Source organism: Ambystoma mexicanum (assembly GCF_040938575.1).
Source record: "Ambystoma mexicanum isolate Mex_15411 chromosome 12 unlocalized genomic scaffold, UKY_AmexF1_1 Mex_chr12_unloc.1, whole genome shotgun sequence".
NCBI classification, from domain to species: domain Eukaryota; kingdom Metazoa; phylum Chordata; class Amphibia; order Caudata; family Ambystomatidae; genus Ambystoma; species Ambystoma mexicanum.
The window spans coordinates 2,229,746-2,373,924 of record NW_027182322.1 but is presented as its reverse complement, the minus strand read 5'-3'; the positions used below and the strand labels follow the sequence as shown (position 1 = coordinate 2,373,924).

At 46.1% G+C, this 144,179-nt stretch overlaps 12 non-coding genes across 12 annotated transcripts; all 12 read right to left on the bottom strand.

Annotated features, from left to right (window-relative positions):
• Nucleotides 1-253: 253 nt before the first annotated feature.
• TRNAH-GUG (transfer RNA histidin (anticodon GUG)) lies at nucleotides 254-325 on the bottom strand. The gene has a single exon. It is a non-coding gene; the product is annotated as a tRNA-His (tRNA).
• Nucleotides 326-2,722: 2,397 nt separating this feature from the next.
• On the bottom strand, nucleotides 2,723-2,794 carry TRNAH-GUG (transfer RNA histidin (anticodon GUG)). Its single transcript has one exon. It is a non-coding gene; the product is annotated as a tRNA-His (tRNA).
• A 2,279-nt stretch (nucleotides 2,795-5,073) lies between these two features.
• Nucleotides 5,074-5,145, bottom strand: TRNAH-GUG (transfer RNA histidin (anticodon GUG)). Its single transcript has one exon. It is a non-coding gene; the product is annotated as a tRNA-His (tRNA).
• Nucleotides 5,146-9,635: 4,490 nt separating this feature from the next.
• Nucleotides 9,636-9,707, bottom strand: TRNAH-GUG (transfer RNA histidin (anticodon GUG)). The gene has a single exon. It is a non-coding gene; the product is annotated as a tRNA-His (tRNA).
• A 13,648-nt stretch (nucleotides 9,708-23,355) lies between these two features.
• Nucleotides 23,356-23,427, bottom strand: TRNAH-GUG (transfer RNA histidin (anticodon GUG)). Its single transcript has one exon. It is a non-coding gene; the product is annotated as a tRNA-His (tRNA).
• Nucleotides 23,428-37,075: 13,648 nt separating this feature from the next.
• Nucleotides 37,076-37,147, bottom strand: TRNAH-GUG (transfer RNA histidin (anticodon GUG)). The gene has a single exon. It is a non-coding gene; the product is annotated as a tRNA-His (tRNA).
• A 2,279-nt stretch (nucleotides 37,148-39,426) lies between these two features.
• Nucleotides 39,427-39,498, bottom strand: TRNAH-GUG (transfer RNA histidin (anticodon GUG)). Its single transcript has one exon. It is a non-coding gene; the product is annotated as a tRNA-His (tRNA).
• Nucleotides 39,499-41,777: 2,279 nt separating this feature from the next.
• TRNAH-GUG (transfer RNA histidin (anticodon GUG)) lies at nucleotides 41,778-41,849 on the bottom strand. Its single transcript has one exon. It is a non-coding gene; the product is annotated as a tRNA-His (tRNA).
• Nucleotides 41,850-64,724: 22,875 nt separating this feature from the next.
• On the bottom strand, nucleotides 64,725-64,796 carry TRNAH-GUG (transfer RNA histidin (anticodon GUG)). The gene has a single exon. It is a non-coding gene; the product is annotated as a tRNA-His (tRNA).
• A 2,398-nt stretch (nucleotides 64,797-67,194) lies between these two features.
• TRNAH-GUG (transfer RNA histidin (anticodon GUG)) lies at nucleotides 67,195-67,266 on the bottom strand. The gene has a single exon. It is a non-coding gene; the product is annotated as a tRNA-His (tRNA).
• Nucleotides 67,267-112,142: 44,876 nt separating this feature from the next.
• Nucleotides 112,143-112,214, bottom strand: TRNAH-GUG (transfer RNA histidin (anticodon GUG)). Its single transcript has one exon. It is a non-coding gene; the product is annotated as a tRNA-His (tRNA).
• Nucleotides 112,215-124,802: 12,588 nt separating this feature from the next.
• TRNAH-GUG (transfer RNA histidin (anticodon GUG)) lies at nucleotides 124,803-124,874 on the bottom strand. Its single transcript has one exon. It is a non-coding gene; the product is annotated as a tRNA-His (tRNA).
• Nucleotides 124,875-144,179: the final 19,305 nt, after the last annotated feature.

Here is a 144,179-nt window from a genome sequence, read left to right as displayed (position 1 = left end):
TATTGACGTAAATGGCAGTGTTATAATGTTTCATGTACTGCAAATGTCACCACATAATGCGCTCTTAATTAGATTTGGTTGAAATACATTACAGTCAATCGATGAAAAAGTGTGCAAAGAGCATTAAAGAAACAAAAGGTTCATAACAGTAACAGGACATATCGAATTGTTTCAGTCCTCCACAGAGATTGCCAATGTATTAATGGAAATTCTAAAATATCTGCCCAACTGCCGCGACATTGCCTCACCGCAATGCCGTGACTCGGATTCGAACCGAGGTTGCTGCGGCCACAACGCAGAGTACTAACCACTATACGATCACGGCGAGCTACTTGGGCTGCTACAATGTGACGTTCCACCTCTATCATAAGCTGTACTCGATCTGTGATGTCATGACTCATGTTTGAATTAAAGGTTGGTTGTGATGTTATCCATGAGAATAAGTGGACACCTGATCCCCAGTCACTTATTTAAGATCTCAATAATCAAGTCAGAATCCAAATGAAAGTCATCAAAGTGGAGCCAATTAGAAATAATATAGTTACACAAACCTGGCAATGGTGCGGCAGCCAGGGCTGATAATGGCCCGCCAGCCTGAGAGCAGGAAAGTGTGAGAGCAGTGATGGTCTTGTGAGAGTTTACAGCTGTTATTGAACCTGTCCCCTTCCATTGCAGAGTTTTCTCCCTATAAGAAGTGCAGAGGCTCCCTCCGGGGTGCTAATAGTAAATTTATTTTTTTGCGCAGGAGAAGTGCTCTTGACCAATTGCACGTGCCAAATCACCCGAAGGCCACCACCATAAAATTCAGGCATTCATGTTCATGCGTCCTCCATGTTATGTCCTTATAAAGGGATGCATGTTCATGATGACTCCATGTCACACCTGCATACAAGGATGCATGTTCATGCCGCCTCGTTCTCTTGGCTTCATACACGGATTTTATCTCCTCCCTGTCTCACCCTCATGCAGGGATGCATGACCAATGCTCCTTCCCTTCTCGCCCGCATACATGGATGCACGTTCATGTCTCCTCGTTCTCTCGGCTTCATACGGGGATTTTATCTCCTCCCTGTCTCACCCTCGGGAAGGGATGCATGACCAATGCTCCTTCCCGTCTCGCCCGCATACATGGATGCACGTTCACGCCTCCTCCTTCTCTCGGCTTCATACGGGGATCATATCTCCTCCCTGTCTCACCCTCATGAGGGGATGCATGACCAATGCTCCTTCCCTTCTCGCCTGCATACATGGATGCACGTTCACGCCTCCTCCTTCTCTCAGCTTCATACGGGGATCATATCTCCTCCCTGTCTCACCCTCATGCAGGGATGCATGACCAATGCTCCCTCCCTTCTCGCCTGCATACATGGATGCACGTTCACGCCTCCTCGTTCTCTCGGCTTCATACGGGGATCATATCTCCTCCCTGTCTCACCCTCATGCAGGGATGCATGACCAATGCTCCTTCCCTTCTCGGCTGCATACATGGATGCACGTTCACGCCTCCTCCTTCTCTCGGCTTCATACGGGGATCATATCTCCTCCCTGTCTCACCCTCAGGAAGGGATGCATGACCCTGGCTCCTCCCTTTCTCGCCTGCATACATGGATGCACGTTCACGCCTCCTCCTTCTCTCGGCTTCATACGAGGATCATATCTCCTCCCTGTCTCACCCTCACCTCCAACATGTGTAACTTCTTCTTCTCTTTGACCTCTGGGGCATGGGTGGCTACTGCACAGCTCTAGATGTCGCCCACCTGCAAGGTGCTATGGAAAGCACTTTTCCACATTGGACGTGCTATATTAACCCCCTCTCCCCAAATACAATAAAAATAAAGAAATATATGTGCTTCCATAATGTCTACCTTCTAATGTTTCATATGTGTAAGCACATTGTCCTCCTCCTGACCACATTCTACAACTATGTGCAATTGTTCCTTCCATAAACTGTCACTTCCTTGACCCTTTATTGATAATGACTGTTATACTCTCTCTCTTTCCGCCACAGTATAAAAAAGCCTAGCACACCTCATGATTGGACTAAGAAATTCCTGTCATTTATTTGGAAATGATTTTCACATTATCCCCAAAAACTCCTCACTTTGTTTAAGAACGATTTTTTTCACAGGACAATACAGATCAGATTGACTTGAAAGGTCCTTTCACGCGACTACAGAACGCCTCTCATTCCACTCAAAGATACGCCAGTACCTACAATAGCCTAGGACTAGACTATGAGTCCCAATGTAGAAAGACCACAAGTCCACAGATATGCCTGTTTATTTAAACATCTGTATTATCATCAGCGTGTGACTGTAAAAGCGGGACTTCGCGCTCTCTGTAAGGCGCTCCATTGGCAACATCAGTTAAATGTCGTTGGTTCAATCCCTCGCGGATGTTGTTTTTATTCCCATTTGTAACTGGGAAATACTGTCGCTGCAATACATATGTCTTAATCAAGCTAGTGGTTATTGACGTAAATGGCAGTGTTATAATGTTTCATGTACTGCAAATGTCACCACATAATGCGCTCTTAATTAGATTTGGTTGAAATACATTACAGTCACCCGATGAAAAAGTGTGCAAAGAGCATTAAAGAAACAAAAGGTTCATAACAGTAACAGGACATATCGAATTGTTTCAGTCCTCCACAGAGATTGCCAATGTATTAATGGAAATTCTAAAATATCTGCCCAACTGCCGTGACATTGCCTCACCGCAATGCCGTGACTCGGATTCGAACCGAGGTTGCTGCGGCCACAACGCAGAGTACTAACCACTATACGATCACAGCGAGCTACTTGGGCTGCTACAATGTGACGTTCCACCTCTATCATAAGCTGTACTCCATCTGTGATGTCATGACTCATGTTTGAATTAAAGCTTGGTTGTGATGTTATCCATGAGAATAAGTGGACACCTGATCCCCAGTCACTTATTTAAGATCTCAATAATCAAGTCAGAATCCAAATGAAAGTCATCAAAGTGGAGCCAATTAGAAATAATATAGTTACACAAACCTGGCAATGGTGCGGCAGCCAGGGCCGAAAATGGCCCGCCAGCCTGAGAGCAGGAAAGTGTGAGAGCAGTGATGGTCTTGTGAGAGTTTACAGCTGTTATTGACCCTGTCCCCTTCCATTGCAGAGTTTTCTCCCTATAAGAAGTGCAGAGGCTCCCTCCGGGGTGCTAATAGTAAATTTATTTTTTTGCGCAGGAGAAGTGCTCTTCACCAATTGCACGCGCCAAATCACCCGAAGGCCACCACCATAAAATTCAGGCATTCATGTTCATGCGTCCTCCATGTTATGTCCTTATAAAGGGATGCATGTTCATGATGACTACATGTCACACCTGCATACAAGGATGCATGTTCATGCCGCCTCGTTCTCTTGGCTTCATACAGGGATTTTATCTCCTCCCTGTCTCACCCTCATGCAGGGATGCATGACCAATGCTCCTTCCCTTCTCGCCCGCATACATGGATGCACGTTCATGTCTCCTCGTTCTCTCGGCTTCATACGGGGATTTTATCTCCTCCCTGTCTCACCCTCGGGAAGGGATGCATGACCAATGCTCCTTCCCGTCTCGCCCGCATACATGGATGCACGTTCACGCCTCCTCCTTCTCTCGGCTTCATACGGGGATCATATCTCCTCCCTGTCTCACCCTCATGCAGGGATGCATGACCAATGCTCCTTCCTGTCTCGCCCGCATACATGGATGCACGTTCACGCCTCCTCCTTCTCTCGGCTTCATACGGGGATCATATCTCCTCCCTGTCTCACCCTCATGCAGGGATGCATGACCAATGCTCCTTCCTGTCTCGCCCGCATACATGGATGCACGTTCACGCCTCCTCCTTCTCTCGGCTTCATACGGGGATCATATCTCCTCCCTGTCTCACCCTCATGCAGGGATGCATGACCAATGCTCCTTCCCTTCTCGCCTGCATACATGGATGCACGTTCACGCCTCCTCCTTTTCTCGGCTTCATACCGGGATCATATCTCCTCAATGTCTCACCCTCACTTCCAACATGTGTAACTTCTTGTTCTCTTTGACGTCTGGGGCATGGGTGGCTACTGCACAGCTCTAGATGTCGCCCACCTGCAAGGTGCTATGGAAAGCACTTTTCCACATTGGACGTGCTATATTAACCCCCTCTCCCCAAATACAATAAAAATAAAGAAATATATGTGCTTCCATAATGTCTACCTTCTAATGTTTCATATGTGTAAGCACATTGTCCTCCTCCTGACCAAATTCTAAAACTATGTGCAAATTGTTCCTTCCATAAACTGTCACTTCCTTGGCCCTTTATTTATAATGACTGTTATACTCTCTCTCTTTCCGCCACAGTATAAAAATGCCTAGCACACCTCATGATTGGACTAAGAAATTCCTGTCATTTAGTTGGAAATGATTTTCCCATTATCCCCAAAAACTCCTCACTGTGTCTAAGAACATTTTTTTTCACAGGACAATACAGATCAGATTGACTTGAAAGGTCCTTTCACGCGACTACAGAATGCCTCTCATTCCACTAGAAGATACGCCAGTGCCTACAATAGCCTAGGACTAGACTATGAGTCCCAATGTAGAAAGACCACAAGTCCACAGATATGCCTGTTTATTTAAACATCTGTATTATCATCAGCGTGTGACTGTAAAGGCGGGACTTTGCGCTCTCTGTAACGCGCTCCATTGGCAACATCAGTTAAATGTCGTTGGTTCAATCCCTCGCGGATGTTGTTTTTATTCCCATTTGTAACTGGGAAATACTGTCGCTGCAATACATATGTCTTAATCAAGCTAGTGGTTATTGACGTAAATGGCAGTGTTATAATGTTTCATGTACTGCAAATGTCACCACATAATGCGCTCTTAATTAGATTTGGTTGAAATACATTACAGTCACCCGATGAAAAAGTGTGCAAAGAGCATTAAAGAAACAAAAGGTTCATAACAGTAACAGGACATATCGAATTGTTTCAGTCCTCCACAGAGATTGCCAATGTATTAATGGAAATTCTAAAATATCTGCCCAACTGCCGTGACATTGCCTCACCGCAATGCCGTGACTCGGATTCGAACCGAGGTTGCTGCGGCCACAACGCAGAGTACTAACCACTATACGATCACAGCGAGCTACTTGGGCTGCTACAATGTGACGTTCCACCTCTATCATAAGCTGTACTCCATCTGTGATGTCATGACTCATGTTTGAATTAAAGCTTGGTTGTGATGTTATCCATGAGAATAAGTGGACACCTGATCCCCAGTCACTTATTTAAGATCTCAATAATCAAGTCAGAATCCAAATGAAAGTCATCAAAGTGGAGCCAATTAGAAATAATATAGTTACACAAACCTGGCAATGGTGCGGCAGCCAGGGCCGAAAATGGCCCGCCAGCCTGAGAGCAGGAAAGTGTGAGAGCAGTGATGGTCTTGTGAGAGTTTACAGCTGTTATTGACCCTGTCCCCTTCCATTGCAGAGTTTTCTCCCTATAAGAAGTGCAGAGGCTCCCTCCGGGGTGCTAATAGTAAATTTATTTTTTTGCGCAGGAGAAGTGCTCTTCACCAATTGCACGCGCCAAATCACCCGAAGGCCACCACCATAAAATTCAGGCATTCATGTTCATGCGTCCTCCATGTTATGTCCTTATAAAGGGATGCATGTTCATGATGACTACATGTCACACCTGCATACAAGGATGCATGTTCATGCCGCCTCGTTCTCTTGGCTTCATACAGGGATTTTATCTCCTCCCTGTCTCACCCTCATGCAGGGATGCATGACCAATGCTCCTTCCCTTCTCGCCCGCATACATGGATGCACGTTCATGTCTCCTCGTTCTCTCGGCTTCATACGGGGATTTTATCTCCTCCCTGTCTCACCCTCGGGAAGGGATGCATGACCAATGCTCCTTCCCGTCTCGCCCGCATACATGGATGCACGTTCACGCCTCCTCCTTCTCTCGGCTTCATACGGGGATCATATCTCCTCCCTGTCTCACCCTCATGCAGGGATGCATGACCAATGCTCCTTCCTGTCTCGCCCGCATACATGGATGCACGTTCACGCCTCCTCCTTCTCTCGGCTTCATACGGGGATCATATCTCCTCCCTGTCTCACCCTCATGCAGGGATGCATGACCAATGCTCCTTCCTGTCTCGCCCGCATACATGGATGCACGTTCACGCCTCCTCCTTCTCTCGGCTTCATACGGGGATCATATCTCCTCCCTGTCTCACCCTCATGCAGGGATGCATGACCAATGTTCCTTCCCTTCTCACCTGCATACATGGATGCACGTTCACGCCTCCTCCTTTTCTCTGCTTCATAGGGGGATCATATCTCTTCAATGTCTCACCCTCACTTCCAACATGTGTAACTTCTTGTTCTCTTTGACGTCTGGGGCATGGGTGGCTACTGCACAGCTCTAGATGTCGCCCACCTGCAAGGTGCTATGGAAAGCACTTTTCCACATTGGACGTGCTATATTAACCCCCTCTCCCCAAATACAATAAAAATAAAGAAATATATGTGCTTCCATAATGTCTACCTTCTAATGTTTCATATGTGTAAGCACATTGTCCTCCTCCTGACCACATTCTAAAACTATGTGCAAATTGTTCCTTCCATAAACTGTCACTTCCTTGGCCCTTTATTTATAATGACTGTTATACTCTCTCTCTTTCCGCCACAGTATAAAAAAGCCTAGCACACCTCATGATTGGACTAAGAAATTCCTGTCATTTAGTTGGAAATGATTTTCCCATTATCCCCAAAAACTCCTCACTGTGTCTAAGAACGCTTTTTTTCACAGGACAATACAGATCAGATTGACTTGAAAGGTCCTTTCACGCGACTACAGAATGCCTCTCATTCCACTAAAAGATACGCCAGTGCCTACAATAGCCTAGGACTAGACTATGAGTCCCAATGTAGAAAGACCACAAGTCCACAGATATGCCTGTTTATTTAAACATCTGTATTATCATCAGCGTGTGACTGTAAAGGCGGGACCTCGCGCTCTCTGTAACGCGCTCCATTGGCAACATCAGTTAAATGTCGTTGGTTCAATCCCTCGCGGATGTTGTTTTTATTCCCATTTGTAACTGGGAAATACTGTCGCTGCAATACATATGTCTTAATCAAGCTAGTGGTTATTGACGTAAATGGCAGTGTTATAATGTTTCATGTACTGCAAATGTCACCACATAATGCGCTCTTAATTAGATTTGGTTGAAATACATTACAGTCACCCGATGAAAAAGTGTGCAAAGAGCATTAAAGAAACAAAAGGTTCATAACAGTAACAGGACATATCGAATTGTTTCAGTCCTCCACAGAGATTGCCAATGTATTAATGGAAATTCTAAAATATCTGCCCAACTGCCGTGACATTGCCTTACCGCAATGCCGTGACTCGGATTCGAACCAAGTTTGCTGCGGCCACAACGCAGAGTACTAACCACTATACGATCACGGCGAGCTACTTGGGCTGCTACAATGTGACGTTCCACCTCTATCATAAGCTGTACTCCATCTGTGATGTCATGACTCATGTTTGAATTAAAGGTTGGTTGTGATGTTATCCATGAGAATAAGTGGACACCTGATCCCCAGTCACTTATTTAAGATCTCAATAATCAAGTCAGAATCCAAATGAAAGTCATCAAAGTGGAGCCAATTAGAAATAATATAGTTACCTATAAGAAGTGCAGAGGCTCCCTCCGGGGTGCTAATAGTAAATTTATTTTTTTGCGCAGGAGAAGTGCTCTTCACCAATTGCACGTGCCAAATCACCCGAAGGCCACCACCATAAAATTCAGGCATTCATGTTCATGCGTCCTCCATGTTATGTCCTTATAAAGGGATGCATGTTCATGATGACTCCATGTCACACCTGCATACAAGGATGCATGTTCATGCCGCCTCGTTCTCTTGGCTTCATACAGGGATTTTATCTTCTCCCTGTCTCACCCTCATGCAGGGATGCATGACCAATGCTCCTTCCCTTCTCGCCCGCATACATGGATGCACGTTCATGTCTCCTCGTTCTCTCGGCTTCATACGGGGATTTTATCTCCTCCCTGTCTCACCCTCGGGAAGGGATGCATGACCAATGCTCCTTCCCGTCTCGCCCGCATACATGGATGCACGTTCACGCCTCCTCCTTCTCTCGGCTTCATACGGGGATCATATCTCCTCCCTGTCTCACCCTCATGCAGGGATGCATGACCAATGCTCCTTCCTGTCTCGCCCGCATACATGGATGCACGTTCACGCCTCCTCCTTCTCTCGGCTTCATACGGGGATCATATCTCCTCCCTGTCTCACCCTCATGCAGGGATGCATGACCAATGCTCCTTCCTGTCTCGCCCGCATACATGGATGCACGTTCACGCCTCCTCCTTCTCTCGGCTTCATACGGGGATCATATCTCCTCCCTGTCTCACCCTCATGCAGGGATGCATGACCAATGTTCCTTCCCTTCTCACCTGCATACATGGATGCACGTTCACGCCTCCTCCTTTTCTCTGCTTCATAGGGGGATCATATCTCCTCAATGTCTCACCCTCACTTCCAACATGTGTAACTTCTTGTTCTCTTTGACGTCTGGGGCATGGGTGGCTACTGCACAGCTCTAGATGTCGCCCACCTGCAAGGTGCTATGGAAAGCACTTTTCCACATTGGACGTGCTATATTAACCCCCTCTCCCCAAATACAATAAAAATAAAGAAATATATGTGCTTCCATAATGTCTACCTTCTAATGTTTCATATGTGTAAGCACATTGTCCTCCTCCTGACCACATTCTAAAACTATGTGCAAATTGTTCCTTCCATAAACTGTCACTTCCTTGGCCCTTTATTTATAATGACTGTTATACTCTCTCTCTTTCCGCCACAGTATAAAAAAGCCTAGCACACCTCATGATTGGACTAAGAAATTCCTGTCATTTAGTTGGAAATGATTTTCCCATTATCCCCAAAAACTCCTCACTGTGTCTAAGAACGCTTTTTTTCACAGGACAATACAGATCAGATTGACTTGAAAGGTCCTTTCACGCGACTACAGAATGCCTCTCATTCCACTAGAAGATACGCCAGTGCCTACAATAGCCTAGGACTAGACTATGAGTCCCAATGTAGAAAGACCACAAGTCCACAGATATGCCTGTTTATTTAAACATCTGTATTATCATCAGCGTGTGACTGTAAAGGCGGGACTTTGCGCTCTCTGTAACGCGCTCCATTGGCAACATCAGTTAAATGTCGTTGGTTCAATCCCTCGCGGATGTTGTTTTTATTCCCATTTGTAACTGGGAAATACTGTCGCTGCAATACATATGTCTTAATCAAGCTAGTGGTTATTGACGTAAATGGCAGTGTTATAATGTTTCATGTACTGCAAATGTCACCACATAATGCGCTCTTAATTAGATTTGGTTGAAATACATTACAGTCACCCGATGAAAAAGTGTGCAAAGAGCATTAAAGAAACAAAAGGTTCATAACAGTAACAGGACATATCGAATTGTTTCAGTCCTCCACAGAGATTGCCAATGTATTAATGGAAATTCTAAAATATCTGCCCAACTGCCGTGACATTGCCTCACCGCAATGCCGTGACTCGGATTCGAACCGAGGTTGCTGCGGCCACAACGCAGAGTACTAACCACTATACGATCACAGCGAGCTACTTGGGCTGCTACAATGTGACGTTCCACCTCTATCATAAGCTGTACTCCATCTGTGATGTCATGACTCATGTTTGAATTAAAGCTTGGTTGTGATGTTATCCATGAGAATAAGTGGACACCTGATCCCCAGTCACTTATTTAAGATCTCAATAATCAAGTCAGAATCCAAATGAAAGTCATCAAAGTGGAGCCAATTAGAAATAATATAGTTACACAAACCTGGCAATGGTGCGGCAGCCAGGGCCGAAAATGGCCCGCCAGCCTGAGAGCAGGAAAGTGTGAGAGCAGTGATGGTCTTGTGAGAGTTTACAGCTGTTATTGACCCTGTCCCCTTCCATTGCAGAGTTTTCTCCCTATAAGAAGTGCAGAGGCTCCCTCCGGGGTGCTAATAGTAAATTTATTTTTTTGCGCAGGAGAAGTGCTCTTCACCAATTGCACGCGCCAAATCACCCGAAGGCCACCACCATAAAATTCAGGCATTCATGTTCATGCGTCCTCCATGTTATGTCCTTATAAAGGGATGCATGTTCATGATGACTACATGTCACACCTGCATACAAGGATGCATGTTCATGCCGCCTCGTTCTCTTGGCTTCATACAGGGATTTTATCTCCTCCCTGTCTCACCCTCATGCAGGGATGCATGACCAATGCTCCTTCCCTTCTCGCCCGCATACATGGATGCACGTTCATGTCTCCTCGTTCTCTCGGCTTCATACGGGGATTTTATCTCCTCCCTGTCTCACCCTCGGGAAGGGATGCATGACCAATGCTCCTTCCCGTCTCGCCCGCATACATGGATGCACGTTCACGCCTCCTCCTTCTCTCGGCTTCATACGGGGATCATATCTCCTCCCTGTCTCACCCTCATGCAGGGATGCATGACCAATGCTCCTTCCTGTCTCGCCCGCATACATGGATGCACGTTCACGCCTCCTCCTTCTCTCGGCTTCATACGGGGATCATATCTCCTCCCTGTCTCACCCTCATGCAGGGATGCATGACCAATGCTCCTTCCTGTCTCGCCCGCATACATGGATGCACGTTCACGCCTCCTCCTTCTCTCGGCTTCATACGGGGATCATATCTCCTCCCTGTCTCACCCTCATGCAGGGATGCATGACCAATGTTCCTTCCCTTCTCACCTGCATACATGGATGCACGTTCACGCCTCCTCCTTTTCTCTGCTTCATAGGGGGATCATATCTCTTCAATGTCTCACCCTCACTTCCAACATGTGTAACTTCTTGTTCTCTTTGACGTCTGGGGCATGGGTGGCTACTGCACAGCTCTAGATGTCGCCCACCTGCAAGGTGCTATGGAAAGCACTTTTCCACATTGGACGTGCTATATTAACCCCCTCTCCCCAAATACAATAAAAATAAAGAAATATATGTGCTTCCATAATGTCTACCTTCTAATGTTTCATATGTGTAAGCACATTGTCCTCCTCCTGACCACATTCTAAAACTATGTGCAAATTGTTCCTTCCATAAACTGTCACTTCCTTGGCCCTTTATTTATAATGACTGTTATACTCTCTCTCTTTCCGCCACAGTATAAAAAAGCCTAGCACACCTCATGATTGGACTAAGAAATTCCTGTCATTTAGTTGGAAATGATTTTCCCATTATCCCCAAAAACTCCTCACTGTGTCTAAGAATGCTTTTTTTCACAGGACAATACAGATCAGATTGACTTGAAAGGTCCTTTCACGCGACTACAGAATGCCTCTCATTCCACTAAAAGATACGCCAGTGCCTACAATAGCCTAGGACTAGACTATGAGTCCCAATGTAGAAAGACCACAAGTCCACAGATATGCCTGTTTATTTAAACATCTGTATTATCATCAGCGTGTGACTGTAAAGGCGGGACCTCGCGCTCTCTGTAACGCGCTCCATTGGCAACATCAGTTAAATGTCGTTGGTTCAATCCCTCGCGGATGTTGTTTTTATTCCCATTTGTAACTGGGAAATACTGTCGCTGCAATACATATGTCTTAATCAAGCTAGTGGTTATTGACGTAAATGGCAGTGTTATAATGTTTCATGTACTGCAAATGTCACCACATAATGCGCTCTTAATTAGATTTGGTTGAAATACATTACAGTCACCCGATGAAAAAGTGTGCAAAGAGCATTAAAGAAACAAAAGGTTCATAACAGTAACAGGACATATCGAATTGTTTCAGTCCTCCACAGAGATTGCCAATGTATTAATGGAAATTCTAAAATATCTGCCCAACTGCCGTGACATTGCCTTACCGCAATGCCGTGACTCGGATTCGAACCAAGTTTGCTGCGGCCACAACGCAGAGTACTAACCACTATACGATCACGGCGAGCTACTTGGGCTGCTACAATGTGACGTTCCACCTCTATCATAAGCTGTACTCCATCTGTGATGTCATGACTCATGTTTGAATTAAAGGTTGGTTGTGATGTTATCCATGAGAATAAGTGGACACCTGATCCCCAGTCACTTATTTAAGATCTCAATAATCAAGTCAGAATCCAAATGAAAGTCATCAAAGTGGAGCCAATTAGAAATAATATAGTTACCTATAAGAAGTGCAGAGGCTCCCTCCGGGGTGCTAATAGTAAATTTATTTTTTTGCGCAGGAGAAGTGCTCTTCACCAATTGCACGTGCCAAATCACCCGAAGGCCACCACCATAAAATTCAGGCATTCATGTTCATGCGTCCTCCATGTTATGTCCTTATAAAGGGATGCATGTTCATGATGACTCCATGTCACACCTGCATACAAGGATGCATGTTCATGCCGCCTCGTTCTCTTGGCTTCATACAGGGATTTTATCTTCTCCCTGTCTCACCCTCATGCAGGGATGCATGACCAATGCTCCTTCCCTTCTCGCCCGCATACATGGATGCACGTTCATGTCTCCTCGTTCTCTCGGCTTCATACGGGGATTTTATCTCCTCCCTGTCTCACCCTCGGGAAGGGATGCATGACCAATGCTCCTTCCCGTCTCGCCCGCATACATGGATGCACGTTCACGCCTCCTCCTTCTCTCGGCTTCATACGGGGATCATATCTCCTCCCTGTCTCACCCTCATGCAGGGATGCATGACCAATGCTCCTTCCTGTCTCGCCCGCATACATGGATGCACGTTCACGCCTCCTCCTTCTCTCGGCTTCATACGGGGATCATATCTCCTCCCTGTCTCACCCTCATGCAGGGATGCATGACCAATGCTCCTTCCTGTCTCGCCCGCATACATGGATGCACGTTCACGCCTCCTCCTTCTCTCGGCTTCATACGGGGATCATATCTCCTCCCTGTCTCACCCTCATGCAGGGATGCATGACCAATGTTCCTTCCCTTCTCACCTGCATACATGGATGCACGTTCACGCCTCCTCCTTTTCTCTGCTTCATAGGGGGATCATATCTCCTCAATGTCTCACCCTCACTTCCAACATGTGTAACTTCTTGTTCTCTTTGACGTCTGGGGCATGGGTGGCTACTGCACAGCTCTAGATGTCGCCCACCTGCAAGGTGCTATGGAAAGCACTTTTCCACATTGGACGTGCTATATTAACCCCCTCTCCCCAAATACAATAAAAATAAAGAAATATATGTGCTTCCATAATGTCTACCTTCTAATGTTTCATATGTGTAAGCACATTGTCCTCCTCCTGACCACATTCTAAAACTATGTGCAAATTGTTCCTTCCATAAACTGTCACTTCCTTGGCCCTTTATTTATAATGACTGTTATACTCTCTCTCTTTCCGCCACAGTATAAAAAAGCCTAGCACACCTCATGATTGGACTAAGAAATTCCTGTCATTTAGTTGGAAATGATTTTCCCATTATCCCCAAAAACTCCTCACTGTGTCTAAGAACGCTTTTTTTCACAGGACAATACAGATCAGATTGACTTGAAAGGTCCTTTCACGCGACTACAGAATGCCTCTCATTCCACTAAAAGATACGCCAGTGCCTACAATAGCCTAGGACTAGACTATGAGTCCCAATGTAGAAAGACCACAAGTCCACAGATATGCCTGTTTATTTAAACATCTGTATTATCATCAGCGTGTGACTGTAAAGGCGGGACCTCGCGCTCTCTGTAACGCGCTCCATTGGCAACATCAGTTAAATGTCGTTGGTTCAATCCCTCGCGGATGTTGTTTTTATTCCCATTTGTAACTAGGAAATACTGTCGCTGCAATACATATGTCTTAATCAAGCTAGTGGTTATTGACGTAAATGGCAGTGTTATAATGTTTCATGTACTGCAAATGTCACCACATAATGCGCTCTTAATTAGATTTGGTTGAAATACATTACAGTCACCCGATGAAAAAGTGTGCAAAGAGCATTAAAGAAACAAAAGGTTCATAACAGTAACAGGACATATCGAATTGTTTCAGTCCTCCACAGAGATTGCCAATGTATTAATGGAAATTCTAAAATATCTGCCCAACTGCCGTGACATTGCCTTACCGCAATGCCGTGACTCGGATTCGAACCGAGTTTGCTGCGGCCACAACGCAGAGTACTAACCACTATACGATCACGGCGAGCTACTTGGGCTGCTACAATGTGACGTTCCACCTCTATCATAAGCTGTACTCCATCTGTGATGTCATGACTCATGTTTGAATTAAAGGTTGGTTGTGATGTTATCCATGAGAATAAGTGGACACCTGATCCCCAGTCACTTATTTAAGATCTCAATAATCAAGTCAGAATCCAAATGAAAGTCATCAAAGTGGAGCCAATTAGAAATAATATAGTTACACAAACCTGGCAATGGTGCGGCAGCCAGGGCCGATAATGGCCCGCCAGCCTGAGAGCAGGAAAGTGTGAGAGCAGTGATGGTCTTGTGAGAGTTTACAGCTGTTATTGACCCTGTCCCCTTCCATTGCAGAGTTTTCTCCCTATAAGAAGTGCAGAGGCTCCCTCCGGGGTGCTAATAGTAAATTTATTTTTTTGCGCAGGAGAAGTGCTCTTCACCAATTGCACGTGCCAAATCACCCGAAGGCCACCACCATAAAATTCAGGCATTCATGTTCATGCGTCCTCCATGTTATGTCCTTATAAAGGGATGCATGTTCATGATGACTCCATGTCACACCTGCATACAAGGATGCATGTTCATGCCGCCTCGTTCTCTTGGCTTCATACAGGGATTTTATCTTCTCCCTGTCTCACCCTCATGCAGGGATGCATGACCAATGCTCCTTCCCTTCTCGCCCGCATACATGGATGCACGTTCATGTCTCCTCGTTCTCTCGGCTTCATACAGGGATTTTATCTCCTCCCTGTCTCACCCTCATGAGGGGATGCATGACCAATGCTCCTTCCCTTCTCGCCTGCATACATGGATGCACGTTCACGCCTCCTCCTTCTCTCGGCTTCATACGGGGATCATATCTCCTCCCTGTCTCACCCTCATGCAGGGATGCATGACCAATGCTCCTTCCTGTCTCGCCCGCATACATGGATGCACGTTCACACCTCCTCCTTCTCTCGGCTTCATACGGGGATCATATCTCCTCCCTGTCTCACCCTCATGCAGGGATGCATGACCAATGCTCCTTCCCTTCTCGCCTGCATACATGGATGCACGTTCACGCCTCCTCCTTTTCTCGGCTTCATACGGGGATCATATCTCCTCAATGTCTCACCCTCACTTCCAACATGTGTAACTTCTTGTTCTCTTTGACGTCTGGGGCATGGGTGGCTACTGCACAGCTCTAGATGTCGCCCACCTGCAAGGTGCTATGGAAAGCACTTTTCCACATTGGACGTGCTATATTAACCCCCTCTCCCCAAATACAATAAAAATAAAGAAATATATGTGCTTCCATAATGTCTACCTTCTAATGTTTCATATGTGTAAGCACATTGTCCTCCTCCTGACCAAATTCTAAAACTATGTGCAAATTGTTCCTTCCATAAACTGTCACTTCCTTGGCCCTTTATTTATAATTACTGTTATACTCTCTCTCTTTCCGCCACAGTATAAAAATGCCTAGCACACCTCATGATTGGACTAAGAAATTCCTGTCATTTAGTTGGAAATGATTTTCCCATTATCCCCAAAAACTCCTCACTGTGTCTAAGAACATTTTTTTTCACAGGACAATACAGATCAGATTGACTTGAAAGGTCCTTTCACGCGACTACAGAATGCCTCTCATTCCACTAGAAGATACGCCAGTGCCTACAATAGCCTAGGACTAGACTATGAGTCCCAATGTAGAAAGACCACAAGTCCACAGATATGCCTGTTTATTTAAACATCTGTATTATCATCAGCGTGTGACTGTAAAGGCGGGACTTTGCGCTCTCTGTAACGCGCTCCATTGGCAACATCAGTTAAATGTCGTTGGTTCAATCCCTCGCGGATGTTGTTTTTATTCCCATTTGTAACTGGGAAATACTGTCGCTGCAATACATATGTCTTAATCAAGCTAGTGGTTATTGACGTAAATGGCAGTGTTATAATGTTTCATGTACTGCAAATGTCACCACATAATGCGCTCTTAATTAGATTTGGTTGAAATACATTACAGTCACCCGATGAAAAAGTGTGCAAAGAGCATTAAAGAAACAAAAGGTTCATAACAGTAACAGGACATATCGAATTGTTTCAGTCCTCCACAGAGATTGCCAATGTATTAATGGAAATTCTAAAATATCTGCCCAACTGCCGTGACATTGCCTCACCGCAATGCCGTGACTCGGATTCAAACCGAGGTTGCTGCGGCCACAACGCAGAGTACTAACCACTATACGATCATAGCGAGCTACTTGGGCTGCTACAATGTGACGTTCCACCTCTATCATAAGCTGTACTCCATCTGTGATGTCATGACTCATGTTTGAATTAAAGCTTGGTTGTGATGTTATCCATGAGAATAAGTGGACACCTGATCCCCAGTCACTTATTTAAGATCTCAATAATCAAGTCAGAATCCAAATGAAAGTCATCAAAGTGGAGCCAATTAGAAATAATATAGTTACACAAACCTGGCAATGGTGCGGCAGCCAGGGCCGATAATGGCCCGCCAGCCTGAGAGCAGGAAAGTGTGAGAGCAGTGATGGTCTTGTGAGAGTTTACAGCTGTTATTGACCCTGTCCCCTTCCATTGCAGAGGTTTCTCCCTTTAAGAAGTGCAGAGGCTCCCTCCGGGGTGCTAATAGTAAATTTATTTTTTTGCGCAGGAGAAGTGCTCTTCACCAATTGCACGTGCCAAATCACCCGAAGGCCACCACCATAAAATTCAGGCATTCATGTTCATGCGTCCTCCATGTTATGTCCTTATAAAGGGATGCATGTTCATGATGACTACATGTCACGCCTGCATACAAGGATGCATGTTCATGCCGCCTCGTTCTCTTGGCTTCATACAGGGATTTTATCTCCTCCCTGTCTCACCCTCATGCAGGGATGCATGACCAATGCTCCTTCCCTTCTCGCCCGCATACATGGATGCACGTTCATGTCTCCTCGTTCTCTCGGCTTCATACGGGGATCATATCTCCTCCCTGTCTCACCCTCATGCAGGGATGCATGACCAATGCTCCTTCCTGTCTCGCCCGCATACATGGATGCACGTTCACGCCTCCTCCTTCTCTCGGCTTCATACGGGGATCATATCTCCTCCCTGTCTCACCCTCATGCAGGGATGCATGACCAATGCTCCTTCCTGTCTCGCCCGCATACATGGATGCACGTTCACGCCTCCTCCTTTTCTCGGCTTCATAGGGGGATCATATCTCCTCAATGTCTCACCCTCACTTCCAACATGTGTAACTTCTTGTTCTCTTTGACGTCTGGGGCATGGGTGGCTACTGCACAGCTCTAGATGTCGCCCACCTGCAAGGTGCTATGGAAAGCACTTTTCCACATTGGACGTGCTATATTAACCCCCTCTCCCCAAATACAATAAAAATAAAGAAATATATGTGCTTCCATAATGTCTACCTTCTAATGTTTCATATGTGTAAGCACATTGTCCTCCTCCTGACCACATTCTAAAACTATGTGCAAATTGTTCCTTCCATAAACTGTCACTTCCTTGGCCCTTTATTTATAATGACTGTTATACTCTCTCTCTTTCCGCCACAGTATAAAAAAGCCTAGCACACCTCATGATTGGACTAAGAAATTCCTGTCATTTAGTTGGAAATGATTTTCCCATTATCCCCAAAAACTCCTCACTGTGTCTAAGAACGCTTTTTTTCACAGGACAATACAGATCAGATTGACTTGAAAGGTCCTTTCACGCGACTACAGAATGCCTCTCATTCCACTAAAAGATACGCCAGTGCCTACAATAGCCTAGGACTAGACTATGAGTCCCAATGTAGAAAGACCACAAGTCCACAGATATGCCTGTTTATTTAAACATCTGTATTATCATCAGCGTGTGACTGTAAAGGCGGGACCTCGCGCTCTCTGTAACGTGCTCCATTGGCAACATCAGTTAAATGTCGTTGGTTCAATCCCTCGCGGATGTTGTTTTTATTCCCATTTGTAACTGGGAAATACTGTCGCTGCAATACATATGTCTTAATCAAGCTAGTGGTTATTGACGTAAATGGCAGTGTTATAATGTTTCATGTACTGCAAATGTCACCACATAATGCGCTCTTAATTAGATTTGGTTGAAATACATTACAGTCACCCGATGAAAAAGTGTGCAAAGAGCATTAAAGAAACAAAAGGTTCATAACAGTAACAGGACATATCGAATTGTTTCAGTCCTCCACAGAGATTGCCAATGTATTAATGGAAATTCTAAAATATCTGCCCAACTGCCGTGACATTGCCTCACCGCAATGCCGTGACTCAGATTTGAACAGAGGTTGCTGCGGCCACAACGCAGAGTACTAACCACTATACGATCACGGTGAGCTACTTGGGCAGCTACAATGCGACGTTCCACCTCTATCATAAGCTGTACTCCATCTGTGATGTCATGACTCATGTTTGAATTAAAGGTTGGTTGTGATGTTATCCATGAGAATAAGTGGACAACTGATCCCCAGTCACTTATTTAAGATCTCAATAATCAAGTCAGAATCCAAATGAAAGTCATCAAAGTGGAGCCAATTAGAAATAATATAGTTACACAAACCTGGCAATGGTGCGGCAGCCAGGGCTGATAATGGCCCGCCAGCCTGAGAGCAGGAAAGTGTGAGAGCAGTGATGGTCTTGTGAGAGTTTACAGCTGTTATTGAACCTGTCCCCTTCCATTGCAGAGTTTTCTCCCTATAAGAAGTGCAGAGGCTCCCTCCGGGGTGCTAATAGTACATTTATTTTTTTGCGCAGGAGAAGTGCTCTTGACCAATTGCACGTGCCAAATCACCCGAAGGCCACCACCATAAAATTCAGGCATTCATGTTCATGCGTCCTCCATGTTATGTCCTTATAAAGGGATGCATGTTCATGATGACTCCATGTCACACCTGCATACAAGGATGCATGTTCATGCCGCCTCGTTCTCTTGGCTTCATAAAGGGATTTTATCTCCTCCCTGTCTCACCCTCATGCAGGGATGCATGACCAATGCTCCTTCCCTTCTCGCCCGCATACATGGATGCACGTTCATGTCTTGTCGTTCTCTCGGCTTCATACGGGGATTTTATCTCCTCCCTGTCTCACCCTCAGGAAGGGATGCATGACCAATGCTCCTTCCCGTCTCGCCCGCATACATGGATGCACGTTCACGCCTCCTCCTTCTCTCGGCTTCATACGGGGATCATATCTCCTCCCTGTCTCACCCTCATGCAGGGATGCATGACCAATGCTCCTTCCTGTCTCGCCCGCATACATGGATGCACGTTCACGCCTCCTCCTTCTCTCGGCTTCATACGGGGATCATATCTCCTCCCTGTCTCACCCTCATGCAGGGATGCATGACCAATGCTCCTTCCCTTCTCGCCTGCATACATGGAGCAACGTTCACGCCTCCTCCTTCTCTCGGCTTCATACGGGGATCATATCTCCTCCCTGTCTCACCCTCATGCAGGGATGCATGACCAACGCTCCTTCCTGTCTCGCCCGCATACATGGATGCACGTTCACGCCTCCTCCTTCTCTCGGCTTCATACGGGGATCATATCTCCTCCCTGTCTCACCCTCATGCAGGGATGCATGACCAATGCTCCTTCCCTTCTCGCCTGCATACATGGATGCACGTTCACGCCTCCTCCTTCTCTCGGCTTCATACGGGGATCATATCTCCTCAATGTCTCACCCTCACTTCCAACATGTGTAACTTCTTGTTCTCTTTGACGTCTGGGGCATGGGTGGCTACTGCACAGATCTAGATGTCGCCCACCTGCAAGGTGCTATGGAAAGCACTTTTCCACATTGGACGTGCTATATTAACCCCCTCTCCCCAAATACAATAAAAATAAAGAAATATATGTGCTTCCATAATGTCTACCTTCTAATGTTTCATATGTGTAAGCACATTGTCCTCCTCCTGACCACATTCTAAAACTATGTGCAAATTGTTCCTTCCATAAACTGTCACTTCCTTCGCCCTTTATTTATAATGACTATTATACTCTCTCTCTTTCCGCCACAGTATAAAAAAGCCTAGCACACCTCATGATTGGACTAAGAAATTCCTGTCATTTAGTTGGAAATGATTTTCCCATTATCCCCAAAAACTCCTCACTGTGTCTAAGAACGCTTTTTTTCACAGGACAATACAGATCAGATTGACTTGAAAGGTCCTTTCACGCGACTACAGAATGCCTCTCATTCCACTAAAAGATACGCCAGTGCCTACAATAGCCTAGGACTAGACTATGAGTCCCAATGTAGAAAGACCACAAGTCCACAGATATGCCTGTTTATTTAAACATCTGTATTATCATCAGCATGTGACTGTAAAGGCGGGACCTTGCGCTCTCTGTAACGCGCTCCATTGGCAACATCAGTTAAATGTCGTTGGTTCAATCCCTCGCGGATGTTGTTTTTATTCCCATTTGTAACTGGGAAATACTGTCGCTGCAATACATATGTCTTAATCAAGCTAGTGGTTATTGACGTAAATGGCAGTGTTATAATGTTTCATGTACTGCAAATGTCACCACATAATGCGCTCTTAATTAGATTTGGTTGAAATACATTACAGTCACCCGATGAAAAAGTGTGCAAAGAGCATTAAAGAAACAAAAGGTTCATAACAGTAACAGGACATATCGAATTGTTTCAGTCCTCCACAGAGATTGCCAATGTATTAATGGAAATTCTAAAATATCTGCCGTGACATTGCCTCACCGCAATGCCGTGACTCGGATTCGAACCGAGTTTGCTGCGGCCACAACGCAGAGTACTAACCACTATACGATCACGGCGAGCTACTTGGGCTGCTACAATGTGACGTTCCACCTCTATCATAAGCTGTACTCCATCTGTGATGTCATGACTCATGTTTGAATTAAAGGTTGGTTGTGATGTTATCCATGAGAATAAGTGGACACCTGATCCCCAGTCACTTATTTAAGATCTCAATAATCAAGTCAGAATCCAAATGAAAGTCATCAAAGTGGAGCCAATTAGAAATAATATAGTTACACAAACCTGGCAATGGTGCGGCAGCCAGGGCCGATAATGGCCCGCCAGCCTGAGAGCAGGAAAGTGTGAGAGCAGTGATGGTCTTGTGAGAGTTTACAGCTGTTATTGACCCTGTCCCCTTCCATTGCAGAGTTTTCTCCCTATAAGAAGTGCAGAGGCTCCCTCCGGGGTGCTAATAGTAAATTTATTTTTTTGCGCAGGAGAAGTGCTCTTCACCAATTGCACGTGCCAAATCACCCGAAGGCCACCGCCATAAAATTCAGGCATTCATGTTCATGCGTCCTCCATGTTATGTCCTTATAAAGGGATGCATGTTCATGATGACTCCATGTCACACCTGCATACAAGGATGCATGTTCATGCCGCCTCGTTCTCTTGGCTTCATACAGGGATTTTATCTTCTCCCTGTCTCACCCTCATGCAGGGATGCATGACCAATGCTCCTTCCCTTCTCGCCCGCATACATGGATGCACGTTCATGTCTCCTCGTTCTCTCGGCTTCATACGGGGATTTTATCTCCTCCCTGTCTCACCCTCAGGAAGGGATGCATGACCAATGCTCCTTCCCGTCTCGCCTGCATACATGGATGCACGTTCACGCCTCCTCCTTCTCTCGGCTTCATACGGGGATCATATCTCCTCCCTGTCTCACCCTCATGAGGGGATGCATGACCAATGCTCCTTCCCTTCTCGCCTGCATACATGGATGCACGTTCACGCCTCCTCCTTCTCTCGGCTTCATACGGGGATCATATCTCCTCCCTGTCTCACCCTCATGCAGGGATGCATGACCAATGCTCCTTCCTGTCTCGCCCGCATACATGGATGCACGTTCACACCTCCTCCTTCTCTCGGCTTCATACGGGGATCATATCTCCTCCCTGTCTCACCCTCATGCAGGGATGCATGACCAATGCTCCTTCCCTTCTCGCCTGCATACATGGATGCACGTTCACGCCTCCTCCTTTTCTCGGCTTCATACGGGGATCATATCTCCTCAATGTCTCACCCTCACTTCCAACATGTGTAACTTCTTGTTCTCTTTGACGTCTGGGGCATGGGTGGCTACTGCACAGCTCTAGATGTCGCCCACCTGCAAGGTGCTATGGAAAGCACTTTTCCACATTGGACGTGCTATATTAACCCCCTCTCCCCAAATACAATAAAAATAAAGAAATATATGTGCTTCCATAATGTCTACCTTCTAATGTTTCATATGTGTAAGCACATTGTCCTCCTCCTGACCAAATTCTAAAACTATGTGCAAATTGTTCCTTCCATAAACTGTCACTTCCTTGGCCCTTTATTTATAATGACTGTTATACTCTCTCTCTTTCCGCCACAGTATAAAAATGCCTAGCACACCTCATGATTGGACTAAGAAATTCCTGTCATTTAGTTGGAAATGATTTTCCCATTATCCCCAAAAACTCCTCACTGTGTCTAAGAACATTTTTTTTCACAGGACAATACAGATCAGATTGACTTGAAAGGTCCTTTCACGCGACTACAGAATGCCTCTCATTCCACTAGAAGATACGCCAGTGCCTACAATAGCCTAGGACTAGACTATGAGTCCCAATGTAGAAAGACCACAAGTCCACAGATATGCCTGTTTATTTAAACATCTGTATTATCATCAGCGTGTGACTGTAAAGGCGGGACTTTGCGCTCTCTGTAACGCGCTCCATTGGCAACATCAGTTAAATGTCGTTGGTTCAATCCCTCGCGGATGTTGTTTTTATTCCCATTTGTAACTGGGAAATACTGTCGCTGCAATACATATGTCTTAATCAAGCTAGTGGTTATTGACGTAAATGGCAGTGTTATAATGTTTCATGTACTGCAAATGTCACCACATAATGCGCTCTTAATTAGATTTGGTTGAAATACATTACAGTCACCCGATGAAAAAGTGTGCAAAGAGCATTAAAGAAACAAAAGGTTCATAACAGTAACAGGACATATCGAATTGTTTCAGTCCTCCACAGAGATTGCCAATGTATTAATGGAAATTCTAAAATATCTGCCCAACTGCCGTGACATTGCCTCACCGCAATGCCGTGACTCGGATTCGAACCGAGGTTGCTGCGGCCACAACGCAGAGTACTAACCACTATACGATCACAGCGAGCTACTTGGGCTGCTACAATGTGACGTTCCACCTCTATCATAAGCTGTACTCCATCTGTGATGTCATGACTCATGTTTGAATTAAAGCTTGGTTGTGATGTTATCCATGAGAATAAGTGGACACCTGATCCCCAGTCACTTATTTAAGATCTCAATAATCAAGTCAGAATCCAAATGAAAGTCATCAAAGTGGAGCCAATTAGAAATAATATAGTTACACAAACCTGGCAATGGTGCGGCAGCCAGGGCCGAAAATGGCCCGCCAGCCTGAGAGCAGGAAAGTGTGAGAGCAGTGATGGTCTTGTGAGAGTTTACAGCTGTTATTGACCCTGTCCCCTTCCATTGCAGAGTTTTCTCCCTATAAGAAGTGCAGAGGCTCCCTCCGGGGTGCTAATAGTAAATTTATTTTTTTGCGCAGGAGAAGTGCTCTTCACCAATTGCACGCGCCAAATCACCCGAAGGCCACCACCATAAAATTCAGGCATTCATGTTCATGCGTCCTCCATGTTATGTCCTTATAAAGGGATGCATGTTCATGATGACTACATGTCACACCTGCATACAAGGATGCATGTTCATGCCGCCTCGTTCTCTTGGCTTCATACAGGGATTTTATCTCCTCCCTGTCTCACCCTCATGCAGGGATGCATGACCAATGCTCCTTCCCTTCTCGCCCGCATACATGGATGCACGTTCATGTCTCCTCGTTCTCTCGGCTTCATACGGGGATTTTATCTCCTCCCTGTCTCACCCTCGGGAAGGGATGCATGACCAATGCTCCTTCCCGTCTCGCCCGCATACATGGATGCACGTTCACGCCTCCTCCTTCTCTCGGCTTCATACGGGGATCATATCTCCTCCCTGTCTCACCCTCATGCAGGGATGCATGACCAATGCTCCTTCCTGTCTCGCCCGCATACATGGATGCACGTTCACGCCTCCTCCTTCTCTCGGCTTCATACGGGGATCATATCTCCTCCCTGTCTCACCCTCATGCAGGGATGCATGACCAATGCTCCTTCCTGTCTCGCCCGCATACATGGATGCACGTTCACGCCTCCTCCTTCTCTCGGCTTCATACGGGGATCATATCTCCTCCCTGTCTCACCCTCATGCAGGGATGCATGACCAATGTTCCTTCCCTTCTCACCTGCATACATGGATGCACGTTCACGCCTCCTCCTTTTCTCTGCTTCATAGGGGGATCATATCTCTTCAATGTCTCACCCTCACTTCCAACATGTGTAACTTCTTGTTCTCTTTGACGTCTGGGGCATGGGTGGCTACTGCACAGCTCTAGATGTCGCCCACCTGCAAGGTGCTATGGAAAGCACTTTTCCACATTGGACGTGCTATATTAACCCCCTCTCCCCAAATACAATAAAAATAAAGAAATATATGTGCTTCCATAATGTCTACCTTCTAATGTTTCATATGTGTAAGCACATTGTCCTCCTCCTGACCACATTCTAAAACTATGTGCAAATTGTTCCTTCCATAAACTGTCACTTCCTTGGCCCTTTATTTATAATGACTGTTATACTCTCTCTCTTTCCGCCACAGTATAAAAAAGCCTAGCACACCTCATGATTGGACTAAGAAATTCCTGTCATTTAGTTGGAAATGATTTTCCCATTATCCCCAAAAACTCCTCACTGTGTCTAAGAACGCTTTTTTTCACAGGACAATACAGATCAGATTGACTTGAAAGGTCCTTTCACGCGACTACAGAATGCCTCTCATTCCACTAAAAGATACGCCAGTGCCTACAATAGCCTAGGACTAGACTATGAGTCCCAATGTAGAAAGACCACAAGTCCACAGATATGCCTGTTTATTTAAACATCTGTATTATCATCAGCGTGTGACTGTAAAGGCGGGACCTCGCGCTCTCTGTAACGCGCTCCATTGGCAACATCAGTTAAATGTCGTTGGTTCAATCCCTCGCGGATGTTGTTTTTATTCCCATTTGTAACTGGGAAATACTGTCGCTGCAATACATATGTCTTAATCAAGCTAGTGGTTATTGACGTAAATGGCAGTGTTATAATGTTTCATGTACTGCAAATGTCACCACATAATGCGCTCTTAATTAGATTTGGTTGAAATACATTACAGTCACCCGATGAAAAAGTGTGCAAAGAGCATTAAAGAAACAAAAGGTTCATAACAGTAACAGGACATATCGAATTGTTTCAGTCCTCCACAGAGATTGCCAATGTATTAATGGAAATTCTAAAATATCTGCCCAACTGCCGTGACATTGCCTTACCGCAATGCCGTGACTCGGATTCGAACCGAGTTTGCTGCGGCCACAACGCAGAGTACTAACCACTATACGATCACGGCGAGCTACTTGGGCTGCTACAATGTGACGTTCCACCTCTATCATAAGCTGTACTCCATCTGTGATGTCATGACTCATGTTTGAATTAAAGGTTGGTTGTGATGTTATCCATGAGAATAAGTGGACACCTGATCCCCAGTCACTTATTTAAGATCTCAATAATCAAGTCAGAATCCAAATGAAAGTCATCAAAGTGGAGCCAATTAGAAATAATATAGTTACCTATAAGAAGTGCAGAGGCTCCCTCCGGGGTGCTAATAGTAAATTTATTTTTTTGCGCAGGAGAAGTGCTCTTCACCAATTGCACGTGCCAAATCACCCGAAGGCCACCACCATAAAATTCAGGCATTCATGTTCATGCGTCCTCCATGTTATGTCCTTATAAAGGGATGCATGTTCATGATGACTCCATGTCACACCTGCATACAAGGATGCATGTTCATGCCGCCTCGTTCTCTTGGCTTCATACAGGGATTTTATCTTCTCCCTGTCTCACCCTCATGCAGGGATGCATGACCAATGCTCCTTCCCTTCTCGCCCGCATACATGGATGCACGTTCATGTCTCCTCGTTCTCTCGGCTTCATACGGGGATTTTATCTCCTCCCTGTCTCACCCTCGGGAAGGGATGCATGACCAATGCTCCTTCCCGTCTCGCCCGCATACATGGATGCACGTTCACGCCTCCTCCTTCTCTCGGCTTCATACGGGGATCATATCTCCTCCCTGTCTCACCCTCATGCAGGGATGCATGACCAATGCTCCTTCCTGTCTCGCCCGCATACATGGATGCACGTTCACGCCTCCTCCTTCTCTCGGCTTCATACGGGGATCATATCTCCTCCCTGTCTCACCCTCATGCAGGGATGTATGACCAATGCTCCTTCCTGTCTCGCCCGCATACATGGATGCACGTTCACGCCTCCTCCTTCTCTCGGCTTCATACGGGGATCATATCTCCTCCCTGTCTCACCCTCATGCAGGGATGCATGACCAATGTTCCTTCCCTTCTCACCTGCATACATGGATGCACGTTCACGCCTCCTCCTTTTCTCTGCTTCATAGGGGGATCATATCTCCTCAATGTCTGACCCTCACTTCCAACATGTGTAACTTCTTGTTCTCTTTGACGTCTGGGGCATGGGTGGCTACTGCACAGCTCTAGATGTCGCCCACCTGCAAGGTGCTATGGAAAGCACTTTTCCACATTGGACGTGCTATATTAACCCCCTCTCCCCAAATACAATAAAAATAAAGAAATATATGTGCTTCCATAATGTCTACCTTCTAATGTTTCATATGTGTAAGCACATTGTCCTCCTCCTGACCACATTCTAAAACTATGTGCAAATTGTTCCTTCCATAAACTGTCACTTCCTTGGCCCTTTATTTATAATGACTGTTATACTCTCTCTCTTTCCGCCACAGTATAAAAAAGCCTAGCACACCTCATGATTGGACTAAGAAATTCCTGTCATTTAGTTGGAAATGATTTTCCCATTATCCCCAAAAACTCCTCACTGTGTCTAAGAACGCTTTTTTTCACAGGACAATACAGATCAGATTGACTTGAAAGGTCCTTTCACGCGACTACAGAATGCCTCTCATTCCACTAAAAGATACGCCAGTGCCTACAATAGCCTAGGACTAGACTATGAGTCCCAATGTAGAAAGACCACAAGTCCACAGATATGCCTGTTTATTTAAACATCTGTATTATCATCAGCGTGTGACTGTAAAGGCGGGACCTCGCGCTCTCTGTAACGCGCTCCATTGGCAACATCAGTTAAATGTCGTTGGTTCAATCCCTCGCGGATGTTGTTTTTATTCCCATTTGTAACTAGGAAATACTGTCGCTGCAATACATATGTCTTAATCAAGCTAGTGGTTATTGACGTAAATGGCAGTGTTATAATGTTTCATGTACTGCAAATGTCACCACATAATGCGCTCTTAATTAGATTTGGTTGAAATACATTACAGTCACCCGATGAAAAAGTGTGCAAAGAGCATTAAAGAAACAAAAGGTTCATAACAGTAACAGGACATATCGAATTGTTTCAGTCCTCCACAGAGATTGCCAATGTATTAATGGAAATTCTAAAATATCTGCCCAACTGCCGTGACATTGCCTTACCGCAATGCCGTGACTCGGATTCGAACCGAGTTTGCTGCGGCCACAACGCAGAGTACTAACCACTATACGATCACGGCGAGCTACTTGGGCTGCTACAATGTGACGTTCCACCTCTATCATAAGCTGTACTCCATCTGTGATGTCATGACTCATGTTTGAATTAAAGGTTGGTTGTGATGTTATCCATGAGAATAAGTGGACACCTGATCCCCAGTCACTTATTTAAGATCTCAATAATCAAGTCAGAATCCAAATGAAAGTCATCAAAGTGGAGCCAATTAGAAATAATATAGTTACACAAACCTGGCAATGGTGCGGCAGCCAGGGCCGATAATGGCCCGCCAGCCTGAGAGCAGGAAAGTGTGAGAGCAGTGATGGTCTTGTGAGAGTTTACAGCTGTTATTGACCCTGTCCCCTTCCATTGCAGAGTTTTCTCCCTATAAGAAGTGCAGAGGCTCCCTCCGGGGTGCTAATAGTAAATTTATTTTTTTGCGCAGGAGAAGTGCTCTTCACCAATTGCACGTGCCAAATCACCCGAAGGCCACCACCATAAAATTCAGGCATTCATGTTCATGCGTCCTCCATGTTATGTCCTTATAAAGGGATGCATGTTCATGATGACTCCATGTCACACCTGCATACAAGGATGCATGTTCATGCCGCCTCGTTCTCTTGGCTTCATACAGGGATTTTATCTTCTCCCTGTCTCACCCTCATGCAGGGATGCATGACCAATGCTCCTTCCCTTCTCGCCCGCATACATGGATGCACGTTCATGTCTCCTCGTTCTCTCGGCTTCATACAGGGATTTTATCTCCTCCCTGTCTCACCCTCATGAGGGGATGCATGACCAATGCTCCTTCCCTTCTCGCCTGCATACATGGATGCACGTTCACGCCTCCTCCTTCTCTCGGCTTCATACGGGGATCATATCTCCTCCCTGTCTCACCCTCATGCAGGGATGCATGACCAATGCTCCTTCCTGTCTCGCCCGCATACATGGATGCACGTTCACACCTCCTCCTTCTCTCGGCTTCATACGGGGATCATATCTCCTCCCTGTCTCACCCTCATGCAGGGATGCATGACCAATGCTCCTTCCCTTCTCGCCTGCATACATGGATGCACGTTCACGCCTCCTCCTTTTCTCGGCTTCATACGGGGATCATATCTCCTCAATGTCTCACCCTCACTTCCAACATGTGTAACTTCTTGTTCTCTTTGACGTCTGGGGCATGGGTGGCTACTGCACAGCTCTAGATGTCGCCCACCTGCAAGGTGCTATGGAAAGCACTTTTCCACATTGGACGTGCTATATTAACCCCCTCTCCCCAAATACAATAAAAATAAAGAAATATATGTGCTTCCATAATGTCTACCTTCTAATGTTTCATATGTGTAAGCACATTGTCCTCCTCCTGACCAAATTCTAAAACTATGTGCAAATTGTTCCTTCCATAAACTGTCACTTCCTTGGCCCTTTATTTATAATTACTGTTATACTCTCTCTCTTTCCGCCACAGTATAAAAATGCCTAGCACACCTCATGATTGGACTAAGAAATTCCTGTCATTTAGTTGGAAATGATTTTCCCATTATCCCCAAAAACTCCTCACTGTGTCTAAGAACATTTTTTTTCACAGGACAATACAGATCAGATTGACTTGAAAGGTCCTTTCACGCGACTACAGAATGCCTCTCATTCCACTAGAAGATACGCCAGTGCCTACAATAGCCTAGGACTAGACTATGAGTCCCAATGTAGAAAGACCACAAGTCCACAGATATGCCTGTTTATTTAAACATCTGTATTATCATCAGCGTGTGACTGTAAAGGCGGGACTTTGCGCTCTCTGTAACGCGCTCCATTGGCAACATCAGTTAAATGTCGTTGGTTCAATCCCTCGCGGATGTTGTTTTTATTCCCATTTGTAACTGGGAAATACTGTCGCTGCAATACATATGTCTTAATCAAGCTAGTGGTTATTGACGTAAATGGCAGTGTTATAATGTTTCATGTACTGCAAATGTCACCACATAATGCGCTCTTAATTAGATTTGGTTGAAATACATTACAGTCACCCGATGAAAAAGTGTGCAAAGAGCATTAAAGAAACAAAAGGTTCATAACAGTAACAGGACATATCGAATTGTTTCAGTCCTCCACAGAGATTGCCAATGTATTAATGGAAATTCTAAAATATCTGCCCAACTGCCGTGACATTGCCTCACCGCAATGCCGTGACTCGGATTCGAACCGAGGTTGCTGCGGCCACAACGCAGAGTACTAACCACTATACGATCATAGCGAGCTACTTGGGCTGCTACAATGTGACGTTCCACCTCTATCATAAGCTGTACTCCATCTGTGATGTCATGACTCATGTTTGAATTAAAGCTTGGTTGTGATGTTATCCATGAGAATAAGTGGACACCTGATCCCCAGTCACTTATTTAAGATCTCAATAATCAAGTCAGAATCCAAATGAAAGTCATCAAAGTGGAGCCAATTAGAAATAATATAGTTACACAAACCTGGCAATGGTGCGGCAGCCAGGGCCGATAATGGCCCGCCAGCCTGAGAGCAGGAAAGTGTGAGAGCAGTGATGGTCTTGTGAGAGTTTACAGCTGTTATTGACCCTGTCCCCTTCCATTGCAGAGGTTTCTCCCTTTAAGAAGTGCAGAGGCTCCCTCCGGGGTGCTAATAGTAAATTTATTTTTTTGCGCAGGAGAAGTGCTCTTCACCAATTGCACGTGCCAAATCACCCGAAGGCCACCACCATAAAATTCAGGCATTCATGTTCATGCGTCCTCCATGTTATGTCCTTATAAAGGGATGCATGTTCATGATGACTACATGTCACACCTGCATACAAGGATGCATGTTCATGCCGCCTCGTTCTCTTGGCTTCATACAGGGATTTTATCTCCTCCCTGTCTCACCCTCATGCAGGGATGCATGACCAATGCTCCTTCCCTTCTCGCCCGCATACATGGATGCACGTTCATGTCTCCTCGTTCTCTCGGCTTCATACGGGGATCATATCTCCTCCCTGTCTCACCCTCATGCAGGGATGCATGACCAATGCTCCTTCCTGTCTCGCCCGCATACATGGATGCACGTTCACGCCTCCTCCTTCTCTCGGCTTCATACGGGGATCATATCTCCTCCCTGTCTCACCCTCATGCAGGGATGCATGACCAATGCTCCTTCCTGTCTCGCCCGCATACATGGATGCACGTTCACGCCTCCTCCTTTTCTCGGCTTCATAGGGGGATCATATCTCCTCAATGTCTCACCCTCACTTCCAACATGTGTAACTTCTTGTTCTCTTTGACGTCTGGGGCATGGGTGGCTACTGCACAGCTCTAGATGTCGCCCACCTGCAAGGTGCTATGGAAAGCACTTTTCCACATTGGACGTGCTATATTAACCCCCTCTCCCCAAATACAATAAAAATAAAGAAATATATGTGCTTCCATAATGTCTACCTTCTAATGTTTCATATGTGTAAGCACATTGTCCTCCTCCTGACCACATTCTAAAACTATGTGCAAATTGTTCCTTCCATAAACTGTCACTTCCTTGGCCCTTTATTTATAATGACTGTTATACTCTCTCTCTTTCCGCCACAGTATAAAAAAGCCTAGCACACCTCATGATTGGACTAAGAAATTCCTGTCATTTAGTTGGAAATGATTTTCCCATTATCCCCAAAAACTCCTCACTGTGTCTAAGAACGCTTTTTTTCACAGGACAATACAGATCAGATTGACTTGAAAGGTCCTTTCACGCGACTACAGAATGCCTCTCATTCCACTAAAAGATACGCCAGTGCCTACAATAGCCTAGGACTAGACTATGAGTCCCAATGTAGAAAGACCACAAGTCCACAGATATGCCTGTTTATTTAAACATCTGTATTATCATCAGCGTGTGACTGTAAAGGCGGGACCTCGCGCTCTCTGTAACGCGCTCCATTGGCAACATCAGTTAAATGTCGTTGGTTCAATCCCTCGCGGATGTTGTTTTTATTCCCATTTGTAACTGGGAAATACTGTCGCTGCAATACATATGTCTTAATCAAGCTAGTGGTTATTGACGTAAATGGCAGTGTTATAATGTTTCATGTACTGCAAATGTCACCACATAATGCGCTCTTAATTAGATTTGGTTGAAATACATTACAGTCACCCGATGAAAAAGTGTGCAAAGAGCATTAAAGAAACAAAAGGTTCATAACAGTAACAGGACATATCGAATTGTTTCAGTCCTCCACAGAGATTGCCAATGTATTAATGGAAATTCTAAAATATCTGCCCAACTGCCGTGACATTGCCTCACCGCAATGCCGTGACTCAGATTTGAACAGAGGTTGCTGCGGCCACAACGCAGAGTACTAACCACTATACGATCACGGCGAGCTACTTGGGCAGCTACAATGCGACGTTCCACCTCTATCATAAGCTGTACTCCATCTGTGATGTCATGACTCATGTTTGAATTAAAGGTTGGTTGTGATGTTATCCATGAGAATAAGTGGACAACTGATCCCCAGTCACTTATTTAAGATCTCAATAATCAAGTCAGAATCCAAATGAAAGTCATCAAAGTGGAGCCAATTAGAAATAATATAGTTACACAAACCTGGCAATGGTGCGGCAGCCAGGGCTGATAATGGCCCGCCAGCCTGAGAGCAGGAAAGTGTGAGAGCAGTGATGGTCTTGTGAGAGTTTACAGCTGTTATTGAACCTGTCCCCTTCCATTGCAGAGTTTTCTCCCTATAAGAAGTGCAGAGGCTCCCTCCGGGGTGCTAATAGTACATTTATTTTTTTGCGCAGGAGAAGTGCTCTTGACCAATTGCACGTGCCAAATCACCCGAAGGCCACCACCATAAAATTCAGGCATTCATGTTCATGCGTCCTCCATGTTATGTCCTTATAAAGGGATGCATGTTCATGATGACTCCATGTCACACCTGCATACAAGGATGCATGTTCATGCCGCCTCGTTCTCTTGGCTTCATAAAGGGATTTTATCTCCTCCCTGTCTCACCCTCATGCAGGGATGCATGACCAATGCTCCTTCCCTTCTCGCCCGCATACATGGATGCACGTTCATGTCTTGTCGTTCTCTCGGCTTCATACGGGGATTTTATCTCCTCCCTGTCTCACCCTCAGGAAGGGATGCATGACCAATGCTCCTTCCCGTCTCGCCCGCATACATGGATGCACGTTCACGCCTCCTCCTTCTCTCGGCTTCATACGGGGATCATATCTCCTCCCTGTCTCACCCTCATGCAGGGATGCATGACCAATGCTCCTTCCTGTCTCGCCCGCATACATGGATGCACGTTCACGCCTCCTCCTTCTCTCGGCTTCATACGGGGATCATATCTCCTCCCTGTCTCACCCTCATGCAGGGATGCATGACCAATGCTCCTTCCCTTCTCGCCTGCATACATGGAGCAACGTTCACGCCTCCTCCTTCTCTCGGCTTCATACGGGGATCATATCTCCTCCCTGTCTCACCCTCATGCAGGGATGCATGACCAACGCTCCTTCCTGTCTCGCCCGCATACATGGATGCACGTTCACGCCTCCTCCTTCTCTCGGCTTCATACGGGGATCATATCTCCTCCCTGTCTCACCCTCATGCAGGGATGCATGACCAATGCTCCTTCCCTTCTCGCCTGCATACATGGATGCACGTTCACGCCTCCTCCTTCTCTCGGCTTCATACGGGGATCATATCTCCTCAATGTCTCACCCTCACTTCCAACATGTGTAACTTCTTGTTCTCTTTGACGTCTGGGGCATGGGTGGCTACTGCACAGATCTAGATGTCGCCCACCTGCAAGGTGCTATGGAAAGCACTTTTCCACATTGGACGTGCTATATTAACCCCCTCTCCCCAAATACAATAAAAATAAAGAAATATATGTGCCTCCATAATGTCTACCTTCTAATGTTTCATATGTGTAAGCACATTGTCCTCCTCCTGACCACATTCTAAAACTATGTGCAAATTGTTCCTTCCATAAACTGTCACTTCCTTCGCCCTTTATTTATAATGACTATTATACTCTCTCTCTTTCCGCCACAGTATAAAAAAGCCTAGCACACCTCATGATTGGACTAAGAAATTCCTGTCATTTAGTTGGAAATGATTTTCCCATTATCCCCAAAAACTCCTCACTGTGTCTAAGAACGCTTTTTTTCACAGGACAATACAGATCAGATTGACTTGAAAGGTCCTTTCACGCGACTACAGAATGCCTCTCATTCCACTAAAAGATACGCCAGTGCCTACAATAGCCTAGGACTAGACTATGAGTCCCAATGTAGAAAGACCACAAGTCCACAGATATGCCTGTTTATTTAAACATCTGTATTATCATCAGCATGTGACTGTAAAGGCGGGACCTTGCGCTCTCTGTAACGCGCTCCATTGGCAACATCAGTTAAATGTCGTTGGTTCAATCCCTCGCGGATGTTGTTTTTATTCCCATTTGTAACTGGGAAATACTGTCGCTGCAATACATATGTCTTAATCAAGCTAGTGGTTATTGACGTAAATGGCAGTGTTATAATGTTTCATGTACTGCAAATGTCACCACATAATGCGCTCTTAATTAGATTTGGTTGAAATACATTACAGTCACCCGATGAAAAAGTGTGCAAAGAGCATTAAAGAAACAAAAGGTTCATAACAGTAACAGGACATATCGAATTGTTTCAGTCCTCCACAGAGATTGCCAATGTATTAATGGAAATTCTAAAATATCTGCCGTGACATTGCCTCACCGCAATGCCGTGACTCGGATTCGAACCGAGTTTGCTGCGGCCACAACGCAGAGTACTAACCACTATACGATCACGGCGAGCTACTTGGGCTGCTACAATGTGACGTTCCACCTCTATCATAAGCTGTACTCCATCTGTGATGTCATGACTCATGTTTGAATTAAAGGTTGGTTGTGATGTTATCCATGAGAATAAGTGGACACCTGATCCCCAGTCACTTATTTAAGATCTCAATAATCAAGTCAGAATCCAAATGAAAGTCATCAAAGTGGAGCCAATTAGAAATAATATAGTTACACAAACCTGGCAATGGTGCGGCAGCCAGGGCCGATAATGGCCCGCCAGCCTGAGAGCAGGAAAGTGTGAGAGCAGTGATGGTCTTGTGAGAGTTTACAGCTGTTATTGACCCTGTCCCCTTCCATTGCAGAGTTTTCTCCCTATAAGAAGTGCAGAGGCTCCCTCCGGGGTGCTAATAGTAAATTTATTTTTTTGCGCAGGAGAAGTGCTCTTCACCAATTGCACGTGCCAAATCACCCGAAGGCCACCACCATAAAATTCAGGCATTCATGTTCATGCGTCCTCCATGTTATGTCCTTATAAAGGGATGCATGTTCATGATGACTCCATGTCACACCTGCATACAAGGATGCATGTTCATGCCGCCTCGTTCTCTTGGCTTCATACAGGGATTTTATCTTCTCCCTGTCTCACCCTCATGCAGGGATGCATGACCAATGCTCCTTCCCTTCTCGCCCGCATACATGGATGCACGTTCATGTCTCCTCGTTCTCTCGGCTTCATACGGGGATTTTATCTCCTCCCTGTCTCACCCTCAGGAAGGGATGCATGACCAATGCTCCTTCCCGTCTCGCCTGCATACATGGATGCACGTTCACGCCTCCTCCTTCTCTCGGCTTCATACGGGGATCATATCTCCTCCCTGTCTCACCCTCATGAGGGGATGCATGACCAATGCTCCTTCCCTTCTCGCCTGCATACATGGATGCACGTTCACGCCTCCTCCTTCTCTCGGCTTCATACGGGGATCATATCTCCTCCCTGTCTCACCCTCATGCAGGGATGCATGACCAATGCTCCTTCCTGTCTCGCCCGCATACATGGATGCACGTTCACACCTCCTCCTTCTCTCGGCTTCATACGGGGATCATATCTCCTCCCTGTCTCACCCTCATGCAGGGATGCATGACCAATGCTCCTTCCCTTCTCGCCTGCATACATGGATGCACGTTCACGCCTCCTCCTTTTCTCGGCTTCATACGGGGATCATATCTCCTCAATGTCTCACCCTCACTTCCAACATGTGTAACTTCTTGTTCTCTTTGACGTCTGGGGCATGGGTGGCTACTGCACAGCTCTAGATGTCGCCCACCTGCAAGGTGCTATGGAAAGCACTTTTCCACATTGGACGTGCTATATTAACCCCCTCTCCCCAAATACAATAAAAATAAAGAAATATATGTGCTTCCATAATGTCTACCTTCTAATGTTTCATATGTGTAAGCACATTGTCCTCCTCCTGACCAAATTCTAAAACTATGTGCAAATTGTTCCTTCCATAAACTGTCACTTCCTTGGCCCTTTATTTATAATGACTGTTATACTCTCTCTCTTTCCGCCACAGTATAAAAATGCCTAGCACACCTCATGATTGGACTAAGAAATTCCTGTCATTTAGTTGGAAATGATTTTCCCATTATCCCCAAAAACTCCTCACTGTGTCTAAGAACATTTTTTTTCACAGGACAATACAGATCAGATTGACTTGAAAGGTCCTTTCACGCGACTACAGAATGCCTCTCATTCCACTAGAAGATACGCCAATGCCTACAATAGCCTAGGACTAGACTATGAGTCCCAATGTAGAAAGACCACAAGTCCACAGATATGCCTGTTTATTTAAACATCTGTATTATCATCAGCGTGTGACTGTAAAGGCGGGACTTTGCGCTCTCTGTAACGCGCTCCATTGGCAACATCAGTTAAATGTCGTTGGTTCAATCCCTCGCGGATGTTGTTTTTATTCCCATTTGTAACTGGGAAATACTGTCGCTGCAATACATATGTCTTAATCAAGCTAGTGGTTATTGACGTAAATGGCAGTGTTATAATGTTTCATGTACTGCAAATGTCACCACATAATGCGCTCTTAATTAGATTTGGTTGAAATACATTACAGTCACCCGATGAAAAAGTGTGCAAAGAGCATTAAAGAAACAAAAGGTTCATAACAGTAACAGGACATATCGAATTGTTTCAGTCCTCCACAGAGATTGCCAATGTATTAATGGAAATTCTAAAATATCTGCCCAACTGCCGTGACATTGCCTCACGGCAATGCCGTGACTCGGATTCGAACCGAGGTTGCTGCGGCCACAACGCAGAGTACTAACCACTATACGATCACAGCGAGCTACTTGGGCTGCTACAATGTGACGTTCCACCTCTATCATAACCTCTACTCCATCTGTGATGTCATGACTCATGTTTGAATTAAAGCTTGGTTGTGATGTTATCCATGAGAATAAGTGGACACCTGATCCCCAGTCACTTATTTAAGATCTCAATAATCAAGTCAGAATCCAAATGAAAGTCATCAAAGTGGAGCCAATTAGAAATAATATAGTTACACAAACCTGGCAATGGTGCGGCAGCCAGGGCCGAAAATGGCCCGCCAGCCTGAGAGCAGGAAAGTGTGAGAGCAGTGATGGTCTTGTGAGAGTTTACAGCTGTTATTGACCCTGTCCCCTTCCATTGCAGAGTTTTCTCCCTATAAGAAGTGCAGAGGCTCCCTCCGGGGTGCTAATAGTAAATTTATTTTTTTGCGCAGGAGAAGTGCTCTTCACCAATTGCACGCGCCAAATCACCCGAAGGCCACCACCATAAAATTCAGGCATTCATGTTCATGCGTCCTCCATGTTATGTCCTTATAAAGGGATGCATGTTCATGATGACTACATGTCACACCTGCATACAAGGATGCATGTTCATGCTGCCTCGTTCTCTTGGCTTCATACAGGGATTTTATCTCCTCCCTGTCTCACCCTCATGCAGGGATGCATGACCAATGCTCCTTCCCTTCTCGCCCGCATACATGGATGCACGTTCATGTCTCCTCGTTCTCTCGGCTTCATACGGGGATTTTATCTCCTCCCTGTCTCACCCTCGGGAAGGGATGCATGACCAATGCTCCTTCCCGTCTCGCCCGCATACATGGATGCACGTTCACGCCTCCTCCTTCTCTCGGCTTCATACGGGGATCATATCTCCTCCCTGTCTCACCCTCATGCAGGGATGCATGACCAATGCTCCTTCCTGTCTCGCCCGCATACATGGATGCACGTTCACGCCTCCTCCTTCTCTCGGCTTCATACGGGGATCATATCTCCTCCCTGTCTCACCCTCATGCAGGGATGCATGACCAATGCTCCTTCCTGTCTCGCCCGCATACATGGATGCACGTTCACGCCTCCTCCTTCTCTCGGCTTCATACGGGGATCATATCTCCTCCCTGTCTCACCCTCATGCAGGGATGCATGACCAATGTTCCTTCCCTTCTCACCTGCATACATGGATGCACGTTCACGCCTCCTCCTTTTCTCGGCTTCATAGGGGGATCATATCTCCTCAATGTCTCACCCTCACTTCCAACATGTGTAACTTCTTGTTCTCTTTGACGTCTGGGGCATGGGTGGCTACTGCACAGCTCTAGATGTCGCCCACCTGCAAGGTGCTATGGAAAGCACTTTTCCACATTGGACGTGCTATATTAACCCCCTCTCCCCAAATACAATAAAAATAAAGAAATATATGTGCTTCCATAATGTCTACCTTCTAATGTTTCATATGTGTAAGCACATTGTCCTCCTCCTGACCACATTCTAAAACTATGTGCAAATTGTTCCTTCCATAAACTGTCACTTCCTTGGCCCTTTATTTATAATGACTGTTATACTCTCTCTCTTTCCGCCACAGTATAAAAAAGCCTAGCACACCTCATGATTGGACTAAGAAATTCCTGTCATTTAGTTGGAAATGATTTTCCCATTATCCCCAAAAACTCCTCACTGTGTCTAAGAACGCTTTTTTTCACAGGACAATACAGATCAGATTGACTTGAAAGGTCCTTTCACGCGACTACAGAATGCCTCTCATTCCACTAAAAGATACGCCAGTGCCTACAATAGCCTAGGACTAGACTATGAGTCCCAATGTAGAAAGACCACAAGTCCACAGATATGCCTGTTTATTTAAACATCTGTATTATCATCAGCGTGTGACTGTAAAGGCGGGACTTTGCGCTCTCTGTAACGCGCTCCATTGGCAACATCAGTTAAATGTCGTTGGTTCAATCCCTCGCGGATGTTGTTTTTATTCCCATTTGTAACTGGGAAATACTGTCGCTGCAATACATATGTCTTAATCAAGCTAGTGGTTATTGACGTAAATGGCAGTGTTATAATGTTTCATGTACTGCAAATGTCACCACATAATGCGCTCTTAATTAGGTTTGGTTGAAATACATTACAGTCACCCGATGAAAAAGTGTGCAAAGAGCATTAAAGAAACAAAAGGTTCATAACAGTAACAGGACATATCGAATTGTTTCAGTCCTCCACAGAGATTGCCAATGTATTAATGGAAATTCTAAAATATCTGCCCAACTGCCGTGACATTGCCTCACCGCAATGCCGTGACTCGGATTCGAACCGAGGTTGCTGCGGCCACAACGCAGAGTACTAACCACTATACGATCACGGCGAGCTACTTGGGCTGCTACAATGTGACGTTCCACCTCTATCATAAGCTGTACTCCATCTGTGATGTCATGACTCATGTTTGAATTAAAGGTTGGTTGTGATGTTATCCATGAGAATAAGTGGACACCTGATCCCCAGTCACTTATTTAAGATCTCAATAATCAAGTCAGAATCCAAATGAAAGTCATCAAAGTGGAGCCAATTAGAAATAATATAGTTACACAAACCTGGCTATGGTGCGGCAGCCAGGGCCGATAATGGCCCGCCAGCCTGAGAGCAGGAAAGTGTGAGAGCAGTGATGGTCTTGTGAGAGTTTACAGCTGTTATTGACCCTGTCCCCTTCCATTGCAGAGTTTTCTCCCTATAAGAAGTGCAGAGGCTCCCTCCGGGGTGCTAATAGTAAATTTATTTTTTTGCGCAGGAGAAGTGCTCTTCACCAATTGCACGTGCCAAATCACCCGAAGGCCCCCACCATAAAATTCAGGCATTCATGTTCATGCGTCCTCCATGTTATGTCCTTATAAAGGGATGCATGTTCATGATGACTCCATGTCACACCTGCATACAAGGATGCATGTTCATGCCGCCTCGTTCTCTTGGCTTCATACAGGGATTTTATCTTCTCCCTGTCTCACCCTCATGCAGGGATGCATGACCAATGCTCCTTCCCTTCTCCTCCGCATACATGGATGCACGTTCATGTCTCCTCGTTCTCTCGGCTTCATACGGGGATTTTATCTCCTCCCTGTCTCACCCTCGGGAAGGGATGCATGACCAATGCTCCTTCCCGTCTCGCCCGCATACATGGATGCACGTTCACGCCTCCTCCTTCTCTCGGCTTCATACGGGGATCATATCTCCTCCCTGTCTCACCCTCATGAGGGGATGCATGACCAATGCTCCTTCCCTTCTCGCCTGCATACATGGATGCACGTTCACGCCTCCTCCTTCTCTCGGCTTCATACGGGGATCATATCTCCTCCCTGTCTCACCCTCATGCAGGGATGCATGACCAATGCTCCTTCCTGTCTCGCCCGCATACATGGATGCACGTTCACACCTCCTCCTTCTCTCGGCTTCATACGGGGATCATATCTCCTCCCTGTCTCACCCTCATGCAGGGATGCATGACCAATGCTCCTTCCCTTCTCGCCTGCATACATGGATGCACGTTCACGCCTCCTCCTTTTCTCGGCTTCATACGGGGATCATATCTCCTCAATGTCTCACCCTCACTTCCAACATGTGTAACTTCTTGTTCTCTTTGACGTCTGGGGCATGGGTGGCTACTGCACAGCTCTAGATGTCGCCCACCTGCAAGGTGCTATGGAAAGCACTTTTCCACATTGGACGTGCTATATTAACCCCCTCTCCCCAAATACAATAAAAATAAAGAAATATATGTGCTTCCATAATGTCTACCTTCTAATGTTTCATATGTGTAAGCACATTGTCCTCCTCCTGACCACATTCTAAAACTATGTGCAAATTGTTCCTTCCATAAACTGTCACTTCCTTGGCCCTTTATTTATAATGACTGTTATACTCTCTCTCTTTCCGCCACAGTATAAAAAAGCCTAGCACACCTCATGATTGGACTAAGAAATTCCTGTCATTTAGTTGGAAATGATTTTCCCATTATCCCCAAAAACTCCTCACTGTGTCTAAGAACGCTTTTTTTCACAGGACAATACAGATCAGATTGACTTGAAAGGTCCTTTCACGCGACTACAGAATGCCTCTCATTCCACTAAAAGATACGCCAGTGCCTACAATAGCCTAGGACTAGACTATGAGTCCCAATGTAGAAAGACCACAAGTCCACAGATATGCCTGTTTATTTAAACATCTGTATTATCATCAGCGTGTGACTGTAAAGGCGGGACTTTGCGCTCTCTGTAACGCGCTCCATTGGCAACATCAGTTAAATGTCGTTGGTTCAATCCCTCGCGGATGTTGTTTTTATTCCCATTTGTAACTGGGAAATACTGTCGCTGCAATACATATGTCTTAATCAAGCTAGTGGTTATTGACGTAAATGGCAGTGTTATAATGTTTCATGTACTGCAAATGTCACCACATAATGCGCTCTTAATTAGATTTGGTTGAAATACATTACAGTCACCCGATGAAAAAGTGTGCAAAGAGCATTAAAGAAACAAAAGGTTCATAACAGTAACAGGACATATCGAATTGTTTCAGTCCTCCACAGAGATTGCCAATGTATTAATGGAAATTCTAAAATATCTGCCCAACTGCCGTGACATTGCCTCACCGCAATGCCGTGACTCGGATTCGAACCGAGGTTGCTGCGGCCACAACGCAGAGTACTAACCACTATACGATCACGGCGAGCTACTTGGGCTGCTACAATGTGACGTTCCACCTCTATCATAAGCTGTACTCCATCTGTGATGTCATGACTCATGTTTGAATTAAAGGTTGGTTGTGATGTTATCCATGAGAATAAGTGGACACCTGATCCCCAGTCACTTATTTAAGATCTCAATAATCAAGTCAGAATCCAAATGAAAGTCATCAAAGTGGAGCCAATTAGAAATAATATAGTTACACAAACCTGGCAATGGTGCGGCAGCCAGGGCTGATAATGGCCCGCCAGCCTGAGAGCAGGAAAGTGTGAGAGCAGTGATGGTCTTGTGAGAGTTTACAGCTGTTATTGAACCTGTCCCCTTCCATTGCAGAGTTTTCTCCCTATAAGAAGTGCAGAGGCTCCCTCCACGGGTGCTAATAGTAAATTTATTTTTTTGCGCAGGAGAAGTGCTCTTCACCAATTGCACGTGCCAAATCACCCGAAGGCCACCACCATAAAATTCAGGCATTCATGTTCATGCGTCCTCCATGTTATGTCCTTATAAAGGGATGCATGTTCATGATGACTCCATGTCACACCTGCATACAAGGATGCATGTTCATGCCGCCTCGTTCTCTTGGCTTCACACAGGGATTTTATCTCCTCCCTGTCTCACCCTCATGCAGGGATGCATGACCAATGCTCCTTCCCTTCTCGCCCGCATACATGGATGCACGTTCATGTCTCCTCGTTCTCTCGGCTTCATACGGGGATTTTATCTCCTCCCTGTCTCACCCTCGGGAAGGGATGCATGACCAATGCTCCTTCCCGTCTCGCCCGCATACATGGATGCACGTTCACGCCTCCTCCTTCTCTCGGCTTCATACGGGGATCATATCTCATCCCTGTCTCACCCTCATGAGGGGATGCATGACCAATGCTCCTTCCCTTCTCGCCTGCATACATGGATGCAAGTTCACGCCTCCTCCTTCTCTCGGCTTCATACGGGGATCATATCTCCTCCCTGTCTCACCCTCATGCAGGGATGCATGACCAATGCTCCTTCCTGTCTCGCCCGCATACATGGATGCACGTTCACGCCTCCTCCTTCTCTCGGCTTCATACGGGGATCATATCTCCTCCCTGTCTCACCCTCATGCAGGGATGCATGACCAATGCTCCTTCCCTTCTCGCCTGCATACATGGATGCACGTTCACGACTCCTCCTTTTCTCGGCTTCATACCGGGATCATATCTCCTCAATGTCTCACCCTCACTTCCAACATGTGTAACTTCTTGTTCTCTTTGACGTCTGGGGCATGGGTGGCTACTGCACAGCTCTAGATGTCGCCCACCTGCAAGGTGCTATGGAAAGCACTTTTCCACATTGGACGTGCTATATTAACCCCCTCTCCCCAAATACAATAAAAATAAAGAAATATATGTGCTTCCATAATGTCTACCTTCTAATGTTTCATATGTGTAAGCACATTGTCCTCCTCCTGACCAAATTCTAAAACTATGTTCAAATTGTTCCTTCCATAAACTGTCACTTCCTTGGCCCTTTATTTATAATGACTGTTATACTCTCTCTCTTTCCGCCACAGTATAAAAATGCCTAGCACACCTCATGATTGGACTAAGAAATTCCTGTCATTTAGTTGGAAATGATTTTCCCATTATCCCCAAAAACTCCTCACTGTGTCTAAGAACATTTTTTTTCACAGGACAATACAGATCAGATTGACTTGAAAGGTCCTTTCACGCGACTACAGAATGCCTCTCATTCCACTAGAAGATACGCCAGTGCCTACAATAGCCTAGGACTAGACTATGAGTCCCAATGTAGAAAGACCACAAGTCCACAGATATGCCTGTTTATTTAAACATCTGTATTATGATCAGCGTGTGACTGTAAAGGCGGGACTTTGCGCTCTCTGTAACGTGCTCCATTGGCAACATCAGTTAAATGTCGTTGGTTCAATCCCTCGCGGATGTTGTTTTTATTCCCATTTGTAACTGGGAAATACTGTCGCTGCAATACATATGTCTTAATCAAGCTAGTGGTTATTGACGTAAATGGCAGTGTTATAATGTTTCATGTACTGCAAATGTCACCACATAATGCGCTCTTAATTAGATTTGGTTGAAATACATTACAGTCACCCGATGAAAAAGTGTGCAAAGAGCATTAAAGAAACAAAAGGTTCATAACAGTAACAGGACATATCGAATTGTTTCAGTCCTCCACAGAGATTGCCAATGTATTAATGGAAATTCTAAAATATCTGCCCAACTGCCGTGACATTGCCTCACCGCAATGCCATGACTCGGATTCGAACCGAGGTTGCTGCGGCCACAACGCAGAGTACTAACCACTATACGATCACAGCGAGCTACTTGGGCTGCTACAATGTGACGTTCCACCTCTATCATAAGCTGTACTCCATCTGTGATGTCATGACTCATGTTTGAATTAAAGCTTGGTTGTGATGTTATCCATGAGAATAAGTGGACACCTGATCCCCAGTCACTTATTTAAGATCTCAATAATCAAGTCAGAATCCAAATGAAAGTCATCAAAGTGGAGCCAATTAGAAATAATATAGTTACACAAACCTGGCAATGGTGCGGCAGCCAGGGCCGATAATGGCCCGCCAGCCTGAGAGCAGGAAAGTGTGAGAGCAGTGATGGTCTTGTGAGAGTTTACAGCTGTTATTGACCCTGTCCCCTTCCATTGCAGAGTTTTCTCCCTATAAGAAGTGCAGAGGCTCCCTCCGGGGTGCTAATAGTAAATTTATTTTTTTGCGCAGGAGAAGTGCTTTTCACCAATTGCACGCGCCAAATCACCCGAAGGCCACCACCATAAAATTCAGGCATTCATGTTCATGCGTCCTCCATGTTATGTCCTTATAAAGGGATGCATGTTCATGATGACTACATGTCACACCTGCATACAAGGATGCATGTTCATGCCGCCTCGTTCTCTTGGCTTCATACAGGGATTTTATCTCCTCCCTGTCTCACCCTCATGCAGGGATGCATGACCAATGCTCCTTCCCTTCTCGCCCGCATACATGGATGCACGTTCATGTCTCCTCGTTCTCTCGGCTTCATACGGGGATTTTATCTCCTCCCTGTCTCACCCTCGGGAAGGGATGCATGACCAATGCTCCTTCCCGTCTCGCCCGCATACATGGATGCACGTTCACGCCTCCTCCTTCTCTCGGCTTCATACGGGGATCATATCTCCTCCCTGTCTCACCCTCATGCAGGGATGCATGACCAATGCTCCTTCCTGTCTCGCCCGCATACATGGATGCACGTTCACGCCTCCTCCTTCTCTCGGCTTCATACGGGGATCATATCTCCTCCCTGTCTCACCCTCATGCAGGGATGCATGACCAATGCTCCTTCCTGTCTCGCCCGCATACATGGATGCACGTTCACGCCTCCTCCTTCTCTCGGCTTCATACGGGGATCATATCTCCTCCCTGTCTCACCCTCATGCAGGGATGCATGACCAATGTTCCTTCCCTTCTCACCTGCATACATGGATGCACGTTCACGCCTCCTCCTTTTCTCGGCTTCATAGGGGGATCATATCTCCTCAATGTCTCACCCTCACTTCCAACATGTGTAACTTCTTGTTCTCTTTGACGTCTGGGGCATGGGTGGCTACTGCACAGCTCTGGATGTCGCCCACCTGCAAGGTGCTATGGAAAGCACTTTTCCACATTGGACGTGCTATATTAACCCCCTCTCCCCAAATACAATAAAAATAAAGAAATATATGTGCTTCCATAATGTCTACCTTCTAATGTTTCATATGTGTAAGCACATTGTCCTCCTCCTGACCACATTCTAAAACTATGTGCAAATTGTTCCTTCCATAAACTGTCACTTCCTTGGCCCTTTATTTATAATGACTGTTATACTCTCTCTCTTTCCGCCACAGTATAAAAAAGCCTAGCACACCTCATGATTGGACTAAGAAATTCCTGTCATTTAGTTGGAAATGATTTTCCCATTATCCCCAAAAACTCCTCACTGTGTCTAAGAACGCTTTTTTTCACAGGACAATACAGATCAGATTGACTTGAAAGGTCCTTTCCCGCGACTACAGAATGCCTCTCATTCCACTAAAAGATACGCCAGTGCCTACAATAGCCTAGGACTAGACTATGAGTCCCAATGTAGAAAGACCACAAGTCCACAGATATGCCTGTTTATTTAAACATCTGTATTATCATCAGCGTGTGACTGTAAAGGCGGGACCTCGCGCTCTCTGTAACGCGCTCCATTGGCAACATCAGTTAAATGTCGTTGGTTCAATCCCTCGCGGATGTTGTTTTTATTCCCATTTGTAACTGGGAAATACTGTCGCTGCAATATATATGTCTTAATCAAGCTAGTGGTTATTGACGTAAATGGCAGTGTTATAATGTTTCATGTACTGCAAATGTCACCACATAATGCGCTCTTAATTAGATTTGGTTGAAATACATTACAGTCACCCAATGAAAAAGTGTGCAAAGAGCATTAAAGAAACAAAAGGTTCAGAACAGTAACAGGACATATCGAATTGTTTCAGTCCTCCACAGAGATTGACAATGTATTAATGGAAATTCTAAAATATCTGCCCAACCGCCGTGACTCGGATTCGAACCGAGGTTGCTGCGGCCACAAAGCAGAGTACTAACCACTATACGATCACAGCGAGCTACTTGGGCTGCTACAATGTGACGCTCCACCTCTATCATAAGCTGTACTCCATCTGTGATGTCATGACTCATGTTTGAATTAAAGGTTGGTTGTGATGTTATCCATGAGAATAAGTGGACACCTGATCCCCAGTCACTTATTTAAGATCTCAATAATCAAGTCAGAATCCAAATGAAAGTCATCAAAGTGGAGCCAATTAGAAATAATACAGTTACACAAACCTGGCAATGGTGCGTCAGCCAGGGCCGATAATGACCCGCCAGCCTGAGAGCAGGAAAGTGTGAGAGCATTGATGGTCTTGTGAGAGTTTACAGCTGTTATTGACCCTGTCCCCTTCCATTGCAGAGTTTTCTCCCTATAAGAAGTGCAGAGGCTCCCTCCGGGGTGCTAATAGTACATTTATTTTTTTGCGCAGGAGAAGTGCTCTTCACCAATTAGACGTGCCAAATCACCCGAAGGCCACCACCATAAAATTCAGGCATTCATGTTCATGCGTCCTCCATGTTATGTCCTTATAAAGGGATGCATGTTCATGATGACTCCATGTCACACCTGCATACAAGGATGCATGTTCATGCCGCCTCGTTCTCTTGGCTTCATACAGGGATTTTATCTCCTCCCTGTCTCACCCTCATGCAGGGATGCATGACCAATGCTCCTTCCCTTCTCGCCCGCATACATGGATGCACGTTCATGTCTCCTCGTTCTCTTGGCTTCATACAGGGATTTTATCTCCTCCCTGTCTCACCCTCAGGAAGGGATGCATGACCAATGCTCCTTCCCGTCTCGCCCGCATACATGGATGCACGTTCACGCCTCCTCCTTCTCTCGGCTTGATACGGGGATCATATCTCCTCCCTGTCTCACCCTCATGTTGGGATGCATGACCAATGCTCCTTCCCTTCTCGCCCGCATACATGGATGCACGTTCATGTCTCCTCGTTCTCTCGGCTTCATACGGGGATTTTATCTCCTCCCTGTCTCACCCTCAGGAAGGGATGCATGACCAATGCTCCTTCCCGTCTCGCCCGCATACATGGATGCACGTTCACGCCTCCTCCTTCTCTCGGCTTCATATGGGGATCATATCTCCTCCCTGTCTCACCCTCATGCAGGGATGCATGACCAATGCTCCTTCCTGTCACGCCCGCATACATGGATGCACGTTCACGCCTCCTCCTTCTCTCGGCTTCATACGGGGATCATATCTCCTCCCTGTCTCACCCTCATGCAGGGATGCATGACCAATGCTCCTTCCCTTCTCACCTGCATACATGGATGCACGTTCACGCCTCCTCCTTCTCTCGGCTTCATACGGGGATCATATCTCCTCCCTGTCTCACCCTCATGCAGGGATGCATGACCAATGCTCCTTCCTGTCTCGCCCGCATACATGGATGCACGTTCACGCCTCCTCCTTCTCTCGGCTTCATACGGGGATCATATCTCCTCCCTGTCTCACCCTCATGCAGGGATGCATGACCAATGCTCCTTCCCTTCTCGCCTGCATACATGGATGCACGTTCACGCCTCCTCCTTCTCTCGGCTTCATACGGGGATCATATCTCCTCAATGTCTCACCCTCACTTCCAACATGTGTAACTTCTTGTTCTCTTTGACGTCTGGGGCATGGGTGGCTACTGCACAGCTCTAGATGTCGCCCACCTGCAAGGTGCTATGGAAAGCACGTTTCCACATTGGACGTGCTATATTAACCCCCTCTCCCCAAATACAATAAAAATAAAGAAATATATGTGCTTCCATAATGTCTACCTTCTAATGTTTCATATGTGTAAGCACATTGTCCTCCTCCTGACCACATTCTAAAACTATGTGCAAATTGTTCCTTCCATAAACTGTCACTTCCTTGGCCCTTTATTTATAATGACTGTTATACTCTTTCTCTTTCCGCCACAGTATAAAAAAGCTTAGCACACCTCATGATTGGACTAAGAAATTCCTGTCATTTAGTTGGGAATGATTTTCCCATTATCCCCAAAAACTCCTCACTGTGTCGAAGAACGCTTTTTTTCACAGGACAATACAGATCAGATTGACTTGAAAGGCCCTTTCACGCGACTACAGAATGCCTCTCATTCCACTAAAAGATACGCCAGTGCCTACAATAGCCTAGGACTAGACTATGAGTCCCAATGTAGAAAGACCACAAGTCCACAGATATGCCTGTTTATTTAAACATCTGTATTATCATCAGCGTGTGACTGTAAAGGCGGGACCTCGCGCTCTCTGTAACGCGCTCCATTGGCAACATCAGTTAAATGTCGTTGGTTCAATCCCTCGTGGATGTTGTTTTTATTCCCATTTGTAACTGGGAAATACTGTCGCTGCAATACATATGTCTTAATCAAGCTAGTGGTTATTGACGTAAATGGCAGTGTTATAATGTTTCATGTACTGCAAATGTCACCACATAATGCGCTCTTAATTAGATTTGGTTGAAATACATTACAGTCACCCAATGAAAAAGTGTGCAAAGAGCATTAAAGAAACAAAAGGTTCAGAACAGTAACAGGACATATCGAATTGTTTCAGTCCTCCACAGAGATTGACAATGTATTAATGGAAATTCTAAAATATCTGCCCAACCGCCGTGACATTGCCTCACCGCTATGCCGTGACTCGGATTCGAACCGAGGTTGCTGCGGCCACAAAGCAGAGTACTAACCACTATACGATCACAGCGAGCTACTTGGGCTGCTACAATGTGACGCTCCACCTCTATCATAAGCTGTACTCCATCTGTGATGTCATGACTCATGTTTGAATTAAAGGTTGGTTGTGATGTTATCCATGAGAATAAGTGGACACCTGATCCCCAGTCACTTATTTAAGATCTCAATAATCAAGTCAGAATCCAAATGAAAGTCATCAAAGTGGAGCCAATTAGAAATAATACAGTTACACAAACCTGGCAATGGTGCGTCAGCCAGGGCCGATAATGACCCGCCAGCCTGAGAGCAGGAAAGTGTGAGAGCATTGATGGTCTTGTGAGAGTTTACAGCTGTTATTGACCCTGTCCCCTTCCATTGCAGAGTTTTCTCCCTATAAGAAGTGCAGAGGCTCCCTCCGGGGTGCTAATAGTACATTTATTTTTTTGCGCAGGAGAAGTGCTCTTCACCAATTAGACGTGCCAAATCACCCGAAGGCCACCACCATAAAATTCAGGCATTCATGTTCATGCGTCCTCCATGTTATGTCCTTATAAAGGGATGCATGTTCATGATGACTCCATGTCACACCTGCATACAAGGATGCATGTTCATGCCGCCTCGTTCTCTTGGCTTCATACAGGGATTTTATCTCCTCCCTGTCTCACCCTCATGCAGGGATGCATGACCAATGCTCCTTCCCTTCTCGCCCGCATACATGGATGCACGTTCATGTCTCCTCGTTCTCTTGGCTTCATACAGGGATTTTATCTCCACCCTGTCTCACCCTCAGGAAGGGATGCATGACCAATGCTCCTTCCCGTCTCGCCCGCATACATGGATGCACGTTCACGCCTCCTCCTTCTCTCGGCTTCATACGGGGATCATATCTCCTCCCTGTCTCACCCTCATGTTGGGATGCATGACCAATGCTCCTTCCCTTCTCGCCCGCATACATGGATGCACGTTCATGTCTCCTCGTTCTCTCGGCTTCATACGGGGATTTTATCTCCTCCCTGTCTCACCCTCAGGAAGGGATGCATGACCAATGCTCCTTCCCGTCTCGCCCGCATACATGGATGCACGTTCACGCCTCCTCCTTCTCTCGGCTTCATATGGGGATCATATCTCCTCCCTGTCTCACCCTCATGCAGGGATGCATGACCAATGCTCCTTCCTGTCACGCCCGCATACATGGATGCACGTTCACGCCTCCTCCTTCTCTCGGCTTCATACGGGGATCATATCTCCTCCCTGTCTCACCCTCATGCAGGGATGCATGACCAATGCTCCTTCCCTTCTCACCTGCATACATGGATGCACGTTCACGCCTCCTCCTTCTCTCGGCTTCATACGGGGATCATATCTCCTCCCTGTCTCACCCTCATGCAGGGATGCATGACCAATGCTCCTTCCTGTCTCGCCCGCATACATGGATGCACGTTCACGCCTCCTCCTTCTCTCGGCTTCATACGGGGATCATATCTCCTCCCTGTCTCACCCTCATGCAGGGATGCATGACCAATGCTCCTTCCCTTCTCGCCTGCATACATGGATGCACGTTCACGCCTCCTCCTTCTCTCGGCTTCATACGGGGATCATATCTCCTCAATGTCTCACCCTCACTTCCAACATGTGTAACTTCTTGTTCTCTTTGACGTCTGGGGCATGGGTGGCTACTGCACAGCTCTAGATGTCGCCCACCTGCAAGGTGCTATGGAAAGCACGTTTCCACATTGGACGTGCTATATTAACCCCCTCTCCCCAAATACAATAAAAATAAAGAAATATATGTGCTTCCATAATGTCTACCTTCTAATGTTTCATATGTGTAAGCACATTGTCCTCCTCCTGACCACATTCTAAAACTATGTGCAAATTGTTCCTTCCATAAACTGTCACTTCCTTGGCCCTTTATTTATAATGACTGTTATACTCTCTCTCTTTCCGCCACAGTATAAAAAAGCTTAGCACACCTCATGATTGGACTAAGAAATTCCTGTCATTTAGTTGGGAATGATTTTCCCATTATCCCCAAAAACTCCTCACTGTGTCGAAGAACGCTTTTTTTCACAGGACAATACAGATCAGATTGACTTGAAAGGCCCTTTCACGCGACTACAGAATGCCTCTCATTCCACTAAAAGATACGCCAGTGCCTACAATAGCCTAGGACTAGACTATGAGTCCCAATGTAGAAAGACCACAAGTCCACAGATATGCCTGTTTATTTAAACATCTGTATTATCATCAGCGTGTGACTGTAAAGGCGGGACCTCGCGCTCTCTGTAACGCGCTCCATTGGCAACATCAGTTAAATGTCGTTGGTTCAATCCCTCGTGGATGTTGTTTTTATTCCCATTTGTAACTGGGAAATACTGTCGCTGCAATACATATGTCTTAATCAAGCTAGTGGTTATTGACGTAAATGGCAGTGTTATAATGTTTCATGTACTGCAAATGTCACCACATAATGCGCTCTTAATTAGATTTGGTTGAAATACATTACAGTCACCCGATGGAAAAGTGTGCAAAGAGCATTAAAGAAACAAAAGGTTCATAACAGTAACAGGACATATCGAATTGTTTCAGTCCTCCACAGAGATTGCCAATGTATTAATGGAAATTCTAAAATATCTGCCCAACTGCTGTGACATTGCCTCACCGAAATGCCGTGACTCGGATTCGAACCTAGGTTGCTGCGGCCACAACGCAGAGTACTAACCACTATACGATCACGACGAGCTACTTGGGCTGCTACAATGTGACGTTCCACCTCTATCATAAGCTGTACTCCATCTGTGATGTCATGACTCATGTTTGAATTAACGGTTGGTTGTGATGTTACACATGAGAATAAGTGGACACCTGATCCCCAGTCACTTATTTAAGATCTCAATAATCAAGTCAGAATCCAAATGAAAGTCATCAAAGTGGAGCCAATTAGAAATAATATAGTTACACAAACCTGGCAATGGTGCGGAAGCCAGGGCCGATAATGGCCCGCCAGCCTGAGAGCAGGAAAGTGTGAGAGCAGTGATGGTCTTGTGAGAGTTTACAGCTGTTATTGACCCTGTCCCCTTCCATTGCAGAGTTTTCTCCCTATAAGAAGTGCAGAGGCTCCCTCCGGGGTGCTAATAGTAAATTTATTTTTTTGCGCAGGAGAAGTGCTCTTCACCAATTGCACGTGCCAAATCACCCGAAGGCCACCACCATAAAATTCAGGCATTCATGTTCATGCGTCCTCCATGTTATGTCCTTATAAAGGGATGCATGTTCATGATGACTCCATGTCACACCTGCATACAAGGATGCATGTTCATGCCGCCTCGTTCTCTTGGCTTCATACAGGGATTTTATCTCCTCCCTGTCTCACCCTCATGCAGGGATGCATGACCAATGCTCCTTCCCTTCTCGCCTGCATACATGGATGCACATTCATGTCTCCTCGTTCTCTCGGCTTCATACAGGGATTTTATCTCCTCCCTGTCTCACCCTCAGGAAGGGATGCATGACCAATGCTCCTTCCCGTCTCGCCCACATACATGGATGCACGTTCACGCCTCCTCCTTCTCTCGGCTTGATACGGGGATCATATCTCCTCCCTGTCTCACCCTCATGCAGGGATGCATGACCAATGCTCCTTCCTGTCTCGCCCGCATACATGGATGCACGTTCACGCCTCCTCCTTCTCTCGGCTTCATACGGGGATCATATCTCCTCCCTGTCTCACCCTCATGCAGGGATGCATGACCAATGCTCCTTCCCTTCTCGCCTGCATACATGGATGCACGTTGACGCCTCCTCCTTCTCTCGGCTTCATACGGGGATCATATCTCCTCCCTGTCTCACCCTCATGCAGGGATGCATGACCAATGCTCCTTCCTGTCTCTCCCGCATACATGGATGCACGTTCACGCCTCCTCCTTCTCTCGGCTTCATACGGGGATCATATCTCCTCCCTGTCTCACCCTCATGCAGGGATGCATGACCAATGCTCCTTCCCTTCTCGCCTGCATACATGGATGCACGTTCATGCCTCCTCCTTCTCTCGGCTTCATACGGGGATCATATCTCCTCAATGTCTCACCCTCACTTTTAACATGTGTAACTTCTTGTTCTCTTTGACGTCTGGGGCATGGGTGGCTACTGCACAGCTCTAGATGTCGCCCACCTGCAAGGTGCTATGGAAAGCACTTTTCCACATTGGACGTGCTATATTAACCCCCTCTCCCCAAATACAATAAAAATAAAGAAATATATGTGCTTCCATAATGTCTACCTTCTAATGTTTCATATGTGTAAGCACATTGTCCTCCTCCTGACCACATTCTAAAACTATGTGCAAATTGTTCCTTCCATAAACTGTCACTTCCTTGGCCCTTTATTTATAATGACTGTTATACTCTCTCTCTCTTTCCACCAAAGTATAAAAAAGCCTAGCACACCTCATGATTGGACTAAGAAATTCCTGTCATTTAGTTGGAAATGATTTTCCCATTATCCCCAAAAACTCCTCACTGTGTCTAAGAACGCTTTTTTTCACAGGACAATACAGATCAGATTGACTTGAAAGGTCCTTTCACGCGACTACAGAATGCCTCTCATTCCACTAAAAGATACGCCAGTGCCTACAATAGCCTAGGACTAGACTATGAGTCCCAATGTAGAAAGACCACAAGTCCACAGATATGCCTGTTTATTTAAACATCTGTATTATCATCAGCGTGTGACTGTAAAGGCGGGACCTCGCGCTCTCTGTAACGCGCTCCATTGGCAACATCAGTTAAATGTCGTTGGTTCAATCCCTCGCGGATGTTGTTTTTATTCCCATTTGTAACTGGGAAATACTGTCGCTGCAATACATATGTCTTAATCAAGCTAGTGGTTGTTGACGTAAATGGCAGTGATATAATGTTTCATGTACTGCAAATGTCACCACATAATGCGCTCTTAATTAGATTTGGTTGAAATACATTACAGTCACCCGATGAAAAAGTGTGCAAAGAGCATTAAAGAAACAAAAGGTTCATAACAGTAACAGGACATATCGAATTGTTTCAGTCCTCCACAGAGATTGCCAATGTATTAATGGAAATTCTAAAATATCTGCCCAACTGCAGTGACATTGCCTCACCGCAATGCTGTGATTCGGATTCGAACCGAGGTTGCTGCGACCACAACACAGAGTACTAACCACTATAAGATCACAGCGAGCTACTTGGGCTGCTAAAACGCGAAGTTCCACCTCTATCATAAGCTGTACTCCATCTGTGATTTCATGACTCATGTTTGAATTAAAGGTTGGTTGTGATGTTATCCATGAGAATAAGTGGGCACCTGATCCCCAGTCACTTATTTAAGATCTCAATAATCAAGTCAGAATCCAAATGAAAGTCATCAAAGTGGAGCCAATTAGAAATAATATAGTTACACAAACCTGGCAATGGTGCGGCAGCCAGGGCCGATAATGGCCCGCCAGCCTGAGAGCAGGAAAGTGTGAGAGCAGTGATGGTCTTGTGAGAGTTTACAGCTGTTATTGACCCTGTCCCCTTCCATTGCAGAGTTTTCTCCCTATAAGAAGTGCAGAGGCTCCCTCCTGGGTGCTAATAGTAAATTTATTTTTTTGCGCAGGAGAAGTGCTCTTCACCAATTGCACGTGCCAAATCACCCGAAGGCCACCACCATAAAATTCAGGCATTCATGTTCATGCGTCCTCCATGTTATGTCCTTATAAAGGGATGCATGTTCATGATGACTCCATGTCACACCTGCATACAAGGATGCATGTTCATGCCGCCTCGTTCTCTTGGCTTCATACAGGGATTTTATCTCCTCCCTGTCTCACCCTCATGCAGGGATGCATGACCAATGCTCCTTCCCTTCTCGCCCGCATACATGGATGCACGTTCATGTCTCCTCGTTCTCTCTGCTTCATACGGGGATTTTATCTCCTCCCTGTCTCACCCTCAGGAAGGGATGCATGACCAATGCTCCTTCCCGTCTCGCCCGCATACATGGATGCACGTTCACGCCTCCTCCTTCTCTCGGCTTCATACGGGGATCATATCTCCTCCCTGTCTCACCCTCATGCAGGGATGCATGACCAATGCTCCTTCCTGTCTCGCCCGCATACATGGATGCACGTTCACGCCTCCTCCTTCTCTCGGCTTCATACGGGGATCATATCTCCTCCCCGTCTCACCCTCATGCAGGGATGCATGACCAATGCTCCTTCCCTTCTCGCCTGCATACATGGATGCACGTTCACGCCTCCTCCTTCTCTCAGCTTCATACAGGGATCATATCTCCTCCCTGTCTCACCCTCATGCAGGGATGCATGACCAATGCTCCTTCCCTTCTCGTCTGCATACATGGATGCACGTTCACGCCTCCTCCTTCTCTCGGCTTCATACAGGGATCATATCTCCTCCCTGTCTCACCCTCATGCAGGGATGCATGACCAATGCTCCTTCCTGTCTCGCCCGTATACATGGATGCACGTTCATGCCTCCTCCTTCTCTCGGCTTCATACGGGGATCATATCTCCTCCCTGTCTCACCCTCATGCAGGGATGCATGACCAATGCTCCTTCCCTTCTCGCCTGCATACATGGATGCACGTTCATGCCTCCTCCTTCTCTCGGCTTCATACGGGGATCATATCTCCTCAATGTCTCACCCTCACTTCCAACATGTGTAACTTCTTGTTCTCTTTGACGTCTGGGGCATGGGTGGCTACTGCACAGCTCTAGATGTCGCCCACCTGCAAGGTGCTATGGAAAGCACTTTTCCACATTGGACGTGCTATATTAACCCCCTCTCCCCAAATACAATAAAAATAAAGAAATATATGTGCTTCCATAATGTCTACCTTCTAATGTTTCATATGTGTAAGCACATTGTCCTCCTCCTGACCACATTCTAAAACTATGTGCAAATTGTTCCTTCCATAAACTGTCACTTCCTTGGCCCTTTATTTATAATGACTGTTATACTCTCTCTCTCTTTCCGCCACAGTATAAAAAAGCCTAGCACACCTCATGATTGGACTAAGAAATTCCTGTCATTTAGTTGGAAATGATTTTCCCATTATCCCCAAAAACTCCTCACTGTGTCTAAGAACGCTTTTTTTCACAGGACAATACAGATCAGATTGACTTGAAAGGTCCTTTCACGCGACTACAGAATGCCTCTCATTCCACTAAAAGATACGCCAGTGCCTACAATAGCCTAGGACTAGACTATGAGTCCCAATGTAGAAAGACCACAAGTCCACAGATATGCCTGTTTATTTAAACATCTGTATTATCATCAGCGTGTGACTGTAAAGGCGGGACCTCGCGCTCTCTGTAACGCGCTCCATTGGCAACATCAGTTAAATGTCGTTGGTTCAATCCCTCGCGGATGTTGTTTTTATTCCCATTTGTAACTGGAAAATACTGTCGCTGCAATACATATGTCTTAATCAAGCTAGTGGTTGTTGACGTAAATGGCAGTGTTATAATGTTTCATGTACTGCAAATGTCACCACATAATGCGCTCTTAATTAGATTTGGTTGAAATACATTACAGTCACCCGATGAAAAAGTGTGCAAAGAGCATTAAAGAAACAAAAGGTTCATAACAGTAACAGGACATATCGAATTGTTTCAGTCCTCCACAGAGATTGCCAATGTATTAATGGAAATTCTAAAATATCTGCCCAACTGCCGTGACATTGCCTCACCGCAATGCCGTGACTCGGATTCGAACCGAGGTTGCTGCGGCCACAACACAGAGTACTAACCACTATATGATCACGGCGAGCTACTTGGGCTGCTAAAATGTGACGTTCCACCTCTATCATAAGCTGTACTCCATCTGTGATGTCATGACTCATGTTTGAATTAAAGGTTGGTTGTGATGTTATCCATGAGAATAAGTGGACACCTGATCCCCAGTCACTTATTTAAGATCTCAATAATCAAGTCAGAATCCAAATGAAAGTCATCAAAGTGGAGCCAATTAGAAATAATATAGTTACACAAACCTGGCAATGGTGCGGCAGCCAGGGCCGATAATGGCCCGCCAGCCTGAGAGCAGGAAAGTGTGAAAGCAGTGATGGTCTTGTGAGAGTTTACAGCTGTTATTGACCCTGTCCCCTTCCATTGCAGAGTTTTCTCCCTATAAGAAGTGCAGAGGCTCCCTCCGGGGTGCTAATAGTAAATTTATTTTTTTGCGCAGGAGAAGTGCTCTTCACCAATTGCACGTGCCAAATCACCCGAAGGCCACCACCATAAAATTCAGGCATTCATGTTCATGCGTCCTCCATGTTATGTCCTTATAAAGGGATGCATGTTCATGATGACTCCATGTCACACCTGCATACAAGGATGCATGTTCATGCCGCCTCGTTCTCTTGGCTTCATACAGGGATTTTATCTCCTCCCTGTCTCACCCTCATGCAGGGATGCATGACCAATGCTCCTTCCCTTCTCGCCCGCATACATGGATGCACGTTCATGTCTCCTCTTTCTCTCTGCTTCATACGGGGATTTTATCTCCTCCCTGTCTCACCCTCAGGAAGGGATGCATGACCAATGCTCCTTCCTGTCTCTCCCGCATACATGGATGCACGTTCACGCCTCCTCCTTCTCTCGGCTTCATACGGGGATCATATCTCCTCCCTGTCTCACCCTCATGCAGGGATGCATGACCAATGCTCCTTCCTGTCTCGCCCGCATACATGGATGCACGTTCACGCCTCCTCCTTCTCTCGGCTTCATACGGGGATCATATCTCCTCCCTGTCTCACCCTCATGCAGGGATGCATGACCAACGCTCCTTCCTTTCTCGCCTGCATACATGGATGCACGTTCACGCCTCCTCCTTCTCTCGGCTTCATACGGGGATCATATCTCCTCCCCGTCTCACCCTCATGCAGGGATGCATGACCAATGCTCCTTCCCTTCTCGCCTGCATACATGGATGCACGTTCATGCCTCCTCCTTCTCTCGGCTTCATACGGGGATCATATCTCCTCCCTGTCTCACCCTCATGAAGGGATGCATGATCAATGCTCCTTCCTGTCTCGCCCGCATACATGGATGCACGTTCATGCCTCCTCCTTCTCTCGGCTTCATACGGGGATCATATCTCCTCCCTGTCTCACCCTCATGCAGGGATGCATGACCAATGCTCCTTCCCTTCTCGCCTGCATACATGGATGCACGTTCACGCCTCCTCCTTCTCTCGGCTTCATACGGGGATCATATCTCCTCCCTTTCTCACCCTCATGCAGGGATGCATGACCAACGCTCCTTCCTGTCTCGCCCGCATACATGGATGCACGTTCAAGCCTCCTCCTTCTCTCGGCTTCATACGGGGATCATATCTCCTCCCTGTCTCACCCTCATGCAGGGATGCATGACCAATGCTCCTTCCCTTCTCGCCTGCATACATGGATGCACGTTCACGCCTCCTCCTTCTCTCGGCTTCATACGGGGATCATATCTCCTCAATGTCTCACCCTCACTTCCAACATGTGTAACTTCTTGTTCTCTTTGACGTCTGGGGCATGGGTGGCTACTGCACAGCTCTAGATGTCGCCCACCTGCAAGGTGTTATGGAAAGCACTTTTCCACATTGGACGTGCTATATTAACCCCCTCTCCCCAAATACAATAAAAATAAAGAAATATATGTGCTTCCATAATGTCTACCTTCTAATGTTTCATATGTGTAAGCACATTGCCCTCCTCCTGACCACATTCTAAAACTATGTGCAAATTGTTCCTTCCATAAACTGTCACTTCCTTGGCCCTTTATTTATAATGACTGTTATACTCTCTCTCTTTCCGCCACAGTATAAAAAAGCCTAGCACACCTCATGATTGGACTAAGAAATTCCTGTCATTTAGTTGGAAATGATTTTCCCATTATCCCCAAAAACTCCTCACTGTGTCTAAGAACGCTTTTTTTCACAGGACAATACAGATCAGATTGACTTGAAAGGTCCTTTCACGCGACTACAGAATGCCTCTCATTCCACTAAAAGATACGCCAGTGCCTACAATAGCCTAGGACTAGACTATGAGTCCCAATGTAGAAAGACCACAAGTCCACAGATATGCCTGTTTATTTAAACATCTGTATTATCATCAGCGTGTGACTGTAAAGGCGGGACCTCGCGCTCTCTGTAACGCGCTCCATTGGCAACATCAGTTAAATGTCGTTGGTTCAATCCCTCGCGGATGTTGTTTTTATTCCCATTTGTAACTGGGAAATACTGTCGCTGCAATACATATGTCTTAATCAAGCTAGTGGTTATTGACGTAAATGGCAGTGTTATAATGTTTCATGTACTGCAAATGTCACCACATAATGCGCTCTTAATTAGATTTGGTTGAAATACATTACAGTCACCCGATGAAAAAGTGTGCAAAGAGCATTAAAGAAACAAAAGGTTCATAACAGTAACAGGACATATCGAATTGTTTCAGTCCTCCACAGAGATTGCCAATGTATTAATGGAAATTCTAAAATATCTGCCCAACTGCCGTGACATTGCCTCACCGCAATGCCGTATCTCGGATTCGAACCGAGGTTGCTGAGGCCACAACGCAGAGTACTAACCACTATACGATCACGGCGAGATACTTGGGCTGCTACAATGTGACACTTGGGCTGCTACAATGTGACGTTCCACCTCTATCATAAGCTGTACTCCATCTGTGATGTCATGACTCATGTTTGAATTAAAGGTTGGTTGTGATGTTATCCATGAGAATAAGTGGACACCTGATCCCCAGTCACTTATTTAAGATCTCAATAATCAAGTCAGAATCCAAATGCAAGTCATCAAAGTGGAGCCAATTACAAATAATATAGTTACACAAACCTGGCAATGGTGCGGCAGCCAGGGCCGATAATGGCCCGCCAGCCTGAGAGCAGGAAAGTGTGAGAGCAGTGATGGTCTTGTGAGAGTTTACAGCTGTTATTGACCCTGTCCCCTTCCATTGCAGAGTTTTCTCCCTATAAGAAGTGCAGAGGCTCCCTCCGGGGCGCTAATAGTACATTTATTTTTTTGCACAGGAGAAGTGCTCTTCGCCAATTGCACGTGCCAAATCACCCGAAGGCCACCACCATAAAATTCAGGCATTCATGTTCATGCGTCCTCCATGTTATGTCCTTATAAAGGGATGCATGTTCATGATGACTCCATGTCACACCTGCATACAAGGATGCATGTTCATGCCGCCTCGTTCTCTTGGCTTCATACAGGGATTTTATCTCCTCCCTGTCTCACCCTCATGCAGGGATGCATGACCAATGCTCCTTCCCTTCTCGCCCGCATACATGGATGCACGTTCATGTCTCCTCGTTCTCTCTGCTTCATACGGGGATTTTATCTCCTCCCTGTCTCACCCTCAGGAAGGGATGCATGACCAATGCTCCTTCCCGTCTCGCCCGCATACATGGATGCACGTTCACGCCTCCTCCTTCTCTCGGCTTCATACGGGGATCATATCTCCTCCCTGTCTCACCCTCATGCAGGGATGCATGACCAATGCTCCTTCCTGTCTCGCCCGCATACATGGATGCACGTTCACGCCTCCTCCTTCTCTCGGCTTCATACGGGGATCATATCTCCTCCCTGTCTCACCCTCATGCAGGGATGCATGACCAATGCTCCTTCCCTTCTCGTCTGCATACATGGATGCACGTTCACGCCTCCTCCTTCTCTCGGCTTCATACGGGGATCATATCTCCTCCCTGTCTCACCCTCATGCAGGGATGCATGACCAACGCTCCTTCCTGTCTCGCCCGCATACGTGGATGCACGTTCACGCCTCCTCCTTCTCTCGGCTTCATACGGGGATCATATCTCCTCCCTGTCTCACCCTCATGCAGGGATGCATGACCAATGCTCCTTCCCTTCTCGCCTGCATACATGGATGCACGTTCACGCCTCCTCCTTCTCTCGGCTTCATACGGGGATCATATCTCCTCAATGTCTCACCCTCACTTCCAACATGTGTAACTTCTTGTTCTCTTTGACGTCTGGGGCATGGGTGGCTACTGCACAGCTCTAGATGTCGCCCACCTGCAAGGTGCTATGGAAAGCACTTTTCCACATTGGACGTGCTATATTAACCCCCTCTCCCCAAATACAATGAAAATAAAGAAATATATGTGCTTCCATAATGTCTACCTTCTAATGTTTCATATGTGTAAGCAATTGTCCTCCTCCTGACCACATTCTAAAACTATGTGAAAATTGTTCCTTCCATAAACTGTCACTTCCTTGGCCCTTTATTTATAATGACTGTTATACTCTCTCTCTTTCCGCCACAGTATAAAAAAGCCTAGCACACCTCATGATTGGACTAAGAAATTCCTGTCATTTAGTTGGAAATGATTTTCCCATTATCCCCAAAAACTCCTCACTGTGTCTAAGAACGCTTTTTTTCACAGGACAATACAGATCAGATTGACTTGAAAGGTCCTTTCACGCGACTACAGAATGCCTCTCATTCCACTAAAAGATACGCCAGTGCCTACAATAGCCTAGGACTAGACTATGAGTCCCAATGTAGAAAGACCACAAGTCCACAGATATGCCTGTTTATTTAAACATCTGTATTATCATCAGCGTGTGACTGTAAAGGCGGGACCTCGCGCTCTCTGTAACGCTCTCCATTGGCAACATCAGTTAAATGTCGTTGGTTCAATCCCTCGCGGATGTTGTTTTTATTCCCATTTGTAACTGGGAAATACTGTCGCTGCAATACATATGTCTTAATCAAGCTAGTGGTTATTGACGTAAATGGCAGTGTTATAATGTTTCATGTACTGTAAATGTCACCACATAATGCGCTCTTAATTAGATTTGGTTGAAATACATTACAGTCACCCGATGAAAAAGTGTGCAAAGAGCATTAAAGAAACAAAAGGTTCATAACAGTAACAGGACATATCGAATTGTTTCAGTCCTCCACAGAGATTGCCAATGTATTAATGGAAATTCTAAAATATCTGCCCAACTGCCGTGACATTGCCTCACTGCAATGCCGTGACTCGGATTCGAACCGTGGTTGCTGCGGCCACAACGCAGAGTACTAACCACTATACGATCACGGCGAGCTACTTGGGCTGCTACAATGTGACGTTCCACCTCTATCATAAGCTGTACTCCATCTGTGATGTCATGACTCATGTTTGAATTAAAGGTTGGTTGTGATGTTATCCATGAGAATAAGTGGACACCTGATCCCCAGTCACTTATTTAAGATCTCAATAATCAAGTCAGAATCCAAATGAAAGTCATCAAAGTGGAGCCAATTAGAAATAATATAGTTACACAAACCTGGCAATGGTGCGGCAGCCAGGGCCGATAATGGCCCGCCAGCCTGAGAGCAGGAAAGTGTGAGAGCAGTGATGGTCTTGTGAGAGTTTACAGCTGTTATTGACCCTGTCCCCTTCCATTGCAGAGTTTTCTCCCTATAAGAAGTGCAGAGGCTCCCTCCGGGGTGCTAATAGTACATTTATTTTTTTGTGCAGGAGAAGTGCTCTTCACCAATTGCACGTGCCAAATCACCCGAAGGCCACCACCATAAAATTCAGGCATTCATGTTCATGCGTCCTCCATGTTATGTCCTTATAAAGGGATGCATGTTCATGATGACTCCATGTCACACCTGCATACATGGATGCATGTTCATGCCGCCTCGTTCTATTGGCTTCATACAGGGATTTTATCTCCTCCCTGTCTCACCCTCATGCAGGGATGCATGACCAATGCTCCTTCCCTTCTCGCCCGCATACATGGATGCACGTTCATGTCTCCTCGTTCTCTCGGCTTCATACGGGGATTTTATCTCCTCCCTGTCTCACCCTCAGGAAGGGATGCATGACCAATGCTCCTTCCCGTCTCGCCTGCATACATGGATGCACGTTCACGCCTCCTCCTTCTCTCGGCTTCATACGGGGATCATATCTCCTCCCTGTCTCACCCTCATGCAGGGATGCATGACCAATGCTCCTTCCTGTCTCGCCCGCATACATGGATGCATGTTCACGCCTCCTCCTTCTCTCGGCTTCATACAGGGATCATATCTCCTCCCTGTCTCACCCTCATGCAGGGATGCATGACCAATGCTCCTTCCCTTCTCGCCTGCATACATGGATGCACGTTCACGCCTCCTCCTTCTCTCGGCTTCATACGGGGATCATATCTCCTTCCTGTCTCACCCTCATGCAGGGATGCATGACCAATGCTCCTTCCTGTCTCGCCCGCATACATGGATGCACGTTCACGCCTCCTCCTTCTCTCGGCTTCATACGGGGATCATATCTCCTCCCTGTCTCACCCTCATGCAGGGATGCATGACCAATGCTCCTTCCCTTCTCGCCTGCATACATGGATGCACGTTCACGCCTCCTCCTTCTCTCGGCTTCATACGGGGATCATATCTCCTCAATGTCTCACCCTCACTTCCAACATGTGTAACTTCTTGTTCTCTTTCACGTCTGGGGCATGGGTGGCTACTGCACAGCTCTAGATGTCGCCCACCTGCAAGGTGCTATGGAAAGCACTTTTCCACATTGGACGTGCTATATTAACCCCCTCTCCCCAAATACAATAAAAATAAAGAAATATATGTGCTTCCATAATGTCTACCTTCTAATGTTTCATATGTGTAAGCACATTGTCCTCCTCCTGACCACATTCTAAAACTATGTGCAAATTGTTCCTTCCATAAACTGTCACTTCCTTGGCCCTTTATTTATAATGACTGTTATACTGTCTCTCTTTCCGCCACAGTATAAAAAAGCCTAGCACACCTCATGATTGGACTAAGAAATTCCAGTCATTTAGTTGGAAATGATTTTCCCATTATCCCCAAAAACTCCTCAGTGTGTCTAAGAACGCTTTTTTTCACAGGACAATACAGATCAGATTGACTTGAAAGGTCCTTTCACGCGACTACAGAATGCCTCTCATTCCACTAAAAGATACGCCAGTGCCTACTAATAGCCTAGGACTAGACTATGAGTCCCAATGTAGAAAGACCACAAGTCCACAGATATGCCTGTTTATTTAAACATCTGTATTATCATCAGCGTGTGACTGTAAAGGCGGGACCTCGCGCTCTCTGTAACGCGCTCCATTGGCAACATCAGTTAAATGTCGTTGGTTCAATCCCTCGCGGATGTTGTTTTTATTCCCATTTGTAACTGGGAAATACTGTCGCTGCAATACATATGTCTTAATCAAGCTAGTGGTTATTGACGTAAATGGCAGTGTTATAATGTTTCATGTACTGCAAATGTCACCACATAATGCGCTCTTAATTAGATTTGGTTGAAATACATTACAGTCACCCGATGAAAAAGTGTGCAAAGAGCATTAAAGAAACAAAAGGTTCATAACAATAACAGGACATATCGAATTGTTTCAGTCCTCCACAGAGATTGCCAATGTATTAATGGAAATTCTAAAATATCTGCCCAACTGCCGTGACATTGCCTCACCGCAATGCCGTGACTCGGATTCGAACCGAGGTTGCTGCGGCCACAACGCAGAGTACTAACCACTATACGATCACGGCGAGCTACTTGGGCTGCTACAATGTGACGTTCCACCTCTATCATAAGCTGTACTCCATCTGTGATGTCATGACTCATGTTTGAATTAAAGGTTGGTTGTGATGTTATCCATGAGAATAAGTGGACACCTGATCCCCAGTCACTTATTTAAGATCTCAATAATCATGTCAGAATCCAAATGAAAGTCATCAAAGTGGAGCCAATTAGAAATAATATAGTTACACAAACCTGACAATGGTGCGGCAGCCAGGGCCGATAATGGCCCGCCAGCCTGAGAGCAGGAAAGTGTGAGAGCAGTGATGGTCTTATGAGAGTTTACAGCTGTTATTGACCCTGTCCCCTTCCATTGCAGAGTTTTCCCCCTGTAAGAAGTGCAGAGGCTCCCTCCGGGGTGCTAATAGTAAATTTATTTTTTTGCGCAGGAGAAGTGCTCTTCACCAATTGCACGTGCCAAATCACCCGAAGGCCACCACCATAAAATTCAGGCATTCATGTTCATGCGTCCTCCATGTTATGTCCTTATAAAGGGATGCATGTTCATGATGACTCCATGTCACACCTGCATACAAGGATGCATGTTCATGCCGCCTCATTCTCTTGGCTTCATACAGGGATTTTATCTCCTCCCTGTCTCACCCTCATGCAGGGATGCATGACCAATGCTCCTTACCTTCTCGCCCGCATACATGGATGCACGTTCATGTCTCCTCGTTCTCTCTGCTTCATATGGGGATTTTATCTCCTCCTTGTCTCACCCTCAGGAAGGGATGCATGACCAATGCTCCTTCCCGTCTCGCCCGCATACATGGATGCACGTTCATGCCTCCTCCTTCTCTCGGCTTCATACAGGGATCATATCTCCTCCCTGTCTCACCCTCATGCAGGGATGCATGACCAATGCTCCTTCCTGTCTCGCCCGCATACATGGATGCACGTTCACGCCTCCTCCTTCTCTCGGCTTCATACGGGGATCATATCTCCTCCCTGTCTCACCCTCATGCAGGGATGCATGACCAATGCTCCTTCCCTTCTCGCCTGCATACATGGATGCACGTTCACGCCTCCTCCTTCTCTCGGCTTCATACGGGGATCATATCTCCTCCCTTTCTCACCCTCATTCAGGGATGCATGACCAACGCTCCTTCCTGTCTCGCCCGCATACATGGATGCACGTTCACGCCTCCTCCTTCTCTCGGCTTCATACGGGGATCATATCTCCTCCCTGTCTCACCCTCATGCAGGGATGCATGACCAATGCTCCTTCCCTTCTCGCCTGCATACATGGATGCACGTTCACGCCTCCTCCTTCTCTCGGCTTCATACGGGGATCATATCTCCTCAATGTCTCACCCTCACTTCCAACATGTGTAACTTCTTGTTCTCTTTGACGTCTGGGGCATGGGTGGCTACTGCACAGCTCTAGATGTCGCCCACCTGCAAGGTGTTATGGAAAGCACTTTTCCACATTGGACGTGCTATATTAACCCCCTCTCCCCAAATACAATAAAAATAAAGAAATATATGTGCTTCCATAATGTCTACCTTCTAATGTTTCATATGTGTAAGCACATTGCCCTCCTCCTGACCACATTCTAAAACTATGTGCAAATTGTTCCTTCCATAAACTGTCACTTCCTTGGCCCTTTATTTATAATGACTGTTATACTCTCTCTCTTTCCGCCACAGTATAAAAAAGCCTAGCACACCTCATGATTGGACTAAGAAATTCCTGTCATTTAGTTGGAAATGATTTTCCCATTATCCCCAAAAACTCCTCACTGTGTCTAAGAACGCTTTTTTTCACAGGACAATACAGATCAGATTGACTTGAAAGGTCCTTTCACGCGACTACAGAATGCCTCTCATTCCACTAAAAGATACGCCAGTGCCTACAATAGCCTAGGACTAGACTATGAGTCCCAATGTAGAAAGACCACAAGTCCACAGATATGCCTGTTTATTTAAACATCTGTATTATCATCAGCGTGTGACTGTAAAGGCGGGACCTCGCGCTCTCTGTGACGCGCTCCATTGGCAACATCAGTTAAATGTCGTTGGTTCAATCCCTCGCGGATGTTGTTTTTATTCCCATTTGTAACTGGGAAATACTGTCGCTGCAATACATATGTCTTAATCAAGCTAGTGGTTATTGACGTAAATGGCAGTGTTATAATGTTTCATGTACTGCAAATGTCACCACATAATGCGCTCTTAATTAGATTTGGTTGAAATACATTACAGTCACCTGATGAAAAAGTGTGCAGAGAGCATTAAAGAAACAAAAGGTTCATAACAGTAACAGGACATATCGAATTGTTTCAGTCCTCCACAGAGATTGCCAATGTATTAATGGAAATTCTAAAATATCTGCCCAACTGCCGTGACATTGCCTCACCGCAATGCCGTGACTCGGATTCGAACCGAGGTTGCTGCGGCCACAACGCAGAGTACTAACCACTATACGATCACAGCGAGCTATTTGGGCTGCTACCATGTGACGTTCCACCTCTATCATAAGCTGTACTCCATCTGTGATGTCATGACTCATGTTTGAATTAAAGGTTGGTTGTGATGTTATCCATGAGAATAAGTGGACACCTGATCCCCAGTCACTTATTTAAGATCTCAATAATCAAGTCAGAATCCAAATGAAAGTCATCAAAGTGGAGCCAATTAGAAATAATATAGTTACACAAACCTGGCAATGGTGCGGCAGCCAGGGCCGATAATGGCCCGCCAGCCTGAGAGCAGGAAAGTGTGAGAGCAGTGATGGTCTTGTGAGAGTTTACAGCTGTTATTGACCCTGTCCCCTTCCATTGCAGAGTTTTCTCCCTATAAGAAGTGCAGAGGCTCCCTCCGGGGTGCTAATAGTACATTTATTTTTTTGCGCAGGAGAAGTGCTCTTCACCAATTGCACGTGCCAAATCACCCGAAGGCCACCACCATAAAATTCAGGCATTCATGTTCATGCGTCCTCCATGTTATGTCCTTATAAAGGGATGCATGTTCATGATGACTCCATGTCACACCTGCATACAAGGATGCATGTTCATGCCGCCTCGTTCTCTTGGCTTCATACAGGGATTTTATCTCCTCCCTGTCTCACCCTCATGCAGGGATGCATGACCAATGCTCCTTCCCTTCTCGCCCGCATACATGGATGCACGTTCATGTCTCCTCGTTCTCTCTGCTTCATACGGGGATTTTATCTCCTCCCTGTCTCACCCTCAGGAAGGGATGCATGACCAATGCTCCTTCCCATCTCGCCCGCATACATGGATGTACGTTCACGCCTCCTCCTTCTCTCGGCTTCATACGGGGATCATATCTCCTCCCTGTCTCACCCTCATGCAGGGATGCATGACCAATGCTCCTTCCTGTCTCGCCCGCATACATGGATGCACGTTCACGCCTCCTCCTTCTCTCGGCTTCATACGGGGATCATATCTCCTCCCTGTCTCACCCTCATGCAGGGATGCATGACCAATGCTCCTTCCCTTCTCGCCTGCATACATGGATGCACGTTCACGCCTCCTCCTTCTCTCGGTTTCATACGGGGATCATATCTCCTCCCTGTCTCACCCTCATGCAGGGATGCATGACCAACGCTCCTTCCTGTCTCGCCCGCATACATGGATGCACGTTCACGCCTCCTCCTTCTCTCGGCTTCATACGGGGATCATATCTCCTCCCTGTCTCACCCTCATGCAGGGATGCATGATCAATGCTCCTTCCCTTCTCGCCTGCATACATGGATGCACGTTCACGCCTCCTCCTTCTCTCGGCTTCATACGGGGATCATATCTCCTCAATGTCTCACCCTCACTTCCAACATGTGTAACTTCTTGTTCTCTTTGACGTCTGGGGCATGGGTGGCTACTGCACAGCTCTAGATGTCGCCCACCTGCAAGGTGCTATGGAAAGCACTTTTCCACATTGGACGTGCTATATTAACCCCCTCTCCCCAAATACAATAAAAATAAAGAAATATATGTGCTTCCATAATGTCTACCTTCTAATGTTTCATATGTGTAAGCAATTGTACTCCTCCTGACCACATTCTAAAACTATGTGCAAATTGTTCCTTCCATAAACTGTCACTTCCTTGGCCCTTTATTTATAATGACTGTTATACTCTCTCTCTTTCCGCCACAGTATAAAAAAGCCTAGCACACCTCATGATTGGACTAAGAAATTCCTGTCATTTAGTTGGAAATGATTTTCCCATTATCCCCAAAAACTCCTCACTGTGTCTAAGAACGCTTTTTTTCACAGGACAATACAGATCAGATTGACTTGAAAGGTCCTTTCACGCGACTACAGAATGCCTCTCATTCCACTAAAAGATACGCCAGTGCCTACACTAGCCTAGGACTAGACTATGAGTCCCAATGTAGAAAGACCACAAGTCCACAGATATGCCTGTTTATTTAAACATCTGTATTATCATCAGCGTGTGACTGTAAAGGCGGGACATCGCGCTCTCTGTAACGCGCTCCATTGGCAACATCAGTTAAATGTTGTTGGTTCAATCCCTCGCGGATGTTGTTTTTATTCCCATTTGTAACTGGGAAATACTGTCGCTGCAATACATATGTCTTAATCAAGCTAGTGGTTATTGACGTAAATGGCAGTGTTATAATGTTTCATGTACTGCAAATGTCACCACATAATGCGCTCTTAATTAGATTTGGTTGAAATACATTACAGTCACCCGATGAAAAAGTGTGCAAAGAGCATTAAAGAAACAAAAGGTTCATAACAGTAACAGGACATATCGAATTGTTTCAGTCCTCCACAGAGATTGCCAATGGATTAATGGAAATTCTAAAATATCTGCCCAACTGTCGTGACATTGCCTCACCGCCATGACTCGGATTCGAACCGAGGTTGCTGCGGCCACAACGCAGAGTACTAACCACTATAAGATCACGGCAAGCTACTTGGGCTGCTACAATGTGACGTTCCACCTCTATCATAAGCTGTACTCCATCTGTGATGTCATGACTCATGTTTGAATTAAAGGTTGGTTGTGATGTTATCCATGAGAATAAGTGGACACCTGATCCCCAGTCACTTATTTAAGATCTCAATAATCAAGTCAGAATCCAAATGAAAGTCATCAAAGTGGAGCCAATTAGAAATAATATAGTTACACAAACCTGGCAATGGTGCGGCAGCCAGGGCCGATAATGGCCCGCCAGCCTGAGAGCAGGAAAGTGTGAGAGCAGTGATGGTCTTGTAAGAGTTTACAGCTGTTATTGACCCTGTCCCCTTCCATTGCAGAGTTTTCTCCCTATAAGAAGTGCAGAGGCTCCCTCCGGGGTGCTAATAGTAAATTTATTTTTTTGCGCAGGAGAAGTGCTCTTCACCAATTGCACGTGCCAAATCACCCGAAGGCCACCACCATAAAATTCAGGCATTCATGTTCATGCGTCCTCCATGTTATGTCCTTATAAAGGGATGCATGTTCATGATGACTCCATGTCACACCTGCATACAAGGATGCATGTTCATGCCGCCTCGTTCTCTTGGCTTCATACAGGGATTTTATCTCCCCCTGTCTCACCCTCATGCAGGGATGCATGACCAATGCTCCTTCCCTTCTCGCCCGCATACATGTATGCACGTTCATGTCTCCTCGTTCTCTCGGCTTCATACGGGGATTTTATCTCCTCCCTGTCTCACCCTCAGGAAGGGATGCATGACCAATGCTCCTTCCCGTCTCGCCCGCATACATGGATGCACGTTCACGCCTCCTCCTTCTCTCAGCTTCATACGGGGATCATATCTCCTCCCTGTCTCACCCTCATGCAGGGATGCATGACCAATGCTCCTTCCCTTCTCGCCTGCATACATGGATGCACGTTCACGCCTCCTCCTTCTCTCGGCTTCATACGGGGATCATATCTCCTCAATGTCTCACCCTCACTTCCAACATGTGTAACTTCTTGTTCTCTTTGACGTCTGGGGCATGGGTGGCTACTGCACAGCTCTAGATGTCGCCCACCTGCAAGGTGCTATGGAAAGCACTTTTCCACATTGGACGTGCTATATTAACCCCCTCTCCCCAAATACAATAAAAATAAAGAAATATATGTGCTTCCATAATGTCTACCTTCTAATGTTTCATATGTGTAAGCACATTGTCCTCCTCCTGACAACATTCTAAAACTATGTGCAAATTGTTCCTTTCATAAACTGTCACTTCCTTGGCCCTTTATTTATAATGACTGTTATACTCTCTCTCTTTCCGCCACAGTATAAAAAAGCCTAGCACACCTCATGATTGGACTAAGAAATTCCTGTCATTTAGTTGGAAATGATTTTCCCATTATCCCCAAAAACTCCTCACTGTGTCTAAGAACACTTTTTTTCACAGGACAATACAGATCAGATTGACTTGAAAGGTCCTTTCACGCGACTACAGAATGCCTCTCGTTCCACTCAAAGATACGCCAGTGCCTACAATAGCCTAGGACTAGACTATGAGTCCCAATGTAGAAAGACCACAAGTCCACAGATATGCCTGTTTATTTAAACATCTGTATTATCATCAGCGTGTGACTGTAAAGGCGGGACCTCGCGCTCTCTGTAACGCGCTCCATTGGCAACATCAGTTAAATGTCGTTGGTTCAATCCCTCGCGGATGTTGTTTTTATTCCCATTTGTAACTGGGAAATACTGTCGCTGCAATACATATGTCTTAATCAAGCTAGTGGTTATTGACGTAAATGGCAGAGTTATAATGTTTCATGTACTGCAAATGTCACCACATAATGCGCTCTTAATTAGATTTGGTTGAAATACATTACAGTCACCCGATGAAAAAGTGTGCAAAGAGCATTAAAGAAACAAAAGGTTCATAACAGTAACAGGACATATCGAATTGTTTCAGTCCTCCACAGAGATTGCCAATGTATTAATGGAAATTCTAAAATATCTGCCCAACTGCCGTGACATTGCCTCACTGCAATGCCGTGACTAGGATTCGAACCGAGGTTGCTGCGGCCACAACGCAGAGTACTAACCACTATACGATCACGCGAGCTACATGGGCTGTGACAATGTGACGTTCCACCTCTATCATAAGCTGTACTCCATCTCCGATGTCATGACTCATGTTTGAATTAAAGGTTGGTTGTGATGTTATCCATGAGAATAAGTGGACACCTGATCCCCAGTCACTTATTTAAGATCTCAATAATCAAGTCAGAATCCAAATGAAAGTCATCAAAGTGGAGCCAATTAGAAATAATATAGTTACACAAACCTGGCAATGGTGCGGCAGCCAGGGCCGATAATGGCCCGCCAGCCTGAGAGCAGGAAAGTGTGAGAGCAGTGATGGTCTTGTGAGAGTTTACAGCTGTTATTGACCCTGTCCCCTTCCATTGCAGAGTTTTCTCCCTATAAGAAGTGCAGAGGCTCCCTCCGGGGTGCTAATAGTAAATTTATTTTTTTGCGCAGGAGAAGTGCTCTTCACCAATTGCACGTGCCAAATCACCCGAAGGCCACCACCATAAAATTCAGGCATTCATGTTCATGCGTTCTCCATGTTATGTCCTTATAAAGGGATGCATGTTCATGATGACTCCATGTCACACCTGCATACAAGGATGCATGTTCATGCCGCCTCGTTCTCTTGGCTTCATACAGGGATTTTATCTCCTCCCTGTCTCACCCTCATGCAGGGATGTATGACCAATGCTCCTTCCCTTCTCGGCCGCATACATTGATGCACGTTCATGTCTCCTCGTTCTCTCGGCTTCATACGGGGATCATATCTCCTCCCTGTCCCACCCTCAGGAAGGGATGCATGACCAATGCTCCTTCCCTTCTCGCCCGCATACATGGATGCACGTTCATGTCTCCTCGTTCTCTCGGCTTCAGACGGGGATTTTATCTCTTCCCTGTCTCACCCTCAGGAAGGGATGCATGACCAATGCTCCTTCCCGTCTCGCCCGCATACATGGATGCACGTTCACGCCTCCTCCTTCTCTCGGCTTCATACGGGGATCATATCTCCTCCCTGTCTCACCCTCATGCAGGGATGCATGACCAATGCTCCTTCCTGTCTCGCCCGCATACATGGATGCACGTTCACGCCTCCTCCTTCTCTCGGCTTCATACGGGGATCATATCTCCTCCCTGTCTCACCCTCATGCAGGGATGCATGACCAATGCTCCTTCCTGTCTCGCCCGCATACATGGATGCACGTTCACGCCTCCTCCTTCTCTCAGCTTCATACGGGGATCATATCTCCTCCCTGTCTCACCCTCATGCAGGGATGCATGACCAATGCTCCTTCCCTTCTCGCCCGCATACATGGATGCACGTTCAGGCCTCCTCATTCTCTCGGCTTCATACGGGGATCATATCTCTTCAATGTCTCACCATCACTTCCAACATGTGTAACTTCTTGTTCTCTTTGACGTCTGGGGCATGGGTGGCTACTGCACAGCTCTAGATGTCGCCCACCTGCAAGGTGCTATGGAAAGCACTTTTCCACGTTGGACGTGCTATATTAACCCCATCTCCCCAAATACAATAAAAATAAAGAAATATATGTGCTTCCATAATGTCTACCTTCTAATGTTTCATATGTGTAAGCACATTGTCCTCCTCCTGACCACATTCTAAAACTATATGCAAATTGTTCCTTCCATAAACTGTAACTTCCTTGGCCCTTTATTTATAATGACTGTTATACTCTCTCTCTTTCCGCCACAGTATAAAAAAGCCTAGCACACCTCATGATTGGACTAAGAAATTCCTGTCATTTAGTTGGAAATGATTTTCCCATTATCCCCAAAAACTCCTCACTGTGTCTAAGAACGCATTTTTTCAAAGGACAATACAGATCAGATTGACTTGAATTGTCCTTTCACGCGACTACAGAATGCCTCTCATTCCACTAAAAGATACGCCAGTGCCTACAATAGCCTAGGACTAGACTATGAGTCCCAATGTAGAAAGACCACAAGTCCACAGATATGCCTGTTTATTTAAACATCTGTATTATCATCAGCGTGTGACTGTAAAGGCGGGACCTCGCGCTCTCTGTAACGCGCTCCATTGGCAACATCAGTTAAATGTCGTTGGTTCAATCCCTCGCGGATGTTGTTTTTATTCCCATTTGTAACTGGGAAATACTGTCGCTGCAATACATATGTCTTAAAGGGATGGTCCAGTAAAAATGTTTATTTAAAAAATAGATAGGCCACATAAAAAAAAATATACTAGCATCCTCTGTTTTAAAACTTCCTATGTAAAATTTTGAGCTATTCAAGCTCAAAATTCGAAAAAGCAAGCACAGGGGCACCGCCATTTTGTGAAATGGAGGCCCTCCTGTGCTGGCTTTTGCTTTTGCGGCACTAATGAAGGAAAAGCCAGCCAGCTGTAGTAAACAAAGTCTACCGCTGGGTGGCTTTCCCTTCATTAGTGCCGGGACTCGGAGGACGCGGACCGGAGACAAGAGCAGGAAAGCTGCAGCTGAATCTCGGTAAGTGCTATTTATTTTTTTTACAAAAAATAAGCACTAGCTGTGTTTTTTTTTCTAAGTTTTCCGAGCTGGAGGAGCCCGGAAAACTTAGAAATAAAACCGCAGCTTTAAAAACGTATTTATGTTTGCGGTCGCTTTTGAAGCGACCGCAAACATAAATACAACGTTATTGTGTTGGAAAACGCTGCGGTTTTTCGTTCCAAGTTTCTCAGACTCCTCCGGCTCGGAGGACCCTGAGAAACTTGGAAAGAAAAACCGCAGCGTTTTCCAACACAACCGCGTGTGTTTCTGCCTGCTGTGGCTTATGTTTACATGCCGCGTAGTGTTTCTACCTGCAGCTGATTTCCCATTTGGGGCTCTCGGGCTCCCCGTGGGGAGCCCGAGAGCCCCAAATGGGAAATGGGAAATGGGAAATGCTAAATGCTGCGTTGTCTGACTAAATCTGCTTTCCCATTTGGGGCTCTCGGGCTCCCCGTGGGGAGCCCGAGAGCCCCAAATGGGAAAGCAGATTCAGGCAGACACAACGCGGTTGTTTTCCGCAATGCCGCGTTGTGTCTGCCTGAATCTGCTTTTCCATTTGGGGCTCTCGGGCTCCCCGTGGGGAGCCCGAGAGCCCCAAATGGTAAAGCAGATTCAGGCAGACACAACGCGGTTGTTTTCCGCAATGCCGCGTTGTGTCTGCCTGAATCTGCTTTTGGTAAAGCAGATTCAGGCAGACACAACGCGGTTGTGTTGGAAAACGCTGCGGTTTTAAAACCGCAGCGTTTTCCAACACAATAACGTTGTATTTATGTTTGCGGTCGCTTCAAAAGCGACCGCAAACATAAATACAACGTTTTTAAAGCTGCGGTTTTACTTCTAAGTTTTCCGGGCTCCTCCAAAATCATCAGCGTGTGACTGTAAAGGCGGGACCTCGCGCTCTCTGTAACGCGCTCCATTGGCAACATCAGTTAAATGTCGTTGGTTCAATCCCTCGCGGATGTTGTTTTTATTCCCATTTGTAACTGGGAAATACTGTTGCTGCAATACATATGTCTTAATCAAGCTAGTGGTTATTGACGTAAATGGCAGTGTTATAATGTTTCATGTACTGCAAATGTCACCACATAATGCGCTCTTAATTAGATTTGGTTGAAATACATTACAGTCACCCGATGAAAAAGTGTGCAAAGAGCATTAAAGAAACAAAAGGTTCATAACAGTAACAGGACATATCGAATTGTTTCAGTCCTCCACAGAGATTGCCAATGTATTAATGGAAATTCTAAAATATCTGCCCAACTGCCGTGACATTGCCTCACTGCAATGCCGTGACTCGGATTCGAACCGCTGCGGCCACAACGCAGAGTACGGCGAGCTACTTGGGCTGCTACAATGTGACGTTCCACCTCTATCATAAACTGTACTCCATCTGTGATGTCATGACTCATGTTTGAATTAAAGGTTGGTTGTGATGTTATCCATGAGAATAAGTGGACACCTGATCCCCAGTCACTTATTTAAGATCTCAATAATCAAGTCAGAATCCAAATGAAAGTCATCAAAGTGGAGCCAATTAGAAATAATATAGTTACACAAACCTGGCAATGGTGCGGCAGCCAGGGCCGATAATGGCCCGCCAGCCTGAGAGCAGGAAAGTGTGAGAGCAGTGATGGTCTTGTGAGAGTTTACAGCTGTTATTGACCCTGTCCCCTTCCATTGCAGAGTTTTCTCCCTATAAGAAGTGCAGAGGCTCCCTCCGGGGTGCTAATAGTAAATTTATTTTTTTGCGCAGGAGAAGTGCTCTTCACCAATTGCACGTGCCAAATCACCCGAAGGCCACCACCATAAATCTCAGGCATTCATGTTCATGCGTCCTCCATGTTATGTCCTTATAAAGGGATGCATGTTCATGATGACTCCATGTCACACCTGCATACAAGGATGCATGTTCATGCCGCCTCGTTCACTTGGCTTCATACAGGGATTTTATCTCCTCCCTGTCTCACCCTCATGCAGGGATGCATGACCAATGCTCCTTCCCTTCTCGGCCGCATACATGGATGCACGTTCATGTCTCCTCGTTCTCTCGGCTTCATACGGGGATCATATCTCCTCCCTGTCCCACCCTCAGGAAGGGATGCATGACCAATGCTCTTTCCCTTCTCGCCCGCATACATGGATGCACGTTCATGTCTCCTCGTTCTCTCGGCTTCATACGAGGATTTTATCTCTTCCCTGTCTCACCCTCAGGAAGGGATGCATGACCAATGCTCCTTCCTGTCTCGCCCGCATACATGGATGCACGTTCACGCCTCCTCCTTCTCTCGGCTTCATACGGGGATCATATCTCCTCCCTGTCTCACCCTCATGCAGGGATGCATGACCAATGCTCCTTCCCTTCTCGCCTGCATACATGGATGCACGTTCACGCCTCCTTCTTCTCTCGGCTTCATACGGGGATCATATCTCCTCCCTGTCTCACCCTCATGCAGGGATGCATGACCAATGCTCCTTCCTGTCTCGCCCACATACATGGATGCACGTTCACGCCTCCTCCTTCTCTCGGCTTCATACGGGGATCATATCTCCTCCCTGTCTCACCCTCACTTCCAACATGTGTAACTTCTTGTTCTCTTTGACGTCTGGGGCATGGGTGGCTACTGCACAGCTCTAGATGTCGCCCACCTGCAAGGTGCTATGGAAAGCACTTTTCCACATTGGACGTGCTATATTAACCCCCTCTCCCCAAATACAATAAAAATAAAGAAATATATGTGCTTCCATAATGACTACCTTCTAATGTTTCATATGTGTAAGCACATTGTCCTCCTCCTGACCACATTCTAAAACTATGTGCAAATTGTTCCTTCCATAAACTGTCACTTCCTTGGCCCTTTATTTATAATGACTGTTATACTCTCTCTCTTTCCGCCACAGTATAAAAAAGCCTAGCACACCTCATGATTGGACTAAGAAATTCCTGTCATTTAGTTGGAAATGATTTTCCCATTATCCCCAAAAACTCCTCACTGTGTCTAAGAGCGCTTTTTTTCACAGGACAATACAGATCAGATTGACTTGAAAGGTCCTTTCACGCGACTACAGAACGCCTCTCATTCCACTCAAAGATACGCCAGTGCCTACAATAGCCTAGGACTAGACTATGAGTCCCAATGTAGAAAGACCACAAGTCCACAGATATGCCTGTTTATTTAAACATCTGTATTATCATCAGCGTGTGACTGTAAAGGCGGGACCTCGCGCTCTCTGTAACGCGCTCCATTGGCAACATAAGTTAAATGTCGTTGGTTCAATCCCTCGCGGATGTTGTTTTTATTCCCATTTGTAACTGGGAAATACTGTCGCTGCAATACATATGTCTTAAAGGGATGGTCTAGTAAAAATGTTTATTTAAAAAATAGATAGGCCACATAAAAAAAAATATACTAGCATCCTCTGTTTTAAAACTTCCTATGTAAAATTTTGAGCTATTCAAGCTCAAAATTCGAAAAAGCAAGCACAGGGGCGCCGCCATTTTGTGAAATGGAGGCCCTCCTGTGCTGGCTTTTGCTTTTGCGGCACTAATGAAGGAAAAGCCAGCCAGCTGTAGTAAACAAAGTCTACCGCTGGGTGGCTTTCCCTTCATTAGTGCCGGGACTCGGAGGACGCAGACCGGAGACCAGAGCAGGAAAGCTGCAGCTGAATCTCGGTAAGTGCTATTTATTTTTTTTACAAAAAATAAGCACTAGCTGTGTTTTTTTTTCTAAGTTGTCCGGGCTGGAGGAGCCCGGAAAACTTAGAAATAAAACCGCAGCTTTAAAAACGTATTTATGTTTGCGGTCGCTTTTGAAGCGACCGCAAACATAAATACAACGTTATTGTGTTGGAAAACGCTGCGGTTTTTCGTTCCAAGTTTCTCAGACTCCTCCGGCTCGGAGGAGCCTGAGAAACTTGGAAAGAAAAACCGCAGCGTTTTCCAACACAACCGCGTGTGTTTCTGCCTGCTGTGGATATCACTTTGGGTCTCTGGTGCTCCCAGGGGAGCACCGGAGACCCAAAGTGAAAGCCACAGCAGGCAGAAACACACGCGGTTATGTTTACATGCCGCGTAGTGTTTCTACCTGCAGCTGATTTCCCATTTGGGGCTCTCGGGCTCCCCGTGGGGAGCCCGAGAGCCCCAAATGGGAAATGGGAAATGCTAAATGCTGCGTTGTCTGACTAAATCTGCTTTCCCATTTGGGGCTCTCGGGCTCCCCGTGGGGAGCCCGAGAGCCCCAAATGGGAAAGCAGATTCAGGCAGACACAACGCGGTTGTTTTCCGCAATGCCGCGTTGTGTCTGCCTGAATCTGCTTTTCCATTTGGGGCTCTCGGGCTTCCCGTGGGGAGCCCGAGAGCCCCAAATGGGAAAGCAGATTCAGGCAGACACAACGCGGTTGTTTTCCGCAATGCCGCTTTGTGTCTGCCTGAATCTGCTTTTCCATTTGGGGCTCTCGGGCTCCAGCCCGAGAGCCCCAAATGGTAAAGCAGATTCAGGCAGACACAACGCGGTTGTGTTGGAAAACGCTGCGGTTTTAAAACCGCAGCGTTTTCCAACACAATAACGTTGTATTTATGTTTGCGGTCGCTTCAAAAGCGACCGCAAACATAAATACGTTTTTAAAGCTGCGGTTTTATTTCTAAGTTTTCCGGGCTCCTCCAGCCCGGAAAACTTAGAAAAAAAAACGCAGCTAGTGCTTATTTTTTGTAAAAAAAATAAATAGCACTTACCGAGATTCAGCTGCAGCTTTCCTGCTCTGGTCTCCGGTCCGCGTCCTCCGAGTCCCGGCACTAATGAAGGGAAAGCCACCCAGCGGTAGACTTTGTTTACTACAGCTGGCTGGCTTTTCCTTCATTAGTGCCGCAAAAGCAAAAGCCAGCACAGGAGGGCCTCCATTTCACAAAATGGCGGCGCCCCTGTGCTTGCTTTTTCGAATTGTGAGCTTGAATAGCTCAAAATTTTACATAGGAAGTTTTAAAACGGAGGATGCTAGTATTTTTTTTTTATGTGGCCTATCTATTTTTTAAATAAAATTTTTTACTAGACCATCCCTTTAATCAAGCTAGTGGTTATTGACGTAAATGGCAGTGTTATAATGTTTCATGTACTGCAAATATCACCACATAATGCGCTCTTAATTAGATTTGGTTGAAATACATTACAGTCACCCGATGAAAAAGTGTGCAAAGAGCGTTAAAGAAACAAAAGGTTCATAACAGTAACAGGACATATCGAATTGTTTCAGTCCTCCACAGAGATTGCCAATGTATTAATGGAAATTCTAAAATATCTGCCCAACTGCCATGACATTGCCTCACCGCAATGTCGTGAATCGGATTCGAACCGAGGTTGCTGCGGCCACAACGCAGAGTACTAACCACTATACGATCACGGCGGCTACTTGGGCTGCTACAATGTGACGTTTCACCTCTATCATAAGCTGTACTCCATCTGTGATGTCATGACTCATGTTTGAATTAAAGGTTGGTTGTGATGTTATCCATGAGAATAAGTGGACACCTGATCCCCAGTCACTTATTTAAGATCTCAATAATCAAGTCAGAATCCAAATGAAAGTCATCAAAGTGGAGCCAATTAGAAATAATATAGTTACACAAACCTGGCAATGGTGCGGCAGCCAGGGCCGATAATGGCCCGCCAGCCTGAGAGCAGGAAAGTGTGAGAGCAGTGATGGTCTTGTGAGAGTTTACAGCTGTTATTGACCCTGTCCCCTTCCATTGCAGAGTTTTCTCCCTATAAGAAGTGCAGAGGCTCCCTCCGGGGTGCTAATAGTACATTAATTTTTTTGCGCAGGAGAAGTGCTCTTCACCAGTTGCACGTGCCAAATCACCCGAAGGCGACCACCATAAAATTCAGGCATTCATGTTCATGCGTCCTCCATGTTATGTCCTTATAAAGGGATGCATGTTCATGATGACTCCATGTCACACCTGCATACAAGGATGCATGTTCATGCCGCCTCGTTCTCTTGGCTTCATACAGGGATTTTATCTCCTCCCTGTCTCACCCTCATGCAGGGATGCATGACCAATGCTCCTTCCCTTCTCGCCCGCATACATGGATGCACGTTCATGTCTCCTCGTTCTCTCGGCTTCATACGGGGATTTTATCTCCTCCCTGTCTCACCCTCAGGAAGGGATGCATGACCAATGCTCCTTCCCGTCTCGCCCGCATACATGGATGCACGTTCACGCCTCCTCCTTCTCTCGGCTTCATACGGGGATCATATCTCCTCCCTGTCTCACCCTCATGCAGGGATGCATGACCAATGCTCCTTCCTGTCTCGCCCGCATACATGGATGCACGTTCACGCCTCCTCCTTCTCTCGGCTTCATACGGGGATCATATCTCCTCCCTGTCTCACCCTCATGCAGGGATGCATGACCAATGCTCCTTCCCTTCTCGCCTGCATACATGGATGCATGTTCATGCCTCCTCCTTCTCTCGGCTTCATACGGGGATCATATCTCCTCCCTGTCTCACCCTCATGCAGGGATGCATGACCAATGCTCCTTCCTGTCTCGCCCGCATACATGGATGCACGTTCACGCCTCCTCCTTCTCTCGGCTTCATACGGGGATCATATCTCCTCCCTGTCTCACCCTCATGCAGGGATGCATGACCAATGCTCCTTCCCTTCTCGCCTGCATACATGGATGCACGTTCACGCCTCCTCCTTCTCTCGGCTTCATACGGGGATCATATCTCCTCAATGTCTCACCCTCACTTCCAACATGTGTAACTTCTTGTTCTCTTTGACGTCTGGGGCATGGGTGGCTACTGCACAGCTCTAGATGTCGCCCACCTGCAAGGTGCTATGGAAAGCACTTTTCCACATTGGACGTGCTATATTAACACCCTCTCCCCAAATACAATAAAAATAAAGAAATATATGTGCTTCCATAATGTCTACCTTCTAATGTTTCATATGTGTAAGCACATTGTCCTCCTCCTGACCACATTCTAAAACTATGTGCAAATTGTTCCTTCCATAAACTGTCACTTCCTTGCCCCTTTATTTATAATGACTGTTATACTCTCTCTCTTTCCGCCACAGTATAAAAAAGCCTAGCACACCTCATGATTGGACTAAGAAATTCCTGTCATTTAGTTGGAAATGATTTTCCCATTATCCCCAAAAACTCCTCACTGTGTCTAAGAACGCTTTTTTTCACAGGACAATACAGATCAGATTGACTTGAAAGGTCCTTTCACGCGACTACAGAATGCCTCTCATTCCACTAAAAGATACGCCAGTGCCTACAATAGCCTAGGACTAGACTATGAGTCCCAATGTAGAAAGACCACAAGTCCACAGATATGCCTGTTTATTTAAACATCTGTATTATCATCAGCGTGTGACTGTAAAGGCGGGACCTCGCGCTCTCTGTAACGCGCTCCATTGGCAACATCAGTTAAATGTCGTTGGTTCAATCCCTCGCAGATGTTGTTTTTATTCCCATTTGTAACTGGGAAATACTGTCGCTGCAATACATATGTCTTAATCAAGCTAGTGGTTATTGACGTAAATGGCAGTGTTATAATGTTTCATGTACTGCAAATGTCACCACATAATGCGCTCTTAATTAGATTTGGTTGAAATACATTACAGTCACCCGATGAAAAAGTGTGCAAAGAGCATTAAAGAAACAAAAGGTTCATAACAGTAACAGGACATATCGATTTGTTTCAGTCCTCCACAGAGATTGCCAATGTATTAATGGAAATTCTAAAATATCTGCCCAACTGCCGTGAGATTGCCTCACCACGAAGCGAGGTTGCTGTGGCTACAACGCAGAGTACTAACCACTATACGATCACGGCGAGCTACTTGGGCTGCTACAATGTGACGTTCCACCTCTATCATAAGCTGTACTCCATCTGTGATGTCATGACTCATGTTTGAATTAAAGGTTGGTTGTGATGTTATCCATGAGAATAAGTGGACACCTGATCCCCAGTCACTTATTTAAGATCTCAATAATCAAGTCAGAATCCAAATGAAAGTCATCAAAGTGGAGCCAATTAGAAATAATATAGTTACACAAACCTGGCAATGGTGCGGCAGCCAGGGCCGATAATGGCCCGCCAGCCTGAGAGCAGGAAAGTGTGAGAGCAGTGATGGTCTTGTGAGAGTTTACAGCTGTTATTGACCCTGTCCCCTTCCATTGCAGAGTTTTCTCCCTATAAGAAGTGCAGAGGCTCCCTCCGGGGTGCTAATAGTAAATGTATTTTTTTGCACAGGAGAAGTGCTCTTCACCAATTGCACGTGCCAAATCACCCGAAGGCCACCACCATAAAATTCAGGCATTCATGTTCATGCGTCCTCCATGTTATGTCCTTATAAAGGGATGCATGTTCATGATGACTCCATGTCACACCTGCATACAAGGATGCATGTTCATGCCGCCTCGTTCTCTTGGCTTCATACAGGGATTTTATCTCCTCCCTGTCTCACCCTCATGCAGGGATGCATGACCAATGCTCCTTCCCTTCTCGCCCGCATACATGGATGCACGTTCATGTCTCCTCGTTCTCTTGGCTTCATACGGGGATTTTATCTCCTCCCTGTCTCACCCTCAGGAAGGGGTGCATGACCAATGCTCCTTCCCGTCTCGCCCGCATACATGGATGCACGTTCACGCCTCCTCCTTCTCTCGGCTTCATACGGGGATCATATCTCCTCCCTGTCTCACCCTCAGGAAGGGATGCATGACCAATGCTCCTTCCCGTCTCGCCCGCATACATGGATGCACGTTCACGCCTCCTCCTTCTCTCGGCTTCATACGGGGATCATATCTCCTCCCTGTCTCACCCTCATGCAGGGATGCATGACCAATGCTCCTTCCTGTCTCGCCCGCATACATGGATGCACGTTCACGCCTCCTCCTTCTCTCAGCTTCATACGGGGATCATATCTCCTCCCTGTCTCACCCTCATGCAGGGATGCATGACCAATGCTCCTTCCTGTCTCGCCCGCATACATGGATGCACGTTCACGCCTCCTCCTTCTCTCGGCTTCATACGGGGATCATATCTCCTCCCTGTCTCACCCTCATGCAGGGATGCATGACCAATGCTCCTTCCCTTCTCGCCTGCATACATGGATGCACGTTCAGGCCTCCTCCTTCTCTCGGCTTCATACGGGGATCATATCTCCTCAATGTCTCACCCTCACTTCCAACATGTGTAACTTCTTGTTCTCTTTGACGTCTGGGGCATGGGTGGCTACTGCACAGCTCTAGATGTCGCCCACCTGCAAGGTGCTATGGAAAGCACTTTTCCACATTGGACGTGCTATTTTAACCCCCTCTCTCCAAATACAATAAAAATAAAGAAATATATGTGCTTCCATAATGTCTACCTTCTAATGTTTCATATGTATAAGCACATTGTCCTCCTCCTGACCACATTCTAAAACTATGTGCAAATTGTTCCTTCCATAAACTGTCACTTCCTTGGCCCTTTATTTATAATGACTGTTATACTCTCTCTCTTTCCGCCACAGTATAAAAAAGCCTAGCACACCTCATGATTGGACTAAGAAATTCCTGTCATTTAGTTCGAAATGATTTTCCCATTATCCCCAAAAACTCCTCACTGTGTCTAAGAACGCTTTTTTTCACAGGACAATACAGATCAGATTGACTTGAAAGGTCCTTTCACGTGACTACAGAACGCCTCTCATTCCACTCAAAGATACGCCAGTGCCTACAATAGCCTAGGACTAGACTATGAGTCCCAATGTAGAAAGACCACAAGTCCACAGATATGCCTGTTTATTTAAACATCTGTATTATCATCAGCGTGTGACTGTAAAGGCGGGACCTCGCGCTCTCTGTAACGCGCTCCATTGGCAACATCAGATAAATGTTGTTGGTTCAATCCCTCGCGGATGTTGTTTTTATTCCCATTTGTAACTGGGAAATACTGTCGCTGCAATACATATGTCTTAATCAAGCTAGTGGTTATTGACGTAAATGGCAGTGTTATAATGTTTCATGTACTGCAAATGTCGCCACATAATGCGCTCTTAATTAGATTTGGTTGAAATACATTACAGTCACCCGATGAAAAAGTGTGCAAAGAGCATTAAAAAAACAAAAGGTTCATAACAGTAACAGGACATATCAAATTGTTTCAGTCCTCCAGAGAGATTGCCAATGTATTAATGGAAATTCTAAAATATCTGCCCAACTGCTGTGACATTGCCTCACTGCAATGCCGTGACTCGTTGCTGCGGCCACAACGCAGAGTACTAACCACTATACGATCACGGCGAGCTACATGGGCTGCTACAATGTGACGTTCCACCTCTATCATAAGCTGTACTCCATCTCTGATGTCATGACTCATGTTTGAATTAAAGGTTGGTTGTGATGTTATCCATGAGAATAAGTGGACACCTGATCCCCAGTCACTTATTTAAGATCTCAATAATCAAGTCAGAATCCAAATGAAAGTCATCAAAGTGGAGCCAATTAGAAATAATATAGTTACACAAACCTGGCAATGGTGCGGCAGCCAGGGCCGATAATGGCCCGCCAGCCTGAGAGCAGGAAAGTGTGAGAGCAGTGATGGTCTTGTGAGAGTTTACAGCTGTTATTGACCCTGTCCCCTTCCATTGCAGACTTTTCTCCCTATAAGAAGTGCAGAGGCTCCCTCCGGGGTGCTAATAGTAAATTTATTTTTTTGCGCAGGAGAAGTGCTCTTCACCAATTGCACGTGCCAAATCACCCGAAGGCCACCACCATAAAATTCAGGCATTCATGTTCATGCGTCCTCCATGTTATGTCCTTATAAAGGGATGCATTTTCATGATGACTCCATGTCACACCTGCATACAAGGATGCATGTTCATGCCGCCTCGTTCTCTTGGCTTCATACAGGGATTTTATCTCCTCCCTGTCTCACCCTCATGCAGGGATGCATGACCAATGCTCCTTCCCTTCTCGGCCGCATACATGGATGCACGTTCATGTTTCCTCGTTCTCTCGGCTTCATATGGGGATCATATCTCCTCCCTGTCCCACCCTCAGGAAGGGATGCATGACCAATGCTCCTTCCCTTCTCGCCCGCATACATGGATGCACGTTCATGTCTCCTCGTTCTCTCGGCTTCATACAGGGATTTTATCTCTTCCCTGTCTCACCCTCAGGAAGGGATGCATGACCAATGCTCCTTCCCGTCTCGCCCGCATACATGGATGCACGTTCACGCCTCCTCCTTCTCTCGGCTTCATACGGGGATCATATCTCCTCCCTGTCTCACCCTCATGCAGGGATGCATGACCAATGCTCCTTCCTGTCTCGCCCGCATACATGGATAGACGTTCACGCCTCCTCCTTCTCTCGGCTTCATACGGGGATCATATCTCCTCCCTGTCTCACCCTCATGCAGGGATGCATGACCAATGCTCCTTCCTGTCTCGCCCGCATACATGGATGCACGTTCACGCCTCCTCCTTCTCTCGGCTTCATACGGGGATCATATCTCCTCCCTGTCTCACCCTCATGCAGGGATGCATGACCAATGCTCCTTCCCTTCTCGCCTGCATACATGGATGCACGTTCAGGCCTCCTCCTTCTCTCTGCTTCATACGGGGATCATATCTCCTCAATGTCTCACCCTCACTTCCAACATGTGTAACTTCTTGTTCTCTTTGACGTCTGGGGCATGGGTGGCTACTGCACAGCTCTAGATGTCGCCCACCTGCAAGGTGCTATGGAAAGCACTTTTCCACATTGGACGTGCTATATTAACCCCCTCTCCCCAAATACAATAAAAATAAAGAAATATATGTGCTTCCATAATGTTACCTTCCAATGTTTCATATGTGTAAGCACATTGTCCTCCTCCTGACCACATTCTAAAACTATGTGCAAATTGTTCCTTCCATAAACTGTCACTTCCTTGGCCCTTTATTTATAATGACTGTTATACTCTCTCTCTTTCCGCCACAGTATAAAAAAGCCTAGCACACCTCATGATTGGACTAAGAAATTCCTGTCATTTAGTTGGAAATGATTTTCCCATTATCCCCAAAAACTCCTCACTGTGTCTAAGAACGCATTTTTTCAAAGGACAATACAGATCAGATTGACTTGAATTGTCCTTTCACGCGACTACAGAATGCCTCTCAATCCACTAAAAGATACGCCAGTGCCTACAATAGCCTAGGACTAGACTATGAGTCCCAATGTACAAAGACCACAAGTCCACAGATATGCCTGTTTATTTAAACATCTGTATTATCATCAGCGTGTGACTGTAAAGGCGGGACCTCGCGCTCTCTGTAACGCGCTCCATTGGCAACATCAGTTAAATGTCGTTGGTTCAATCCCTCGCGGATGTTGTTTTTATTCCCATTTGTAACTGGGAAATACTGTTGCTGCAATACATATCTCTTAATCAAGCTAGTGGTTATTGACGTAAATGGCAGTGTTATAATGTTTCATGCACTGCAAATGTCACCACATAATGCGCTCTTAATTAGATTTGGTTGAAATACATTACAGTCACCCGATGAAAAAGTGTGCAAAGAGCATTAAAGAAACAAAAGGTTCATAACAGTAACAGGACATATCGAATTGTTTCAGTCCTCCACAGAGATTGCCAATGGATTAATGGAAATTCTAAAATATCTGCCCAACTGTCGTGACATTGCCTCACCGCCATGACTCGGATTCGAACCGAGGTTGCTGCGGCCACAACGCAGAGTACTAAGCACTATAAGATCACGGCGAGCTACTTGGGCTGCTACAATGTGACGTTCCACCTCTATCATAAGCTGTACTCCATCTGTGATGTCATGACTCATGTTTGAATTAAAGGTTGGTTGTGATGTTATCCATGAGAATAAGTGGACACCTGATCCCCAGTCACTTATTTAAGATCTCAACAATCAAGTCAGAATCCAAATGAAAGTCATCAAAGTGGAGCCAATTAGAAATAATATAGTTACACAAACCTGGCAATGGTGCGGCAGCCAGGGCCGATAATGGCCCGCCAGCCTGAGAGCAGGAAAGTGTGAGAGCAGTGATGGTCTTGTGAGAGTTTACAGCTGTTATTGACCCTGTCCCCTTCCATTGCAGAGTTTTCTCCCTATAAGAAGTGCAGAGGCTCCCTCCGGGGTGCTAATAGTAAATTTATTTTTTTGCGCAGGAGAAGTGCTCTTCACCAATTGCACGTGCCAAATCACCCGAAGGCCACCACCATAAAATTCAGGCATTCATGTTCATGCGTCCTCCATGTTATGTCCTTATAAAGGGATGCATGTTCATGATGACTCCATGTCACACCTGCATACAAGGATGCATGTTCATGCCGCCTCGTTCTCTTGGCTTCATACAGGGATTTTATCTCCCCCTGTCTCACCCTCATGCAGGGATGCATGACCAATGCTCCTTCCCTTCTCGCCCGCATACATGTATGCATGTTCATGTCTCCTCGTTCTCTCGGCTTCATACGGGGATTTTATCTCCTCCCTGTCTCACCCTCAGTAAGGGATGCATGACCAATGCTCCTTCCCGTCTCGCCCGCATACATGGATGCACGTTCACGCCTCCTCCTTCTCTCAGCTTCATACGGGGATCATATCTCCTCCCTGTCTCACCCTCATGCAGGGATGCATGACCAATGCTCCTTCCCTTCTCGCCTGCATACATGGATGCACGTTCACGCCTCCTCCTTCTCTCGGCTTCATACGGGGATCATATCTCCTCAATGTCTCACCCTCACTTCCAACATGTGTAACTTCTTGTTCTCTTTGACGTCTGGGGCATGGGTGGCTACTGCACAGCTCTAGATGTCGCCCACCTGCAAGGTGCTATGGAAAGCACTTTTCCACATTGGACGTGCTATATTAACCCCCTCTCCCCAAATACAATAAAAATAAAGAAATATATGTGCTTCCATAATGTCTACCTTCTAATGTTTCATATGTGTAAGCACATTGTCCTCCTCCTGACAACATTCTAAAACTATGTGCAAATTGTTCCTTTCATAAACTGTCACTTCCTTGGCCCTTTATTTATAATGACTGTTATACTCTCTCTCTTTCCGCCACAGTATAAAAAAGCCTAGCACACCTCATGATTGGACTAAGAAATTCCTGTCATTTAGTTGGAAATGATTTTCCCATTATCCCCAAAAACTCCTCACTGTGTCTAAGAACACTTTTTTTCACAGGACAATACAGATCAGATTGACTTGAAAGGTCCTTTCACGCGACTACAGAATGCCTCTCGTTCCACTCAAAGATACGCCAGTGCCTACAATAGCCTAGGACTAGACTATGAGTCCCAATGTAGAAAGACCACAAGTCCACAGATATGCCTGTTTATTTAAACATCTGTATTATCATCAGCGTGTGACTGTAAAGGCGGGACCTCGCGCTCTCTGTAACGCGCTCCATTGGCAACATCAGTTAAATGTCGTTGGTTCAATCCCTCGCGGATGTTGTTTTTATTCCCATTTGTAACTGGGAAATACTGTCGCTGCAATACATATGTCTTAATCAAGCTAGTGGTTATTGACGTAAATGGCAGTGTTATAATGTTTCATGTACTGCAAATGTCACCACATAATGCGCTCTTAATTAGATTTGGTTGAAATACATTACAGTCACCCGATGAAAAAGTGTGCAAAGAGCATTAAAGAAACAAAAGGTTCATAACAGTAACAGGACATATCGAATTGTTTCAGTCCTCCACAGAGATTGCCAATGTATTAATGGAAATTCTAAAATATCTGCCCAACTGCCGTGACATTGCCTCACTGCAATGCCGTGACTCGGATTCGAACCGCTGCGGCCACAACGCAGAGTACGGCGAGCTACTTGGGCTGCTACAATGTGACGTTCCACCTCTATCATAAACTGTACTCCATCTGTGATGTCATGACTCATGTTTGAATTAAAGGTTGGTTGTGATGTTATCCATGAGAATAAGTGGACACCTGATCCCCAGTCACTTATTTAAGATCTCAATAATCAAGTCAGAATCCAAATGAAAGTCATCAAAGTGGAGCCAATTAGAAATAATATAGTTACACAAACCTGGCAATGGTGCGGCAGCCAGGGCCGATAATGGCCCGCCAGCCTGAGAGCAGGAAAGTGTGAGAGCAGTGATGGTCTTGTGAGAGTTTACAGCTGTTATTGACCCTGTCCCCTTCCATTGCAGAGTTTTCTCCCTATAAGAAGTGCAGAGGCTCCCTCCGGGGTGCTAATAGTAAATTTATTTTTTTGCGCAGGAGAAGTGCTCTTCACCAATTGCACGTGCCAAATCACCCGAAGGCCACCACCATAAATCTCAGGCATTCATGTTCATGCGTCCTCCATGTTATGTCCTTATAAAGGGATGCATGTTCATGATGACTCCATGTCACACCTGCATACAAGGATGCATGTTCATGCCGCCTCGTTCACTTGGCTTCATACAGGGATTTTATCTCCTCCCTGTCTCACCCTCATGCAGGGATGCATGACCAATGCTCCTTCCCTTCTCGGCCGCATACATGGATGCACGTTCATGTCTCCTCGTTCTCTCGGCTTCATACGGGGATCATATCTCCTCCCTGTCCCACCCTCAGGAAGGGATGCATGACCAATGCTCTTTCCCTTCTCGCCCGCATACATGGATGCACGTTCATGTCTCCTCGTTCTCTCGGCTTCATACGAGGATTTTATCTCTTCCCTGTCTCACCCTCAGGAAGGGATGCATGACCAATGCTCCTTCCTGTCTCGCCCGCATACATGGATGCACGTTCACGCCTCCTCCTTCTCTCGGCTTCATACGGGGATCATATCTCCTCCCTGTCTCACCCTCATGCAGGGATGCATGACCAATGCTCCTTCCCTTCTCGCCTGCATACATGGATGCACGTTCACGCCTCCTCCTTCTCTCGGCTTCATACGGGGATCATATCTCCTCCCTGTCTCACCCTCATGCAGGGATGCATGACCAATGCTCCTTCCTGTCTCGCCCACATACATGGATGCACGTTCACGCCTCCTCCTTCTCTCGGCTTCATACGGGGATCATATCTCCTCCCTGTCTCACCCTCACTTCCAACATGTGTAACTTCTTGTTCTCTTTGACGTCTGGGGCATGGGTGGCTACTGCACAGCTCTAGATGTCGCCCACCTGCAAGGTGCTATGGAAAGCACTTTTCCACATTGGACGTGCTATATTAACCCCCTCTCCCCAAATACAATAAAAATAAAGAAATATATGTGCTTCCATAATGACTACCTTCTAATGTTTCATATGTGTAAGCACATTGTCCTCCTCCTGACCACATTCTAAAACTATGTGCAAATTGTTCCTTCCATAAACTGTCACTTCCTTGGCCCTTTATTTATAATGACTGTTATACTCTCTCTCTTTCCGCCACAGTATAAAAAAGCCTAGCACACCTCATGATTGGACTAAGAAATTCCTGTCATTTAGTTGGAAATGATTTTCCCATTATCCCCAAAAACTCCTCACTGTGTCTAAGAGCGCTTTTTTTCACAGGACAATACAGATCAGATTGACTTGAAAGGTCCTTTCACGCGACTACAGAACGCCTCTCATTCCACTCAAAGATACGCCAGTGCCTACAATAGCCTAGGACTAGACTATGAGTCCCAATGTAGAAAGACCACAAGTCCACAGATATGCCTGTTTATTTAAACATCTGTATTATCATCAGCGTGTGACTGTAAAGGCGGGACCTCGCGCTCTCTGTAACGCGCTCCATTGGCAACATAAGTTAAATGTCGTTGGTTCAATCCCTCGCGGATGTTGTTTTTATTCCCATTTGTAACTGGGAAATACTGTCGCTGCAATACATATGTCTTAAAGGGATGGTCTAGTAAAAATGTTTATTTAAACAATAGATAGGCCACATAAAAAAAAATATACTAGCATCCTCTGTTTTAAAACTTCCTATGTAAAATTTTGAGCTATTCAAGCTCAAAATTCGAAAAAGCAAGCACAGGGGCGCCGCCATTTTGTGAAATGGAGGCCCTCCTGTGCTGGCTTTTGCTTTTGCGGCACTAATGAAGGAAAAGCCAGCCAGCTGTAGTAAACAAAGTCTACCGCTGGGTGGCTTTCCCTTCATTAGTGCCGGGACTCGGAGGACGCGGACCGGAGACCAGAGCAGGAAAGCTGCAGCTGAATCTCGGTAAGTGCTATTTATTTTTTTTACAAAAAATAAGCACTAGCTGTGTTTTTTTTTCTAAGTTTTCCGGGCTGGAGGAGCCCGGAAAACTTAGAAATAAAACCGCAGCTTTAAAAACGTATTTATGTTTGCGGTCGCTTTTGAAGCGACCGCAAACATAAATACAACGTTATTGTGTTGGAAAACGCTGCGGTTTTTCGTTCCAAGTTTCTCAGACTCCTCCGGCTCGGAGGAGCCTGAGAAACTTGGAAAGAAAAACCGCAGCGTTTTCCAACACAACCGCGTGTGTTTCTGCCTGCTGTGGCTATCACTTTGGGTCTCTGGTGCTCCCAGGGGAGCACCGGAGACCCAAAGTGAAAGCCACAGCAGGCAGAAACACACGCGGTTATGTTTACATGCCGCGTAGTGTTTCTACCTGCAGCTGATTTCCCATTTGGGGCTCTCGGGCTCCCCGTGGGGAGCCCGAGAGCCCCAAATGGGAAATGGGAAATGCTAAATGCTGCGTTGTCTGACTAAATCTGCTTTCCCATTTGGGGCTCTTGGGCTCCCCGTGGGGAGCCCGAGAGCCCCAAATGGGAAAGCAGATTCAGGCAGACACAACGCGGTTGTTTTCCGCAATGCCGCGTTGTGTCTGCCTGAATCTGCTTTTCCATTTGGGGCTCTCGGGCTTCCCGTGGGGAGCCCGAGAGCCCCAAATGGGAAAGCAGATTCAGGCAGACACAACGCGGTTGTTTTCCGCAATGCCGCTTTGTGTCTGCCTGAATCTGCTTTTCCATTTGGGGCTCTCGGGCTCCAGCCCGAGAGCCCCAAATGGTAAAGCAGATTCAGGCAGACACAACGCGGTTGTGTTGGAAAACGCTGCGGTTTTAAAACCGCAGCGTTTTCCAACACAATAACGTTGTATTTATGTTTGCGGTCGCTTCAAAAGCGACCGCAAACATAAATACGTTTTTAAAGCTGCGGTTTTATTTCTAAGTTTTCCGGGCTCCTCCAGCCCGGAAAACTTAGAAAAAAAAACGCAGCTAGTGCTTATTTTTTGTAAAAAAAATAAATAGCACTTACCGAGATTCAGCTGCAGCTTTCCTGCTCTGGTCTCCGGTCCGCGTCCTCCGAGTCCCGGCACTAATGAAGGGAAAGCCACCCAGCGGTAGACTTTGTTTACTACAGCTGGCTGGCTTTTCCTTCATTAGTGCCGCAAAAGCAAAAGCCAGCACAGGAGGGCCTCCATTTCACAAAATGGCGGCGCCCCTGTGCTTGCTTTTTCGAATTTTGAGCTTGAATAGCTCAAAATTTTACATAGGAAGTTTTAAAACGGAGGATGCTAGTATTTTTTTTTTATGTGGCCTATCTATTTTTTAAATAAAATTTTTTACTAGACCATCCCTTTAATCAAGCTAGTGGTTATTGACGTAAATGGCAGTGTTATAATGTTTCATGTACTGCAAATATCACCACATAATGCGCTCTTAATTAGATTTGGTTGAAATACATTACAGTCACCCGATGAAAAAGTGTGCAAAGAGCGTTAAAGAAACAAAAGGTTCATAACAGTAACAGGACATATCGAATTGTTTCAGTCCTCCACAGAGATTGCCAATGTATTAATGGAAATTCTAAAATATCTGCCCAACTGCCATGACATTGCCTCACCGCAATGCTGTGAATCGGATTCGAACCGAGGTTGCTGCGGCCACAACGCAGAGTACTAACCACTATACGATCACGGCGGCTACTTGGGCTGCTACAATGTGACGTTTCACCTCTATCATAAGCTGTACTCCATCTGTGATGTCATGACTCATGTTTGAATTAAAGGTTGGTTGTGATGTTATCCATGAGAATAAGTGGACACCTGATCCCCAGTCACTTATTTAAGATCTCAATAATCAAGTCAGAATCCAAATGAAAGTCATCAAAGTGGAGCCAATTAGAAATAATATAGTTACACAAACCTGGCAATGGTGCGGCAGCCAGGGCCGATAATGGCCCGCCAGCCTGAGAGCAGGAAAGTGTGAGAGCAGTGATGGTCTTGTGAGAGTTTACAGCTGTTATTGACCCTGTCCCCTTCCATTGCAGAGTTTTCTCCCTATAAGAAGTGCAGAGGCTCCCTCCGGGGTGCTAATAGTAAATTAATTTTTTTGCACAGGAGAAGTGCTCTTCACCAATTGCACGTGCCAAATCACCCGAAGGCCACCACCATAAAATTCAGGCATTCATGTTCATGCGGCCTCCATGTTATGTCCTTATAAAGGGATGCATGTTCATGATGACTCCATGTCACACCTGCATACAAGGATGCATGTTCATGCCGCCTCGTTCTCTTGGCTTCATACAGGGATTTTATCTCCTCCCTGTCTCACCCTCATGCAGGGATGCATGACCAATGCTCCTTCCCTTCTCGCCCGCATACATGGATGCACGTTCATGTCTCCTCGTTCTCTCGGCTTCATACGGGGATTTTATCTCCTCCCTGTCTCACCCTCAGGAAGGGATGCATGACCAATGCTCCTTCCAGTCTCGCCCGCATACATGGATGCACGTTCACGCCTCCTCCTTCTCTCGGCTTCATACGGGGATCAAATCTCCTCCCTGTCTCACCCTCATGCAGGGATGCATGACCAATGCTCCTTCCTGTCTCGCCCACATACATGGATGCACGTTCACGCCTCCTCCTTCTCTCGGCTTCATACGGGGATCATATCTCCTCCCTGTCTCACCCTCATGCAGGGATGCATGACCAATGCTCCTTCCTGTCTCGCCCGCATACATGGATGCACGTTCACGCCTCCTCCTTCTCTCGGCTTCATACGGGGATCATATCTCCTCCCTGTCTCACCCTCATGCAGGATGCATGACCAATGCTCCTTCCCTTCTCGCCTGCATACATGGATGCACGTTCACGCCTCCTCCTTCTCTCGGCTTCATACGGGGATCATATCTCCTCAATGTCTCACCATCACTTCCAACATGTGTAACTTCTTGTTCTCTTTGACGTCTGGGGCATGGGTGGCTACTGCACAGCTCTAGATGTCTCCCACCTGCAAGGTGCTATGGAAAGCACTTTTCCACAATGGACGTGCTATATTAACCCCCTCTCCCCAAATACAATAAAAATAAAGAAATATATGTGCTTCCATAATGTCTACCTTCTAATGTTTCATATGTGTAAGCACATTGTCCTCCTCCTGACCACATTCTAAAACTATGTGCAAATTGTTCCTTCCATAAACTGTCACTTCCTTGGCCCTTTATTTATAATGACTGTTATACTCTCTTTCTTTCTGCCACAGTATAAAAAAGCCTAGCACACCTCATGATTGGACTAAGAAATTCCTGTCATTTAGTTGGAAATGATTTTCCCATTAACCCCAAAAACTCCTCACTGTGTCTAAGAACGCTTTTTTTCACAGGACAATACAGATCAGATTGACTTGAAAGGTCCTTTCACGCGACTACAGAACGCCTCTCATTCCACTCAAAGATACGCCAGTGCCTACAATAGCCTAGGACTAGACTATGAGTCCCAATGTAGAAAGACCACAAGTCCACAGATATGCCTGTTTATTTAAACATCTGTATTATCATCAGCGTGTGACTGTAAAGGCGGGACCTCGCGCTCTCTGTAACGCGCTCCATTGGCAACATCAGTTAAATGTCGTTGGTTCAATCCCTCGCAGATGTTGTTTTTATTCCCATTTGTAACTGGGAAATACTGTCGCTGCAATACATATGTCTTAATCAAGCTAGTGGTTATTGACGTAAATGGCAGTGTTATAATGTTTCATGTACTGCAAATGTCACCACATAATGCGTTCTTAATTAGATTTGGTTGAAATACATTACAGTCACCCGATTAAAAAGTGTGCAAAGAGCATTAAAGAAACAAAAGGTTCATAACAGTAACAGGACATATCGAATTGTTTCAGTCCTCCACAGAGATTGCCAATGTATTAATGGAAATTCTAAAATATCTGCCCAACTGCTGTGACATTGCCTCACTGCAATGCCGCGACTCGAATTCGAACCGAGGTTGCTGCGGCCACAACGCAGAGTACTAACCACTATACGATCACGGCGAGCTACTTGGGCTGCTACAATGTGACGTTCCACCTCTATCATAAGCTGTACTCCATCTGTGATGTCATGACTCATGTTTGAATTAAAGGTTGGTTGTGATGTTATCCATGAGAATAAGTGGACACCTGATCCCCAGTCACTTATTTAAGATCTCAATAATCAAGTCAGAATCCAAATGAAAGTCATCAAAGTGGAGCCAATTAGAAATAATATAGTTACACAAACCTGGCAATGGTGCGGCAGCCAGGGCCGATAATGGCCCGCCAGCCTGAGAGCAGGAAAGTGTGAGAGCAGTTATGGTCTTGTGAGAGTTTACAGCTGTTATTGACCCTGTCCCCTTCCATTGCAGAGTTTTCTCCCTATAAGAAGTGCAGAGGCTCCCTCCGGGGTGCTAATAGTAAATTTATTTTTTTGCGCAGGAGAAGTGCTCTTCACCAATTGCACGTGCCAAATCACCCGAAGGCCACCACCATAAAATTCAGGCATTCATGTTCATGCGTCCTCCATGTTATGTCCTTATAAAGGGATGCATGTTCATGATGACTCCATGTCACACCTGCATACAAGGATGCATGTTCATGCCGCCTCGTTCTCTTGGCTTCATACAGGGATTTTATCTCCTCCCTGTCTCACCCTCATGCAGGGATGCATGACCAATGCTCCTTCCCTTCTCGCCTGCATACATGGATATACGTTCATGTCTCCTCGTTCTCTCGGCTTCATACGGGGATTTTATCTCCTCCCTGTCTCACCCTCAGGAAGGGATGCATGACCAATGCTCCTTCCCGTCTCGCCCGCATACATGGATGCACGTTCACGCCTCCTCCTTCTCTCGGCTTCATACGGGGATCATATCTCCTCCCTGTCTCACCCTCATGCAGGGATGCATGACCAATGCTCCTTCCCGTCTCTCCCGCATACATGGATGCACGTTCACGCCTCCTCCTTCTCTCGGCTTCATACGGGGATCATATCTCCTCCCTGTCTCACCCTCATGCAGGGATGCATGACCAATGCTCCTTCCCTTCTCGCCTGCATACATGGATGCACGTTCACGCCTCCTCCTTCTCTCGGCTTCATACGGGGATCATATCTCCTCCCTGTCTCACCCTCATGCAGGGATGCATGACCAATGCTCCTTCCTGTCTCGCCCGCATACATGGATGCAGGTTCACGCCTCCTCCTTCTCTCGGCTTCATACAGGGATCATATCTCCTCCCTGTCTCACCCTCATGCAGGGATGCATGACCAATGCTCCTTCCCTTCTCGCCTGCATACATGGATGCACGTTCACGCCTCCTCCTTCTCTCGGCTTCATACGGGGATCATATCTCCTCAATGTCTCACCCTCACTTCCAACATGTGTAACTTCTTGTTCTCTTTGACGTCTGGGGCATGGGTGGCTACTGCACAGCTCTAGATGTCGCCCACCTGCAAGGTGCTATGGAAAGCACTTTTCCACATTGGACGTGCTATATTAACCCCCTCTCCCCAAATACAATAAAAATAAAGAAATATATGTGCTTCCATAATGTCTACCTTCTAATGTTTCATATGTGTAAGCACATTGTCCTCCTCCTGACCACATTCTAAAACTATGTGCAAATTGTTCCTTCCATAAACTGTCACTTCCTTGGCCCTTTATTTATAATGACTGTTATACTCTCTCTCTTTCCGCCACAGTATAAAAAAGCCTAGCACACCTCATGATTGGACTAAGAAATTCCTGTCATTTAGTTGGAAATGATTTTCCCATTATCCCCAAAAACTCCTCACTGTGTCTAAGAACGCTTTTTTTCACAGGACAATACAGATCAGATTGACTTGAAAGGTCCTTTCACGCGACTACAGAACGCCTCTCATTCCACTCAAAGATACGCCAGTGCCTACAATAGCCTAGGACTAGACTATGAGTCCCAATGTAGAAAGACCACAAGTCCACAGATATGCCTGTTTATTTAAACATCTGTATTATCATCAGCGTGTGACTGTAAAGGCGGGACCTCGCGCTCTCTGTAACGCGCTCCATTGGCAACATCAGTTAAATGTCGTTGGTTCAATCCCTCGCGGATGTTGTTTTTATTCCCATTTGTAACTGGGAAATACTGTCGCTGCAATACATATGTCTTAATCAAGCTAGTGGTTATTGACGTAAATGGCAGTGTTATAATATTTCATGTACTGCAAATGTCACCACATAATGCGCTCTTAATTAGATTTGGTTGAAATACATTACAGTCACCCGATGAAAAAGTGTGCAAAGAGCATTAAAGAAACAAAAGGTTCATAACAGTAACAGAACATATCGAATTGTTGCAGTCCTCCACAGAGATTGCCAATGTATTAATGGAAATTCTAAAATATCTGCCCAACTGCCGTGACATTGCCTCACCACGAACCGAGGTTGCTGCGGCCACAACGCAGAGTAGTAACCACTATACGATCACGGCGAGCTACTTGGGCTGCTACAATGTGACGTTCCACCTCTATCATAAGCTGTACTCCATCTGTGATGGAATGACTCATGTTTGAATTAAAGGTTGGTTGTGATGTTATCCATGAGAATAAGTGGACACCTGATCCCCAGTCACTTATTTGAGATCTCAATAATCAAGTCAGAATCCAAATGAAAGTCATCAAAGTGGAGCCAATTAGAAATAATATAGTTACACAAACCTGGCAATGGTGCGGCAGCCAGGGCCGATAATGGCCCGCCAGCCTGAGAGCAGGAAAGTGTGAGAGCAGTGATGGTCCTGTGAGAGTTTACAGCTGTTATTGACCCTGTCCCCTTCCATTGCAGAGTTTTCTCCCTATAAGAAGTGCAGAGGCTCCCTCCGGGGTGCTAATAGTAAATTTATTTTTTTGCACAGGAGAAGTGCTCTTCACCAATTGCACGTGCCAAATCACCCGAAGGCCACCACCATAAAATTCAGGCATTCATGTTCATGCGGCCTCCATGTTATGTCCTTATAAAGGGATGCATGTTCATGATGACTCCATGTCACACCTGCATACAAGGATGCATGTTCATGCCGCCTCGTTCTCTTGGCTTCATACAGGGATTTTATCTCCTCCCTGTCTCACCCTCATGCAGGGATGCATGACCAATGCTCCTTCCCTTCTCGCCCGCATACATGGATGCACGTTCATGTCTCCTCGTTCTCTCGGCTTCATACGGGGATTTTATCTCCTCCCTGTCTCACCCTCAGGAAGGGATGCATGACCAATGCTCCTTCCCTTCTCGCCTGCATACATGGATGCACGTTCACGCCTCCTCCTTCTCTCGGCTTCATACGGGGATCATATCTCCTCAATGTCTCACCCTCACTTCCAACATGTGTAACTTCTTGTTCTCTTTGACGTCTGGGGCATGGGTGGCTACTGCACAGCTCTAGATGTCTCCCACCTGCAAGGTGCTATGGAAAGCACTTTTCCACAATGGACGTGCTATATTAACCCCCTCTCCCCAAATACAATAAAAATAAAGAATTATATATGCTTCCATAATGTCTACCTTCTAATGTTTCATATGTGTAAGCACATTGTCCTCCTCCTGACCACATTCTAAAACTATGTGCAAATTGTTCCTTCCATAAACTGTCACTTCCTTGGCCCTTTATTTATAATGACTGTTATACTCTCTTTCTTTCTGCCACAGTATAAAAAAGCCTAGCACACCTCATGATTGGACTAAGAAATTCCTGTCATTTAGTTGGAAATGATTTTCCCATTAACCCCAAAAACTCCTCACTGTGTCTAAGAACGCTTTTTTTCACAGGACAATACAGATCAGATTGACTTGAAAGGTCCTTTCACGCGACTACAGAACGCCTCTCATTCCACTCAAAGATACGCCAGTGCCTACAATAGCCTAGGACTAGACTATGAGTCCCAATGTAGAAAGACCACAAGTCCACAGATATGCCTGTTTATTTAAACATCTGTATTATCATCAGCGTGTGACTGTAAAGGCGGGACCTCGCGCTCTCTGTAACGCGCTCCATTGGCAACATCAGTTAAATGTCGTTGGTTCAATCCCTCGCAGATGTTGTTTTTATTCCCATTTGTAACTGGGAAATACTGTCGCTGCAATACATATGTCTTAATCAAGCTAGTGGTTATTGACGTAAATGGCAGTGTTATAATGTTTCATGTACTGCAAATGTCACCACATAATGCGTTCTTAATTAGATTTGGTTGAAATACATTACAGTCACCCGATTAAAAAGTGTGCAAAGAGCATTAAAGAAACAAAAGGTTCATAACAGTAACAGGACATATCGAATTGTTTCAGTCCTCCACAGAGATTGCCAATGTATTAATGGAAATTCTAAAATATCTGCCCAACTGCCGTGACATTGCCTCACTGCAATGCCGTGACTCGAATTCGAACCGAGGTTGCTGCGGCCACAACGCAGAGTACTAACCACTATACGATCACGGCGAGCTACTTGGGCTGCTACAATGTGACGTTCCACCTCTATCATAAGCTGTACTCCATCTGTGATGTCATGACTCATGTTTGAATTAAAGGTTGGTTGTGATGTTATCCATGAGAATAAGTGGACACCTGATCCCCAGTCACTTATTTAAGATCTCAATAATCAAGTCAGAATCCAAATGAAAGTCATCAAAGTGGAGCCAATTAGAAATAATATAGTTACACAAACCTGGCAATGGTGCGGCAGCCAGGGCCGATAATGGCCCGCCAGCCTGAGAGCAGGAAAGTGTGAGAGCAGTTATGGTCTTGTGAGAGTTTACAGCTGTTATTGACCCTGTCCCCTTCCATTGCAGAGTTTTCTCCCTATAAGAAGTGCAGAGGCTCCCTCCGGGGTGCTAATAGTAAATTTATTTTTTTGCGCAGGAGAAGTGCTCTTCACCAATTGCACGTGCCAAATCACCCGAAGGCCACCACCATAAAATTCAGGCATTCATGTTCATGCGTCCTCCATGTTATGTCCTTATAAAGGGATGCATGTTCATGATGACTCCATGTCACACCTGCATACAAGGATGCATGTTCATGCCGCCTCGTTCTCTTGGCTTCATACAGGGATTTTATCTCCTCCCTGTCTCACCCTCATGCAGGGATGCATGACCAATGCTCCTTCCCTTCTCGCCTGCATACATGGATATACGTTCATGTCTCCTCGTTCTCTCGGCTTCATACGGGGATTTTATCTCCTCCCTGTCTCACCCTCAGGAAGGGATGCATGACCAATGCTCCTTCCCGTCTCGCCCGCATACATGGATGCACGTTCACGCCTCCTCCTTCTCTCGGCTTCATACGGGGATCATATCTCCTCCCTGTCTCACCCTCATGCAGGGATGCATGACCAATGCTCCTTCCTGTCTCTCCCGCATACATGGATGCACGTTCACGCCTCCTCCTTCTCTCGGCTTCATACGGGGATCATATCTCCTCCCTGTCTCACCCTCATGCAGGGATGCATGACCAATGCTCCTTCCCTTCTCGCCTGCATACATGGATGCACGTTCACGCCTCCTCCTTCTCTCGGCTTCATACGGGGATCATATCTCCTCCCTGTCTCACCCTCATGCAGGGATGCATGACCAATGCTCCTTCCTGTCTCGCCCGCATACATGGATGCACGTTCACGCCTCCTCCTTCTCTCGGCTTCATACAGGGATCATATCTCCTCCCTGTCTCACCCTCATGCAGGGATGCATGACCAATGCTCCTTCCCTTCTCGCCTGCATACATGGATGCACGTTCACGCCTCCTCCTTCTCTCGGCTTCATACGGGGATCATATCTCCTCAATGTCTCACCCTCACTTCCAACATGTGTAACTTCTTGTTCTCTTTGACGTCTGGGGCATGGGTGGCTACTGCACAGCTCTAGATGTCGCCCACCTGCAAGGTGCTATGGAAAGCACTTTTCCACATTGGACGTGCTATATTAACCCCCTCTCCCCAAATACAATAAAAATAAAGAAATATATGTGCTTCCATAATGTCTACCTTCTAATGTTTCATATGTGTAAGCACATTGTCCTCCTCCTGACCACATTCTAAAACTATGTGCAAATTGTTCCTTCCATAAACTGTCACTTCCTTGGCCCTTTATTTATAATGACTGTTATACTCTCTCTCTTTCCGCCACAGTATAAAAAAGCCTAGCACACCTCATGATTGGACTAAGAAATTCCTGTCATTTAGTTGGAAATGATTTTCCCATTATCCCCAAAAACTCCTCACTGTGTCTAAGAACGCTTTTTTTCACAGGACAATACAGATCAGATTGACTTGAAAGGTCCTTTCACGCGACTACAGAACGCCTCTCATTCCACTCAAAGATACGCCAGTGCCTACAATAGCCTAGGACTAGACTATGAGTCCCAATGTAGAAAGACCACAAGTCCACAGATATGCCTGTTTATTTAAACATCTGTATTATCATCAGCGTGTGACTGTAAAGGCGGGACCTCGCGCTCTCTGTAACGCGCTCCATTGGCAACATCAGTTAAATGTCGTTGGTTCAATCCCTCGCGGATGTTGTTTTTATTCCCATTTGTAACTGGGAAATACTGTCGCTGCAATACATATGTCTTAATCAAGCTAGTGGTTATTGACGTAAATGGCAGTGTTATAATATTTCATGTACTGCAAATGTCACCACATAATGCGCTCTTAATTAGATTTGGTTGAAATACATTACAGTCACCCGATGAAAAAGTGTGCAAAGAGCATTAAAGAAACAAAAGGTTCATAACAGTAACAGAACATATCGAATTGTTGCAGTCCTCCACAGAGATTGCCAATGTATTAATGGAAATTCTAAAATATCTGCCCAACTGCCGTGACATTGCCTCACCACGAACCGAGGTTGCTGCGGCCACAACGCAGAGTAGTAACCACTATACGATCACGGCGAGCTACTTGGGCTGCTACAATGTGACGTTCCACCTCTATCATAAGCTGTACTCCATCTGTGATGGAATGACTCATGTTTGAATTAAAGGTTGGTTGTGATGTTATCCATGAGAATAAGTGGACACCTGATCCCCAGTCACTTATTTAAGATCTCAATAATCAAGTCAGAATCCAAATGAAAGTCATCAAAGTGGAGCCAATTAGAAATAATATAGTTACACAAACCTGGCAATGGTGCGGCAGCCAGGGCCGATAATGGCCCGCCAGCCTGAGAGCAGGAAAGTGTGAGAGCAGTGATGGTCTTGTGAGAGTTTACAGCTGTTATTGACCCTGTCCCCTTCCATTGCAGAGTTTTCTCCCTATAAGAAGTGCAGAGGCTCCCTCCGGGGTGCTAATAGTAAATTTATTTTTTTGCACAGGAGAAGTGCTCTTCACCAATTGCACGTGCCAAATCACCCGAAGGCCACCACCATAAAATTCAGGCATTCATGTTCATGCGGCCTCCATGTTATGTCCTTATAAAGGGATGCATGTTCATGATGACTCCATGTCACACCTGCATACAAGGATGCATGTTCATGCCGCCTCGTTCTCTTGGCTTCATACAGGGATTTTATCTCCTCCCTGTCTCACCCTCATGCAGGGATGCATGACCAATGCTCCTTCCCTTCTCGCCCGCATACATGGATGCAAGTTCATGTCTCCTCGTTCTCTCGGCTTCATACGGGGATTTTATCTCCTCCCTGTCTCACCCTCAGGAAGGGATGCATGACCAATGCTCCTTCCCGTCTCGCCCGCATACATGGATGCACGTTCACGCCTCCTCCTTCTCTCGGCTTCATACGGGGATCATATCTCCTCCCTGTCTCACCCTCATGCAGGGATGCATGACCAATGCTCCTTCCTGTCTCTCCCGCATACATGGATGCACGTTCACGCCTCCTCCTTCTCTCGGCTTCATACGGGGATCATATCTCCTCCCTGTCTCACCCTCATGCAGGGATGCATGACCAATGCTCCTTCCCTTCTCGCCTGCATACATGGATGCACGTTCACGCCTCCTCCTTCTCTCGGCTTCATACGGGGATCATATCTCCTCCCTGTCTCACCCTCATGCAGGGATGCATGACCAATGCTCCTTTCTGTCTCGCCCGCATACATGGATGCACGTTCACGCCTCCTCCTTCTCTCGGCTTCATACGGGGATCATATCTCCTCCCTGTCTCACCCTCATGCAGGATGCATGACCAATGCTCATTCCCTTCTCGCCTGCATACATGGATGCACGTTCACGCCTCCTCCTTCTCTCGGCTTCATACGGGGATCATATCTCCTCAATGTCTCACCCTCACTTCCAACATGTGTAACTTCTTGTTCTCTTTGACGTCTGGGGCATGGGTGGCTACTGCACAGCTCTAGATGTCGCCCACCTGCAAGGTGCTATGGAAAGCACTTTTCCACATTGGACGTGCTATATTAACCCCCTCTCCCCAAATACAATAAAAATAAAGAAATATATGTGCTTCCATAATGTCTACCTTCTAATGTTTCATATGTGTAAGCACATTGTCCTCCTCTTGACCACATTCTAAAACTATGTGCAAATTGTTCCTTCCATAAACTGTCACTTCCTTGGCCCTTTATTTATAATGACTGTTATACTCTCTCTCTTTCTGCCACAGTATAAAAAAGCCTAGCACACCTCATGATTGGGCAAAGAAATTCCTGTCATTTAGTTGGAAATGATTTTCCCATTAACCCCAAAAACTCCTCACTGTGTCTAAGAACGCTTTTTTTCACAGGACAATACAGATCAGATTGACTTGAAAGGTCCTTTCACGCGACTACAGAACGCCTCTCATTCCACTCAAAGATACGCCAGTGCCTACAATAGCCTAGGACTAGACTATGAGTCCCAATGTAGAAAGACCACAAGTCCACAGATATGCCTGTTTATTTAAACATCTGTATTATCATCAGCGTGTGACTGTAAAGGCGGGACCTCGCGCTCTCTGTAACGCGCTCCATTGGCAACATCAGTTAAATGTCGTTGGTTCAATCCCTCGCGGATGTTGTTTTTATTCCCATTTGTAACTGGGAAATACTGTCGCTGCAATACATATGTCTTAATCAAGCTAGTGGTTATTGACGTAAATGGCAGTGTTATAATGTTTCATGTACTGCAAATGTCACCACATAATGCGCTCTTAATTAGATTTGGTTGAAATACATTACAGTCACCCGATTAAAAAGTGTGCAAAGAGCATTAAAGAAACAAAAGGTTCATAACAGTAACAGGACATATCGAATTGTTTCAGTCCTCCACAGAGATTGCCAATGTATTAATGGAAATTCTAAAATATCTGCCCAACTGCGGTGACATTGCCTCACTGCAATGCCGTGACTCGAATTCGAACCGAGGTTGCTGCGGCCACAACGCAGAGTACTAACCACTATACGATCACAGCGAGCTACTTGGGCTGCTACAATGTGACGTTCCACCTCTATCATAAGCTGTACTCCATCTGTGATGTCATGACTCATGTTTGAATTAAAGGTTGGTTGTGATGTTATCCATGAGAATAAGTGGACACCTGATCCCCAGTCACTTATTTAAGATCTCAATAATCAAGTCAGAATCCAAATGAAAGTCATCAAAGTGGAGCCAATTAGAAATAATATAGTTACACAAACCTGGCAATGGTGCGGCAGCCAGGGCCGATAATGGCCCGCCAGCCTGAGAGCAGGAAAGTGTGAGAGCAGTGATGGTCTTGTGAGAGTTTACAGCTGTTATTGACCCTGTCCCCTTCCATTGCAGAGTTTTCTCCCTATAAGAAGTGCAGAGGCTCCCTCCGGGGTGCTAATAGTAAATTTATTTTTTTGCGCAGGAGAAGTGCTCTTCACCAATTGCACGTGCCAAATCACCCGAAGGCCACCACCATAAAATTCAGGCATTCATGTTCATGCGGCCTCCATGTTATGTCCTTATAAAGGGATGCATGTTCATGATGACTCCATGTCACACCTGCATACAAGGATGCATGTTCATGCCGCCTCGTTCTCTTGGCTTCATAGAGGTATTTTATCTCCTCCCTGTCTCACCCTCATGCAGGGATGCATGACCAATGCTCCTTCCCTTCTCGCCCGCATACATGGATGCACGTTCATGTCTCCTCGTTCTCTCGGCTTCATACGGGGATTTTATCTCCTCCCTGTCTCACCCTCAGGAAGGGATGCATGACCAATGCTCCTTCCAGTCTCGCCCGCATACATGGATGCACGTTCACGCCTCCTCCTTCTCTCGGCTTCATACGGGGATCATATCTCCTCCCTGTCTCACCCTCATGCAGGGATGCATGACCAATGCTCCTTCCTGTCTCGCCCGCATACATGGATGCACGTTCACGCCTCCTCCTTCTCTCGGCTTCATACGGGGATCATATCTCCTCCCTGTCTCACCCTCATGCAGGGATGCATGACCAATGCTCCTTCCTGTCTCGCCCGCATACATGGATGCACGTTCACGCCTCCTCCTTCTCTCGGCTTCATACGGGGATCATATCTCCTCCCTGTCTCACCCTCATGCAGGATGCATGACCAATGCTCCTTCCCTTCTCGCCTGCATACATGGATGCACGTTCACGCCTCCTCCTTCTCTCGGCTTCATACGGGGATCATATCTCCTCAATGTCTCACCCTCACTTCCAACATGTGTAACTTCTTGTTCTCTTTGACGTCTGGGGCATGGGTGGCTACTGCACAGCTCTAGATGTCTCCCACCTGCAAGGTGCTATGGAAAGCACTTTTCCACAATGGACGTGCTATATTAACCCCCTCTCCCCAAATACAATAAAAATAAAGAAATATATGTGCTTCCATAATGTCTACCTTCTAATGTTTCATATGTGTAAGCACATTGTCCTCCTCCTGACCACATTCTAAAACTATGTGCAAATTGTTCCTTCCATAAACTGTCACTTCCTTGGCCCTTTATTTATAATGACTGTTATACTCTCTTTATTTCTGCCACAGTATAAAAAAGCCTAGCACACCTCATGATTGGACTAAGAAATTCCTGTCATTTAGTTGGAAATGATTTTCCCATTAACCCCAAAAACTCCTCACTGTGTCTAAGAACGCTTTTTTTCACAGGACAATACAGATCAGATTGACTTGAAAGGTCCTTTCACGCGACTACAGAACGCCTCTCATTCCACTCAAAGATACGCCAGTGCCTACAATAGCCTAGGACTAGACTATGAGTCCCAATGTAGAAAGACCACAAGTCCACAGATATGCCTGTTTATTTAAACATCTGTATTATCATCAGCGTGTGACTGTAAAGGCGGGACCTCGCGCTCTCTGTAACGCGCTCCATTGGCAACATCAGTTAAATGTCGTTGGTTCAATCCCTCGCGGATGTTGTTTTTATTCCCATTTGTAACTGGGAAATACTGTCGCTGCAATACATATGTCTTAATCAAGCTAGTGGTTATTGACGTAAATGGCAGTGTTATAATGTTTCATGTACTGCAAATGTCACCACATAATGCGTTCTTAATTAGATTTGGTTGAAATACATTACAGTCACCCGATTAAAAAGTGTGCAAAGAGCATTAAAGAAACAAAAGGTTCATAACAGTAACAGGACATATCGAATGTTTTCAGTCCTCCACAGAGATTGCCAATGTATTAATGGAAATTCTAAAATATCTGCCCAACTGCCGTGACATTGCCTCACTGCAATGCAGTGACTCGAATTCGAACCGAGGTTGCTGCGGCCACAACGCAGAGTACTAACCACTATACGATCACGGCGAGCTACTTGGGCTGCTACAATGTGACGTTCCACCTCTATCATAAGCTGTACTCCATCTGTGATGTCATGACTCATGTTTGAATTAAAGGTTGGTTGTGATGTTATCCATGAGAATAAGTGGACACCTGATCCCCAGTCACTTATTTAAGATCTCAATAATCAAGTCAGAATCCAAATGAAAGTCATCAAAGTGGAGCCAATTAGAAATAATATAGTTACACAAACCTGGCAATGGTGCGGCAGCCAGGGCCGATAATGGCCCGCCAGCCTGAGAGCAGGAAAGTGTGAGAGCAGTTATGGTCTTGTGAGAGTTTACAGCTGTTATTGACCCTGTCCCCTTCCATTGCAGAGTTTTCTCCCTATAAGAAGTGCAGAGGCTCCCTCCGGGGTGCTAATAGTAAATTTATTTTTTTGCGCAGGAGAAGTGCTCTTCACCAATTGCACGTGCCAAATCACCCGAAGGCCACCACCATAAAATTCAGGCATTCATGTTCATGCGTCCTCCATGTTATGTCCTTATAAAGGGATGCATGTTCATGATGACTCCATGTCACACCTGCATACAAGGATCCATGTTCATGCCGCCTCGTTCTCTTGGCTTCATACAGGGATTTTATCTCCTCCCTGTCTCACCCTCATGCAGGGATGCATGAGCAATGCTCCTTCCCTTCTCGCCCGCATACATGGATATACGTTCATGTCTCCTCGTTCTCTCGGCTTCATACGGGGATTTTATCTCCTCCCTGTCTCACCCTCAGGAAGGGATGCATGACCAATGCTCCTTCCCGTCTCGCCCGCATACATGGATGCACGTTCACGCCTCCTCCTTCTCTCGGCTTCATACGGGGATCATATCTCCTCCCTGTCTCACCCTCATGCAGGGATGCATGACCAATGCTCCTTCCTGTCTCTCCCGCATACATGGATGCACGTTCACGCCTCCTCCTTCTCTCGGCTTCATACGGGGATCATATCTCCTCCCTGTCTCACCCTCATGCAGGGATGCATGACCAATGCTCCTTCCCTTCTCGCCTGCATACATGGATGCACGTTCACGCCTCCTCCTTCTCTCGGCTTCATACGGGGATCATATCTCCTCCCTGTCTCACCCTCATGCAGGGATGCATGACCAATGCTCCTTCCTGTCTCGCCCGCATACATGGATGCACGTTCACGCCTCCTCCTTCTCTCGGCTTCATACAGGGATCATATCTCCTCCCTGTCTCACCCTCATGCAGGGATGCATGACCAATGCTCCTTCCCTTCTCCCCTGCATACATGGATGCACGTACACGCCTCCTCCTTCTCTCGGCTTCATACGGGGATCATATCTCCTCAATGTCTCACCCTCACTTCCAACATGTGTAACTTCTTGTTCTCTTTGACGTCTGGGGCATGGGTGGCTACTGCACAGCTCTAGATGTCACCCACCTGCAAGGTGCTATGGAAAGCACTTTTCCACATTGGACGTGCTATATTAACCCCCTCTCCCCAAATACAATAAAAATAAAGAAATATATGTGCTTCCATAATGTCTACCTTCTAATGTTTCATATGTGTAAGCACATTGTCCTCCTCCTGACCACATTCTAAAACTATGTGCAAATTGTTCCTTCCATAAACTGTCACTTCCTTGGCCCTTTATTTATAATGACTGTTATACTCTCTCTCTTTCCGCCACAGTATAAAAAAGCCTAGCACACCTCATGATTGGACTAAGAAATTCCTGTCATTTAGTTGGAAATGATTTTCCCATTATCCCCAAAAACTCCTCACTGTGTCTAAGAACGCTTTTTTTCACAGGACAATACAGATCAGATTGACTTGAAAGGTCCTTTCACGCGACTACAGAACGCCTCTCATTCCACTCAAAGATACGCCAGTGCCTACAATAGCCTAGGACTAGACTATGAGTCCCAATGTAGAAAGACCACAAGTCCACAGATATGCCTGTTTATTTAAACATCTGTATTATCATCAGCGTGTGACTGTAAAGGCGGGACCTCGCGCTCTCTGTAACGCGCTCCATTGGCAACATCAGTTAAATGTCGTTGGTTCAATCCCTCGCGGATGTTGTTTTTATTCCCATTTGTAACTGGGAAATACTGTCGCTGCAATACATATGTCTTAATCAAGCTAGTGGTTATTGACGTAAATGGCAGTGTTATAATATTTCATGTACTGCAAATGTCACCACATAATGCGCTCTTAATTAGATTTGGTTGAAATACATTACAGTCACCCGATGAAAAAGTGTGCAAAGAGCATTAAAGAAACAAAAGGTTCATAACAGTAACAGAACATATCGAATTGTTGCAGTCCTCCACAGAGATTGCCAATGTATTAATGGAAATTCTAAAATATCTGCCCAACTGCCGTGACATTGCCTCACCACGAACCGAGGTTGCTGCGGCCACAACGCAGAGTAGTAACCACTATACGATCACAGCGAGCTACTTGGGCTGCTACAATGTGACGTTCCACCTCTATCATAAGCTGTACTCCTCCTGTGATGGAATGACTCATGTTTGAATTAAAGGTTGGTTGTGATGTTATCCATGAGAATAAGTGGACACCTGATCCCCAGTCACTTATTTAAGATCTCAATAATCAAGTCAGAATCCAAATGAAAGTCATCAAAGTGGAGCCAATTAGAAATAATATAGTTACACAAACCTGGCAATGGTGCGGCAGCCAGGGCCGATAATGGCCCGCCAGCCTGAGAGCAGGAAAGTGTGAGAGCAGTGATGGTCTTGTGAGAGTTTACAGCTGTTATTGACCCTGTCCCCTTCCATTGCAGAGTTTTCTCCCTATAAGAAGTGCAGAGGCTCCCTCCGGGGTGCTAATAGTAAATTTATTTTTTTGCACAGGAGAAGTGCTCTTCACCAATTGCACGTGCCAAATCACCCGAAGGCCACCACCATAAAATTCAGGCATTCATGTTCATGCGGCCTCCATGTTATGTCCTTATAAAGGGATGCATGTTCATGATGACTCCATGTCACACCTGCATACAAGGATGCATGTTCATGCCGCCTCGTTCTCTTGGCTTCATACAGGGATTTTATCTCCTCCCTGTCTCACCCTCATGCAGGGATGCATGACCAATGCTCCTTCCCTTCTCGCCCGCATACATGGATGCACGTTCATGTCTCCTCGTTCTCTCGGCTTCATACGGGGATTTTATCTCCTCCCTGTCTCACCCTCAGGAAGGGATGCATGACCAATGCTCCTTCCCGTCTCGCCCGCATACATGGATGCACGTTCACGCCTCCTCCTTCTCTCGGCTTCATACGGGGATCATATCTCCTCCCTGTCTCACCCTCATGCAGGGATGCATGACCAATGCTCCTTCCTGTCTCTCCCGCATACATGGATGCACGTTCACGCCTCCTCCTTCTCTCGGCTTCATACGGGGATCATATCTCCTCCCTGTCTCACCCTCATGCAGGGATGCATGACCAATGCTCCTTCCCTTCTCGCCTGCATACATGGATGCACGTTCACGCCTCCTCCTTTTCTCGGCTTCATACGGGGATCATATCTCCTCCCTGTCTCACCCTCATGCAGGGATGCATGACCAATGCTCCTTTCTGTCTCGCCCGCATACATGGATGCACGTTCACGCCTCCTCCTTCTCTCGGCTTCATACGGGGATCATATCTCCTCCCTGTCTCACCCTCATGCAGGATGCATGACCAATGCTCCTTCCCTTCTCGCCTGCATACATGGATGCACGTTCACGCCTCCTCCTTCTCTCGGCTTCATACGGGGATCATATCTCCTCAATGTCTCACCCTCACTTCCAACATGTGTAACTTCTTGTTCTCTTTGACGTCTGGGGCATGGGTGGCTACTGCACAGCTCTAGATGTCGCCCACCTGCAAGGTGCTATGGAAAGCACTTTTCCACATTGGACGTGCTATATTAACCCCCTCTCCCCAAATACAATAAAAATAAAGAAATATATGTGCTTCCATAATGTCTACCTTCTAATGTTTCATATGTGTAAGCACATTGTCCTCCTCTTGACCACATTCTAAAACTATGTGCAAATTGTTCCTTCCATAAACTGTCACTTCCTTGGCCCTTTATTTATAATGACTGTTATACTCTCTCTCTTTCTGCCACAGTATAAAAAAGCCTAGCACACCTCATGATTGGACAAAGAAATTCCTGTCATTTAGTTGGAAATGATTTCCCATTAACCCCAAAAACTCCTCACTGTGTCTAAGAACGCTTTTTTTCACAGGACAATACAGATCAGATTGACTTGAAAGGTCCTTTCACGCGACTACAGAACGCCTCTCATTCCACTCAAAGATACGCCAGTGCCTACAATAGCCTAGGACTAGACTATGAGTCCCAATGTAGAAAGACCACAAGTCCACAGATATGCCTGTTTATTTAAACATCTGTATTATCATCAGCGTGTGACTGTAAAGGCGGGACCTCGCGCTCTATGTAACGCGCTCCATTGGCAACATCAGTTAAATGTCGTTGGTTCAATCCCTCGCGGATGTTGTTTTTATTCCCATTTGTAACTGGGAAATACTGTCGCTGCAATACATATGTCTTAATCAAGCTAGTGGTTATTGACGTAAATGGCAGTGTTATAATGTTTCATGTACTGCAAATGTCACCACATAATGCGCTCTTAATTAGATTTGGTTGAAATACATTACAGTCACCCGATTAAAAAGTGTGCAAAGAGCATTAAAGAAACAAAAGGTTCATAACAGTAACAGGACATATCGAATTGTTTCAGTCCTCCACAGAGATTGCCAATGTATTAATGGAAATTCTAAAATATCTGCCCAACTGCCGTGACATTGCCTCACTGCAATGCCGTGACTCGGATTCGAACCGAGGTTGCTGCAGCCACAACGCAGAGTACTAACCACTATACGATCACGGCGAGCTACTTGGGCTGCTACAATGTGACGTTCCACCTCTATCATAAGCTGTACTCCATCTGTGATGTCATGACTCATGTTTGAATTAAAGGTTGGTTGTGATGTTATCCATGAGAATAAGTGGACACCTGATCCCCAGTCACTTATTTAAGATCTCAATAATCAAGTCAGAATCCAAATGAAAGTCATCAAAGTGGAGCCAATTAGAAATAATATAGTTACACAAACCTGGCAATGGTGCGGCAGCCAGGGCCGATAATGGCCCGCCAGCCTGAGAGCAGGAAAGTGTGAGAGCAGTGATGGTCTTGTGAGAGTTTACAGCTGTTATTGACCCTGTCCCCTTCCATTGCAGAGTTTTCTCCCTATAAGAAGTGCAGAGGCTCCCTCCGGGGTGCTAATAGTAAATTTATTTTTTTGCGCAGGAGAAGTGCTCTTCACCAATTGCACGTGCCAAATCACCCGAAGGCCACCACCATAAAATTCAGGCATTCATGTTCATGCGTCCTCCATGTTATGTCCTTATAAAGGGATGCATGTTCATGATGACTCCATGTCACACCTGCATACAAGGATGCATGTTCATGCCGCCTCGTTCTCTTGGCTTCATAGAGGTATTTTATCTCCTCCCTGTCTCACCCTCATGCAGGGATGCATGACCAATGCTCCTTCCCTTCTCGCCCGCATACATGGATGCACGTTCATGTCTCCTCGTTCTCTCGGCTTCATACGGGGATTTTATCTCCTCCCTGTCTCACCCTCAGGAAGGGATGCATGACCAATGCTCCTTCCCGTCTCGCCCGCATACATGGATGCACGTTCACGCCTCCTCGTTCTCTCGGCTTCATACGGGGATCATATCTCCTCCCTGTCTCACCCTCATGCAGGGATGCATGACCAATGCTCCTTCCTGTCTCGCCCGCATACATGGATGCACGTTCACGCCTCCTCCTTCTCTCGGCTTCATACGTGGATCATATCTCCTCCCTGTCTTACCCTCATGCAGGGATGCATGACCAATGCTCCTTCCCTTCTCGCCTGCATACATGGATGCACGTTCACGCCTCCTCCTTCTCTCGGCTTCATACGGGGATCATATCTCCTCCCTGTCTCACCCTCATGCAGGGATGCATGACCAATGCTCCTTCCTGTCTCGCCCGCATACATGGATGCACGTTCACGCCTCCTCCTTCTCTCGGCTTCATACGGGGATCATATCTCCTCCCTGTCTCACCCTCATGCAGGGATGCATGACCAATGCTCCTTCCCTTCTCGCCTGCATACATGGATGCACGTTCACGCCTCCTCCTTCTCTCGGCTTCATACGGGGATCATATCTCCTCCCTGTCTCACCCTCATGCAGGGATGCATGACCAATACTCCTTCCTGTCTCGCCCGCATACATGGATGCTCGTTCACGCCTCCTCCTTCTCTCGGCTTCATACGGGGATCATATCTCCTCCCTGTCTCACCCTCATGCAGGGATGCATGACCAATGCTCCTTCCCTCTCGCCTGCATACATGGATGTACGTTCACGCCTCCTCCTTCTCTTGGCTTCATACGGGGATCATATCTCCTCAATGTCTCACCCTCACTTCCAAGATGTGTAACTTCTTGTTCTCTTTGACGCCTGGGGCATGGGTGGCTACTGCACAGCTCTAGATGTCGCCCACCTGCAAGGTGCTATGGAAAGCACTTTTCCACATTGGACGTGCTATATTAACCCCCTCTCCCCAAATACAATAAAAATAAAGAAATATATGTGCTTCCATAATGTCTACCTTCTAATGTTTCATATGTGAAAGCACATTGTCCTCCTCCTGACCACATTCTAAAACTATGTGCAAATTGTTCCTTCCATAAACTGTCACTTCCTTGGCTCTTTATTTATAATGACTGTTATACTCTCTCTCTTTCCGCCACAGTATAAAAAAGCCTAGCACACCTCATGATTGGACTAAGAAATTCCTGTCATTTAGTTGGAAATGATTTTCCCATTATCCCCAAAAACTCCTCACTGTGTCTAAGAACGCTTTTTTTCACAGGACAATACAGATCAGATTGACTTGAAAGGTCCTTTCACGCGACTACAGAACGCCTCTCATTCCACTCAAAGATACGCCAGTGCCTACAATAGCCTAGGACTAGACTATGAGTCCCAATGTAGAAAGACCACAAGTCCACAGATATGCCTGTTTATTTAAACATCTGTATTATCATCAGCGTGTGACTGTAAAGGCGGGACCTCGCGCTCTCTGTAACGCGCTCCATTGGCAACATCAGTTAAATGTCGTTGGTTCAATCCCTCGCGGATGTTGTTTTTATTCCCATTTGTAACTGGGAAATACTGTCGCTGCAATACATATGTCTTAATCAAGCTAGTGGTTATTGACGTAAATGGCAGTGTTATAATGTTTCATGTACTGCAAATGTCACCACATTATGCGCTCTTAATTAGATTTGGTTGAAATACATTACAGTCACCCGATGAAAAAGTGTGCAAAGAGCATTAAAGAAACAAAAGGTTCATAACAGTAACAGGACATATCGAATTGTTTCAGTCCTCCACAGAGATTGCCAATGTATTAATGGAAATTCTAAAATATCTGCCCAACTGCCGTGACATTGCCTCACCACGAACCGAGGTTGCTGCGGCCACAACGCAGAGTACTAACCACTATACGATCACGGCAAGCGACTTGGGCTGCTACAATGTGACTTTCCACCTCTATCATAAGATGTACTCCATCTGTGATGTCATGACTCATGTTTGAATTAAAGGTTGGTTGTGATGTTATCCATGAGAATAAGTGGACACCTGATCCCCAGTCACTTATTTAAGATCTCAATAATCAAGTCAGAATCCAAATGAAAGTCATCAAAGTGGAGCCAATTAGAAATAATATAGTTACACAAACCTGGCAATGGTGCGGCAGCCAGGGCCGATAATGGCCCGCCAGCCTGAGAGCAGGAAAGTGTGAAAGCAGTGATGGTCTTGTGAGAGTTTACAGCTGTTATTGACCCTGTCCCCTTCCATTGCAGAGTTTTCTCCCTATAAGAAGTGCAGAGGCTCCCTCCGGGGTGCTAATAGTAAATTTTTTGCACAGGAGACGTGCTCTTCACCAATTGCACGTGCCAAATCACCCGAAGGCCACCACCATAAAATTCAGGCATTCATGTTCATGCGGCCTCCATGTTATGTCCTTATAAAGGGATGCATGTTCATGATGACTCCATGTCACACCTGCATACAAGGATGCATGTTCATGCCGCCTCGTTCTCTTGGCTTCATACAGGGATTTTATCTCCTCCCTGTCTCACCCTCATGCAGGGATGCATGACCAATGCTCCTTCCCTTTTCGCCCGCATACATGGATGCACGTTCATGTCTCCTCGTTCTCTCGGCTTCATACAGGGATTTTATCTCCTCCCTGTCTCACCCTCAGGAAGGGATGCATGACCAATGCTCCTTCCCGTCTCGCCCGCATACATGGATGCACGTTCACGCCTCCTCCTTCTCTCGGCTTCATACGGGGATCATATCTCCTCCCTGTCTCACCCTCATGCAGGGATGCATGACCAATGCTCCTTCCCGTCTCGCCCGCATACATGGATGCACGTTCACGCCTCCTCCTTCTCTCGGCTTCATACGGGGATCATATCTCCTCCCTGTCTCACCCTCATGCAGGGATGCATGACCAATGCTCCTTCGTGTCTCGCCCGCATACATGGATGCACGTTCACGCCTCCTCCTTCTCTCGGCTTCATACGGGGATCATATCTCCTCCCTGTCTCACCCTCATGCAGGGATGCATGACCAATACTCCTTCCTGTCTCGCCCGCATACATGGATGCACGTTCACGCCTCCTCCTTCTCTCGGCTTCATACGGGGATCATATCTCCTCCCTGTCTCACCCTCATGCAGGGATGCATGACCAATGCTCCTTCCCTTCTCGCCCGCATACATGGATGCACGTTCACGCCTCCTCCTTCTCTCGGCTTCATACGGGGATCATATCTCCTCCCTGTCTCACCCTCATGCAGGGATGCATGACCAATGCTCCTTCCCGTCTCGCCCGCATACATGGATGCACGTTCACGCCTCCTCCTTCTATCGGCTTCATACGGGGATCATATCTCCTCCCTGTCTCACCCTCATGCAGGGATGCATGACCAATGCTCCTTCCCTTCTCGCCCGCATACATGGATGCACGTTCACGCCTCCTCCTTTTCTCGGCTTCATACGGGGATCATATCTCCTCAATGTCTCACCCTCACTTCCAACATGTGTAACTTCTTGTTCTCTTTGACGTCTGGGGCATGGGTGGCTACTGCACAGCTCTAGATGTCGCCCACCTGCAAGGTGCTATGGAAAGCACTTTTCCACATTGGACGTGCTATATTAACCCCCTCTCCCCAAATACAATAAAAATAAAGAAATATATGTGCTTCCATAATGTCTACCTTCTAATGTTTCATATGTGTAAGCACATTGTCCTCCTCCTGACCACATTCTAAAACTATGTGCAAATTGTTCCTTCCATAAACTGTCACTTCCTTGGCCCTTTATTTATAATGACTGTTATACTCTCTCTCTTTCCGCCACAGTATAAAAAAGCCTAGCACACCTCATGATTGGACTAAGAAATTCCTGTCATTTAGTTGGAAATGATTTTCCCATTATCCCCAAAAACTCCTCACTGTGTCTAAGAACGCTTTTTTTCACAGGACAATACAGATCAGATTGACTTGAAAGGTCCTTTCACGCGACTACAGAACGCCTCTCATTCCACTCAAAGATACGCCAGTGCCTACAATAGCCTAGGACTAGACTATGAGTCCCAATGTAGAAAGACCACAAGTCCACAGATATGCCTGTTTATTTAAACATCTGTATTATCATCAGCGTGTGACTGTAAAGGCGGGACCTCGCGCTCTCTGTAACGCGCTCCATTGGCAACATCAGTTAAATGTCGTTGGTTCAATCCCTCGCGGATGTTGTTTTTATTCCCATTTGTAACTGGGAAATACTGTCGCTGCAATACATATGTCTTAATCAAGCTAGTGGTTATTGACGTAAATGGCAGTGTTATAATGTTTCATGTACTGCAAATGTCACCACATAATGCGCTCTTAATTAGATTTGGTTGAAATACATTACAGTCACCCGATTAAAAAGTGTGCAAAGAGCATTAAAGAAACAAAAGGTTCATAACAGTAACAGGACATATCGAATTGTTTCAGTCCTCCACAGAGATTGCCAATGTATTAATGGAAATTCTAAAATATCTGCCCAACTGCAGTGACATTGCCTCACTGCAATGCCATGACTCGGATTCGAACCGAGGTTGCTGTGGCCACAACGCAGAGTACTAACCATTACACGATCACTGCGAGCTACTTGGGCTGCTACAATGTGACGTTCCACCTCTATCATAAGCTGTACTCCATCTCTGATGTCATGACTCATGTTTGAATTAAAGGTTGGTTGTGATGTTATCCATGAGAATAAGTGGACACCTGATCCCCAGTCACTTATTTAAGATCTCAATAATCAAGTCAGAATCCAAATGAAAGTCATCAAAGTGGAGCCAATTAGAAATAATATAGTTACACAAACCTGGCAATGGTGCGGCAGCCAGGGCCGATAATGGCCCGCCAGCCTGAGAGCAGGAAAGTGTGAGAGCAGTGATGGTCTTGTGAGAGTTTACAGCTGTTATTGACCCTGTCCCCTTCCATTGCAGAGTTTTCTCCCTATAAGAAGTGCAGAGGCTCCCTCCGGGGTGCTAATAGTAAATTTATTTTTTTGCGCAGGAGAAGTGCTCTTCACCAATTGCACGTGCCAAATCACCCGAAGGCCACCACCATAAAATTCAGGCATTCATGTTCATGCGGCCTCCATGTTATGTCCTTATAAAGGGATGCATGTTCATGATGACTCCATGTCACACCTGCATACAAGGATGCATGTTCATGCCGCCTCGTTCTCTTGGCTTCATAGAGGTATTTTATCTCCTCCCTGTCTCACCCTCATGCAGGGATGCATGACCAATGCTCCTTCCCTTCTCGCCCGCATACATGGATGCACGTTCATGTCTCCTCGTTCTCTCGGCTTCATACGGGGATTTTATCTCCTCCCTGTCTCACCCTCAGGAAGGGATGCATGACCAATGCTCCTTCCAGTCTCGCCCGCATACATGGATGCACGTTCACGCCTCCTCCTTCTCTCGGCTTCATACGGGGATCATATCTCCTCCCTGTCTCACCCTCATGCAGGGATGCATGACCAATGCTCCTTCCTGTCTCGCCCGCATACATGGATGCACGTTCACGCCTCCTCCTTCTCTCGGCTTCATACGGGGATCATATCTCCTCCCTGTCTCACCCTCATGCAGGGATGCATGACCAATGCTCCTTCCTGTCTCGCCCGCATACATGGATGCACGTTCACGCCTCCTCCTTCTCTCGGCTTCATACGGGGATCATATCTCCTCCCTGTCTCACCCTCATGCAGGATGCATGACCAATGCTCCTTCCCTTCTCGCCTGCATACATGGATGCACGTTCACGCCTCCTCCTTCTCTCGGCTTCATACGGGGATCATATCTCCTCAATGTCTCACCCTCACTTCCAACATGTGTAACTTCTTGTTCTCTTTGACGTCTGGGGCATGGGTGGCTACTGCACAGCTCTAGATGTCTCCCACCTGCAAGGTGCTATGGAAAGCACTTTTCCACAATGGACGTGCTATATTAACCCCCTCTCCCCAAATACAATAAAAATAAAGAAATATATGTGCTTCCATAATGTCTACCTTCTAATGTTTCATATGTGTAAGCACATTGTCCTCCTCCTGACCACATTCTAAAACTATGTGCAAATTGTTCCTTCCATAAACTGTCACTTCCTTGGCCCTTTATTTATAATGACTGTTATACTCTCTTTATTTCTGCCACAGTATAAAAAAGCCTAGCACACCTCATGATTGGACTAAGAAATTCCTGTCATTTAGTTGGAAATGATTTTCCCATTAACCCCAAAAACTCCTCACTGTGTCTAAGAACGCTTTTTTTCACAGGACAATACAGATCAGATTGACTTGAAAGGTCCTTTCACGCGACTACAGAACGCCTCTCATTCCACTCAAAGATACGCCAGTGCCTACAATAGCCTAGGACTAGACTATGAGTCCCAATGTAGAAAGACCACAAGTCCACAGATATGCCTGTTTATTTAAACATCTGTATTATCATCAGCGTGTGACTGTAAAGGCGGGACCTCGCGCTCTCTGTAACGCGCTCCATTGGCAACATCAGTTAAATGTCGTTGGTTCAATCCCTCGCGGATGTTGTTTTTATTCCCATTTGTAACTGGGAAATACTGTCGCTGCAATACATATGTCTTAATCAAGCTAGTGGTTATTGACGTAAATGGCAGTGTTATAATGTTTCATGTACTGCAAATGTCACCACATAATGCGTTCTTAATTAGATTTGGTTGAAATACATTACAGTCACCCGATTAAAAAGTGTGCAAAGAGCATTAAAGAAACAAAAGGTTCATAACAGTAACAGGACATATCGAATGTTTTCAGTCCTCCACAGAGATTGCCAATGTATTAATGGAAATTCTAAAATATCTGCCCAACTGCCGTGACATTGCCTCACTGCAATGCAGTGACTCGAATTCGAACCGAGGTTGCTGCGGCCACAACGCAGAGTACTAACCACTATACGATCACGGCGAGCTACTTGGGCTGCTACAATGTGACGTTCCACCTCTATCATAAGCTGTACTCCATCTGTGATGTCATGACTCATGTTTGAATTAAAGGTTGGTTGTGATGTTATCCATGAGAATAAGTGGACACCTGATCCCCAGTCACTTATTTAAGATCTCAATAATCAAGTCAGAATCCAAATGAAAGTCATCAAAGTGGAGCCAATTAGAAATAATATAGTTACACAAACCTGGCAATGGTGCGGCAGCCAGGGCCGATAATGGCCCGCCAGCCTGAGAGCAGGAAAGTGTGAGAGCAGTTATGGTCTTGTGAGAGTTTACAGCTGTTATTGACCCTGTCCCCTTCCATTGCAGAGTTTTCTCCCTATAAGAAGTGCAGAGGCTCCCTCCGGGGTGCTAATAGTAAATTTATTTTTTTGCGCAGGAGAAGTGCTCTTCACCAATTGCACGTGCCAAATCACCCGAAGGCCACCACCATAAAATTCAGGCATTCATGTTCATGCGTCCTCCATGTTATGTCCTTATAAAGGGATGCATGTTCATGATGACTCCATGTCACACCTGCATACAAGGATCCATGTTCATGCCGCCTCGTTCTCTTGGCTTCATACAGGGATTTTATCTCCTCCCTGTCTCACCCTCATGCAGGGATGCATGAGCAATGCTCCTTCCCTTCTCGCCCGCATACATGGATATACGTTCATGTCTCCTCGTTCTCTCGGCTTCATACGGGGATTTTATCTCCTCCCTGTCTCACCCTCAGGAAGGGATGCATGACCAATGCTCCTTCCCGTCTCGCCCGCATACATGGATGCACGTTCACGCCTCCTCCTTCTCTCGGCTTCATACGGGGATCATATCTCCTCCCTGTCTCACCCTCATGCAGGGATGCATGACCAATGCTCCTTCCTGTCTCTCCCGCATACATGGATGCACGTTCACGCCTCCTCCTTCTCTCGGCTTCATACGGGGATCATATCTCCTCCCTGTCTCACCCTCATGCAGGGATGCATGACCAATGCTCCTTCCCTTCTCGCCTGCATACATGGATGCACGTTCACGCCTCCTCCTTCTCTCGGCTTCATACGGGGATCATATCTCCTCCCTGTCTCACCCTCATGCAGGGATGCATGACCAATGCTCCTTCCTGTCTCGCCCGCATACATGGATGCACGTTCACGCCTCCTCCTTCTCTCGGCTTCATACAGGGATCATATCTCCTCCCTGTCTCACCCTCATGCAGGGATGCATGACCAATGCTCCTTCCCTTCTCCCCTGCATACATGGATGCACGTACACGCCTCCTCCTTCTCTCGGCTTCATACGGGGATCATATCTCCTCAATGTCTCACCCTCACTTCCAACATGTGTAACTTCTTGTTCTCTTTGACGTCTGGGGCATGGGTGGCTACTGCACAGCTCTAGATGTCACCCACCTGCAAGGTGCTATGGAAAGCACTTTTCCACATTGGACGTGCTATATTAACCCCCTCTCCCCAAATACAATAAAAATAAAGAAATATATGTGCTTCCATAATGTCTACCTTCTAATGTTTCATATGTGTAAGCACATTGTCCTCCTCCTGACCACATTCTAAAACTATGTGCAAATTGTTCCTTCCATAAACTGTCACTTCCTTGGCCCTTTATTTATAATGACTGTTATACTCTCTCTCTTTCCGCCACAGTATAAAAAAGCCTAGCACACCTCATGATTGGACTAAGAAATTCCTGTCATTTAGTTGGAAATGATTTTCCCATTATCCCCAAAAACTCCTCACTGTGTCTAAGAACGCTTTTTTTCACAGGACAATACAGATCAGATTGACTTGAAAGGTCCTTTCACGCGACTACAGAACGCCTCTCATTCCACTCAAAGATACGCCAGTGCCTACAATAGCCTAGGACTAGACTATGAGTCCCAATGTAGAAAGACCACAAGTCCACAGATATGCCTGTTTATTTAAACATCTGTATTATCATCAGCGTGTGACTGTAAAGGCGGGACCTCGCGCTCTCTGTAACGCGCTCCATTGGCAACATCAGTTAAATGTCGTTGGTTCAATCCCTCGCGGATGTTGTTTTTATTCCCATTTGTAACTGGGAAATACTGTCGCTGCAATACATATGTCTTAATCAAGCTAGTGGTTATTGACGTAAATGGCAGTGTTATAATATTTCATGTACTGCAAATGTCACCACATAATGCGCTCTTAATTAGATTTGGTTGAAATACATTACAGTCACCCGATGAAAAAGTGTGCAAAGAGCATTAAAGAAACAAAAGGTTCATAACAGTAACAGAACATATCGAATTGTTGCAGTCCTCCACAGAGATTGCCAATGTATTAATGGAAATTCTAAAATATCTGCCCAACTGCCGTGACATTGCCTCACCACGAACCGAGGTTGCTGCGGCCACAACGCAGAGTAGTAACCACTATACGATCACAGCGAGCTACTTGGGCTGCTACAATGTGACGTTCCACCTCTATCATAAGCTGTACTCCTCCTGTGATGGAATGACTCATGTTTGAATTAAAGGTTGGTTGTGATGTTATCCATGAGAATAAGTGGACACCTGATCCCCAGTCACTTATTTAAGATCTCAATAATCAAGTCAGAATCCAAATGAAAGTCATCAAAGTGGAGCCAATTAGAAATAATATAGTTACACAAACCTGGCAATGGTGCGGCAGCCAGGGCCGATAATGGCCCGCCAGCCTGAGAGCAGGAAAGTGTGAGAGCAGTGATGGTCTTGTGAGAGTTTACAGCTGTTATTGACCCTGTCCCCTTCCATTGCAGAGTTTTCTCCCTATAAGAAGTGCAGAGGCTCCCTCCGGGGTGCTAATAGTAAATTTATTTTTTTGCACAGGAGAAGTGCTCTTCACCAATTGCACGTGCCAAATCACCCGAAGGCCACCACCATAAAATTCAGGCATTCATGTTCATGCGGCCTCCATGTTATGTCCTTATAAAGGGATGCATGTTCATGATGACTCCATGTCACACCTGCATACAAGGATGCATGTTCATGCCGCCTCGTTCTCTTGGCTTCATACAGGGATTTTATCTCCTCCCTGTCTCACCCTCATGCAGGGATGCATGACCAATGCTCCTTCCCTTCTCGCCCGCATACATGGATGCACGTTCATGTCTCCTCGTTCTCTCGGCTTCATACGGGGATTTTATCTCCTCCCTGTCTCACCCTCAGGAAGGGATGCATGACCAATGCTCCTTCCCGTCTCGCCCGCATACATGGATGCACGTTCACGCCTCCTCCTTCTCTCGGCTTCATACGGGGATCATATCTCCTCCCTGTCTCACCCTCATGCAGGGATGCATGACCAATGCTCCTTCCTGTCTCTCCCGCATACATGGATGCACGTTCACGCCTCCTCCTTCTCTCGGCTTCATACGGGGATCATATCTCCTCCCTGTCTCACCCTCATGCAGGGATGCATGACCAATGCTCCTTCCCTTCTCGCCTGCATACATGGATGCACGTTCACGCCTCCTCCTTTTCTCGGCTTCATACGGGGATCATATCTCCTCCCTGTCTCACCCTCATGCAGGGATGCATGACCAATGCTCCTTTCTGTCTCGCCCGCATACATGGATGCACGTTCACGCCCCCTCCTTCTCTCGGCTTCATACGGGGATCATATCTCCTCCCTGTCTCACCCTCATGCAGGATGCATGACCAATGCTCCTTCCCTTCTCGCCTGCATACATGGATGCACGTTCACGCCTCCTCCTTCTCTCGGCTTCATACGGGGATCATATCTCCTCAATGTCTCACCCTCACTTCCAACATGTGTAACTTCTTGTTCTCTTTGACGTCTGGGGCATGGGTGGCTACTGCACAGCTCTAGATGTCGCCCACCTGCAAGGTGCTATGGAAAGCACTTTTCCACATTGGACGTGCTATATTAACCCCCTCTCCCCAAATACAATAAAAATAAAGAAATATATGTGCTTCCATAATGTCTACCTTCTAATGTTTCATATGTGTAAGCACATTGTCCTCCTCTTGACCACATTCTAAAACTATGTGCAAATTGTTCCTTCCATAAACTGTCACTTCCTTGGCCCTTTATTTATAATGACTGTTATACTCTCTCTCTTTCTGCCACAGTATAAAAAAGCCTAGCACACCTCATGATTGGACAAAGAAATTCCTGTCATTTAGTTGGAAATGATTTCCCATTAACCCCAAAAACTCCTCACTGTGTCTAAGAACGCTTTTTTTCACAGGACAATACAGATCAGATTGACTTGAAAGGTCCTTTCACGCGACTACAGAACGCCTCTCATTCCACTCAAAGATACGCCAGTGCCTACAATAGCCTAGGACTAGACTATGAGTCCCAATGTAGAAAGACCACAAGTCCACAGATATGCCTGTTTATTTAAACATCTGTATTATCATCAGCGTGTGACTGTAAAGGCGGGACCTCGCGCTCTATGTAACGCGCTCCATTGGCAACATCAGTTAAATGTCGTTGGTTCAATCCCTCGCGGATGTTGTTTTTATTCCCATTTGTAACTGGGAAATACTGTCGCTGCAATACATATGTCTTAATCAAGCTAGTGGTTATTGACGTAAATGGCAGTGTTATAATGTTTCATGTACTGCAAATGTCACCACATAATGCGCTCTTAATTAGATTTGGTTGAAATACATTACAGTCACCCGATTAAAAAGTGTGCAAAGAGCATTAAAGAAACAAAAGGTTCATAACAGTAACAGGACATATCGAATTGTTTCAGTCCTCCACAGAGATTGCCAATGTATTAATGGAAATTCTAAAATATCTGCCCAACTGCCGTGACATTGCCTCACTGCAATGCCGTGACTCGGATTCGAACCGAGGTTGCTGCAGCCACAACGCAGAGTACTAACCACTATACGATCACGGCGAGCTACTTGGGCTGCTACAATGTGACGTTCCACCTCTATCATAAGCTGTACTCCATCTGTGATGTCATGACTCATGTTTGAATTAAAGGTTGGTTGTGATGTTATCCATGAGAATAAGTGGACACCTGATCCCCAGTCACTTATTTAAGATCTCAATAATCAAGTCAGAATCCAAATGAAAGTCATCAAAGTGGAGCCAATTAGAAATAATATAGTTACACAAACCTGGCAATGGTGCGGCAGCCAGGGCCGATAATGGCCCGCCAGCCTGAGAGCAGGAAAGTGTGAGAGCAGTGATGGTCTTGTGAGAGTTTACAGCTGTTATTGACCCTGTCCCCTTCCATTGCAGAGTTTTCTCCCTATAAGAAGTGCAGAGGCTCCCTCCGGGGTGCTAATAGTAAATTTATTTTTTTGCGCAGGAGAAGTGCTCTTCACCAATTGCACGTGCCAAATCACCCGAAGGCCACCACCATAAAATTCAGGCATTCATGTTCATGCGTCCTCCATGTTATGTCCTTATAAAGGGATGCATGTTCATGATGACTCCATGTCACACCTGCATACAAGGATGCATGTTCATGCCGCCTCGTTCTCTTGGCTTCATAGAGGTATTTTATCTCCTCCCTGTCTCACCCTCATGCAGGGATGCATGACCAATGCTCCTTCCCTTCTCGCCCGCATACATGGATGCACGTTCATGTCTCCTCGTTCTCTCGGCTTCATACGGGGATTTTATCTCCTCCCTGTCTCACCCTCAGGAAGGGATGCATGACCAATGCTCCTTCCCGTCTCGCCCGCATACATGGATGCACGTTCACGCCTCCTCGTTCTCTCGGCTTCATACGGGGATCATATCTCCTCCCTGTCTCACCCTCATGCAGGGATGCATGACCAATGCTCCTTCCTGTCTCGCCCGCATACATGGATGCACGTTCACGCCTCCTCCTTCTCTCGGCTTCATACGTGGATCATATCTCCTCCCTGTCTTACCCTCATGCAGGGATGCATGACCAATGCTCCTTCCCTTCTCGCCTGCATACATGGATGCACGTTCACGCCTCCTCCTTCTCTCGGCTTCATACGGGGATCATATCTCCTCCCTGTCTCACCCTCATGCAGGGATGCATGACCAATGCTCCTTCCTGTCTCGCCCGCATACATGGATGCACGTTCACGCCTCCTCCTTCTCTCGGCTTCATACGGGGATCATATCTCCTCCCTGTCTCACCCTCATGCAGGGATGCATGACCAATGCTCCTTCCCTTCTCGCCTGCATACATGGATGCACGTTCACGCCTCCTCCTTCTCTCGGCTTCATACGGGGATCATATCTCCTCCCTGTCTCACCCTCATGCAGGGATGCATGACCAATACTCCTTCCTGTCTCGCCCGCATACATGGATGCTCGTTCACGCCTCCTCCTTCTCTCGGCTTCATACGGGGATCATATCTCCTCCCTGTCTCACCCTCATGCAGGGATGCATGACCAATGCTCCTTCCCTCTCGCCTGCATACATGGATGTACGTTCACGCCTCCTCCTTCTCTTGGCTTCATACGGGGATCATATCTCCTCAATGTCTCACCCTCACTTCCAAGATGTGTAACTTCTTGTTCTCTTTGACGCCTGGGGCATGGGTGGCTACTGCACAGCTCTAGATGTCGCCCACCTGCAAGGTGCTATGGAAAGCACTTTTCCACATTGGACGTGCTATATTAACCCCCTCTCCCCAAATACAATAAAAATAAAGAAATATATGTGCTTCCATAATGTCTACCTTCTAATGTTTCATATGTGAAAGCACATTGTCCTCCTCCTGACCACATTCTAAAACTATGTGCAAATTGTTCCTTCCATAAACTGTCACTTCCTTGGCTCTTTATTTATAATGACTGTTATACTCTCTCTCTTTCCGCCACAGTATAAAAAAGCCTAGCACACCTCATGATTGGACTAAGAAATTCCTGTCATTTAGTTGGAAATGATTTTCCCATTATCCCCAAAAACTCCTCACTGTGTCTAAGAACGCTTTTTTTCACAGGACAATACAGATCAGATTGACTTGAAAGGTCCTTTCACGCGACTACAGAACGCCTCTCATTCCACTCAAAGATACGCCAGTGCCTACAATAGCCTAGGACTAGACTATGAGTCCCAATGTAGAAAGACCACAAGTCCACAGATATGCCTGTTTATTTAAACATCTGTATTATCATCAGCGTGTGACTGTAAAGGCGGGACCTCGCGCTCTCTGTAACGCGCTCCATTGGCAACATCAGTTAAATGTCGTTGGTTCAATCCCTCGCGGATGTTGTTTTTATTCCCATTTGTAACTGGGAAATACTGTCGCTGCAATACATATGTCTTAATCAAGCTAGTGGTTATTGACGTAAATGGCAGTGTTATAATGTTTCATGTACTGCAAATGTCACCACATTATGCGCTCTTAATTAGATTTGGTTGAAATACATTACAGTCACCCGATGAAAAAGTGTGCAAAGAGCATTAAAGAAACAAAAGGTTCATAACAGTAACAGGACATATCGAATTGTTTCAGTCCTCCACAGAGATTGCCAATGTATTAATGGAAATTCTAAAATATCTGCCCAACTGCCGTGACATTGCCTCACCACGAACCGAGGTTGCTGCGGCCACAACGCAGAGTACTAACCACTATACGATCACGGCAAGCGACTTGGGCTGCTACAATGTGACTTTCCACCTCTATCATAAGATGTACTCCATCTGTGATGTCATGACTCATGTTTGAATTAAAGGTTGGTTGTGATGTTATCCATGAGAATAAGTGGACACCTGATCCCCAGTCACTTATTTAAGATCTCAATAATCAAGTCAGAATCCAAATGAAAGTCATCAAAGTGGAGCCAATTAGAAATAATATAGTTACACAAACCTGGCAATGGTGCGGCAGCCAGGGCCGATAATGGCCCGCCAGCCTGAGAGCAGGAAAGTGTGAAAGCAGTGATGGTCTTGTGAGAGTTTACAGCTGTTATTGACCCTGTCCCCTTCCATTGCAGAGTTTTCTCCCTATAAGAAGTGCAGAGGCTCCCTCCGGGGTGCTAATAGTAAATTTTTTGCACAGGAGACGTGCTCTTCACCAATTGCACGTGCCAAATCACCCGAAGGCCACCACCATAAAATTCAGGCATTCATGTTCATGCGGCCTCCATGTTATGTCCTTATAAAGGGATGCATGTTCATGATGACTCCATGTCACACCTGCATACAAGGATGCATGTTCATGCCGCCTCGTTCTCTTGGCTTCATACAGGGATTTTATCTCCTCCCTGTCTCACCCTCATGCAGGGATGCATGACCAATGCTCCTTCCCTTTTCGCCCGCATACATGGATGCACGTTCATGTCTCCTCGTTCTCTCGGCTTCATACAGGGATTTTATCTCCTCCCTGTCTCACCCTCAGGAAGGGATGCATGACCAATGCTCCTTCCCGTCTCGCCCGCATACATGGATGCACGTTCACGCCTCCTCCTTCTCTCGGCTTCATACGGGGATCATATCTCCTCCCTGTCTCACCCTCATGCAGGGATGCATGACCAATGCTCCTTCCCGTCTCGCCCGCATACATGGATGCACGTTCACGCCTCCTCCTTCTCTCGGCTTCATACGGGGATCATATCTCCTCCCTGTCTCACCCTCATGCAGGGATGCATGACCAATGCTCCTTCGTGTCTCGCCCGCATACATGGATGCACGTTCACGCCTCCTCCTTCTCTCGGCTTCATACGGGGATCATATCTCCTCCCTGTCTCACCCTCATGCAGGGATGCATGACCAATACTCCTTCCTGTCTCGCCCGCATACATGGATGCACGTTCACGCCTCCTCCTTCTCTCGGCTTCATACGGGGATCATATCTCCTCCCTGTCTCACCCTCATGCAGGGATGCATGACCAATGCTCCTTCCCTTCTCGCCCGCATACATGGATGCACGTTCACGCCTCCTCCTTCTCTCGGCTTCATACGGGGATCATATCTCCTCCCTGTCTCACCCTCATGCAGGGATGCATGACCAATGCTCCTTCCCGTCTCGCCCGCATACATGGATGCACGTTCACGCCTCCTCCTTCTATCGGCTTCATACGGGGATCATATCTCCTCCCTGTCTCACCCTCATGCAGGGATGCATGACCAATGCTCCTTCCCTTCTCGCCCGCATACATGGATGCACGTTCACGCCTCCTCCTTTTCTCCGCTTCATACGGGGATCATATCTCCTCAATGTCTCACCCTCACTTCCAACATGTGTAACTTCTTGTTCTCTTTGACGTCTGGGGCATGGGTGGCTACTGCACAGCTCTAGATGTCGCCCACCTGCAAGGTGCTATGGAAAGCACTTTTCCACATTGGACGTGCTATATTAACCCCCTCTCCCCAAATACAATAAAAATAAAGAAATATATGTGCTTCCATAATGTCTACCTTCTAATGTTTCATATGTGTAAGCACATTGTCCTCCTCCTGACCACATTCTAAAACTATGTGCAAATTGTTCCTTCCATAAACTGTCACTTCCTTGGCCCTTTATTTATAATGACTGTTATACTCTCTCTCTTTCCGCCACAGTATAAAAAAGCCTAGCACACCTCATGATTGGACTAAGAAATTCCTGTCATTTAGTTGGAAATGATTTTCCCATTATCCCCAAAAACTCCTCACTGTGTCTAAGAACGCTTTTTTTCACAGGACAATACAGATCAGATTGACTTGAAAGGTCCTTTCACGCGACTACAGAACGCCTCTCATTCCACTCAAAGATACGCCAGTGCCTACAATAGCCTAGGACTAGACTATGAGTCCCAATGTAGAAAGACCACAAGTCCACAGATATGCCTGTTTATTTAAACATCTGTATTATCATCAGCGTGTGACTGTAAAGGCGGGACCTCGCGCTCTCTGTAACGCGCTCCATTGGCAACATCAGTTAAATGTCGTTGGTTCAATCCCTCGCGGATGTTGTTTTTATTCCCATTTGTAACTGGGAAATACTGTCGCTGCAATACATATGTCTTAATCAAGCTAGTGGTTATTGACGTAAATGGCAGTGTTATAATGTTTCATGTACTGCAAATGTCACCACATAATGCGCTCTTAATTAGATTTGGTTGAAATACATTACAGTCACCCGATTAAAAAGTGTGCAAAGAGCATTAAAGAAACAAAAGGTTCATAACAGTAACAGGACATATCGAATTGTTTCAGTCCTCCACAGAGATTGCCAATGTATTAATGGAAATTCTAAAATATCTGCCCAACTGCAGTGACATTGCCTCACTGCAATGCCATGACTCGGATTCGAACCGAGGTTGCTGTGGCCACAACGCAGAGTACTAACCATTACACGATCACTGCGAGCTACTTGGGCTGCTACAATGTGACGTTCCACCTCTATCATAAGCTGTACTCCATCTCTGATGTCATGACTCATGTTTGAATTAAAGGTTGGTTGTGATGTTATCCATGAGAATAAGTGGACACCTGATCCCCAGTCACTTATTTAAGATCTCAATAATCAAGTCAGAATCCAAATGAAAGTCATCAAAGTGGAGCCAATTAGAAATAATATAGTTACACAAACCTGGCAATGGTGCGGCAGCCAGGGCCGATAATGGCCCGCCAGCCTGAGAGCAGGAAAGTGTGAGAGCAGTGATGGTCTTGTGAGAGTTTACAGCTGTTATTGACCCTGTCCCCTTCCATTGCAGAGTTTTCTCCCTATAAGAAGTGCAGAGGCTCCCTCCGGGGTGCTAATAGTAAATTTATTTTTTTGCACAGGAGAAGTGCTCTTCACCAATTGCACGTGCCAAATCACCCGAAGGCCACCACCATAAAATTCAGGCATTCATGTTCATGCGTCCTCCATGTTATGTCCTTATAAAGGGATGCATGTTCATGATGACTCCATGTCACACCTGCATACAAGGATGCATGTTCATGCCGCCTCATTCTCTTGGCTTCATACAGGGATTTTATCTCCTCCCTGTCTCACCCTCATGCAGGGATGCATGACCAATGCTCCTTCCCTTCTCGCCCGCATACATGGATGCACGTTCATGTCTCCTCGTTCTCTCGGCTTCATACGGGGATTTTATCTCCTCCCTGTCTCACCCTCAGGAAGGGATGCTTGACCAATGCTCCTTCCCGTCTCGCCCGCATACATGGATGCACGTTCACGCCTCCTCCTTCTCTCGGCTTCATACGGGGATCATATCTCCTCCCTGTCTCACCCTCATGCAGGGATGCATGACCAATGCTCCTTCCTGTCTCGCCCGCATACATGGATGCACGTTCACGCCTCCTCCTTCTCTCGGCTTCATACGGGGATCATATCTCCTCCCTGTCTCACCCTCATGCACGGATGCATGACCAATGCTCCTTCCTGTCTCGCCCGCATACATGGATGCACGTTCACGCCTCCTCCTTCTCTCGGCTTCATACGGGGATCATATCTCCTCCCTGTCTCACCCTCATGCAGGGATGCATGACCAATGCTCCTTCCCTTCTCGCCTGCATACATGGATGCACGTTCACGCCTCCTCCTTCTCTCGGCTTCATACGGGGATCATATCTCCTCAATGTCTCACCCTCATGCAGGGATGCATGACCAATGCTCCTTCCCTTCTCGCCTGCATACATGGATGTACGTTCACGCCTCCTCCTTCTCTCGGCTTCATACGGGGATCATATCTCCTCAATGTCTCACCCTCACTTCCAACATGTGTAACTTCTTGTTCTCTTTGACGTCTGGGGCATGGGTGGCTACTGCACAGCTCTAGATGTCGCCCCACCTGCAAGGTGCTATGGAAAGCACTTTTCCACATTGGACGTGCTATATTAACCCCCTCTCCCCAAATACAATAAAAATAAAGAAATATATGTGCTTCCATAATGTCTACCTTCAAATGTTTAATATGTGTAAGCACATTGTCCTCCTCCTGACCACATTCTAAAACTATGTGCAAATTGTTCCTTCCATAAACTGTCACTTCCTTGGCCCTTTATTTATAATGACTGTTATACTCTCTCTCTTTCCGCCACAGTATAAAAAAGCCTAGCACACCTCATGATTGGACTAAGAAATTCCTGTCATTTAGTTGGAAATGATTTTCCCATTATCCCCAAAAACTCCTCACTGTGTCTAAGAACGCTTTTTTTCACAGGACAATACAGATCAGATTGACTTGAAAGGTCCTTTCACGCGACTACAGAATGCCTCTCATTCCACTCAAAGATACTCCAGTGCCTAGAATAGCCTAGGACTAGACTATGAGTCCCAATGTAGAAAGACCACAAGTCCACAGATATGCCTGTTTATTTAAACATCTGTATTATCATCAGCGTGTGACTGTAAAGGCGGGACCTCGCGCTCTCTGTAACGCGCTCCATTGGCAACATCAGTTAAATGTCGTTGGTTCAATCCCTCGCGGATGTTGTTTTTATTCCCATTTGTAACTGGGAAATACTGTCGCTGCAATACATATGTCTTAATCAAGCTAGTGGTTATTGACGTAAATGGCAGTGTTATAATGTTTCATGCACTGCAAATGTCACCACATAATGCGCTCTTAATTAGATTTGGTTGAAATACATTACAGTCACCCATGAAAAAGTGTGCAAAGAGCATTAAAGAAACAAAAGGTTCATAACAGTAACAGGACATATCGAATTGTTTCAGTCCTCCACAGAGATTGCCAATGTATTAATGGAAATTCTAAAATATCTGCCCAACTGCCGTGACATTGCCTCACCGCAATGCCGTGACTCGGATTCGAACGCAGCGTACTAACCACTATACGATCACGGCGAGCTACTTGGGCTGCTACAATGTGACGTTCCACCTCTATCATAAGCTGTACTCCATCTGTGATGTCATGACTCATGTTTGAATTAAAGGTTGGTTGTGATGTTATCCATGAGAATAAGTGGACACCTGATCCCCAGTCACTTATTTAAGATCTCAATAATCAAGTCAGAATCCAAATGAAAGTCATCAAAGTGGAGCCAATTAGAAATAATATAGTTACACAAACCTGGCAATGGTGCGGCAGCCAGGGCCGATAATGGCCCGCCAGCCTGAGAGCAGGAAAGTGTGAGAGCAGTGATGGTCTTGTGAGAGTTTACAGCTGTTATTGACCCTGTCCCCTTCCATTGCAGAGTTTTCTCCCTATAAGAAGTGCAGAGGCTCCCTCCGGGGTGCTAATAGTAAATTTATTTTTTGCGCAGGAGAAGTGCTCTTCACCAATTGCACGTGCCAAATCACCCGAAGGCCACCACCATAAAATTCAGGCATTCATGTTCATGCGTCCTCCATGTTATGTCCTTATAAAGGGATGCATGTTCATGATGACTCCATGTCACACCTGCATACAAGGATGCATGTTCATGCCGCCTCGTTCTCTTGGCTTCATACAGGGATTTTATCTCCTCCCTGTCTCACCCTCATGCAGGGATGCATGACCAATGCTCCTTCCCTTCTCGCCCGCATACATGGATGCACGTTCATGTCTCCTCGTTCTCTCGGCTTCATACGGGGATTTTATCTCCTCCCTGTCTCACCCTCAGGAAGGGATGCATGACCAATGCTCCTTCCCGTCTCGCCCGCATACATGGATGCACGTTCACACCTCCTCCTTCTCTCGGCTTCATACGGGGATCATATCTCCTCCCTGTCTCACCCTCATGCAGGGATGCATGACCAATGCTCCTTCCCTTCTCGCCTGCATACATGGATGCACGTTCACGCCTCCTCCTTCTCTCGGCTTCATACGGGGATCATATCTCCTCAAAGTCTCACCCTCACTTCCAACATGTGTAACTTCTTGTTCTCTTTGACGTCTGGGGCATGGGTGGCTACTGCACAGCTCTAGATGTCGCCCACCTGCAAGGTGCTATGGAAAGCACTTTTCCACATTGGACGTGCTATATTAACCCCCTCTCCCCAAATACAATAAAAATAAAGAAATATATGTGCTTCCATAATGTCTACCTTCTAATGTTTCATATGTGTAAGCACATTGTCCTCCTCCTGACCACATTCTAAAACTATGTGCAAATTGTTCCTTCCATAAACTGTCACTTCCTTGGCCCTTTATTTATAATGACTGTTATACTCTCTCTCTTTCCGCCACAGTATAAAAAAGCACACCTCATGATTGGACTAAGAAATTCCTGTCATTTAGTTGGAAATGATTTTCCCATTATCCCCAAAAACTCCTCACTGTGTCTAAGAACGCTTTTTTTCACAGGACAATACAGATCAGATTGACTTGAAAGGTCCTTTCACGCGACTACAGAATGCCTCTCATTTCACTCAAAGATACGCCAGTGCCTACAATAGCCTAGGACTAGACTATGAGTCCCAATGTAGAAAGACCACAAGTCCACAGATATGCCTGTTTATTTAAACATCTGTATTATCATCAGCGTGTGACTGTAAAGGCGGGACCTCGCGCTCTCTGTAACGCGCTCCATTGGCAACATCAGTTAAATGTCGTTGTTTCAATCCCTCGCGGATGTTGTTTTTATTCCCATTTGTAACTTGGAAATACTGTCGCTGCAATACATATGTCTTAATCAAGCTAGTGGTTATTGACGTAAATGGCAGTGTTATAATGTTTCATGTACTGCAAATGTCACCACATAATGCGCTCTTAATTAGATTTGGTTGAAATACATTACAGTCACCCGATGAAAAAGTGTGCAAAGAGCATTAAAGAAACAAAAGGTTCATAACAGTAACAGGACATATCGAATTGTTTCAGTCCTCCACAGAGATTGCCAATGTATTAATGGAAATTCTAAAATATCTGCCCAACTGCCGTGACATTGCCTCACCACGAACCGAGGTTGCTGCGGCCACAACGCAGAGTACTAACCACTATACGATCACGGCGAGCGACTTGGGCTGCTACAATGTGACGTTCCACCTCTATCATAAACTGTACTCCATCTGTGATGTCATGACTCATGTTTGAATTAAAGGTTGGTTGTGATGTTATCCATGAGAATAAGTGGACACCTGATCCCCAGTCACTTATTTAAGATCTCAATAATCAAGTCAGAATCCAAATGAAAGTCATCAAAGTGGAGCCAATTAGAAATAATATAGTTACACAAACCTGGCAATGGTGCGGCAGCCAGGGCCGATAATGGCCCGCCAGCCTGAGAGCAGGAAAGTGTGAGAGCAGTGATGGTCTTGTGAGAGTTTACAGCTGTTATTGACCCTGTCCCCTTCCATTGCAGAGTTTTCTCCCTATAAGAAGTGCAGAGGCTCCCTCCGGGGTGCTAATAGTAAAAGATTTTTTTTGCACAGGAGACGTGCTCTTCACCAATTGCACGTGCCAAATCACCCGAAGGCCACCACCATAAAATTCAGGCATTCATGTTCATGCGTCCTCCATGTTATGTCCTTATAAAGGGATGCATGTTCATGATGACTCCATGTCACACCTGCATACAAGGATGCATGTTCATGCCGCCTCGTTCTCTTGGCTTCATACAGGGATTTTATCTCCTCCCTGTCTCACCCTCATGCAGGGATGCATGACCAATGCTCCTTCCCTTCTCGCCCGCATACATGGATGCACGTTCATGTCTCCTCGTTCTCTCGGCTTCATACGGGGATTTTATCTCCTCCCTGTCTCACCCTCAGGAAGGGATGCATGACCAATGCTCCTTCCCGTCTCGCCCGCATACATGGATGCACGTTCACGCCTCCTCCTTCTCTTGGCTTCATACTGGGATCATATCTCCTCCCTGTCTCACCCTCATGCAGGGATGCATGACCAATGCTCCTTCCGTTCTCGCCCGCATACATGGATGCACGTTCACGCCTCCTCCTTCTCTCGGCTTCATACGTGGATCATATCTCCTCCCTGTCTCACCCTCATGCAGGGATGCATGACCAATGCTCCTTCCCTTCTCGCCTGCATACATGGATGCACGTTCACGCCTCCTCCTTCTCTCGGCTTCATACGGGGATTATATCTCCTCCCTGTCTCACCCTCATGCAGGGATGCATGACCAATGCTCCTTCGTGTCTCGCCCGCATACATGGATGCACGTTCACGCCTCCTCCTTCTCTCGGCTTCATACGGGGATCATATCTCCTCCCTGTCTCACCCTCATGCAGGGATGCATGACCAATGCTCCTTCCCTTCTCGCCTGCATACATGGATGCACGTTCACGCCTCCTCCTTCTCTCGGCTTCATACGGGGATCATATCTCCTCCCTGTCTCACCCTCATGCAGGGATGCATGACCAATACTCCTTCCTGTCTCGCCCGCATACATGGATGCACGTTCACGCCTCCTCCTTCTCTCGGCTTCATACGGGGATCATATCTCCTCCCTGTCTCACCCTCATGCAGGGATGCATGACCAATGCTCCTTACCTTCTCGCCTGCATACATGGATGCACGTTCACGCCTCCTCCTTCTCTCGGCTTCATACGGGGATCATATCTCCGCAATGTCTCACCCTCACTTCCAACATGTGTAACTTCTTGTTCTCTTTGACGTCTGGGGCATGGGTGGCTACTGCACAGCTCTAGATGTCGCCCACCTGCAAGGTGCTATGGAAAGCACTTTTCCACATTGGACGTGCTATATTAACCCCCTCTCCCCAAATACAATAAAAATAAAGAAATATATGTGCTTCCATAATGTCTACCTTCTAATGTTTCATATGTGTAAGCACATTGTCCTCCTCCTGACCACATTCTAAAACTATGTGCAAATTGTTTCTTCCATAAACTGTCACTTCCTTGGCCCTTTATTTATAATGACTGTTATACTCTCTCTCTTTCCGCCACAGTATAAAAAAGCCTAGCACACCTCATGATTGGACTAAGAAATTCCTGTCATTTAGTTGGAAATGATTTTCCCATTATCCCCAAAAACTCCTCACTGTGTCTAAGAACGCTTTTTTTCACAGGACAATACAGATCAGATTGACTTGAAAGGTCCTTTCACGCGACTACAGAACGCCTCTCATTCCACTCAAAGATACGCCAGTGCCTACAATAGCCTAGTACTAGACTATGAGTCCCAATGTAGAAAGACCACAAGTCCACAGATATGCCTGTTTATTTAAACATCTGTATTATCATCAGCGTGCGACTGTAAAGGCGGGACCTCGCGCTCTCTGTAACGCGCTCCATTGGCAACATCAGTTAAATGTCGTTGGTTCAATCCCTCGCGGATGTTGTTTTTATTCCCATTTGTAACTGGGAAATACTGTCGCTGCAATACATATGTCTTAATCAAGCTAGTGGTTATTGACGTAAATGGCAATGTTATAATGTTTCATGTACTGCAAATGTCACCACATAATGCGCTCTTAATTAGATTTGGTTGAAATACATTACAGTCACCCGATGAAAAAGTGTGCAAAGAGCATTAAAGAAACAAAAGGTTCATAACAGTAACAGGACATATCGAATTGTTTCAGTCCTCCACAGAGATTGTATTAATGGAAATTCTAAAATATCTGCCCAACTGCCGTGACATTGCCTCACCGCAATGCTGTGACTCGGATTCGAACAGAGGTTGCTGCGGCCACAACGCAGAGTACTAACCACTATACGATCACGGCGAGCTACTTGGGCTGTTACAATGTGATGTTCCACCTCTATCATAAACTGTACTCCATCTGTGATGTCATGACTCATGTTTGAATTAAAGGTTGGTTGTGATGTTATCCATGAGAATAAGTGGACACCTGATCCCCAGTCACTTATTTAAGATCTCAATAATCAAGTCAGAATCCAAATGAAAGTCATCAAAGTGGAGCCAATTAGAAATAATATAGTTACACAAACCTGGCAATGGTGCGGCAGCCAGGGCCGATAATGGCCCGCCAGCCTGAGAGCAGGAAAGTGTGAGAGCAGTGATGGTCTTGTGAGAGTTTACAGCTGTTATTGACCCTGTCCCCTTCCATTGCAGAGTTTTCTCCCTATAAGAAGTGCAGAGGCTCCCTCTGGGGTGCTAATAGTAAATTTATTTTTTGCGCAGGAGAAGTGCTCTTCACCAATTGCACGTGCCAAATCACCCGAAGGCCACCACCATAAAATTCAGGCATTCATGTTCATGCGTCCTCCATGTTATGTCCTTATAAAGGGATGCATGTTCATGATGACTCCATGTCACACCTGCATACAAGGATGCATGTTCATGCCGCCTCGTTCTCTTGGCTTCATACAGGGATTTTATCTCCTCCCTGTCTCACCCTCATGCAGGGATGCATGACCAATGCTCCTTCCCTTCTCGCCCGCATACATGGATGCACGTTCATGTCTCCTCGTTCTCTCGGCTTCATACGGGGATTTTATCTCCTCCCTGTCTCACCCTCAGGAAGGGATGCATGACCAATGCTCCTTCCCGTCTCGCCCGCATACATGGATGCACGTTCACGCCTCCTCCTTCTCTCGGCTTCATACGGGGATCATATCTCCTCCCTGTCTCACCCTCATGCAGGGATGCATGACCAATGCTCCTTCCCTTCTCGCCTGCATACATGGATGCACGTTCACGCCTCCTCCTTCTCTCGGCTTCATACGGGGATCATATCTCCTCAAAGTCTCACCCTCACTTCCAACATGTGTAACTTCTTGTTCTCTTTGACGTCTGGGGCATGGGTGGCTACTGCACAGCTCTAGATGTCGCCCACCTGCAAGGTGCTATGGAAAGCACTTTTCCACATTGGACGTGCTATATTAACCCCCTCTCCCCAAATACAATAAAAATAAAGAAATATATGTGCTTCCATAATGTCTACCTTCTAATGTTTCATATGTGTAAGCACATTGTCCTCCTCCTGACCACATTCTAAAACTATGTGCAAATTGTTCCTTCCATAAACTGTCACTTCCTTGGCCCTTTATTTATAATGACTGTTATACTCTCTCTCTTTCCGCCACAGTATAAAAAAGCACACCTCATGATTGGACTAAGAAATTCCTGTCATTTAGTTGGAAATGATTTTCCCATTATCCCCAAAAACTCCTCACTGTGTCTAAGAACGCTTTTTTTCACAGGACAATACAGATCAGATTGACTTGAAAGGTCCTTTCACGCGACTACAGAATGCCTCTCATTCCACTCAAAGATACGCCAGTGCCTACAATAGCCTAGGACTAGACTATGAGTCCCAATGTAGAAAGACCACAAGTCCACAGATATGCCTGTTTATTTAAACATCTGTATTATCATCAGCGTGTGACTGTAAAGGCGGGACCTCGCGCTCTCTGTAACGCGCTCCATTGGCAACATCAGTTAAATGTCGTTGTTTCAATCCCTCGCGGATGTTGTTTTTATTCCCATTTGTAACTTGGAAATACTGTCGCTGCAATACATATGTCTTAATCAAGCTAGTGGTTATTGACGTAAATGGCAGTGTTATAATGTTTCATGTACTGCAAATGTCACCACATAATGCGCTCTTAATTAGATTTGGTTGAAATACATTACAGTCACCCGATGAAAAAGTGTGCAAAGAGCATTAAAGAAACAAAAGGTTCATAACAGTAACAGGACATATCGAATTGTTTCAGTCCTCCACAGAGATTGCCAATGTATTAATGGAAATTCTAAAATATCTGCCCAACTGCCGTGACATTGCCTCACCACGAACCGAGGTTGCTGCGGCCACAACGCAGAGTACTAACCACTATACGATCACGGCGAGCGACTTGGGCTGCTACAATGTGACGTTCCACCTCTATCATAAACTGTACTCCATCTGTGATGTCATGACTCATGTTTGAATTAAAGGTTGGTTGTGATGTTATCCATGAGAATAAGTGGACACCTGATCCCCAGTCACTTATTTAAGATCTCAATAATCAAGTCAGAATCCAAATGAAAGTCATCAAAGTGGAGCCAATTAGAAATAATATAGTTACACAAACCTGGCAATGGTGCGGCAGCCAGGGCCGATAATGGCCCGCCAGCCTGAGAGCAGGAAAGTGTGAGAGCAGTGATGGTCTTGTGAGAGTTTACAGCTGTTATTGACCCTGTCCCCTTCCATTGCAGAGTTTTCTCCCTATAAGAAGTGCAGAGGCTCCCTCCGGGGTGCTAATAGTAAAAAAAATTTTTGCACAGGAGACGTGCTCTTCACCAATTGCACGTGCCAAATCACCCGAAGGCCACCACCATAAAATTCAGGCATTCATGTTCATGCGTCCTCCATGTTATGTCCTTATAAAGGGATGCATGTTCATGATGACTCCATGTCACACCTGCATACAAGGATGCATGTTCATGCCGCCTCGTTCTCTTGGCTTCATACAGGGATTTTATCTCCTCCCTGTCTCACCCTCATGCAGGGATGCATGACCAATGCTCCTTCCCTTCTCGCCCGCATACATGGATGCATGTTCATGTCTCCTCGTTCTCTCGGCTTCATACGGGGATTTTATCTCCTCCCTGTCTCACCCTCAGGAAGGGATGCATGACCAATGCTCCTTCCCGTCTCGCCCGCATACATGGATGCACGTTCACGCCTCCTCCTTCTCTCGGCTTCATACTGGGATCATATCTCCTCCCTGTCTCACCCTCATGCAGGGATGCATGACCAATGCTCCTTCCGTTCTCGCCCGCATACATGGATGCACGTTCACGCCTCCTCCTTCTCTCGGCTTCATACGTGGATCATATCTCCTCCCTGTCTCACCCTCATGCAGGGATGCATGACCAATGCTCCTTCCCTTCTCGCCTGCATACATGGATGCACGTTCACGCCTCCTCCTTCTCTCGGCTTCATACGGGGATTATATCTCCTCCCTGTCTCACCCTCATGCAGGGATGCATGACCAATGCTCCTTCGTGTCTCGCCCGCATACATGGATGCACGTTCACGCCTCCTCCTTCTCTCGGCTTCATACGGGGATCATATCTCCTCCCTGTCTCACCCTCATGCAGGGATGCATGACCAATGCTCCTTACCTTCTCGCCTGCATACATGGATGCACGTTCACGCCTCCTCCTTCTCTCGGCTTCATACGGGGATCATATCTCCGCAATGTCTCACCCTCACTTCCAACATGTGTAACTTCTTGTTCTCTTTGACGTCTGGGGCATGGGTGGCTACTGCACAGCTCTAGATGTCGCCCACCTGCAAGGTGCTATGGAAAGCACTTTTCCACATTGGACGTGCTATATTAACCCCCTCTCCCCAAATACAATAAAAATAAAGAAATATATGTGCTTCCATAATGTCTACCTTCTAATGTTTCATATGTGTAAGCACATTGTCCTCCTCCTGACCACATTCTAAAACTATGTGCAAATTGTTCCTTCCATAAACTGTCACTTCCTTGGCCCTTTATTTATAATGACTGTTATACTCTCTCTCTTTCCGCCACAGTATAAAAAAGCCTAGCACACCTCATGATTGGACTAAGAAATTCCTGTCATTTAGTTGGAAATGATTTTCCCATTATCCCCAAAAACTCCTCACTGTGTCTAAGAACGCTTTTTTTCACAGGACAATACAGATCAGATTGACCTTCACAGAACGCCTCTCATTCCACTCAAAGATACGCCAGTGCCTACAATAGCCTAGTACTAGACTATGAGTCCCAATGTAGAAAGACCACAAGTCCACAGATATGCCTGTTTATTTAAACATCTGTATTATCATCAGCGTGCGACTGTAAAGGCGGGACCTCGCGCTCTCTGTAACGCGCTCCATTGGCAACATCAGTTAAATGTCGTTGGTTCAATCCCTCGCGGATGTTGTTTTTATTCCCATTTGTAACTGGGAAATACTGTCGCTGCAATACATATGTCTTAATCAAGCTAGTGGTTATTGACGTAAATGGCAGTGTTATAATGTTTCATGTACTGCAAATGTCACCACATAATGCGCTCTTAATTAGATTTGGTTGAAATACATTACAGTCACCCATGAAAAAGTGTGCAAAGAGCATTAAAGAAACAAAAGGTTCATAACAGTAACAGGACATATCGAATTGTTTCAGTCCTCCACAGAGATTGCCAATGTATTAATGGAAATTCTAAAATATCTGCCCAACTGCCGTGACATTGCCTCACTGCAATGCCGTGACTCGGATTCGACCCGAGGTTGCTGCGGCCACAACGCAGAGTACTAACCACTATACGATCACAGCGAGCTACTTGGGCTGTTACAATGTGACGTTCCACCTCTATCATAAACTGTACTCCATCTGTGATGTCATGACTCATGTTTGAATTAAAGGTTGGTTGTGATGTTATCCATGAGAATAAGTGGACACCTGATCCCCAGTGACTTATTTAAGATCTCAATAATCAAGTCAGAATCCAAATGAAAGTCATCAAAGTGGAGCCAATTAGAAATAATATAGTTACACAAACCTGGCAATGGTGCGGCAGCCAGGGCCGATAATGGCCCGCCAGCCTGAGAGCAGGAAAGTGTGAGAGCAGTGATGGTCTTGTGAGAGTTTACAGCTGTTATTGACCCTGTCCCCTTCCATTGCAGAGTTTTCTCCCTATAAGAAGTGCAGAGGCTCCCTCCGGGGTGCTAATAGTAAATTTATTTTTTGCGCAGGAGAAGTGCTCTTCACCAATTGCACGTGCCAAATCACCCGAAGGCCACCACCATAAAATTCAGGCATTCATGTTCATGCGTCCTCCATGTTATGTCCTTATAAAGGGATGCATGTTCATGATGACTCCATGTCACACCTGCATACAAGGATGCATGTTCATGCCGCCTCGTTCTCTTGGCTTCATACAGGGATTTTATCTCCTCCCTGTCTCACCCTCATGCAGGGATGCATGACCAATGCTCCTTCCCTTCTCGCCCGCATACATGGATGCACGTTCATGTCTCCTCGTTCTCTCGGCTTCATACGGGGATTTTATCTCCTCCCTGTCTCACCCTCAGGAAGGGATGCATGACCAATGCTCCTTCCCGTCTCGCCCGCATACATGGATGCACGTTCACGCCTCCTCCTTCTCTCGGCTTCATACGGGGATCATATCTCCTCCCTGTCTCACCCTCATGCAGGGATGCATGACCAATGCTCCTTCCCTTCTCGCCTGCATACATGGATGCACGTTCACGCCTCCTCCTTCTCTCGGCTTCATACGTGGATCATATCTCCTCCCTGTCTCACCCTCATGCAGGGATGCATGACCAATGCTCCTTCCCTTCTTGCCTGCATACATGGATGCACGTTCACGCCTCCTCCTTCTCTCGGCTTCATACGGGGATCATATCTCCTCCCTGTCTCACCCTCATGCAGGGATGCATGACCAATACTCCTTCCTGTCTCGCCCGCATACATGGATGCACGTTCACGCCTCCTCCTTCTCTCGGCTTCATACGGGGACCATATCTCCTCCCTGTCTCACCCTCATGCAGGGATGCATGACCAATGCTCCTTCCCTTCTCGCCTGCATACATGGATGCACGTTCACGCCTCCTCCTTCTCTCGGCTTCATACGGGGATCATATCTCCTCAATGTCTCACCCTCACTTCCAACATGTGTAATTTCTTGTTCTCTTTGACGTCTGGGGCATGGGTGGCTACTGCACAGCTCTAGATGTCGCCCACCTGCAAGGTGCTATGGAAAGCACTTTTCCACATTGGACGTGCTATATTAACCCCCTCTCCCCAAATACAATAAAAATAAAGAAATATATGTGCTTCCATAATGTCTACCTTCTAATGTTTCATATGTGTAAGCACATTGTCCTCCTCCTGACCACATTCTAAATCTATGTGCAAATTGTTCCTTCCATAAACTGTCACTTCCTTGGCCCTTTATTTATAATGACTGTTATACTCACTCTCTTTCCGCCACAGTATAAAAAAGCCTAGCACACCTCATGATAGGACTAAGAAATTCCTGTCATTTAGTTGGAAATGATTTTCCCATTATCCCCAAAAACTCCTCACTGTGTCTAAGAACGCTTTTTTTCACAGGACAATATAGATCAGATTGACTTGAAAGGTCCTTTCACGCGACTACAGAATGCCTCTCATTCCACTAAAAGATACGCCAATGCCTACAATAGCCTAGGACTATACTATGAGTCCTAATGTAGAAAGACCACAAGTCCACAGATATGCCTGTTTATTTAAACATCTGTATTATCATCAGCGTGTGACTGTAAAGGCGGGACCTCGCGCTCTCTGTAACGCGCTCCATTGGCAACATCAGTTAAATGTCGTTGGTTCAATCCCTCGCGGATGTTGTTTTTATTAACATTTGTAACTGGGAAATACTGTCGCTGCAATACATATGTCTTAATCAAGCT